The 142364-nt window shown below is 50.3% G+C and overlaps 3 protein-coding genes across 5 annotated transcripts in view; 2 read left to right on the top strand and 1 right to left on the bottom strand.

Moving 5' to 3' along the window:
* PTP4A3 (protein tyrosine phosphatase 4A3) overlaps positions 1 to 4926 on the top strand; it is a 20112-nt gene extending 15186 nt beyond the window's left edge. For all 3 annotated transcript variants that reach the window (XM_037803162.1, XM_037803163.1, XM_037803161.1), the window contains 3 exons: positions 568 to 698; positions 1410 to 1484; positions 4404 to 4926. In XM_037803162.1, the coding sequence (XP_037659090.1) occupies positions 568 to 698; positions 1410 to 1484; positions 4404 to 4521 (324 nt within the window). In that variant the 3' untranslated portion in view covers positions 4522 to 4926. The remainder of the gene's footprint in view (positions 1 to 567; positions 699 to 1409; positions 1485 to 4403) is intronic.
* Positions 4927 to 7508: 2582 nt separating this feature from the next.
* LOC119508915 (maestro heat-like repeat family member 5) lies at positions 7509 to 109330 on the bottom strand. Its single transcript, XM_037802622.1, is given in 32 exon segments — positions 7509 to 7866; positions 8394 to 8468; positions 8706 to 8808; positions 8986 to 9108; positions 9812 to 9967; positions 10269 to 10445; positions 14492 to 14635; positions 15524 to 15638; positions 16216 to 16353; positions 20589 to 20594; positions 21019 to 21209; positions 22682 to 22841; positions 32089 to 32243; positions 33271 to 33420; positions 65259 to 65412; positions 65687 to 65826; positions 83413 to 83517; positions 84832 to 84963; positions 86223 to 86319; positions 86479 to 86637; positions 88660 to 88739; positions 89421 to 89543; positions 90153 to 90299; positions 91204 to 91323; positions 91838 to 91954; positions 92238 to 92345; positions 102554 to 102606; positions 104141 to 104300; positions 107347 to 107400; positions 107402 to 107476; positions 108260 to 108405; positions 109192 to 109330. Coding segments are annotated over 32 exon segments (3903 nt in total). The 3' UTR covers positions 7509 to 7765.
* Positions 109331 to 123485: 14155 nt separating this feature from the next.
* On the top strand, positions 123486 to 127801 carry LOC119508916 (helicase SRCAP-like). The gene is made up of 2 exons (XM_037802623.1): positions 123486 to 123552; positions 127323 to 127801. Exons 1-2 carry the CDS (start codon positions 123486 to 123488, stop codon positions 127799 to 127801), a joined length of 546 nt encoding a protein of 181 aa, XP_037658551.1.
* Positions 127802 to 142364: the final 14563 nt, after the last annotated feature.

The following is a 142364-nucleotide window of genomic DNA, read 5'->3' on the forward strand; positions in this document are numbered from 1 at the left end:
CTGGGTTTCAAGAGCCGCCTTGACTCGCCTCGTCCAGGGCCCTGGGGGAGGGTCGGGGTGGGAGGCACAGCTGATTTTTAAAAAGAAGTCACACCCCCCCCCAGGAACAATGGGAAAGGCCCCAGGTGTAACTAACTCTGTGTAATCAGCCTCCCCCTCCACCCCTTTCGTCCTTCTTTTGGGGTAACGGGGCTGGGCGTGCTCTGCGCTGGGGACAGAGGGAGTGGCTCTTGCTCAGTCACATTTATGGGGCAGTAAGGAGGGGTTACCACAGGGGACGAGACCCCCCGAGCCTGCTGCCCCGGAGCCTCTCAGGCTGGGTGGGTGTCGGGGGAGTTTGTGCTCCCAGAATCACCACACAGGTGGGCGGGGCCATTGGGCTCTCGGGGAACCCTACTCAGAAAGGGACAGGGGTGTTCAGGGCAGGCTTCCTGGAGGAGGGCACAACTGCAGTGAGCAGGGAAGGATGGAGAGAGGAGCCTTCTCTGGGGTCCCCATCCCAGCCCCCGCGGGCTCTCAGAATCCTCCGCGCCTTCTCCCAGCGCCCCGTCCTGCTCGCCTCCCCAGGACTGGCCTTTTGATGACGGGGCGCCCCCGCCCGGCAAGGTGGTGGAGGACTGGCTGAGCCTGCTGAAGGCCAAGTTCTGCGATGACCCCGGCAGCTGCGTGGCCGTGCACTGCGTGGCCGGCCTGGGACGGTGAGCGGCCGCCGGGGCCCGCGCGGGTGTGGGGACCGCGGCTCAGGGCTGGGTCCACGGCCCACGGGACCCTCTTCCCAGAGGGCTCGGGGCCAGCAGTGCCAGGATTCCGACACAGCCCTCCCACAGCCCTCCTGCAGCCTCACAGCGAGGAAGTTCTTCCCAGAGTCTGCCCCGACTCCCTCCTGTGGTTGAAACCTTGTCCCTGCACCTTGTGCAGGAAAGGAGCTGCCCGGCCTCCTCCTCCCGGACACAAAGCCCCCACTGGGGCCACGGAGCCCCTGCTTGCAGGAGGGTGGAAGAGCCGGGCTCTGATGGAAACGACACTGGCAGTGGTGTCACCCCGTGGCTGAGTGGGGTTCAGCTGGCGTGTATCAAGCAAGCTCTTATCCCGTGCCAGAGCGAGTCAAGTGTTTAATCCTTCCACCAAGGCATTTTACAGACGAGGAAACTGAGGCACAGGGCGGTTGCCAGACCCACCCGAGCTTGCCCAGGAGGGACCCGCCGGGGCTGGGGTTTGGACCCAGGCGACCAGGCTCCGAGCCTGTGCCCTCCACAGGGGAAGGAAGGGAAGGTCTGCGGGTAGAGTTGGGGGCGCCCCTGGGACGTCGAGGCCCCCACACCCTGCATCCTTGGCAGGCGGCCGGTCAGGGTCGGGACGGGGAGGTGGAGGCCCTGAACCCCGCTCCCAGCCCTGCCATGTGCCCCCAGGGCCCCGGTCCTCGTGGCGCTGGCCCTGATCGAGAGCGGCATGAAGTACGAAGACGCCATCCAGTTCATCCGACAGTGAGTGGCTGGAGGGGGTGGCTGGTGGGTGGGTGCATTCAGGGGCCCCAGCGCCCTGCCAGCGAGCACTCCTGAGCCCCTCGGCCCTAGGGTGTCCTCCGAGGTGTCCACCACTTGGGCCCACGCAGCCTCCTACTGGGGCCAGCACCCCTCCAGGCTGCCCGGACCCCTGGGCCTGAGTGGGGACGCATCCCTCGTGTGACCTGCATGTGCCAAGTGGGCGTAACTGAGTGTAGCACACCTGCCTTGGCCACGGAGGGCACTGCTGCTGGGCCCCCTGCAGCCCTCAGGTCGGAGTCTTTGAACGCACTGGGTTTGGGCCTGCTCGTTACTGAGCCATAACCCAGCCCCACCTGACTGAGGCAGCCTCAGGCTGAGGGCACCACACGAGCAAAGACCCCCGAGGCGAGACCAGTCCAAGCTGCCCTGGGCGAGGCCCCAGCCCCCTCACCCCACAGCTCTGTCCTGCCTAGGCTGTCCCCTCCCTGGGTTGTGCCTTGTAGCTGCATCAGTCAGGAAAGGTGGGTTGGTTTGCAGTAGAAAGCAGGCTCAAACCCTGGCCTTTGAACAGTGGGGAGCCGGGGCTAGCAACCACGACAGCAGTAACAGTACCCTAACCGCTGCCACACTCCGTTTGCTGCTGCTGAGGTCGCCGCCAGCGCGTCCCTCCTGCCCGCCCCACTGTGGCCTCCGCAGACATACCTCTTTAAGGCCCACCTCCCCCTGCAATCCTGAGCGGAGCTGCGGCTCCCTTCACCACAGGGGAGGAAGGGGCCCAGGCGCCATCCAGCCCTGCCCTCGGGGACAAACAAGAGCCCGAAAGTCTCCACCGCCTCCTGTCCCCCCGCCCCAGCTCCCCTGGGAGGCTGGCCACCGAGGTCCTGCAGTGCTTCCTTGTGACAGCCCCTCCCTGCGACGTGGTCCCGGCGGGCCCCTGGGACCCCAGAGTACGGCTGTTCCTGTGCCCCTGTCCCCCCCATCCTTGGCTAGGCCTCTCCCCCCTCCTCTGGGCCACAGAAGTTTCCAGGCCTGTCCCGCCTCCTTGGCTGCCTCCGTGGGGAGGGTGTCCCAGCTGCCCGCGCTCCTGGGAAAGGGGCTCTGGCCTCTGTGGGGAGTCCGGGGGAGTCAGAGGACAGCAAGGGCAGCCCTTGCCGGGGCCTCGGTGCTGTGCTGTCCCCCGGCCCAGCCCACCGTGTCTGTGTGTGTGTGTGTGTGTGTGTGTGTGCACGTGTGCACATACAAGATGCTCACACTCTCTGTGCCAGTGTGTTTTCCCATTCCGCTCAGCAGACAGGCCGCCTCCCATGGCTCAGGCCATTTCTTTCTCCCCGAGGCAGGTTTGTTTACCAGCCACACGGGCCGGCCCCTGGGGCCAGGTGGGCACACGTGAGAGAGCCTGCGGGGCCTCAGGTCTCCTTAGGGGAGCCCTGCACAACCCACAAACACACACACTCACTCTCCAGGGTGCGTGTGACTCCGTGACTTGGGGCAGATCTAAGAAGGGGCTGCCCAGGGGGGCCGTGCCTCCACCCCCAGCCCCCCTAAGTCCACAGCTGTCCACCCCTGGGCTGTCCCCTCCTGGGTTTTGCTCATGCAGCTGCATCAGTCAGGAGGGGTGAGTTATGCTGCAGTAACAAGCAGCCCCAAACCCCACGACTCAAAGCAACCCAGGTTTGTTTCTTGCTCATATGACACACCTGACATAGTTAGTGGGGGCCGTACCTCAGGGACCCTCCCGAGGAGCAATCCTGCCTCCGGTGTGGCCAGTTGCTGGGCCTGAGGGAGAGTGATGGTGGGACCATGCATTGGTCCTCAAGCCACTCACGTTTCACCAGCCAAAGCAAGTCACACGGCCACACCTACGGTCACGGCGGGTGGGACACGGAGTCCTCCAGACGTGCCTGTGGGCAGCCCCGGGCCCGCCACTCACTTTGTCACCTGGCAGAGCCTGACCTGCGGTTCCCTCAGGCGCGGCTCGTGTCCCCTCTCCTGGGAGGCACGTTCTGCCCCCCCACCTGCCAGATGCAGGTGTCCATGGAGCTGTGATGGGGGAGCCGCGAGCCCCAGGCCCCGCCCCTGCTGTCTCCAAGCAGCCCTGACCCAGGGACAGGAACGGAGCAGATAGGAACAGAGAATCAGTGCTGGGCAGGCGGTGGGGGGGTGGGGGGCTGGTGCCGATTGGCGGCTGAGACCCGAATGCTACCATGAAGCCTGGCCTGGACCCTCAGGGATGAGCTGGCTGGGCAGAGGACCAGCAAGTGCTAAGGGGAACGAGCTTGGGTGGCTGGGGCACGGTGGGCAAGGGCCTGTGTGAGGTGAGGTGGGGGCAGCCCTCGGGAGGGGGGTACCCTGGGGGTAGGGCGAGTAGTGGCTGCTAAGGGGACAGAGGACTGGAGGGGGTGGGCCACGACATGTGGCAGGGAGCCGGCTGGGTGTTGGGCTGTTGGGCAGCCCCGGGGTCTCAGCCCCCTGCCCTCGGTGACCCCTCAGCCCCTGGCCAGTCATCCGAGGCTCTGTGCTCTGTGGTTCACCTGCGTGGGTCCCTTGGCCTCCTGGGGTCTGGACCACTGCGATAAGGAACCTGAGGCTCACGGGGTCACACAGGGTCACACAGCCGGGGAGGATGTCGAGAGTTGCGTCCACGGCCTGACAGTGCTCCTGGTGTGGGGCAGGGTGGCCAGAGTCTGGGGTCAGCATGTGGGAGTGTGGGGTGGGACTCACCACGGGGGTGGGACCTGGGCAGCCTGCCTGGAGGAGGGGACACCTGGGTGCATTGGAAGGAGCCAGGGGGAGCCCCAGCGGCCGAGGGAAGGGTGGTCTGGCAGTGGCAGCAGCAGTCCCATGGGCCGTGAGCCCCCCGGGGCAAGGCGGGGCGGCCGAGGTGGGCCCCGCGGACCCCTGCCCTGTCCGTCTCCCCAGGAAGCGGCGCGGAGCCATCAACAGCAAACAGCTCACCTACCTGGAGAAGTACCGGCCCAAGCAGAGACTGCGCTTCAAAGACCCGCACACGCACAAGGCCAGATGCTGCGTCATGTAGCTCGGGCCCCGGCCTGGGGGCTCGCGGCCGGCCGGATGTCTTGTCACCTCTGTTTGGGCCTGTGTCTGTCTGTCTGTCCCCATGTCTGCCATTTTCTGACCCTGCCTTTTCCTTTGTCTGTCTCTGTACCCCCAGTCTGTCTGCCTGTCTCCCACATCTCTGTCTGTCTGTCTCTCTGAGCCGAGGCCCGCCCTCTCTGTCCCTGGCCCTCCAGCCCCGGGGCCCCCTGCTAGCGCACCTGCACGCCACCCCCGGGCTGACCGCCGCTGGGTCTTGGGGCGGGTGTGCTTTTTAGCCCCGGGCCGGCCCCTCCTGGGCAGCCCCCCCACATGGCCTGTGCTCGGTTCTCGGGGCCCTGAGATGTTCCAGACACTCGAAGGCAATAAAACAGGCCCCGTGACTGTGTGTGCAGGAGTGGGGTGCAGGGCCGGGCTGGGGAGGAAGGGCGGCTCTGGGAGGGCGGGAGGGCCCAGGAGGTCGATGTCCTGGGATTCCTGGGGACCCCCCTCCTGGGGGCCGCACTGGGGCTCACTGAGTCTCCCGCGCAGCCCAGCACCGCCCCCTGGTGGCCACGTTTGGTTCCTGCACCTCCTGTTGTCCCCATGAACAGCCCTCAGTGGCCTGGGGGTACCCCGAAATAGCAGAGTGGGGGGCCAGGCCTTTGGACCAAGCCTGGCTCTGCCCATTGGCCATGTTACGGTTTTGGGGTTGGGGGAATCAGGGCAGGGGCGCAGGTTGGTCCTCTATGGAGCCTTGCCCATCTGTGGGGTGCATGTGGGTTTCACCTGCCCAGGTGATTTTCATTTCAGCCTCAGAGGCCCAGAGGAGGGAGCTGGGATGGTGGAGTTTCCAGCACGGGACGGGTGTGGCTGGGATGGAGGGAGTGGAGGCGGGCAGGGATGTACGGGGGAGCCTGGGGCTGCCTTGTGGTCTGGGGGTGAGAGCATGGCATGGGGCCCACCTGGGGGCATGGGCGGCTGTGCTCACTGCTCCTGGGCACAGGCTTCCCAGTGATGGGGCCGGGCCCTTCCCTGGGCCGAGGAGGAGTGGGGTGCTGAGAGGGTGGAGGGCACAGCTGGGAGGTGGTGGACCTGAGGCCGGCCTGGCTGGCTTACAAGGAGATGTCGGGGCGGGGGGGGCTGTCTCCCTGTCATCCCATCCTCTACCTCTCCGGGCACCTGGGAGGGGATCCCCGCCCCCAGAGGGTCCCCAGTTCTCCTTTTCCCAGACGAGGGGAGACAGGCCCAGAAGGGAGGCCCCGAGCCAGCTTGTAGGCTCTGCCTGGACCCTCGCCCCAGCCCCTCTCCTGGGCCGGCGTTGCCGCCCTTGTCATCAGCCGCCCTCCTCGTCAGTTGCTCATGTAGCACGGGTAGGGGACCTGGAGGGTGAATTAGGCCCCTTCCCCCTTCCAGAGGAGGGAACAGACTTGGAGGGTCGGCTCCAGGGTGCATGTCTGGCCCACCCAGCTCCCAGCTAAATGACTTTCCAGATGGGAAAACAAACGCTGGAAAGGCCTGGGGGGCTTTCAACATGGCCAGGCAGCACTGGGAGGGCAGCCAGGTCCCGGGGTGACCCCAGGAGAGCCCACCCTTTAGGGAAGGCCCCAAGCCTGCCCAAGACAGCCTGGCCCCATCGCCCCCACACCCACCCAGCTGCCCGGGGGGCAGTCCTGGCCCTGCGGTCCCGAAGGGGTCTGGGTTGGCTCCGGCCAGGGGCTTCATCAGACGGGGGTCAGTGACAGGTGCCTGCGAGGTCAGAGGACACGACGGAGAATCGTGAAAAGTCAGCTTTGCCCCCGAAGCCCCTCCTCAGGCCCCATGTTGGAGGCAGGTGGATAAGCTGGAGCTGGGGGCAGGGTGGGGGGCCCAGCTGTCCCAACGGGGTCAGTTTCCTCCGTTTGCCCTGAACGCACGCGTGAACGCGAGTCACTGAGGCAGGGTGGGGAAGGCTGCTGTATTTGAACCCAGGGCTAGGGCCTTCTGGCCCCAGCCCCTTGTCGCTGCGTCCCTGCCCGGAGGGCTCACAGGCTAGGGGGCCGAGGCAGGGTTTGTCTGTGCAGGGAGGGGTGCTCAGCCTCTGCCCGGGAGGCTCCCTCCAGCACGGGACCATGTGGGGAGCCCGACGGGGGCGAGGGTGAGGAGGAGGGCCAGTGGTGCACGGGACGGGAGGCAGGTGGCAGGTTTGGCTGGAGCATCGCACGGGAGGGGCAGCTGGCTGGGCAGACAGGGGTCCTGAGAGGACCTGGAGCTGGGGACAAGAGTGTTGCCTGGGGTGAGGGTCTCTGAGGGTACCCCCTGCACCTGGCAGGCAAGGGCAGGGCCTCTCACCCACGTCACTTGTGGGAAAGCCCAGGCTGAGAGGGGAGGGCCTGGCTGAAGGTCAGGCAGGTGTTCTGGTCACGGCCGGTGGGGGCTCACGCCCTGGGGACCAGGGGACGTGCCAGGAAGGGGCCTTCTCTGGGCTGTAAACCCGCCATGGGGTCATGGAAGTTAGACCTTACTTCCCCATTTTACAGATGGAAAAGCTGAGGCTCAGAGAGCTGAGACCACTCAGCTCATCCAGGGTGGGGCAGACTCCACTGGGGGTGGGGTCTGACTCAGGGCCTAGGCTTGTCTGCTGCCCCCACCCTCTGCCCTAACTGGGCTCAGGAAGACAGAGATAGGGTAGAGAAAGACATTGGGGTCCCCTGGGCCAAGGGAGGCCCCTGACGGACACCTTCCACAGCATCAGGCCCTCAGCCCCTGCTGAGCTCCAAGCTGGACACAAACTGAAGACTGTGTGGGCGACTTGGTGAATGGCTGTGTTCACCTGTGAGCTCCCTGAGGGCCGAGGCTGCCCTGGAGTGCCCTCCCGGGGCCCAGGGCACTGCTGGCCACGGCCTGGGCTCGGGCCATGTGGAGTTGACCTGATCTCTGGGAGCAGAGGCACTGCTGTTTGCAGGACCCCCACACAGACTTTACAGTTTACTCCCGGGGACCCAGCCTGCTCCTCTGACCCCTGGGCCTGGGCCTGTCCCTGAGTCCTGCTCACTGCCTCCAGGGACTTGGTTTGGTCACAGCGGAGTGGGGCCCATGAGAGGGAGGGGCAGGGAGCCAACAGGTGTGACGCTTCTTTGTTGAACCTAGACTTTCTAGAACTTTCTTTCAAATGGAAAAATGTGAGGCAACCAAGCTCTCTGTGGACAGGGTGGGGCTGACCAAGGGATGGCGTGGGGAGGAGGAGGGTGAGGGGATGACACTGGAAGTCACTGCTTGGGTCTGGTCACCACTTCCTGTAGGAAGGAGAACTGCCTGGTGGCGAATTCCCGGACGCCAGGCTCCGGGTCTTTTTTGAGGTCTTCGAAAGCTGCAGGAAAGGAGGGGTGAGTCAGAGGTGACCTGAGCTCTTGTGGAAGGAGCCCTGGGACCCCTGACTCCCCTGGGCAGGGCAAGATGGGGTGGGAGGTGGGCATTGTGGCACCCTGGCCCCGGCTGCTGACTTCCAGGCCTGGGGGGCTTCCCCTTTGCCCTTGGCAGCTGACAATGCCCCAGGCACAACACCTTGACCTCCAGGGAGTGGGTGTGGGTCCCCATTTCACAGGTGCCGTGGCTGAGGCTTGGGGAGGGGGGCAGTCAGCCTCAACCTCTAGACATGGGGTGGGGCCTGGGCTCTGCTCAGGAAGTGGGGGTCCTTGTCCCTGATTCGGATACTAGGGTGGTGGTGGGGAGGCTGTGGAAGCCCCTGCCCCGCCGGGACCTCCTTCAGGCTCATCGTCTGTGAAATGGGGGGTTGGCTGAGAGGCACCATAAGGGCCCCAGAGCGCTGGATTAGGGGGAAGGGTTGGGGTGGGCCAGAAGCTGGACTGGGGGGGGGGTGAGCGGGGGGCTGCTTACTACAGAAGAGCAGATTTGTGTCAACATCGTTCACCACCTGGGACACGGCCTGGGGGTGATAGCAGATGGTGTAACCTGCAGGACAGATGGGTGCTGCAGCCCAGTGGGTGGGGCTCCCCTTCCACTCTGGGGGGGCTCACACCCACCCTGTGCCCCTCCCGCAGCTCCCTTCACCCCCAGCTCCCCCTCTAGCCTGCAGAGCCTGGAGCCACAGCCGCGGTGCTGGGGCAGGTGCTTGGAAGGGGGAGCATCAGGGGTGTTCAGCAGGGCTGGCCTGGGTGGGGGTCTCCGAGCCTGCCCCCGTCCACCCACCTATGAAGAGTGCGGCCCAGGTCTTGATGTGGTGGCGGCGGCTGTGCAGGTAGCTGAGGGCCTGCGCCAGGTGGATGCTGAACTCCTCCTGGCTGTGGGTCATCTGGGCCAGCAGAGCCGAAGTGTCACCCTGGGGGTGGGGGGGGGTGGCCCTGGGGACCCTCGGCCTGGCCCCACCCAGTCCTCAGAGCTGCTGCAGTGGCTGTGCTGGGGTGAAGAATAAATGGGGAGCCCCAAGTCTGCCCTGCTCCCTGCTCCCTGCCTCACAGCTGCCCCTTACCAGGCAGGTCCAGAGGAAGTGGCGAGCGCTGAGGCCCCTCTCCCAGGCCAGCGTGCAGAAGAGGGTGTGCTGCAGCCGCCACCGCAGCAGCACGGCGCAGCGGTAGAAGGCGAACTTGGCCTGCTGCGGGGACAGTTGGGGGGGGCGTCACCACCACCTGCAGGCTCTGAACAGAGGCCTGGCACCCCTTCCCCGAGACCACAGGGAGGGTGGGCCAGGGACAGGGCGGCGAGTGCTGTCCCCACTGCCCATCCCCACTTTCCTGGGTGGCATTTGGGCCACTTGAGTATTCCCTGGCACCTTCTTGTCTCTCCTGCCTGCAGTGCTGGCCCTGTCCCCTTGCCCTGTGTCGCTCTCAGCAATCAGGCAGGTGCCCTCTCAGAGAGCCTTCCGGACACTCCGGGCTGCAGCACCTCGTCCCCCCGGGGACTGACTCCAGCTCTAAGGCTCCATGTCTTCTGGAACTGCTTGCTGATTGCCCGTCTCCCCCACAGGGAGCCCTAAAGGCTGAGAGTGTCCTACTCACTTCCCCGCGCCAGCACCAGGCATGGCACGCAGCAGGGCCTGGTCCATATTTCAACAAGTTCAACAAGTATCCCGGGCACCCAACCTGGGCACCCACCCTGGGCTGGGGACAGCACAGTCTTGCACGCACATGTGTGCGCGCGTGTGTGCACATGTGTGTGCATGGAGAGGCAGACCAGCCACAGCTGGGGAAACCAGTGCAGTCGGCCAAATCTGCTGCCCTATAGGTGACCCTTCTCTCTCGGACACTCCTACTGCCACCTGCCTGCCCTGACCCTCGGCCACCTGGGGTGGCACTGACCGTGACGACAGCTGGGCAGTGGTCCTTCTGGTGCAGGAGCAGGGCCATCATGCTCTGGAGCACCTGGGTCCGCAGGCCGCCTGGCTCCCTGCCCTCCACGGTGGCCACCAGGTCTCCGAACAGGGCCATGGCGGCCGCTCGGATCCCGTCCCGCTCCTGCAAGGCAGGGGGCTCAGGGCCACAGCCAGCCCGCCTGAGGGGCCCAATGCGTGCCCCATAGGGGAACCCCTACCCTGTCGGGGGTGGGTGGGGCTCGGCTCCCTTCACAGGAGCCTTCCACCAGGCTCGGGGTGCCCAGCCGGCTCCGAGGAACCGGGAAGGCCGGCGCGGTTGAAGCGCGCGCGGTGGGCAGTGTCCAGGCGGTCCCCTAGCGCGGCCGCCACCTGCCCGCGCCCTCGCCGGTGCTCCCCGCCCCGCCCGTCCTCGGAGGGAGCGCGGAGGAGGCCCTCAGGCTCACGTCGTCGAAGAAGGAGCGGGCGTTGATGGCGACGCCGAGGCTCTGCGCGCCCGCGCCGTGCGCTCCCAGGCGGCGCAGCACGTCGGACACGGCGCCCATGACGCGCACGACCACCGGCTCGCTGTCCTGGAAGAAGCCCTCGAGGAAGCGCGGCAGCTGCCCGCGGAGCAGGGTCCCCTGGGGGCGGGCGCGGGATGGGGTGGGTCCCGCACCGAGTCCGGCCGCCCCCCAGCCCCCAGCCCTGCGGTGGTCCCCGGGCACTCTGGGCTCCTGCCCGGCCGCCCCTTTCCCGACCCCCACCCTGCAATCCCTGCTCTGCCTTATCCTTCCACTGCTCCCCGCCCACCCCAGGGCTGGGGAAGACCCAGAGCTGCAGATTCCCCCGCGGCTTGGCCCACTTTGGAGAACCAGCTCCTAAGTTCTCCAAGATGCCTACTAGTGGGGGGATTCGGGGTGGGAGCAATGTGCAGAGCTGCATTCCCACCTGGCTCTGCCCACCAGGAGCCCTGGACAGGATGCTGCCTTGTCTGAGCGACATGGGGTTCTTGTGGGGTGAAGGGACAAACTGGTGGAAAGCTGGGCACAGGGGTCTCAGGACAGGGCGGCCCCAGGCCCCCTCTCCCCACATGGCCCCTCGCTAGGTCCTGGGGACCGTCCGTTCTACTGAACCCCCACCACACATCTGCCCAGTTCCCTGGGGTGGGGGGCTTAGGGGATCTGGGGACCCAGGGGACACACTGAAGATGCCGGGTTTTCACACAGCTGGGGTTCCACATGTGCCTGAAGGTGGCTTCGGACCCTTTTGGCTACAAGTGACTGTTAAGTTCAATTTTGCACTTTTTTCTGTTTTTAAAATTTGAATTCGTTTTTCTCCCACGCTTGTTTGCAGCGCGTTCCGGAATTGCGCATTCAGGAATTCTCAAGGTGTTGGCAAATGTTTCCTGCCATTAGTCCCTCGTTACTGCCTTTTGTGCAAACCAGAGTGACTTTTACAACTCTTAAACAAGATTTAAACAACTTCGTCAGCTTTCTAAGCTACGTTTGCTTTTAAAATATTAAATTCATTTCCAACAAACGAGTCATTCAACAGCAATGGGTGCTTGTTGAGCACCTACTGGGGGCAGCAGCGGGCGGGTGTGACAGTGGACGGGGCAGGCAGAACGGGGTTCTAACTGGAAAGTCAGACAATAGTCTAAATATGTACAATGTGCTGTGTTCCAGACGGTGACAGATGACACAGAAGAGAAGAAAGCAGGGAAGGGGATGAAATGGGCTGGGGTGGAAGGGGCAGTGTTTAAAATTTTTAATTGTAAATTGTTAGGGTCAGGAAAGGTCTCACCAAGGAGGTGACATCTGAGCAGATTCTAGAAAGGAAGTGCTGGAAGAGTGTTCCAGGAGAGGGAACAGAGAGTGCAGAGGCCTGTCTTGAGGGGTGGAGGCCAGTGTGGCTGGGGCAGAGTGATGGAGGTTTCACAGGTCCACAGACGAAGGGGAACTGCATCCCAGGATAGACCCTCCCTTTAATTGATTCTGATGGACTCTGTACTTAGTTTTGTTACTGAAATTACTTAAGGATTTGTGATATTGTGATGGAATGAATGTATTTTGCATATAGAAAGAACGTGTCTTTTTGGGGTCCAGAGGGTGGAGCGTGGTGGTTTGAAGCTATATATAACCCAGAAAAACATGTTCTTAAACTTAATCTATAGGACCTTTTGATGAGGCTACTTTAGTTAAGGCATGGCCCACCTCAATCAGATAGCTCTTAATTCTCTTACAGGAGTCCTTTTAAAGAGAATGATGTGCAGACAGAGAGAAAAAAAGTCATGGAAGCAAGAAGCTGAAATCAAGGAAACCTGGGGGAGAAGGGAGAGATCAGCAGATGTCACCATGTGCCTTGCCACGTGACAGAGGAGCCAAGGATTGCCAGCAGCTGGTCTTCAGGAAGAAAGCATCACCTTGATGATGCCTTGATTTAGACATTTTCATGGCCTCAAACTGTAAGCTAACAAATTCCCATTGTTAAGCTAACCCATTTCACGGTGTCTGCTTGGAGCAGCCTAGGAAACTAAAGCAAATGTGAAATAAAGACTTTTGAAATAATTGTTTAGATCCTCTCCCTTAAAGAGAGCAGTGGCATAGGGAGGGCCCCCTCTGTGTGCACCCTAATATGCTGGGGCAGAGATTGCAAGCTGGCCTCAAAGACAGTCACCCCTTGTTTCTTGGTAAAAAGACCCCTGCTTTGTAGCTGGGCACATGGATGCCCAGAGAAAGACAGATTTTTCCAGCATCCCTTGCAGCTATGGGAGACCGCTTGGCTAAATTCTGTCCAACAGGATTTGAGTAGAAGTGATGTGAACAAGGTATGGGCTTTTCCCTCAAAGGCAGGGCATGCCAGCTGGCTGGAGGTGGACACAGCAGAAGCTGTCCTGGACTAGGCAGGTGACGGCAGCACCCCAGGGTGGGGTGCGACAAGAGAGGGAGATCAGCTTCCCGCAACTCTGCAGAGCAGGATGGCCATGACAGTGCGAAAGAAATGCGCTTCTGATTTCTTTAAGCTATGGTTTTAACTTGGGTCTTGGCCTCCTGATACAGGCACTGCTGCTCAGTTGTGCAATTTGTGTTTAACCATAAAGATAAAGATGGCTGAGAAGCTGCACAACGGTGGGTGGAAGCAGCCCCGGGGGACCATTTGTTTTGATGAGCTTGTTTCTGACGCTTCAAGGTTCCCAGCAGAGGGTGTGTCTCTGGTCTCTGGGGCAGTGACTGCTGACCCTTCCGCAGCCCTGTGGCCCACTCCATCCTGCCTGGTCGAGCCTGCCCTGTCCCCACAGCAGCAGGCCTCCCTGGCTGGGAGAGCCCAGGGGGCAGCCTGTTTCCCTCAGCCCTGCCATGGCTCTGGCCCACACCCCATTTGGGGCCAGGCAAGAATCAGCTTCTCTTCTCCAGATCCACAGGTTTGGTGGGGCCCTGCCCTCCTTCTCTGTTCCCTGCAAAGCCACACCCAATGTGGCACCCCAAGAAGATGCATCGAAACTTCCTCCTGACTGCCTCTCTGAGGGAACAGCTGGAGAAAGAGCTGCCTAGATAACTGACCACTGGCTGCCCGACTGACCAAGAAAGCAAAGGTGTGAATAACTGGCTGGGTGAACAAGTAAATACATAAAGAATGGGCCAAAGAAATAATGAAAGAATGAGTGTATGGATGAAGGACTTAAGGAACAAATGGATGGTGGCTGGCTGGCTGGATGGGTGGTGGATGGATGGATGGATGGATGGGAGATGGATGGCTGGTGGCTGGCTGGCTGGATGGTTGGTGGATAGATGGATGGGTGGATGGATGGATGGATGGATGGATGGTGGATGGATGGATGGATAGATGGATGGATGGTGGTGGGTGATGGCTGGTAGATGGATGGATGGTGGATGGATGGATGGTGGATGGATGGATGGATGGACAGAGGGACAGATGGATGGATGGATGGTGGATGGTGGATGGGTGGATGGATGAGTGAATGGATGAATGGATTAATGAGCAAATGCTATCTGGTCTCCATCCACTGCTTACTAAGCTTCTAATGTGTCACATGCAGTGCAAAGGGCTTTGCAGACCATGACCCTGACACGGTCTCCTTGTCACCAGGTGGATACCTGGAAGTTAAACAGGAGTGAAGTGGGCTGATGGACAAAAGGATTCAGAATCTCTTTGGAATCTGGTCCTCCTGTGGCCTCTCAAGGATCAGACATTTTGTCTCACAAATCCTGAAAATCTTTATGTTCATAATACTATCCCCCAACCCCCCACAGCCACGGAGATGGGGCCTTCTCCCTGAGGTCTTGACTGGGGGAGGGAGATGAAGGCTGCAGGCTTCCTGACCAGGTGAGGAACGCTCTAGCTCAGCACTTTTACTGTCGGGAGCTCAGCCCCTGGCAGGTGCCAGGATTGAAAGGGCGCTCCTGCCACTGGGATCAGCAAACGGCTACAGGGCTGACCAGATATGGCCTCAGCACAGGACTCACCAATCCCGATCACAACCCTATGGGGCAGGCTTGACTATCACCCCATTCTACAGAGAGGGAAACTGAGGCCCAGAGAGCTGAGGTCACGTGTTCCCAGCCACAGTGAGGGGGGTGACAGAGCTGGCTTCCCATCCAGGTGGGCCCTGCCTGCCCCGGTGCACTCCCTGCCGTGTTGGGGGTCATGTGCCTCCCAGGCCCCTTACCTTCTCTGGGTGGAAGAGGATGTTTCCCAGGCCCTGCAGGCTCAGCATGCGGACGTCGGGGCTGGGGTCCCTGAGGCCTCGGGCCAGCACGGTCAGGGCAGCCTGTTTGGAAAGCACCTCCAGCAGGGCAGGGCTGTAGAGGAACTGGAGCGGCCCCCAGGAGGGCAGGCAGGTCAGGCCTAGCATCTGCTCTTGGGGGCCCTGCACCCGAGCCAGAGTCGGGACTCCACGTCCAGGGTCTGGGTGAGGGTTCAGAGGGCCGTAGACTAGCGCTTTCTGGGTGCTCTGGTTGACGAGTATTTGAAACCCATCTCTGAGCTGGTTCAAATCTTCACTGAATAGGCGGGGAAACCGAGGCCCCGAGAGGGGATGGACTATGCCTGAAGTCACACAGCAAAGTTGAGGCAACGTAGGTAAATGGCCTGGCTCGTGGGGTGCCTGGGGCAGAGCTCCCGTGGAGGGGAGCCCAGTCGTCCCAGCTGGCAGGGTGGGAAGCTGGCACGAAGCTTTGATGTGGCTTCCTCCTACCCACGTCACTCATGGAAGCGACACGTTCCCTCCTCCCTCGCCGTCTTCCCACCCCACCCAGAGCTGACAGTTTGCACAACTGCAGAACCCCTCACACCCCATGGCTTGTCTGATTCCAACTGTTGCCCTCTCAGCGTCACAGCCCCAGGGGCCAGGACCCCAGGGGCGGAGGGCGGAGGTCCTCGGAGGACCGGGGTAGACGGTGAGCCCACACCTGCCCGACTCGACACCCAGCGCCTCTCCCACTCCGCACGGTCGTGGCTGGCAGGGAGGGAGGAGAGATGGCCCCCAAGACTGCAGGCCGCGGGAGGGGCCTGACGAGGGTGGGATCCAGATAGGAGCCCCAAACTGCGGACACCCCCTCGGAGCTGGAAGCGGGAGGAGGGAGCACAGGGGGTCTGTCTGATGGGACCTGGAGGGGAGGCTGGAGGATGGGCTTCGGGGGCCGGGTCTCGGGCTGTCTCTGGGGGGTGGGGTGGTACCCCCCCACCCTCGCGCCCCTACCTCTGTGAGGATGAGGATGGCCACCTTCCTCTCCCGCTCATCCTGGCTCTGCAGGCGGGGCAGCAGCTGGCCTAGCACAGTCTTGACCTGCTTACAGTGGTTCTTCACCATGGCCCTGGGTGGGGCGGAGGGCATGGGTGGTGGGTACTGCCCTGCCAGGGCCGGGGCCAGGGTGCCCCGTCGGTGTGGGCAGGGTGGGCAGGGCGGCTCCCCAGGCATGTGCAGATGTGCGTGTGCAGCACACTTGTGTGCCGTGGTCCACAGGTGAGCATCTGCCCCCGGGGCATGTGTACGCACCTCTGCCCATACAGGGGTCCCTTCCTCCGTTTTCACCCCCTTCCCCCTGCTGGCTGCCCACTTCGTGCCAGGCCTGGGCTGGACGTGGGGTAGGCAAGAAGGAGCGGGCACAGACTTTGCCCTCTGGCTGGGGCAAGGCACTCCCCTCGACTGGCCTTGAGTGTGACAGTGCTTCCCATACCTGGGTGGCTGTGTGTACACGAGTGGATCTACATGTCATGCTCACAGGCTGGCCCTGGGGGTCCACAAGGCCCCTGGATCAGGTGGCCATGGGCCACAGACCCAGCCTCCTTCCTCCAGGGCCCCCCAAGGGGAGGGCCGGGCAGCCCTGGTGGGGCTGGTTCAGGTAGTGTGGCTTGGAGCAGGTCCCCTCCCCACCCTCGCCCCACCTGTACCTGGCCAGGAGGCTCACGCCCTGTGAGTAGGTGTGGATGGTGGCAAAGAGCTCCCAGGTGCCCTGCAGCTCCAGGTAGGCGAAGTCCCGCCAGTGCCCCTTGGTGGACAGGAGGCTCTTCAGCGCCTCCAGTGACGTGCTACAGCCGAGCAGAGGGGCTCAGGGCCTGCCCAGGGCCACCCCACAGCCACCCCTGGTCCCTTGTCCCTGTGCCCGGAGCACTGAGGCCGCCCTGGGTGGGTTCATTCCCGCCCCTGCTTACACACCAGCGCTGAGGCCTAAGAAGGGTGGCCGTGGTGCTGGGCGTGGGGAGGCAGCTGGGCACGATTGGACCTGGCCTGGCTCTTTAGGGTCACCTGCTTGGGCAAGGTCACTGTGGGAGCACCCTTCTTGGGACTGGGGAAGGAGAGGACCAGGATCGGAGGGAAGTTTGAAATTGGTTTTGCACATAGATGAGTGTGAGGTGCCTTTGAAACTTCTGAAGCAGAGACAGCAGTCCTTGCTGGATTTATAGGGCAGGGGCTCCGAGGATGCTTGGCTCGAGAGGGAGCTGCAGGGGAACCTGGGTACCAGTGGGCTCCTTAGGCACAGGGTAGAGAGGGTGGGGGGCTGGGTCTCGAGGGACAGGACGCTCAAGTGTGGGGTCAGGAATACAGAGGAGTGGCTGGAGAGGGAGGAGCAGAGCCGGGAGGGTGTGGCATCACTGGAGCCCAGAGGGGTCCCATGGCAATCCCCAAGACTCTGCTGCCTGCAGAGGACATGGAGAAACCAGGCTCCACCGGCTGCATGCATGTAGTGGCTAACGCGTGGGGGGACTGCATGGTGACAGCGTGGTTACAGGTTCAGGGTTGCCCCAGGCAGTGCCCACCGTTCTTGTCACAGACAGAATGCAGGCCCTTGAGCGGCACAGAAGCCCCAGCTGCTGCTTGGCTGACTGGTCCTGGCCACTCCTTGCCTGATTGCCAGTTCAAGTTCAGCGTGAGGGGTCTCCTGGGGGTGTGAGCATGCCCCGGAACTGAGGCTGTCTGCTCGAACCAGGCATAATCTCTGAACAGATTTGTAAAACCAAGTATCAAAGGATGGAAAGTCACCCTACGGAAACCCCAGTGACACCCAAGCAAATGCCAGCTGGCTTGTCATCCTGCCCCGAGCCAGGTCATTAAAAATGAGGCAGCATTTTCCTGGTCACTGGTCTCAGCCACACGGTGATGACAGTTTTCATGACAGGGTGACTTCAGGGTGCAGCCATATTTTGTCCGCTCAGTGAGGACTCATGGAAGCTTCTGGTCCCAGGCATCTTAGGAATTGCGATTGCTCATCTTTCACAATTGGCCTTGTCTCTTTGGCCTCACCAGGTCTTCCAAAAAGAAAGTGCCAGCATTTTGCTAACTCCTGGAGTAAATCACCCCACTGAGCAGATCCTGGGGTCTGTGATTCCTTAAACCACCCCAGCCCAGGACCCCTGGCAATGCCCGGGGACACCCACTGCCTTAAGTCCACACAGTCCTTTGAGACTAACTGCAGCCGGAGCCCCGGAGCCCATTCTTCACCAGGGCAGGGTGTCCTCCATGTGGCCCAAAGTCATGTCCCTCCTTTGGTGCACGTATCACCAATCCCAATGTACAGGTGAAGAAACAGAGACCACGAGGTGGGGAGACAAGCTCAGAGTCCTCACAGATGCTCACAGGTGAGGTTAGGATGAGAGCTTAGCTCCCAGCCCAGGCCCCAAACAGCGTACCATTATTACTCGTTTCTTGTCAACCATCCAAAATCAGGACCACAAAAGGAGAGTAAATTAAACAAAAGTCTTAATTAAAGGACTGAGAACTAATCAGGAGGTGAGAAATGAAGAGGAAGCACCAGGCACCATAGTGAGGGAGTGCTGAGCAGTAACTTTAGATGAGCTTCCAGGGAGTCAGGGCAAAAAGGGAAATGTGTTGGATTACACATACAAGTGGTCCAAGGGGGTGTCTTTGAAATAAAGAGAAGAGAGGTTGCCCCATGAGAATTAAAGAGAGTGAACTCACCATGGGGGAAAAGTGAGGAATGAGAAGTCCAGGGCCAGAGAAAGACACCGCTGAGAACTGCCCGGAGCGGGTAATGCATCCAAAGAAAAGGGCTGCAGTGGCCAGAGAGCAAGGGAAAGGGAGGGGCGGGAGGCAGGGGCGGGAGGCAAGGGCGGGAGGCAAGGGCGGGAGGCAAGGGCTGGCAGCGCCTGGGGCAGCCCTGCCAGGGGAGGAATACCCAGTTTGAGGCCCCACTCGCTGGCACCAGGAGCCTGCCCAGTTAAACAGGACTGTGGACCCACGGGGGTCAGCACCAGCCAGGCTACAGTGGGCGCCCAGAAGGGTGGGAGATGGCTTAGGGCCCCACACAGAAACATAAGCTCCCCTGCAACAGGTGTGTAATAGCCTCCTCGGCCCCTCTTGCACACGGCGAGTCCACCCCGGCGATGCCACCCTCTGAGGCACTGGGAGAGGCCGCCAACCTCCCAGCCACCCTGCTTGCCCCCATTGCGGTTCCGCGTGGCTGCGGCCACTGGTCGGCTCGTCTAGGCCCCTTGGCCAGCACAGCCATCGCCATCCTGGCCCCAGGAGGGCATGGGAGCCAGGCTTGGCCAATCAGAGCTGCACATCCTCTGAGGCCACAGTGATTGGCTCAGGGGTGAGCATGTGGTCTGAGCTGGACCAATCAGAGCTCCACGACTCCTATGACCATGGTGATAGGTTCAAGGTGGGCATGTGACCCAAGCTGGGCCAATCAGAGCTGCACCCTCCCCTGTGGCCACAATGATTGGTTCAGGGTGGGCATGCGCCCTGAGCTGGGCTAATCGGCGCCATTAACTGTGGGCAGGGGGAGGGTATCTTGTCGTGTGGTGCTGGGGTTCGTCGCTTGCCCAGGAGGATTTGCCTGGGGGGGCCGGGGAGGGGCGAGCGGAGCCGGGGGCTCAGGCCTGAGCATCTCCCGCCAGCCGGGCCTCAACCGAAACCCACAGTGGACGTGTCCTCCTTCTGCTCCGTGTCTGAAATCCCTCCATTTCACACATCCGTCCGCCCCGGGATCATGAGGCCTCCACAGCCGCGCCCACCCGGGACCTGGCTGCAGAGGAAGGGACAGATGGGGACGGCGGGACAGGAGCTGACCTGCGGAGGACACGCGGCCATGGCGACCCCTGACCCTGCCCTGCCCGACCCTCGACACCCAGCCTGGCCCTCCCAGACCATTTGGGTCCCTTGGCCCCGAGTCTGCTGTCCTTGCTTGTCCTCCTGCGCATCCAGCACGCGGTTCCCAGGGGCCTGTCGTGCACCAGTGTCCCGGGTGAGACAGACGTCCCTGCTCTCCTGGAGGAGCCCTGAGTAAGTCAGACGAACGCTGCTCTTTACGGGGGAGCCCCAAGGAACACGGACGAACGCCCCTGCTGTCCGGGGGAGGAGCACCGGGTAAGACGGAGTCCCTGCCCCCTGGGGTCCAGGCAGCAAACAGGTAAAAGAGCGCAGATAACAAACGTTAGGTGGTGCTGGCGCTGTGGGGGGAGTAAAGCAGGTGAGCGCGGTGGGCTGGCGTGGGTAGAGGGTGCTGTTTCAGAGAGGGTGGTTGGGGAGGCCGCAGTGAGGTGACAGGTGAGCAGAGACCTGCAGGAAGTGAGGCTAAATGGGGGAAGTGTTCCAGGAGAGGGATCCGTCAGTGCCAGGGCCCTGAGGCAGGGACCTGCTGGGTTCCAGGAGTAGCAGTGAGGCTGTAGAGGCTGGAGCACAGGTGGGTGCGTGTGTGGAGTGGAAGGAAATGAGGTGCTGGAGGGAACAGGGAGCCAGATGGAGGAGGGCTTTGTGGGCTGCCTGAGGGCTTTGGTTTTTACTCCAAGCTCAATCGGGACAGGGAGCGTTCTGAGACAGGCTTGCTGTGACCTGACTTAGGTCTGTCCGTGTGGAGGGCGGACCAGAGGGGTAGGGCGGGAGCAGGGGGCGGCATGGGACCACGTGGAGGTGGGAGAGAGAAGCAGATGGGTTGTGCCTTCATTGCGGCTTTCTCTTCATCCTCCTACGATCGGGGAAGAGAGCTTTTTATTAGCTTAATAGAGAAAGATTCATGCATTTTGCATTTGATCTAAATAAAAAAAGATCTTTATCCACATTCAAATTCAGAGGCAATGGGAGAAGAAATGACATTCTTTTCGGTGATGTGCCTTGGGGAGAGCTGCTAAAACCGACAAATTGCATGAAGCACATCATAATACAAACACATGAGAGGCTTTGGGCCCCAATGGTTTTTAAAGACGTTAAAGTTTTGGATTTCTCAAAATATGACCTGGGGCCCAGAGAAGGTGAAGGCTGCCAGCCTGCGTGCAGACTCGAGTGCAGCCGGGTGGGGTGGGACCTGCAACTGGTCTACGACTTCATCGGAAAACTACCTGGGGTCCGAGGGGGTCTTGACTCCAAGTCTGATTCCAAGGGTATACGAGGGCAAGTGTGGCTCTAGCTCAGCTCTAACTGGACATTCCGTATGGCTCAAGGGAAGTCTCTGATCTTGTCTGAGTCTCAGTTTCCCCATCTGTGAATGGGGAAGTCAACTTCACCTAATGGAATTGTTGCAGTAAGGCGTCATGTCCCTGTGCAGTCACTGAGCCTGCTTTGCTGACTAGAACCCGTGGTTACAGGAGAAGGGGACGTGCACCTGCCCTCGGATGCTCTAGGTGGGCTGCTGCCTTGGTTGGCAGCTGGTATTTGGGATCATGTCTTTGTCTCAGCAGCCCTGCAGGCCACTACGCATGTTTTGCCCAGGATGCCTGTCTGTCCCCGTGTCTTACCTCTGGGGGCTGGGCGTGGCTGCCTCCTGGGCCTTCTGGGCTTGCTGGGCAGGCTGTGGCTCCGTAGGCAGGTTCAGCTCCAGGATGTAGTGCATCTGGGTGAGCAGGGCCAGGAAGAGCTTTGGGTAGGCTTCCTGCATGGCCGCCTTGAACTCTCGGGCAAACTGCAGCTCTTGCAGCGTGTTCATGGCCTGTTGGGGAAGGGGATGGGAGGTGGGTCTTGGGCCCAAGGATGCTGATCCACTGTCCTACAAAACCCACATCCGACTGTGCTCAAAGCTCTCGGGACCTAATCTGAAGGTCCAGGCGGACCTCCCTCCGATCCTGGCCCCTGACTCCTTCTGCAGCCTCAGCCTGGGCCTCTGCTCACTCTGGACCTGCCGCGCTGGTCTCCTTGTTGCTTGCAAGGTCTCGGTGCTCTTCTTCTCCTCCCTGCAGTCTGCCTGGAACACCCCCCACCCCACCAGCTGACATCCAGGCCCCAGGGACCCTCCCTGACCCCACCCTGCCGGTGCAGACTCGGTGACTGTCCCCTCTCCTAGCCCTTCATGCTTAGTTAGTATTGTCTCAGAGCATGTCCGTGTCGCCTCTGACCCTCATGCTCTGTGGCCCTGAAGGCAGGACGTGGTGGACGCCTGAGAAATGTGTTTTGGAAGAAAGAATCAGTGGCCCTGAAGGCTCCTCGCTCCTGAAGGGGCATTTGGGCCAGGAATGGTTTTGGGCTGGAGAGCTGGCATGAGCCAGTGTTGACAGAGTGCAGGGGCAGGGGCTCGGCTGGGCCGTGAAGTGCCCCACCTGGGATGCAGGGAGTCCACCCTGCTGTGACTGGACCTGGGGTGGTGTCTGGTCCACTGCTGTGAGGTTCCCATGGGGAGGGCTCTCGGCTTGGGGTCAGCATCAGAGAAGGGGAAGGGTGAGAAGGGCCGACCTGCACCAGGCATGGGGAGGTAAGGGACCTTCCCTTTTCACCTGCCCCAGGCAGCTGCTGGTCTAGGGACATCCAGCTGCGTGCTCAGGGAGCTTGTGGGGCAGGGACCCAGCAGGGTTGGGGGCACAATTGTTGCCTTGGCCAGGGTCCAGCAAGAGAGGACAGGTGTGGCCATGTAGAAAGTGAGCTCCCTATTCCTGGGGGTGTGCAAGCAAGGCCTGGGCTTATCAGAAAACTGGAGGGGGCTTCCCACAGTAGGGTGGGGAATGCAGGGGGCAGCTCTGAAATTCCTCCAAGATCTTGTCTGTGATTCCCCAGGACCCAGCTAAGGGTCCAAACCCTTCCGTGGACCCAGGAGGCTGTCCTGCCCAACAAAGTCTCAGCTTCTGCTCAGAGAGCCCCTGCATCGTGCCAGTCCTGGGCATGAACTTTATGCTCCCCAAGACTGATGTTATTGTCCCACTTCACAGAGAGGGAATCGGGCCCTGGAGGGTCCCTGAGCCCTTGGCCAGTGGCCTGGGCCCTGAGCCCCCAAGCTGGGTGGCCCTGAGGGCTCCTCTCCTCCAGGCTGGGGTGGGCTGGGCTAGGTTTCCTCAGCCTGGATATGGGGCTCCCTTTTCAAGCCTGGTACACCGTGTGTCCCCAAGACCCCAATGTCTGATGGAATACACAGATGGGGCCGGGCCTGGTGGCTGGGGATGGTGCTGGGGAGACGGGGTGGGGGCAGAGACTCACGGCCAGCGAGCGCAGGTAGGTCTTCTCCTTGGGGTGGGGGCTGCTGTCTCCAGCCTCGGTGGGCAGGGGCCGCTCCTGCAGCCAAGCCAGCAGCACTGCGAGTACCAGGCGGCTCACGGGCTGCTCGGCTCCCAGGGCCCTCCACAGCCGGAAGGCGTGGCTGCAGGCAGAGAGGGGGGTCAGAGCATCCCGGTCAGAGCAGGTTAGTGGGGAAGGGGCCTGTCGGGAGAGGGGCTGGTCAGGGAATGCGTGTGAGGATGTCCAGAGGAGACCTGGCCGGCTGCCTCTGGTCGGCACTTAGGGTCTTGTGCCCACACCAGCCTCTTCCTGGGTCTCCCCACATCCAGGGTCTCCCCTCCAGGCCACTCCTCACTCACAGCTGGAGCTTTCTTAACCTGACCTGTCTCCCCACTGCTGCTCTCCTTCAGTGTCTCCTGAGTCCTCTCAGGAAAAAGCCCATGAGATGTGGCTGGCACTCAGAGCCATCCCCTTCTGATCCCCAGCCACCCTGCCTGCCCTTCCCTCCATGTCTGTCTCAGGGCCTCCTCATTCTTCATCACCCAGATAATTGCTCCTTAGCCTTTAGGGCTCATCTTAATGCCACCTCCCCCAGGAAGCCTTCCCTGGCTATCTGCCCCCAATTCTGGGTTGGCTGAGGTTCAGCTCCCCTGGACCTAACCTGGTCCAAGTTAAAGGTTGTCATTGGTATTTGCACAGAGCTTTGCAGGTTGTATAGCACCCTCATGCCCATTTTAGAGACAGGGAAACTGATGACTAGAGAGGGAGGACGTGTCCTGGTCAAAAGCCTGCCTTGTAACTGGGGAGCTAGGATTTGAGGTCAGTCCAGCCCAGTCTGTGACCTTTCTACCTTGTCCAAGGCCATGACTCTATGAGACCTGGCAGTAGGAGGGGGTGTTGGGGCTGCCCTAAGGTGTTGGGGGCCATTAGTGGTCTTCGGGTCTGAGTGCTGGGTGCAAGGGGCAGCAGGAGGGACCTAGGAGTAGTGAGGGTGGGGTTTGGGAGCAACATAGTGGGGTAGCTGGATGAACCCCCATCCCCAGGTTAAGAGAGAGCCAGAGGGGTGGGCTTGGGGCCCTGGGGAGTGCCACCCCAGTCCCATCTGGCCCTGGGCTGGGTGGGTACAATAGCTTGATGACTCTGGGATGTTCCACAGCTTGGTCACCCCACCCCACCCCCCACTGGAAAGAACAGGACCTTTGGAGTCAGAAGGGCCTGGGTTCAGATGCCCACTCTGCCCCAGGCTGGCTGTGTGACTGTGGGCATTCACTTAATCTCTCTGAGCTTCCGATTCCCAGCCACAGAGTGTCTGAAAAATCTGCCTCGGGAAGCTTGAGTGAGATGACTCTCCACCGGAATGTCAGAGGCGAGAGGAGGAAGGTTCTCGCCTACTTTGCTCACTGGGGGCATTTGCCACCCGCACAGTCACACGTCTGCCCTGAGCGTGATAGGGGACCAAGCCGGGTCAGAATTGTGGAATCCCAGACCTTGAGGCAGGGGCAGAGGCAATTAACAAAAGGTGTCAGCTGCCAAGTGTTGTGACGAGAATAAAGCAGGCAAGGGGGACAGGGAGAGCAGGGAGGATGCGTTTGGGGGTTCCTTCAGTTTTCAGTAGGGTAGCTAGAGAAGGCTTCACCAGAAGGGGACATTTGAGCAAGACCTGAAGGGGGAAGGGAGGCAGCCTCACAGATATCTGGGGGGAATCCTCTTGGGCAGAGGGCTTAAGAGAGGTTTATTCTTTGTGTGTTCAAGGATCAGCAAGAAAGGACAGCATTTTTGGGGTGGAGTGGGTAAAGGGGCAAGAAGGAGATGAGGACAGTAAAATCATGGGGCCACTTTGTGACCTTGTGGGTTACTGTGAAGGTTTTGTCTTTGAATTTGAGTGAGATGGGGCTGCTGGAGGGTTTTGAGCAGAGAAGCTACTTGATCTGACTTACATTTTCAAAGGACCACTGTGGTTTCTGGGTGGACAGTAACTTGGGTGGGGTGAAGGGCGGAAGTGGGTGGATCTTCTGGGTGAGAGATGGTACGCCCTGGACGAGGGTGATGGCAATGGAGGGGTGGTGAGAGGGGGCAGGTAGGGCTGGCAGGATTGCCTAGTGCATGGATTGGGTGTAGAGAATAGCCAAGGTGGCACCAAAGTTCTGTCCCGAGAAGCTAGAAGAACAGTATTGCCAAGTAATGACGTGGGGAAGATTACAGGAGGAGCAGATTTCAGGGGAGGGTCAGGAGACTTGTCTGATGTTATGTTTGTAGTGCCTGTCGACATCCAAGTGCATCTATCAGGTAGGCGGGGGAAGGGGAGGAGGCCCAGGATGGGAGGAGACTTTGGAGGCATCAGTGTTCAGGTGCTATTTAAAACCAGGGGATGGATGTGGCCACCGTGGAAGAGAGTGTGGCTGAAGACGAGGTCTGAGGATTGAGCCCCAGGTCCCTGTGTTCAGAGATAAGGTTGATGAGGAGGACCAGCAAAGGAGGCTGAGCAGGAGCGGCCATGGAGGTGGGAGGAGACCAAGGGCAGCATGTGGGCCGGGGAGCCTGGTGAAGGAGGTGTTCCCATCAGGAGGGGTGATGGGCCTGGTCACATTCTGCTGCCAGGTCACGTAAGGTGAGGACAGAGAACTGACCAGTAGACCTAATAACCTGAGGTTGCTGGCGGCTGGTAAAAGAGCAGTTTTTCTCTTGATGAAGAAAGCGGTGATGAAGAAAGTGTGACCTGAGTGTATTTAAGAAGCAACGGGAGAACTTCCATCTTCCAGTAATGATGGGCTAGACTATTCTGATCAGCCCCTCCACTGAAAAGAACTGAAAGGGCTGGAGAAAGTATAAACAAGGGCACTAAAAGCATCAAGGAGATGACAAAACTGTAAGAAATTACAAGGCCCAACAGGGACAGAAACCAAGAACCCAGAGAGGTGGGGATCAAGGAGATAGCTGATGCCCTGAGGGGAAAATCAGATCTTTGGTTTTACAGCTGGGAGAGGTGAAGGGGCAGGTGACTGTACAAGGTGGTCAGCCAAATAGGAGACTTTTCTCCATTCTCAGGGTGATGCTGAGCAGGTTGTGGACCCCCCCTGTGTATTTCAGCCAGGTTTGAATTGCAGAGGGCATCCAGGGAATCTCAAGCCTTAGATTTGTTTCATGGTGGTCTTGGGTTGGTAGTGACCCTCAGTGCTCGGCAGAGGCTAACAAAAATCCCCTCTGGAAGAAAACGTCTTCATTGTAGGCCCCCAAATATTCTTAAAATTTCTTTTTTAAGTACAATGTCCAGCATGTAGTCAAAGATAATCAGACACATGAAGAAGCAAGACTCCGTAAGTGCGATACTGCAAGAACAACAGGAAAAGGAAATAGGTCTGCAGACAATTCAGATATTTGAATTATCAGGCATGAAATATAAAACAACAGTTTTTTTAACTAAGAATAAAGAAATAAAAAACAAGCTTAAAGATATCTTCAGGGGATAGGAAACTGTAAGTGATAGAGCTAAATGCTGTTTAGAAAAGACATATTTAAAACAAAAGAATGTAAAAATATTAAGACAATGGAAGAGACATACTGTGCAATACTAACAAAAGAAAACTGGTGTTTCTAGATTTATATTAGAATAGACTTAGACAACATGGACTATAAATATCTATATTAATATCAGGCAAGTAAAAAAATCTCTGAGGACTATATGCAACATGCTACCCTTTGTATAAAAATTTTAAAACTGCAATACAATATTATTTAGGAATACATTTACAGGCAACAAAACTATATAAAAAGAAATCAAAGGAATGATAATCTTGGGTGGGGTGAGCCGGGGAATGGAAGTTAGTGGTGATGGGCAGATCCTGTCTTTATATGGAGATTATTGCCAAGATCCTAGTTTTATATGAATGATGGGTTCATGGGTGTGTACTAGATTACTAAAATTAATCATCTGTCTTAGTAAATAACTAAAGCAGGCCATGTAGCAACGATGACAATGTTGACAAGGTGTTATAAACCATGGATTACAGCGAATCCAATTTTGTGCAATCAAGGTCCAATCAAATAAAAATATTCTAAGGGAGAAAAAGAGAAAAGAAAACTTGGTAAACTGATTCTAAAAGCTATGTAGAAATGCAAAGAACCAAGAACAGCCAAGACACTTCTGAGGAAGAACAAGGTGGAAGGCCTTTCTGTATCAGATAATGAGAATTATTATAACATTATACGCATTAGAACCTCAAGTATTGGTCTAGGGATGGACAAACAGACCGCTGTAAGAGCATAGAAAGCCTGTAAACAGACCCCCAGTGTACTGGTTTGTATATATTATGTCCCCCAGAGAAAGCCATGTTCTCTGATGCAATCTTGTGGGGCAGATGTATTAGTATTGATTAGGTTGGAATCCTTTGATTGAATGTTTCCATGGAGATGTGACCCACCCAACTGTGAGTGACACCTTTGGTTAGGGTGTCGACCTCTGATTGAATGTTTCCATGGAGGTGTGGCCCTGCCCATTCAGTGTGGGCCTTGATTAGTTCACTGGAGTCTTGTAAAAGCTCACAAATAGAAGGACCAGAGAAGCTGCATCTGAGACAGACATTTTGGAGATGGCTGTTGAAAGCAGATTTTAGTTCCAGAGAAGCTAAGAAAGGACAAATGCCCTAGGAGCAACATTTTGGAGAATGCCATTTTGAAACAACCTGGGAGCAAGCAGATGCAAACCACATGCCTACCCAGCTAACAGAGGTTTCCTGGATGTCAATGGCCTTTCTCCAGTGAAGGTATCCTTTTGTTGATGCCTTACCTTGGACACTTTATGGCCTTAAGACTAACTTTGTAACCAAATAAACCCCCTTTGTAAAAGCCAATCCATTTCTGGTGTTTTGCAAAATGGCAGCATTAGCAAAACAGAACACCCATAAAACGGTCCCTTGATTTGTGATGAAAGTAGCACTGCAAAACTGCAAGAAAAGGGTGGACTTTTCACTAGACAATGCTGGGACAATTAAATGAAACTGGAGTCCTACCTCACATTGTGCATGAAATCACTTCTAGGTGGTTTAGAGACCTAATGTGAGATACAAACAATAGAACTTTTTAAGATAAAATAGAATGATTAAATTCAGAACCTCTGTTCACCACAAGACACATTAAGGTATGAAAAAGGAAAAGGCATGCTTCAGAGTGGGAGAAGATATTTTTGATATAATCAACAAAGGACTTGTACCCAGATTACATAAATAATTCTTAGAAATCTGTAAGAAAAAGAGGAACAGTGCAACAGAAAGGGTACTTGAACAGGCGTGTCACCAAAAAAGTTACCTACATGACCGAAAAGTAGATGAAGAGATGTTGAGCCTCATTATTTAGTCAGAAAGTGTAGGTTAATACAATATGATTAATACCATCTCCTGGATTGGCTAACATTAATAAGTTGATTGTTGAAGAAGACGTGGAGAAATTGGAACTCTCAGAACACTGGTGGTTGGAGTGTGAAAACATTTGGAATAATATAATAAAGTTGGATATATGCGTAGCTTTATGACTCATACATTTCCTTCCAAATGTTTATGCTGCTGAATAGAGGACTTGTGTACATGAAGGCACTTGCCTAAGCAGTATCACAGCGGCCCCATTCGTCATGGTCCAGAACAGGAAACAACCTAATGTCCCTTATAGTAGAAAGGATAACAGGAATTCTGAAGATGGGATTCTATATAGCAACGAAAAGGAAAGTCCACCTAAATCCAGTTGTAAGATGCAGACAGTGTAAAATGCACTCCGATTTCATGGATGCTAAAATTGGGAGTGTATATAAATTCCAATACAATAAGACTAAACCATGGGCTTCTGGGAAGCTGAAGCCAATGGTGGCTGCATAGGATCCCATCTCTCAGTGTTTCCTTGAAACACAACACAGAACAACAAGAAGGAAAAAAATAAACCTACACAAAAACTACGCCTTAAACATAAAGAATGCCTGAACTTCAAAATGACTATAATTAAAAAGAGAAAAAAATGCCATCCCTAGCATGCAGTCTCTTTCTCTCCCACCTCACCCTTGCTCTACTACAAGGCTTTGTGGCAGGTGAAGGCAGACCTAGTGTAACTATGGAAAGGAAAAAAAAAGAACTAGCAAGAGGACTCAACATTGGTATAAATCACCTTCAGGAAGATGAAGTCCACCCTAAGTCTGAAAATACCAAAAAAAAAAGAAAAGAAAAAAAGACCAGGTAGGTCAGGGCATGGGCCCAGGGAAGGGACTTAAAAGGATGGCCAATTTGAAGGGTAGTCTTCCAAATGCATAGCTTCTGGGAGAGAAAAATGGTAAAAAAGAAAGAAGTAATCTTTGAAAATTGGGTAGTGAAAGGGAAAGGAGCAAAAGGAAAAAATTTAGGGTTCTGCAAGAGAAAAGGAATCAAAAAAAAAAAAAAAATCAGAGGACACAACTCATTTCCCCATCAACAAAACAAACAAAAAATCAACTAAATTATCTGGTTTTTGCTATACTGACAGAAGAAGGTGCCATTAAACTTGAAATCCCCATAAACACTCCAGTAGCACACAAATGAATAGAAATATTAACAGCTCTATACAGCATACAGAGTTATTGCAAAAAATCAGAACACAAAAGTCAACACACTTCAGGTGAGGAAACTTTCTGAAAAACTGTGAAGCAGAAATAAACTGTTAAAACAGCACTCCAAATGCACATAAATATACTTAAACAGTAAAAGATATGAAAAACCATCTTGAATTGGAAATTCAAGAAAGGAAAAAAAACCCAATAGGAAAAGAGAAAGAGAGCTGCTTGAACTCAGGAAAGAATTGGAAGTAAAGACGAAATTATCTAAGAAATGAAAAAATTACAAGGTCCCTAAGAGAGATAAAACTCAAATGAAAATTTAGTAGTGGACATTGAAGAAAGGCAGGCAGACAACCAAGAGAGTGAATGTGAAATTAAGAAAGAAGTAAAAAGGACCAGAGAGAAAGTAATGGAAATGGAAGATAGACAAAGAAGGAATAACTTCTGTATTATTGGGGTCCTTGAAGAAGGAAAACAGTAATGGAACAGATACTAATATTTAAGACTATAGCCAGGAAAACTTTCAGAAATAACAACAACAACAAAAAGGCTTGAATCTACGTTTTGAAAGGGCCCACCAGGTATCTGGCAAAATTAATCTAGAATGCTCAATGCTGAGACATATTCTAGTATAACTATTAGATTTCTAAGATAAAGTACTCAAAGTCTCCAGGCAAAAAGGTCAAATATCTTACAAAGGCAAAAAATTTTGATTGTTACCAGACTTTTCAAAAGCAAAGCAAGGCAGCAACAGAGCAACATTTTAAAAATAGAAGAGTCAACCAGAGATTTTATATCTAGCCTAGCTTTCCTTCAAGAAAAACAGCTTTTGACATAAAAGAATTTAGGGAATTCTGAACCTGCAAGCCCTTTTTGAGGAATATATTGGAGGATAAGTGTCATGAAATTAAGAAATGACTAGAAAACTTGGTGAGCGAGTGTGTGTGTGTGTGTGTATGTGTGTGTGTCTATTATATGTGTAAGATATTATATGTTTCATATATTATTTATACATTATACATAAAACAAATGGTGGAGATGAAGTTAAAGGATACCGATAAAAATGAATTAACCAGATAGTAAAAAGTCAAATTGTAAAATTGGGGACTAAGATCATTTTAAGCAATTAAGAGTACAAAGGTAACAACTAGAAAAAAATACAAACTTTCCTAGATTAAAAAAATATTTAAAGCTAAATATCAAAGTGTACACATCTCATAGAAAAAGAAATTTAGGAAATATAACAAAATATACACTGAGGCTAAACACGAGTCATATCAATAAGTGTGAATGGTATTAACTCATCTGTTTAAAAACTATTTTCAATCTTAAGACCAACTATATGCTGTATGTTAGATGGACACCTGAAGTAGATGGGATTCAGAAAAGTTAAAATAAAGGGATGGACTAATGCATGTTGGGGAATAGAAGAAATAAAGCAGGGGTAGTGATTCCATTAACAGACAAAGTAGAATTCAAACCACAAAGCATTAAATGTGACAAATCAAGGTCCTTTTTAATGCTAAAAATCACAATTCACAAAGAATAGCACCTGTGAATATTTATGGGCCAAATAACATGGCAACAACCTTTATGAAGCAAAAACTACAGGGACGAAGGCTACGTGGAACACACGCTATTTTCAGTACAGGACAGATCAAGTGCCCAACAATTATGCAAGGATGTAGAGACCCAAACAACACAACCAATAAGGTAAATATTATGGATATATATCGAACTGTATGCTCTGATAATAGAAAATATGACTTCTTCTCAAGCGCCATGGGACATTCACAAAATTCGACTAAAAAAACCAGCAAATCATAAAGTGGAAATACTATAGACAACACTCTCTAATGACAGTGCAATAAAGCCAGAAATTAGTGACAGAAACACACAGACCCTTCCTCACGGAAATTAGCAATCCTTCGGTAAGCAGCTCTTGGGCCCTGGGAGCCTGTGGTTGCTCCCCTCTGGTGGCTTCTGTATTCTCAGAGAAACAGGAAGGAGGGTCAGCAGCCGACGAGGAAATCAGGGCTGAGGGAAGAATGCCCCCCACCAGGAGCTGCAGCTTCGCGGAAGGGGGAGTTGACGGGGCAGTCGGGTGGCACATGGCTGAACTGAGGAGGGGCGCCAGGTGGTATAGACTGAGGACCTGGGATTCGGATGTGGAACTGTAGAGAGGAGGGGCCCTGAGCAGCGTGAGGGTCCCAGCCACCCCCAGGCCAGGGGTCGGAGGGCTGTGGGGGAAAAGCCAGCCCCGCTTGAGAAGGCCGTGGTGGCCGCGGGTCCTTGGAGGAGCAGGAAGGAGGAGCGAATGTTTGGAGATGAGGCTGAGGACAGAGGGGGTTTTGTTGATGGGGGCTCCCAAGGACACAGTGGACAGGTCTCCAGAGTTGGGGAGGGGAGGTGGGTCGGAAAAGGGAGTAAAGCGTGATGTGGGAAGGGTGAGTCCAGGCTTCCTTGTAGACTGAGGGGACAGGGAGAAAGGACATGTCGAGACAAGGGTGTGGAGGCGGGGTTGTTGGTTGCAGGCCTGTCGGGAGCACCTGGGTCCTCAGCTCCCTCTCCATCAGGTGATGGGTGGGTAAGGCGGCGGGGGGGGGGATGTGGGCATTTGATGTGGGATACCTGCAGCCTGAAGGTGAGCGAGGTGCAATAAGTGAGTATGTGAGCTTTTCCCTCCCTGCACCCAGCCCTGTGGGGTCCCTGCAGGCTGGGAGAGGACAGGCACAGGGCAGTGAAGGACGGTGGAGCCCTGGCACCTGGGGAAGGATCGAGGGGTTGGGGAGTGGGCAGGGCAGGGAGGGCTGGGGCTGGGCACCTGTCCAGGGGTATGGAGACGTCCAGGAAGGCAGCCACCAGCTCAGGGGTGTGGTTCCGGGCCAGCAGGGTGATGGCTTGCAGGGCATTTTCCTTCGCTTGGGGGATGCGGACAGAGCAAAGCTGGAGGTGGATGGCTCGGCCCATGTTGGCAACCTGAGTGGGGAGGCAGAATGTGGGGGAGAGGGCTGGTCTGAGGGGGAGGCCCTGCCCAGCCCTGGTGAGCCTGAAGAGGAGTGTGTGTGTGGGGTCCTGCCCCAGTGAGCCTGAAGCCCCCTTTTAGATAGGCTCCCATTCTGAGGAGTCTCTGAGGGGAGGTCCAGCTTCCCCTGGAGAATGGGAAGCACATCCTTGCCCTGGGGGAGCCTGAAGGGGGAGGCCCAGCCCTGCCCTGGGGCTCTCTGAGCGGGGAGGCCCAGCCCTGACTAGGGGCATCTGAAGGGGGAGGCCCAACCCTGTCTGGGAGTCTGGGAGAGGGAAGGTACAGTTCTCGCCTGGGGAGAACTTCCCTGCCCTGGGCAGGTGGTCTGAAGGGAAGTCCCAGTCTAAGTGGTGAGAGGCCCCACCCTTCCCACTCCCACTACCTTTTCCATGGTATTCAAGGCGTTAGTACTCTGTCCAGACTTACCTGTCCTGCCCAGTTGTTGGAAGGTTCACACTCACCTACCTGAACACACTACTTTGGCACGTGCTGGTCCCTGTGCCTGGAGTGCCCCCACCCCCACTCCCATTAATGCACAGCTGCAGTGTCACCCACCTGAGTTTTCCCTGTCATGAACCATCCTCTTTCTGGGGGACCCCTCCCCACCCCACTGGGGCCATCCTCTGGCCTTGCATGTTCTCTGCTGTGCAGTCATTATCTGCTCGCGTGGCTGGGACAGCGTCTGCCTCGGGGCTCAGCTCACAGTCAGGGCTTTACTGCATACCTGTGAGTGGATGCGCCCGGGCAGAATCCAACATGCTCTTATCAGGACTCTGTAAGTTTTGTCCTGGATTGGACTTGAGGGCCAGGGCTGGGCCTTCTCCTCCCCAATCCCCATGCTCCTACCAGGGCATGCAGCAGCTGCCCGATCAGTGCATGTCTGCCTCATGACCTTGCAAACAGCCCCCAAACACCACTATCCCTGTCTGCTCCGTGCCCCACCCTGGCCCAGCCCTTAGCTGTCTGCCCCCACCCCCTCACAGTCTGCAGCTCGGCTCCGTGGCTCTCGATGACCATGAGTAGCATCTCGGCGGCCGCCTGCACACGGAAGGGGCTGCTGGAGCCCAGGCCGTCGATGGCCGTCCAGATAAGATCAGTCAGTTCCAGCATGGTGAGGTGCTTCAGGACCTCCTGTAGCAGCAGGAGGGGAGGGTGGCCGTCACCTTGGGATGCCGGCACTTGGAGGCCCACCTCCCCCACCCTTACTTTTACCCCTGCCTCCTTTGTACCAGGCTCCCCAAGCCTCTGAGCACTTGTGGACTCCTGAACCCCACTTCTCTGGGTCCCCCAACATGCACACAGCATTTTGAAGTTAATGACACTTCTATCATCTCTCTGGGCCAACAACAATCCACCAAGGCTGGAAGGGAGGGTGTGATGCCCATTTTAGGGCAGGGTCAGTGTGGAGGTTTGTTTCCTCATTCAGACCCTGGTGCTTCTCCCTGGTTCCAGGTGACCCAGCCAGCCTTCTTTCCCCTCCTCTGCCCTGTCTTCACCTCACAGGGCTTCTTCACCTGCCAGCTCAGCCCACTGCCAGGCCCCAGTCTTCCTCTTTACAGCATTTTAATCAGAGAACAATTGAACTTCAGAGCTGTAAAGGATCTTCAAGGTCACCCGGACCAACCCCCATGCCAGGAAAGGTGTGTGGTTTGTCCCGGGTCATGGAGTGGGATGGGGATGGGCGGGGCCAGATTGCTTCCAGAATCCAGGGCTTCTGTCCCCATGGTAAGGTTCCCCAGGAGTGTGATTCTGTTCTCTGCTCACATTCTTCCAGGAGTGGTGCTAAGATCCAGGGAGGCAGGTCTCACCCCTGTTGCCAGAACCCAAGCTGCTCGGGGGGAATGAGGGACACTGGGAAATCCAAGGTAGTAGATCTGACCCCCACTCCATAGGCTTGGCTCTCAGCCTTCTGGAGGGGAGGTTCTGGGCCAGGCTGGTGCTGCACAGGCAGGGCCTTCGGGGGAGACTTAGCACCATGCTGTCCAAAATGTAGCCTCTAGCCGCACATAGCTATTTAAATTAAGTGAAATTTAGAATTTGGTTCCTCAGTCATGCTAGCCACATTTCATGTCCTTAATAGCCACATCTGACTAGTGGCTACCTTGAATAGTACAGATGGAGAACATTTCCGACATGGCAGAAAGTTCTATTGGATAACACTGACTCAGAGCATCTATCGTAGGAAGAAGTTAGGCTGTTTGTGATGAAGGAACAGTTGAGAAACCTGATAAAAAGTTATGTTGCAAGAATTTTAAGATAGTGGTAATGTTTCTTTGCATGTTAGGATATTTGTTGGAAAGTTTGAAAGTCTGTTAGGATGTTTGTATATATATTAAAGTATAAAAATAAGTGTTAGACTCTAACAGCATATTGAAAGGATTCTACACCGTGACCAAGTGGGATTTATTCCAGGAATGCAAGGGTGTTTCAACATAAGAAAATCTATCAATCTGTCCCAGTTTGCTAATGTTGCCATCATGCAAAATACCAGAAATGGATTAGCTTTTATGAAGGGGATTTATTAAGTTACAAATTTACAGTTCTAAGGCCATAAAAGTATCCAAACTAAGGCATCAACAAGAGGATACCATCACTGAAGAAAGGCTGATGGCATCTGGAATGTGGCTGGTGTCTGCTGGTCCTTTGCTCCCAGGTTGTGTTTCAAAATAACTTTCTCCAAAATATCTCTGGGCTTCTGTCTCTTAGCTTCTCTCAGCTCTCTGCTTGGTTCTCCTGGGGCATTTCTCTGTAAGTGTCTGGAGGTCCTCTGTTAGCTTCTCTGGGGCAAACTCTGGGTTTCATCTCTTAGCATCTCCAAACATCCTTCTGTCTATATCTCTAAGCATCTGGGTCTGTGTCAGCTCTTAGCTTCTCCCAGGGGCAAACTCTGGATTACATGTCTTAGCTTCTCTCCAAAATCTGTCTCTCAGCTTCTCTGAGCCCCTTCTCTCCATTAGCTCTCTTAAAGGACTCCAGTGATCTAATCAAGAACCACCTAGAATGGGTGGGGCCCACACCTTTCTGGAAATGAGCTAATCAGAAAGTCTCACAGATGGATGGGTCACATCTCCACAGAAACAACCTAATCAAAAGGCCCCACCCTAACCAAAAGACTAACAAGTCTGCCCCCAGCAGATTTCATTAAAGAACATAGCTTTTGTGAGGGAACATAAGAGATTGAAACCGGCACACGGTGTAGTGCACCACATTACACAATGCAATTCACCACATTAATAGAGTGGAGGGAAAAAACCACATGATCATCTTAATTGATTCAGAAAAAGCATTTTACAAAATCCAATATTCTTTCACAATAAAAACGCTCAGAAAACTAAAGGTAGAAAGGAATTTCCTCAACATGATAAAGGGCATTTATGAAAAACCCACAGCTAACATCATACCAAATGGTGAAACCTGAAAGGTTTCCCCTGAAGATCAGGAATAAGACAAAATGCCTGCTTTCACCTCTGCTGTTCAACATTGAACTGGAGTTCTAGCCAGAACAATTAGGCAAGAAAAAGAAATAAAAGCCATTCACATTGGAAACGAAGTGAAACCATCTCTTTTCACAGGTGGCGTGATCCTATGTGTAGACTATTACGAGGAATCCACAGGAAAGGAACTGGAGCTGATAAATTCAGCAGAGTTGCTAGGGTGTAAGATCAATACACAAAAGTCATTGTGTTTCTGTATACCAGCAATGCAGAATGTGAAAAGGGAATTAAGCAAAAAACCCATTTTCAAGAGTTCCAAAAGAATAAAATATGTAGAAATGAATTAAATCAAGGAGATGAAAGATTTGTACACTGGAAACTTAAAACATTGCTGGAAGAAATTAAGGAAGACCTAAATAAATGGAAAGACATCCCATGTTAGTGGGTTGGAAAACTTAACATTGTTAAGATGTCAGTACTGCCTAAAACAATCTGCCAGTTCAGTGCAATCCCTATCATAATTCCAGTGAATTTTTTTTTCAAAAATGGAAAAGCAATCCTTAAATTCATGTGGAATTTCAAGAGGCCCAGAATATACAAAAGAATCTTGAAAAAGGACAAGGTTGGAGAACTCAACACCTCCCAATTGCAAGACTTACTCGAAGCTACAATAATCAAAACAGCGTACTTGTAGAAGGATAGACATATAGACCAATGGAATAGAATTTAGAGTCCAGAAGTAAACCCATACATCTCTAGCTGATTGATCTTTGACAAAGGTGCCAGGTTCATTCAATGAGGAAAAATTAGTCTCTTCAACAAATGGTGCTGGGACAACTGGAAATCCACATACAAAAGAATGAATTGGATCCCTGTCACACAGCATATACAAAAATTAACGTAAGTGACCTCAAGGATGGCAGAACAGAAAATGAAAGAATTAAAGAATGGGGAAAAAAATAAAAAAAACTGAAGTGGACCTCAGGGATATGATAGATAATATAAAACGTCCAAATATAATAGTCACTGGTGTTCTAGAAGGGGAAGAGAAGGGTGAAAGTCTAGGAAGATTATTCAGAGAAATTGTTGGAGAAAACTTCCCAAACTTTCTAAACAACATAAATACACAAATCATAAATGCCCAGCGGACTCCAAATAGAATAAATCCAAATAAACCCACTCCAAGACATATTCTGATCAGATTGTCAAATACTGAAGAGAAGGAGCAAGTTCTGAAAGCAGCAAGAGAAAAGCAGTTCACCACTTACAAAGGGAACAGCATAAAACTAAGTAGTGATTACTTAGCAGCCACCATGGAGGCAAGAAGGCAGTGGCATAACATATTTAAAATTCTGAGAGAGAAAAATTGCCAGTCAAGAATTCATTATCCAGCAAAGCTCTCTTTCAAATTTGAGGGAGAACTTAAATTTTTCACAGACAAACAAATGCTGAGAGAATTTGCTAACAAGAGACCTGCCCTACTGGAGATACTAAATGGAGCCCTACCAACAGAGAAACAAAGAAAGAAGAGAGAGATATGGAGAAAGTTTCAGTACTAAAGAGATTCAGTATGGGTACGTTAAGGGACATTAAGAGAGAGAGGGAAAAAGTATATCTGACAAACATAAACCAAAGGATAGGATGGCTGATTCAAGAAATGCCTTCACAGTAATAACGTTGAAGGTAAATGGATTAAACTCCCCAATTAAAAGACATAGATTGGCAGAATGGATCAAAAAATATGAACCATCAATATGTTGCATAGAAGAGACTCATCTTAGACACAGGGACACAAAGAAATTGAAATGAAAGGATGGAAAAATTTCATGCAAGCTACAGCCAAAAGAAAGCAGGAGTAGCAATGTTAATGTCAAATAAAATAGACTTTAAATGCAAGGATGTTAGGAGAGACAAAGAAGGCCACTACATACTAATAAAAGGGGCAATTCAACAAGAAGAAATAACAATCATAAATGTTTATGCATCCAGTCATGGTGCCACAAAATACATGAGACAAACACTGGCAAAACTAAAGGATGCAATGAATGTTTCCAGAATAATTGTGGGAGACTTCAACACATCACTCTCTCCTATGGATAGATCAACCAGACAGAAGACCAAAAAGGAAATTGAAAACGTAAACAATCTGATAAATGAATTGGATTTAACAGACATGTATAGAACATCACATCCAAATCACCAGGATACACATTCTCCTCTAGTGATCACAGAACTTTCTCCAGAATAGACCATATGCTGGGACATAAAACAAGCCTCAATAAATTTAAAAAGATTGAAATTATTCAAAGCACATTCTCTGACTACAATGGAATACAATTAGAAGTCAATAACCATCAGAGACTTAGAAAATTCACAAATACCTGGAGGTTAAACAACACACTCCTAAACAATCAGTGGGTTAAAGAAGAAATAGCAAGAGAAATCGCTAAATATATAGAGATGAATGAAAATGAGAACACAACATATCAAAACCTATGGGATGCAGCAAAAGCGGTACTGAGGGGGAAGTTTATAGCACTGAACGCATACATCGAAAAGGAAGAAAGAGCTCAAGTCAAAGAACTAATGGAGCAACTGAAGAAGCTAGAAAATGAACAGCAAACCAATCCTAAACCAAATAGAAGAAAAGAAATAACAAGGATTAAAGCAGAAATAAATGACATAGAGAACAAAAAAATAGGACAATAAATAACACCAGAAGTTGGTTCTTTGAGATCAACAAGATTGACAAGCCCCTAGCTAGACTGACAAAATAAAAAAGAGAGACCCATATAAACAAAATAATGAATGAGAAAGGTGAAATTACTGTGGATCCCGAAGAAATTAAAACAATTATAAGAGGATACTATGAACAACTGTGTGTCAACAAACTGGATAATGTAGAAGAAATGGACAATTTCCTGGAAACCTGTGAACAATCTAGACTGACCAGAGAAGAAATAGAAGACCTCAACCAACCAGTCAGAAGCAAAGAGATCCAATCATTCATCAAAAAACTTCCCACAAATAAATGCCCAGGGCCATATGGCTTCACAGGGGAATTCTACCCAACTTTCCAGAAAGAACTGGTACCAATCTTACTTAACCTCTTTCAGAACATTGAAGAAAATGGAATGCTACGTAACACATTTTATGAAGCTAACATCAATCTAATACCAAAACCAGACAAAAATGCTACAAAAATGGAAGACTTCAGGCCAATCTCCCTAATGAATATAGATGCAAAAATTCTCAACAAAATGCTTGCAAATCGAACCCAAAGACACATTAAAAAATCATACGCAAGGATGGTTCAACATAAGAAAATCAATCAATGTATTACAACACATTAACAAATCACAAGAGAAAAATCAAATGATCATCTCAAGAGATACTGAAAAAGTATTTGACAAAATCCAGCATCCCTTTTTGATAAAAATACTTCAAAAAGTAGGAATTGAAGGAAACTTCCTCAATATGATAAAGAGCATATATGAAAAACCCACAGTCAGCACAGTACTCAATGGTGAGAGACTGAAAGCCTTCCCTCTAAGATCAGGAATGAGACAAGGATGCTGCTGTCACCGCTGTTATTCAACATTGTGCTAGAAGTGCTAGCCAGGGCAATCCGGCAAGACAAAGAAATAAAAGGCATCCAGATTGGAAAGAAAGAAGTAAAACTGTCATTATTTGCAGATGATATGATCTTATATCTGGAAAACCCTGAGAAATTGACAGTATAGCTACTAGAGCTAATAAACAAATTTAGCAAAGTAGCGGGATACGAGATTAATGCACATAAGTCAGTAATGTTTCTATATGCTAGAAATGAACAAACTGAAGAGACACTCAAGAAAAAGATACCATTTTCAATAGCAACTAAAAAAATCAAGTACCTAGGAATAAACTTAACCAAAGATGTAAAAGACTTATACAAAGAAAACTACATAACTCTACTAAAAGAAATAGAAAGGGACCTTAAAGGATGGAAAAATATTCCATGTTCATGGATAGGAAGGCTAAATGTCATTAAGATGTCAATTCTACCCAAACTCATCTACAGATTCAATGCCATCCCAATCAAAATTCCAACAACCTACTTTGCAGACTTGGAAAAGCTAGTTACAAAATTTATTTGGAAAGGGAAGATGCTTCGAATTGCTAAAAACACTCTAAAAAAGAAAAACAAAGTAGGAGGACTTACATTCCCTGACTTTGAAGCTTATTATAAAGCCACAGTAATCAAAACAGCATGGTGCTAGCACAAAGATAGACATATAGATCAATGGAATCGAATTGAGAATTTGGAGATAGACCCCCAGATCTATGGCTGACTGATATTTGATAAGGCCCCCAAAGCCACTGAACTGGGACATAATAGTCTTCTCAACAAATGGGGCTGGGAGAGTTGGATATCCATATCCAAAAGAATGAAAGAGGACTCCTACCTCACACCCTACACAAAAATTAACTCAAAGTGGATCAAAGACCTCAATATAAAAGATAGTACCATAAAACTCCTAGAAGATAATGTAGGGAAACATCTTCAAGATCTTGTATTAGGCGGCTACTTCCTAGACTTTACACCCAAAGCACAAGTAACAAAAGAAAAAATAGGTAAATGGGAACTCCTCAAAATCAAATGCTTCTGTGCCTCAAAAGACTTTGTCAAAAAGGTGAAGAGGCAGCCAACTCAGTGGGAAAAAAAATTTGGAAACCATGTATCTGACAAAAGACTTGATATCTTGCATGTATAAAGAAATCCTAAAACTCAACGACAGTAGTACAGACAGCTCAATTATAAAATGGGCAAAAGATATGAAAAGACAGTTCTCTGAAGAGGAAATTCAAATGGCCAAGAAACACTTGAAAAAATGTTCAGCTTCACTAGCTATTAGAGAGATGAAAATTAAGATCACAATGAGATACCATCTCACACCAATTAGAATGGCTGCCATTAAACAACAGGCAACTACAAATACTGGAGAGGATGTGGAGAAATTGGAGCTCTTATTCATTGTTGCTGGGACTGTATAATGGTTCAGCCACTCTGGAAGTCAGTCTGGCAGTTCCTTATAAAACTAGATATAGAGTTACCCTTTGATCCAGCGATTGCACTTCTCGGTATATACCCGGAAGATCTGAAAGCAGTGACACGAACAGATGTCTGCATGCCAGTGATCACAGCAGCAGCATTCACAATTGCCAAGAGATGGAAACAACCCAAATATCCTTCAACAGATGAGTGGGTAAATAAAATGTGGTATATAGACACACGATGGAATACTACACGGCAGTAAGAAGGAACGATGTCATGAAACATATGACAACTTGGATGAACCTTGAAGACATAATGCTGAGCAAAATAAGCCAGGCACAAAAAGAGAAATAGTATATGCTACCACTAGTGTGAACATTGAAAAATGTAAAATAAATGGTTTATAATGTAGAATGTAGGGGAACTAGCGATAGAAAGCAATTAATGAACGGGGAACAATAACCCAATAAGAGCAGATAAGCTATCGTGGGTAAATTTAACATTCTGGAAATGCCCAGGAATGACTATAGTTTGTTAATTTCTGGTGGGTATGGTAGGAACAAGTTCACAGAAATGTTGCTATATTAGGTTATTTTCTTGGGGTAGAGTTAGGAGCATGTTGGAAGTAAAGTTGTTATTTTAGGTTAGATGTCTTTTTCTTACTCCCTTGTTATGGTTTGTTTGAAATGTTTTTTTATTGTATTTTTTTTTATATAGTTGTGTATTAGTTAGAGTTCTCTAGGGAAACAAAATCAGTGAGAGATATCTATGAATATAAGATTTATAAAAGTGTCTCACACAACTGTGGCTATGCACGAGTCCAAATTCCATAGGGCAGGCAGCAAATTAGCAACTCCAATGAAGATGTTCAGTGAATGCCTCAGGAAACGAACTGGCAACTTCGACAAACTCCTCAGGAAACGCTTTGCTGGTCAGCCAAAGAAGAAGTAAAAGTCCTCTATCTGTCTCACTTAAAAGGCTTCAACTGATTGATTGGATTAAATCCAGCCAACTGCATTCTCTCATTGTGGAAGGCATGCCCTTTGTTGATGTCATCAGTCACAGCTGCAGCCAATTGACTGATGATTTAGTAAACCAGACTATTGGTTTATTAACCAGTCACAAACATACTCGCAGCAATGGTCAGGCCAGTGCTTGCTTGACTAGACAGCTGGGCACCATCACCTGCCCAAGTTGAAGCATGAACCTAACCATCACAATAGTTAATAGTTAATTAAAAAAAAAAGTTAATTAAAAAAACAAAAAACAAAAAAATATGCCAAGGCCCCCCTGAGGAGCTAGGGGAGGATGCAGGGGTGTTGGGCTTCCTCACCTCGATGGTTGCTGATGTGCTCACAGACCTAGGGAACTGGTGGTTTGATGAGCTGAGTCGTCTACCACAGTACTTGCCCTTGGGAAGACTGTTGCTGCAAAGGAGAGGCTAGGCCTGCTTATAATTATGCCTAAGAGTCTCCCCCTGAATGCCTCTTTGTTGCTCAGATGTGGCCCTCTCTCTCTAGCTAAGCCAACTTGGCAGGTGAAATCACTGCCCTCCCCGCTACGTGGGATCTGACATCCAGAGGAGTGAATCTCCCCGGCAACATGGAATATGACTCTCAGAGAGGAATGTAGACCTGGCATCGTGGGACGGAGAACATCTTCTTGATCAAAAGGGGGATGTGAAATGAAATGAAATAAGCTTCAGTGGCAGAGAGATTCCAAAAGGAGCCGAGAGGTCACTCTGGTGGGCACTCTTATGCATGATATCGATAACCCTCTTTAGGTTCTAATGAATTGGAATAGCTAGCAGTAAATATCTGAAACTATCAAACTACAACCCAGAACCCTTGAATCTTGAAGCCGATTGTATAAAAATGTAGCTTATGAGGGGTGACAATGTGATTGGGAAAGCCATGTGGATCACACTCTCCTTTGTCCAGTGTGTGGATGGATGAGTAGAATGATGAGGGCAAAAAAAAAACAACAAACAAACCAAAAACCAAAAACCAAAAAAACAAAAAACAAAAAAACGCACCCAGTGTTCTTTTTTACTTTAATTGTTCTTTTTCATTTTACTTTTTATTCTTATTATTTTTGCATGTGTGGTAATGAAAATGTTCAAAAATTAATTTTGGTGACCAACTCATAACTATATGATGGTACTGTGAACAGCTGATTGTATGCTTTGTATGACTGCATGGTCTGTGAATATATCTCAATAAAAGTGAATTAAAAAAAATTAACATAAACTGGATCAAAGAAAGCATTGGTATAAATCTATTATCTTGGATTTGGCAACAGATTTTTAGATATGACACCAAAAGCACAAGCAACAAAAGACAAAATAAATTGGACTGCATCCAAATTAAAAACTTTTATGCAGCAAAGAAAGTGAAAGAAGGACTATAGGATGAAAGAAAATATTTGCAAATCATATATCTGATAAGAATCTCATATCCAGAAAGTGTAAATAACTCTTATAACTCAACAACAAAAAACCAAACAACCATTTTTTTTTAAATGGAAAAGTTTGAAAAGACGTTTTCTCCAGAAGATGATATGTAAGTGACCAACAAACACATGCAAAGATGCTCTGTGTCTTTAGTCATTAGGGAAATGCAAGTCAAAATCACAATGGTGTACCACTTCACACCCACAAGAATGGTGGTAATAATAATAATAATAATAATGTAAAATAACAAGTATTGACAAAGATTTGGAGAAATTGGGACCCTTGTACATTGTTTTTGGGAATGTGAAATGGCTCAACTGCAACAGAAAACAGTTTGGCAGTTCCTCAAAAAGTTAAAACTTAGAATCACCATATGACCCAGCAACTCCACTCCTTGGCATATATCCAAAAGAATTGAAAGCAGGGACTCAGACAGAGATGTGTACATCAGTATTCATGGCAGCAATATTTACAATAGCCAGAAGGGTGGAAACAATGGGGTGGCTTAACAACAGGAATTGATTGGCTCACAGTTTCAGAGACTAGAAGGCTTGCTCTCTCTCTGAATCAGTATCTCCTAGCTGTTTGGCAGACTGTGGGGTTCCTTGGCTTTTCCATCACATGGCAGTGCATCTTCTCCCTTCTCCTCTGGGTTCCAGTGACTTAGGGCTTCTGGCTGCCCTCTGCAGCTTCTCCTTCCAGGTCTAATTTCCTTTACTTACAGGGACTTCTGCCATATTGGATCAAGCTCTACCCCCCACCCCCACCCTCCCATTCAGTTTGGTTACTAATAATATCTTTAAAGTTCCTATTAACGTAGCACAGTACTCAGCGGTGAGAGACTGAAAGCTGCCCCCAAGATCGGGAATGAGGCAAGGATGCCTGCTGTCACTACTGTTATTCAACATTGTGCTGTAAATTTTAGCCAGAGCAATCTGGCAAGACAAAGAAATAAAAGGCATCAAAATTGGAAAGGAAGAAGTGAAACTATCATAATTTGCCGATGATATGATTGTATACTTGGAAAATCCTGAGAAACTGATGACAAAGCTACTTGAGCTAATAAACAAATTCATCCAAGTGGTGGGATGCAAGATTAATGCACAAAAGTTAGTAATGTTCGTATACACTAGAACTGACCTAACTGAAGAGACACTCAAGAAAAAAATTCCATTCACAATAGCAACAAAAGAATCAAGTACCTAGGAATAAACTTAACCAAGGATGTACACAGAAAATTAAAAATTTTACTAAAAGGAAAAAGAAGGACTTAAATAGGTGGAAAGATATTCCATGCTCATGGATAGGAAGGCTAAACATCGTTAAGATGTCAATTCTACCCAAACTGTTCTACAGATTCAATGCAATTCCAATCAAAATTCCAACAACCTACTTTGCAGACTTGGAAAAGCTAGTTATTAAATTTATTTGGAAGGGAAAGGGGCCTTGAATTGCCAAAAACATCTAAAAATGAAGAATGAAGTGGCAGGACTTACACTTCCTGACTTTAAAGCCTGCTATAAAGCCACAGTAGTCAAAACAGCATGGTAGTGGCACAATGATAGACATATTGATCAGTGGAATCGAATCAAGAGTTCAGAAATAGATCCTGAAATCTATAGTTAACTGATTTTTGATAAGGCCCCCAAATCCACAGAACTGGGATAGAATAGTCTCTTCAACAAATGGGGCTGGGAAAACTGGATATCCATATCCAAAAGAATGAAAGAGGACCCCTACCTCACACCATATACAAAAATTAACTCAAAGTGGATCATAGACCTCAGTATAAGAGATAGTACCATAAAACTCCTAGAAGATAATGTAGGGAAATATCTTCAAGACCTAGTATTAGGAGGTAGCTTCTTGGACCTTACACCTAAAGCACAAGCAATGAAAGAAAAAAATAGATAAATGGGAGCTCCTCAAAATCAGAAGCTTCTGCACCCAAAGTACGTTGTCAGAAAGGTAAAGAGGCAGCCAATTCAATGGGAAAAAATATTTGAAAACCATATATCTGATAAGAGATTGATATCAGGCGTGTATAAAGAAGTCCTATAACTGAATGACAATAGTACAAGCAGCCAAATTATAAAATGGGCAAAAGATATGAAAAGACATTTTTCTGAAGGGGAAATACAAATGGCTAAAAAACACATGAAAAATGATCATCTTCACTAACTATTAGTAAAATGCAAATCAAAACAACAATGAGATATCTCACACCAATAAGAATGGCTGCCATTAAACAGGAAACAGCAAATGCTGGAGAGAATGTGGGGAAATTGGGAATATATAATGGTACAGCTGTGGAAGACAGTCTGGCAGTTCCTTAGAAAACTAGATATAGAGTTACCCTTCAATCCAGCAATTTCACTTTTCGGTAGATACCCGGAAGATCTGAAAGCAATGACATGTACAGATATTTGCTCACCCATGTTCATAGCAGTATTGTTCACAGTTGCCAGGAGACAGAAACAATCCATGTGTCTATCAACAGATGAGTGGATAAACAAAATGTGATACATATGTATGTTGGAATACTATGCAGCAGTAAGAAGGAATGAGGTCCTGAAACATTTGACAACATGGATGAACCTTGAAGACATAATGCTGAGTGAAATAAGTCAGGCACGGAAGGAGTGATATTGTATGTTACCACCACTATGAACTCCTGACCAGTGTAAAATCAGTGTCTTACAATGTAGAATGTTGGGGACCTAGTGATACACAGAAGCTAGTGAAGAGGGAATGATAACCTAATATATACAGACATGTTAATGAGATTGATCTTAATGGTATGGGAATGGACATGGATGATGACTGTTCATTAATGGGATTATAAGTATCGGAACTGCATTGAAGGGGAACATGATTGAAAGTGGTTGTTTAAAGGCATGTATCCCACGGATTAGCACTACAAATAAAAGTAAGAGTTTGCATTATATGGTTCTAAGGTATAACACTGGTACAAATTGTTAGCAGACTACCCATTGCATATTATAGGCTATATTTGGTGGGAATGCCTTGCCAGTGCTACACTAATACTAGGGATGAATGATTGGGGGCTGATGAGAGCTTTGGGGTTTTTTGTGTTATGATAATTGTTTAAAATTGACAGTGATGATGATTGTACAGCTAGGTAAAGATAATGTGAGACACTGATTGTTTATCTTGGACAGAATGTATGCTATGTGAAATTGGGAGCCCCCTGCTTAATGGGTCAAGCCCTTGAGGCTTGTTCATGTGAAACTTGTGGCTGTGGGAGGGAGGCTAATTCTACTTATAATTATGCCTATGAAGCACCTCCAGAAGACCTCTTTTGTTGCTCAGATGTGGCCTTTCTCTCTCTAAGCCCAACCCAGCAAATAAATTCATTAACCTCCCCCCTACATGGCATTACTCCATACAGCAACTGTTAAAAAAAGCTGAAAAAGAGATCAGACTTAAGTTAGAGATACGAACGAAATGGACTTGGTTGGGACTAAGGTATATCAGACTAAAGGGAAAAGGATGATACTGTTTTAAAACTTCAACTTCTATGTGAGACCAAAGGAAGAGATGTTTATTTGGTGCAAAATCTGTGTTTTCTGTAGCATACTATATAATTTAACTTGTGTGGTCAGTTTATTCAAACACCATAATTACATGGAACCTTGAATAGTGGGTGAGATCTGGTTGGTTTGTACAGGTTAGTGTGAAGCCCTGATACATCGCAGAATAATTTGGGCAGAGTATAAAATATTTGCAAAGCCCTCTTGAGGGACTGGGGAAAAATGTGGAAATATTAAACTTTCCCACCTGGGGAATTCCTGATATTCTTGCAAGCATTGGAGACTTCCATTGTAGTAGGCCAAGCCCTCAGTCTTGGGGCTTGCCCTTCTGAAGCTTTTTACTGCAATGGAGAGGCTAAGCCTACTTATAATTGTGCCTAAGAGTCACCCCCAGAAAACCTTGTTTGTTGTTCAGATGTGGCCTCTCTCTCTAAGCTAACTCAGCAGGTAAACTCACTGCCCTCCCCACTATGTGGGACATGACTCCGAGGAAAGTGACTCTCCCTGGTGACGTGGGACATGACTCCGGGAATGAGTTTGGCCCTGGCATCAAGGGATTGAAAATGCCTTCTTGACCAAAAGTGGGAAAAGAAAGTTAAAAACATAAGGTTACAATGGCCAAAAGATTTCAAATGGAGTCAAGATGCTATTCTGGAGGTTACCCTTATGTAAACTCCAGCTAGACATCCCAAATGGCCACCGTGTGCCATGCCCTTATCAACAGTCATCCCTACCTGAGATTCTATAAAAGATTTACTCACTAAGTTTATCTCTCAGAAACTTAAATCGACCAGAGTGTTCCTATGCTGGACAAGTCCTAAAATCCAGAGGCAACAGCCTTGTCCTAGTTTGCTAATGCTGCAGAATGCAAAACACCAGAGATGGATAGGCTTTTATAAAATGGGGGTTTATTTCACTACAGTCTTAAGGCCACAAAGCATCCAAGGTAACACATCAGCAATCGGGTACCCTCACCGGAGGATGGCCAATGGCCTCCGGAAAACCTCTGTTAGCTAGGAAGGCAGCTGGCATCTGCTCCAAAGCTCCGGCCTCAAAACGGCTTTCTCCCAGGACGTTCCTTTCTAGCAAGCTTGCTTCTCTTCAAAACATCACTCCCAGCTGCGCTCTCTTTCCTCTTTGAGTCAGCTCATTTATATAGCTCCACCGATCAAGGCCCACCCCGAATGGGTGGGGCCACACCTCCATGGGAACATCTCATCAAAATTATCACCGAAAGCTGGGTGGGGCACACTCCAAGCAAATCCAACCAGCACCCAAGGGTCTGCCCCACACAAGACCACAAAGATAATGGCATTTGGGGAACACAATACATTCAAACTGGCACAAGCCTCTTTAAGAACAACAGTCAGATGCAGCCCCTTCCCCATAATGTTGACACTCCTTTTCAATATGAACAAGTTAGGGTGGTCACTGCGTAGACACCTCTGAAGATTGAGAAAGTTATTCAATGAGAGAAAGGGGTAGCAATAGACAAGACAGGTTTAACAAAGGATTACAAATACTGAATCTTTATATATGTGCGTGTGTTCTAGTTTGCTAATGGTGCCATTATGCAAAATACCAGAAATGGATTGGCTTTTATAAAGGGGGTTTATTTGGTTACAAAGTTACAGTCTTAAGTCCATAAAGGTCCAAGGTAAGGCATCAACAATAGGGTACCTTCACTGGAGAAAGGCCATTGGTGTCCAGAAAACCTCTGTTAGCTGGGAAGGCACGTGGCTGGCATCTGCTTGCTCCCAGGTTGTGTTTCAAAATGGCGCTCTCCAAAATGTCTTTGTGTCAGCTTCTCAGGGCAAACTCTGGGCTAATACCTCCAGAGCATCAGCAAAACTCTGCTTTCAACAGCCATCTTCAAAATGTCTCTGTAAGTTGCAGCAGCAGCTCCTTCTGTCTGAGCTTCTTATATAGATAGGACTGTAGTAACTAATCAAGGCCCACGCTGAATGGGCAGGGCTATGCCTCCATGGACATTATCTAATCAGAGTTATCACCTACAGTTGTGTGGGTCACGTCTCCATGGAAACAAGCTAATCCAAAGGTTCCAATTTAATCAACAGTAATACCTCTGCCCCCACAAGATTGCATCAAAGAACATGACTTTTTCTGGGGGACATAACATAACATATACAAACCAGTAAATTATATATATATATATATTTGGATGCTGGGGTGTAGGAATGGCTGGAGGGAGGTGACTGGAGCGGTGGAGCTCTAGCCCATGGCATTCTTTGGGGTTTGCTCTGTGACTCTCGTTGGACTGTGCTTTGAGGGTTGTCACCTTTCTGTGAATATGCTGTATTTCACGGTGGGGAGGTGGCTGGGGCTGTGAAGCTATAGCCTATGGCAGTCTTTGAAGTTTCCTCTCTGGCTGCTTGTTGGACCATGCTCTGGAGGTTATCGCTGTTCTGTGTGTATGTTGTATTTCACAGTGGATGATGTATTAAAAAATCTTAAAAAAAATAAGCTCCTATTAACAAATGGGTTCACACCCATAGGATCAGGGGTTGGAATTAAAAAAAATAAGCTCCTAGTAACAAATGGGTTCACACCCACAGGATCAAGGGTTGGAATTAAAAAAAATAAGCTCCTATTAACAAATGGGTTCACACCCACAGGATCAGGGGTTGGGATCTGAACATGCCTTTTGTGGGGGACACGATTCAGTCCCTAACAAATCCAAATGTCCATCAATGGATGAATGAATAAACAAATTGTGGTAAATACCTAATAAAGAGCAAAGTACTAATGTTACATTGTGGATGAACCTCAAGAAAATCATGCTAAATGAAAGAAGCCAGACACAGAAGGCCATGTATTGTATGTTTCCATTTATATGAAATATCCAGAATAGATAAAGCCTTAGAGACATGCCAGGGGATGAAGGAGGGAATAATGGGGAGAAACTGATTAATGGTTACAGGGTTTTACTTTGAAGGATGGAAATGTTTTGGAACTAGATAGAGGTGATGGTTGTACAACATTGTGATTGTACTAGCTACCACTGAATTGTTCACTTTAAAATGGCTTAATTTTATGTTATGTGAATTTTACCTCAATAAATTATTTAAAAATATAAAAATTGAAAAAGCATCTAATTAAAGATTAATCCCCAGATAAGCAATAGATTATTTTAGCCATCCCTAAAATTCATTGAACAGTGAGGACACAAGTTGGTTAACAATAGACATTAATTGCTAAAAAGGAGAATAAAACCAAAGCAAAATTCTTATTGTTCAAATCAGTCATTCATTTGAATTAATTTGTCAATTCAACTATTAAAAATTGGTCTAGTGGTAAGTATCATGAAGAGAAGTCTAAATGAGATGTCTTGAATTCAAGATAAGCATTCAAAAATAAGTGTTGAGGCGGGACAAGATGGCAGACTGGTGAGCTGTATGTTTTAGTTACTCCTCCAGGAAAGTAAGTAGAAAGCCAGGAACTGCGTGGACTGGACACCACAGAGCAATCTGACTTTGGGCATACTTCATACAACACTCATGAAAACGTGGAACTGCTGAGATCAGCGAAATCTGTAAGTTTTTGCGGCCAGGGGACCCGCGCCCCTCCCTGCCAGGCTCAGTCCCGTGGGAGGAGGGGCTGTCAGCTCCGGGAAGGAGAAGGGAGAAATGCAGTGGCAGCCCTTATCGGAAACTCATTCTACTGATCCAAACTCCAACCATAGATAGACTGAGACCAGACACCAGAGAATCTGAGAGCAGCCAGCCCAGCAGAGAGGAGACAGGCATAGAAAAAAAACAACACGAAAAACCCCAAAATAAAAGCGGAGGATTTTTGGAGTTCTGGTGAACAAAGAAAGGAGAAGGGCCCTGAGGCGCATATGCAAATCCTGAAGAAAACCTGATCTCTCTGCCCTGTGGACCTTTCCTTAATGGCCCTGGTTGCTTTGTGTCTTAGCATTTCAATAACCCATTAGATCTCTGAGGAGGGCCCGTTTTTTTTTTTGTTTTGTTTTTGTTTTGTTTTTTTTTTTTTTAATCCTTTTTTCTTTTTCTAAAACAATTACTCTAAGAAGCCCAATACAGAAAGCTTCAAAGACTTGCTATTTGGGCAGGTCAAGTCAAGAGCAGAACTAGGAGAGCTCTGAGACAAAACGCAATAATCCAGTGGCTGAGAAAATTCACTAAACACCACAACTTCCCAAGAAAAGGGGGGTGTCCGCTCACAGCCATCATCCTGGAGGACAGGAAACACTCCTGCCCATCGCCAGCCCCATAGCCCAGAACTGCCCCAGACAACCCAGTGTGACGGAAGTGCTTCAAATAACAGGCACACACCACAAAACTGGGCGTGGACATTAGCCTTCCCTGCAACCTCAGCTGATTGTCCCAGAGTTGGGAAGGTAGAGCAGTGTGAATTAACAAAGCCCCATTCAGCCATCATTTCAGCAGACTGGGAGCCTCCCTACACAGCCCAGCAGCCCAGAACTGCCCTGGGGGGATGGCACTCACCTGTGACATAGCACAGTCATCCCTCAACAGAGGACCCGGGGTGCACGGCCTGGAAGAGGGGCCCACTTGCAAGTCTCAGGAGCCATACGCCAATACCAAGGACTTGTGGGTCAGTGGCAGAGACAAACTGTGGCAGGACTGAACTGAAGGATTAGACTATTGCAGCAGCTTTAAAACTCTAGGATCACCAGGGAGATTTGATTGTTAGAGCCACCCCCCCCCTCCCTGACTGCCCAGAAACACGCCCCATATACAGGGCAGGCAACACCAACTACACACGCAAGCTTGGTACACCAATTGGACCCCACAAGACTCACTCCCCCACTCACCAAAAAGGCTAAGCAGGGGAGAACTGGCTTGTGGAGAACAGGTGGCTCGTGGACGCCACCTGCTCGTTAGTTAGAGAAAGTGTACTCCATGAAGCTGTAGATCTGATAAATTAGAGATAAGGACTTCAATTGGTCTACAAATCCTAAAAGAACCCTATCAAGTTCAGCAAATGCCACGAGGCCAAAACAACAGAAAATTATAAAGCATATGAAAAAACCAGATGATATGGATAACCCAAGCCCAAGCACCCAAATCAAAAGACCCAGAAGAGACACAGCACCTAGAGCAGCTACTCAAAGAACTAAAGATGAACAATGAGACCATAGTATGGGAGATAAAGGAAATCAAGAAGACCCTAGAAGAGCATAAAGAAGACATTGCAAGACTAAATAAAAAAATGGATGATCTTATGGAAATTAAAGAAACTGTTGACCAAATTAAAAAGATTCTGGACACTCATAGTACAAGACTAGAGGAAGTTGAACAACGAATCAGTGACCTGGAAGATGACAGAATGGAAAACGAAAGCATAAAAGAAAGAATGGGGAAAAAAATTGAAAAAATCGAAATGGACCTCAGGGATATGATAGATAATACGAAACGTCCAAATATAAGACTCATTGGTGTCCCAGAAGGGGAAGAAAAGGGTAAAGGTCTAGGAAGAGTATTCAAAGAAATTGTTGGGGAAAACTTCCCAAATCTTCTAAACAACATAAATACACAAATCATAAATGCTCAGCGAACTCCAAATAGAATAAATCCAAATAAACCCACTCCGAGACATATACTGATCACACTGTCAAACACAGAAGAGAAGGAGCAAGTTCTGAAAGCAGCAAGAGAAAAGCAATTCACCACATACAAAGGAAACAGCATAAGACTAAGTAGTGACTACTCAGCAGCCACCATGGAGGCAAGAAGGCAGTGGCACGATATATTTAAAATTCTGAGTGAGAAAAATTTCCAGCCAAGAATACTTTATCCAGCAAAGCTCTCCTTCAAATTTGAGGGAGAGCTTAAATTTTTCACAGACAAACAAATGCTGAGAGAATTTGCTAACAAGAGACCTGCCCTACTGGAGATACTCAAGGGAGCCCTACAGACAGAGAAACAAAGAAAGGACAGAGAGACTTGGAGAAAGGTTCAGTACTAAAGAGATTCGGTATGGGTACAATAAAGGATATTAATAGACAGAGGGGAAAAATATGACAAACATAAACCAAAGGATAAGATGGCTGATTCAAGAAATGCCTTCACGGTTATAACGTTGAATGTAAATGGATTAAACTCCCCAATTAAAAGATATAGATTCGCAGAATGGATCCAAAAAAATGAACCATCAATATGTTGCATACAAGAGACTCATCTTAGACACAGGGACACAAAGAAACTGAAAGTGAAAGGATGGAAAAAAATATTTCATGCCAGCTACAGCCAAAAGAAAGCAGGTGTAGCAATATTAATCTCAGATAAAATAGACTTCAAATGCAGGGATGTTTTGAGAGACAAAGAAGGCCACTACGTACTAATAAAAGGGGCAATTCAGCAAGAAGAAATAACAATCATAAATGTCTATGCACCCAATCAAGTTGCCACAAAATACATGAGAGAAACACTGGCAAAACTAAAGGAAGCAATTGATGTTTCCACAATAATTGTGGGAGACTTCAACACATCACTCTCTCCTATAGATAGATCAACCGGACAGAAGACCAATAAGGAAATTGAAAACCTAAACAATCTGATAAATGAATTAGATTTAACAGACATATACAGGACATTACATCCCAAATCACCAGGATACACATACTTTTCTAGTGCTCATGGAACTTTCTCCAGAATAGATCATATGCTGGGACATAAAACAAGCCTCAATAAATTTAAAAAGATTGAAATTATTCAAAGCACATTCTCTGACCACAATGGAATACAATTAGAAGTCAATAACCATCAGAGACTTAGAAAATTCACAAATACCTGGAGGTTAAACAACACACTCCTAAACAATCAGTGGGTTAAGGAAGAAATAGCAAGAGAAATTGCTAAATATATAGAGACGAATGAAAATGAGAACACAACATACCAAAACCTATGGGATGCAGCAAAAGCAGTGCTAAGGGGGAAATTTGTAGCGCTAAACGCATATATTAAAAAGGAAGAAAGAGCCAAAATCAAAGAACAAATGGATCAACTGAAGAAGCTAGAAAATGAACAGCAAACCAATCCTAAACCAAGTAGAAGAAAAGAAATAACAAGGATTAAAGCAGAAATAAATGACATAGAGAACAAAAAAAAACAATAGAGAGGATAAATATCACCAAAAGTTGGTTCTTTGAGAAGATCAACAAGATTGACAAGCCCCTAGCTAGACTGACAAAATCAAAAAGAGAGAAGACCCATATAAACAAAATAATGAATGAAAAAGGTGACATAACTGCAGATCCTGAAGAAATTAAAAAAATTATAAGAGGATACTATGAACAACTGTATGGCAACAAACTGGATAATGTAGAGGAAATGGACAATTTCCTGGAAACATATGAACAACCTAGACTGACCAGAGAAGAAATAGAAGACCTCAACCAACCCATCACAAGCAAAGAGATCCAATCAGTCATCAAAAATCTTCCCACAAATAAATGCCCAGGGCCAGATGGCTTCACAGGGGAATTCTACCAAACTTTCCAGAAAGAACTGACACCAATCTTACTCAAACTCTTTCAAAACATTGAAGAAAATGGAACACTACCTAACTCATTTTATGAAGCTAACATCAATCTAATACCCAAACCAGGTAAAGATGTTACAAAAAAGGAAAACTACCGGCCAATCTCCCTAATGAATATAGATGCAAAAATCCTCAACAAAATACTTGCAAATCGAATCCAAAGACACATTAAAAAAATCATACACCATGACCAAGTGGGGTTTATTCCAGGCATGCAAGGATGGTTCAACATAAGAAAATCAATCAATGTATTACAACACATTAACAAGTCAAAAGGGAAAAATCAATTGATCATCTCAATAGATGCTGAAAAAGCATTTGACAAAATCCAACATCCCTTTTTGATAAAAACACTTCAAAAGGTAGGAATTGAAGGAAACTTCCTCAACATGGTAAAGAGCATATATGAAAAACCCACAGCCAGCATAGTACTCAATGGTGAGAGACTGAAAGCCTTCCCTCTAAGATCAGGAACAAGACAAGGATGCCCACTATCACCACTGTTATTCAGCATTGTGCTGGAAGTGCTAGCCAGGGCAATCTGGCAAGACAAAGAAATAAAAGGCATCCAAATTGGAAAAGAAGAAGTAAAACTGTCATTGTTTGCAGATGATATGATCTTATATCTAGAAAACCCTGAGAAATCGACGATACAGCTACTAGAGCTAATAAATTTAGCAAAGTAGCGGGATACAAGGTTAATGCACATAAGTCAGTAATGTTTCTATATGCTAGAAATGAACAAACTGAAGAGACACTCAAGAAAAAGATACCATTTTCAATAGCAACTAAAAAAATCAAGTACCTAGGAATAAATTTAACCAAAGATGTAAAAGACCTATACAAAGAAAACTACATAACTCTACTAAAAGAAATAGAAGGGGACCTTAAAAGATGGAAAAATATTCCATGTTCATGGATAGGAAGGCTAAATGTCATTAAGATGTCAATTCTACCCAAACTCATCTACAGATTCAATGCAATCCCAATCAAAATTCCAACAACCTACTTTGCAGACTTGGAAAAGCTAGTTATCAAATTTATTTGGAAAGGGAAGATGCCTCGAATTGCTAAAGACACTCTAAAAAAGAAAAACGAAGTGGGAGGACTTACACTCCCTGACTTTGAAGCTTATTATAAAGCCACAGTTGCCAAAACAGCATGGTACTGGCACAAAGATAGACATATAGATCAATGGAATCGAATTGAGAATTCAGAGATAGACCCTCAGATCTATGGCCGACTGATCTTTGATAAGGCCCCCAAAGTCACTGAACTGAGTCATAATGGTCTTTTCAACAAATGGGGCTGGGAGAGTTGGATATCCATATCCAAAAGAATGAAAGAGGACCCCTACCTCACCCCCTACACAAAAATGAACTCAAAATGGACCAAAGATCTCAATATAAAAGAAAGTACCATAAAACTCCTAGAAGATAATGTAGGAAAACATCTTCAAGACCTTGTATTAGGCGGCCACTTCCTAGACTTTACACCCAAAGCACAAGCAACAAAAGAGAAAATAGATAAATGGGAACTCCTCAAGCTTAGAAGTTTCTGCACCTCAAAGGAATTTCTGAAAAAAGGTAAAGAGGCAGCCAACTCAATGGGAAAAAATTTTTGGAAACCATGTATCTGACAAAAGACTGATATCTTGCATATATAAAGAAATCCTACAACTCAATGACAGTAGTACAGTCGACCCAATTATAAAATGGGCAAAAGATATGAAAAGACAGTTCTCTGAAGAGGAAATACAAATGGCCAAGAAACACATGAAAAAATGTTCAGCTTCACTAGCTATTAGAGAGATGCAAATGAAGACCACAATGAGATACCATCTAACACCGGTTAGAATGGCTGCCATTAAACAAACAGGAAACTACAAATGCTGGAGGGGATGTGGAGAAATTGGAACTCTTATTCACTGTTGGTGGGACTGTATAATGGTTCAGCCACTCTGGAAGTCAGTCTGGCAGTTCCTTAGAAAACTAGATATAGAGTTACCGTTCGATCCAGCGATTGCACTTCTCGGTATATACCCGGAAGATCGGAAAGCAGTGACACGAACAGATATCTGCACGCCAATGTTCATAGCAGCATTATTCACAATTTCCAAAAGATGGAAACAACCCAAATGTCCTTCAACAGATGAGTGGATAAATAAAATGTGGTATATACACACGATGGAATACTACGCGGCAGTAAGAAGGAACGATCTCGTGAAACATATGACAACATGGATGAACCTTGAAGACATAATGCTAAGCGAAATAAGCCAGGCACAAAAAGAGAAATATTATATGCTACCACTAATGTGAACTTTGAAAAATGTAAAACAAATGGCTTATAATGTAGAATGTAGGGGAACTAGCAATAGAGAGCAATTAAGGAAGGGGGAACAATAATCCAAGAAGAACAGATAAGCTATTTAACGTTCTGGGGATGCCCAGGAATGACTATGGTCTGTTAATTTCTGACGGATATAGTAGGAGCAAGTTCACAGAAATGTTGCTATATTAGGTAACTTTCTTGGGGTAAAGTAGGAACATGTTGGAAGTTAAGCAGTTATCTTAGGTTAGTTGTCTTTTTCTTACTCCCTTGTTATGGTCTCTTTGAAATGTTCTTTTATTGTATGTTTGTTTTCTTTTTAACTTTTTTTTCATACAGTTGATTTAAAAAAGAAGGGAAAGTTAAAAAAAAAAAAAAAACAAGGAAAAAAAAAAAAGGTGTAGTGCCCCCTTGAGGAGCCTGTGGAGAATGCAGGGGTATTCGCCTACCCCACCTCCATGGTTGCTAACATGACCACAGACATAGGGGACTGGTGGTTTGATGGGTTGAGCCCTCTACCACAGGTTTTACCCTTGGGAAGACGGTTGCTGCAAAGGAGAGGCTAGGCCTCCCTATGGTTGTGCCTAAGAGCCTCCTCCCGAATGCCTCTTTGTTGCTCAGATGTGTCCCTGTCTCTCTAGCTAAGCCAACTTGAAAGGTGAAATCACTGCCCTCCCCCCTACGTGGGATCAGACACCCAGGGGAGTGAATCTCCCTGGCAACGTGGAATATGACTCCCGGGGAGGAATGTAGAGCTGGCATCGTGGGAAGGAGAACATCTTCTTGACCAAAAGGGGGATGTGAAAGGAAATGAAATAAGCTTCAGTGGCAGAGAGAATCCAAAAGGAGCCGAGAGGTCACTCTGGTGGGCACTCTTACGCACACTTTAGACAACCCTTTTTAGGTTCTAAAGTATTGGGGTAGCTGGTGGTGATACCTGAAACTATCAAACTACAACCCAGAACCCATGAATCTCGAAGACAGTTGTATAAAAATGTAGCTTATGAGGGGTGACAAGGGGATTGGGAAAGCCATAAGGACCACACTCCACTTTGTCTAGTTTATGGATGGATGAGTAGAAAAATAGGGGAAGGAAACAAACAGACAAAGGTACCCAGTGTTCTTTTTTACTTCAATTGCTCTTTTTCACTCTAATTATTATTCTTTTTATTCTTGTGTGTGTGCTAATGAAGGTGTCAGGGATTGATTTGGGTGATGAATGTACAACTATATAATGGTACGGTGAACAATCGAAAGTACGATTTGTTTTGTATGACTGCGTGGTATATGAATATATCTCAATAAAATGAAGATTTAAAAAAAAAAAAAAAAGACATAATGCTGAGCAAAATAAGCCAGGCACAAAAAGAGAGATATTGTATGTTACCACTAATGTGAATTCTGTGAAAAATGTACAGTGTTTTATACTGTAGAATGTAGGGGACCTAGAGATACCAATTAGTGGAGGGGGAATGATAATCTAATAAGAACAGATAAACTATGGAGGGTAATCTCAATGTTATGGGAATGCTCAGGAATGACTATGGTTTGTAAACTTTCTTGGATATAGTAAGATCATGTTGGAAGCAATAGAGTTATTTTAGGTTTTTTTTTTTCTCTTATTCCTTTGTTTTCTTAGGGGTTGTTAATTTTCTTGGGGTATGGTAGGAACATGTTGGAAGCAATGTAGTTATTTTAGATTATTTGTTTTTCTTACTCCTCTGTTTGGACATGGTTTATTAATTTTCTTGGGGTATGGTAGGAACATATTGGAAGCAAAGTAGTTATTTTAGGTTATTTGTTTTCCTTAATCCATTGCTTTGTTTGAAATGTTGTGGGGTTTTTTTGGTTGTTGTTTGCCTGTTTGTTTTTTAATTTTTTGATAAACAAAGTTAAAAAATTGAAAAAAATCAGTAGAAAAATGGGAGTAAAAACTAAATGACAAATAGGGTGGAATGGGGGGATGGTTTGGGTATTCTCTTTTCACTTTTATTTTTTATTCTTATTCTGATTCTTTCTGATGTACGGAAAATGTTCAGAAATAGATTGTGGTGATGAACGCATAACTATATGATCATACTGTGAACAGTTGATTGTATACCATGGATGACTGTATGGTTTGTGAATATATTTCAATAAAACTGAATTAAAAAAAATAAGTGTTAAATAGTAGTTAGAATATTTATTAGAATATTAGAATATAACTAAAATTTTGGTAAGATGTGAGAATGTTAGGTTATTACTATGTCAGTTAGAATGTTAAGAATTTTAGTGGAATATTTGTAGTTTGTAACAACTTTTTAAAAGAACATTAGGCTATTAGAAATTTGGTAGGAACATTTGTTAGGACATTAAATTGCAAAATTGTTTGCTAAAATATTAAAATTTCTGTTAAAGTTCTAGAATGTTAAAATATTTATGAAGAAACTTGACTGTTGGAATAATGGCTTCACTCTTCGAATTCCAGAATACTGTGATCTCAGGATTGGCAAGAATTTTGAGGTGTTTTACTTTACAATGTTATGAATCCATGTTGTTAGTTGAAAGTGGCAGTGATAATAGTGATGGTGTGGTGGTGGTGGTGATGGAGGTGGTGGTGGTGATGGTGATGGTGGTGACGGTGATGATGGTGTTGGGGTTGGAGGTGTTCGTGATGGTGGTAGTGAAGGTGATGAGGTGGAGGTGGTTGTGATGGTGGTGGTGGTGACAGTGATGATGGTGGTGGTCAGTGATGGTGGAGGTGGTTGTGATGGTGTTCGTGACGATGATGGTAGCAATGGTGGTGGTGGTGGTGGTGGTCATGGTGACAATGATGATGTTAGTAGTGGTGGTGATGAAGGTGTAGTGTATCCAGGGCCACATGGCAGTCAGTGACAGATTTGGGATGAGAGCGCAGGCTCAAAGTATCTCTTCTCCAGCTTGATCATTCCCAGGTCTGCTGTCTCGTGATTTAGCAGACCTTCCCCATCCTTTCCTCTTACGGCCTCCCATCCATGACTCTTTCTTGTCAAGGGAGAGCCAGAACTGGACACACACCCAGGCAGAGAACCCCTCCCCAAGTTCTGGACATGATGCTCCTAGTCTCTCGGCCCTCTCAAGGGTCCCCTTATCACTGGCCCACATTGAGCTGGCAGCCAGTGAAACCCTTGCCCACCTCCCCTGCCCCCAGCTCATATTCTTTGCATGAATTGCAGCCAAGCCAGGTTTTCCCCATTCTGGGCAGGGATTGTTGATTTTTTGGTCTTCAGAGCTTTAGATTTATCTGTACTAAACTTCTTACCTGGGTCAGCCTCTGGCAGCCTTGCTACTGCTACACAGAGAACAGGTTCTGGAGTCAGCCATGGCTGGGTTCAAATCCTGCTGGGATTCTTTCCAGCTGTGTGCCTCCACTTCTTTGTCATTTAGTTCACTTTGGCTCAGCTTAATGGGTGTTGATTGAAAGGGCATATATGAAAAACCCACAGCCAGTAAAGTATGCAATGATGAGAGACTGAAGGCCTTGCCTCTAACATCAGGAACAAGACAAGAATGCCTGCTGTTACCGCTACTATTCAACATTGTGCCAAAAGTTCTAGCCAGAGCAATTCAGCAAGACAAAGAGATAAAAGGCATTCAGATTGGAAAGGAAGAAGCAAAACTCTCATTATTTGCAGATGATATGATCTTATACTTGGAAAACCCTGAGAAATCAACCACACACCTACTTGAGCTGATAAACAAATTCAGCAAAGGGGCAGGATATAAGATTAATGCAGATAAATCGGTATATTATTAGGGTTCTCTAGGGAAACAGAATCAATGAGAGGAGTCTATGACTATAAAATTTTTAAAAGTGACTCACGCAACCGTGGGTATGCACGAGTCCGGATTCTGTAGAGCAGTCAGCAAACTGTCAACTCCAAGGAAGATGTCCGATGAACTCCTCAGGAAATGAACTGGCAGCTTTGATGAACTCCTCTGGAAGCGAACCAGGAACTTCAACGAACTCCTCAGGAAATGCTTCGCTGGGCAGCCGAAGAAGGAGTAAAGGTCCTCTGTCTGTCTCGCTTATAAGTCTTCAGCTGATTAATTGGATTAAATCCAGCCAATTGCATTCTCTCATTGTGGAAGACATGCCCTTTGGTGAGTCACAGCTTCAGTCAATTGACTGATGATTTAATAAACCAGCCTGTTGGTTTATTAACCAGCCACAAACGTCCTTGCAGCAATTGATAGGCCAGTGTTTGCTTGACCAAACAGCTGGGTACTATCACCTGGCCAAGTTGACACGTGAACCTAACCATCACCATCAGTAATGTTCCTTTACAGTAGAAATGACATAACTGAAGAGACACTCAAGAAAAAGATTCCATTCTCAATAGCAACTAAAAAAAATTAAGTACCTAGGAATAAATTTAACCACGGATGTAAAGGACCTCTACACAGAAAATTACATAACTCTACTAAAAGAAATAAAAGGGGACCTAAAGAGATGGAGAGCTATTCCGTGTTCATGGATAGGAAGGCTAAACGTTAAGATGTCAATCCTGCCTAAACTGATCTACAGATTGAATGCAATTCCCATAAAAATTCTAAGTCTACTTTGCAGACTTGGAAAAGCTAGTCATCAAATTTATTTGGAAGGGAAAGTTGCCTTGAATTGCTAAAAACATTCTAAAAAAGAAAAACGAAGTGGGAGGACTTACACTGCTAACTTTAAAGCCTACTGTAAAGTCACAGTAGTCAAAACAACATGGTATTGGCACAAAGGTAGACATATTGATCAATGTAATAAAATTGAGAATTTGGAAATAGACCCCCATATCTGTGGTCGACTGAGTTTTGATAAGGCCCCCAAATCCACTGAACTGGAACATAACAGCCTCTTCAACAAATGGGGCTGGGAGAACTGGGTATCTATATCCAAAAGAATGAAAGAGGACCCCTATCTCACACCCTATACAAAAATTAACTCCACATGGATCAAAGGTCTCAATATAAGAGACAGTACCATTAAAATTCCTAGAAGATAATGTAGGGGAACATCTTCAAGACCTAGTATTAGGAGGTCACTTCTTAGACCTTACACCCAAAGCACAAGCAACGAAAAAATAGATAAATGGGAACTCCTCAGAATTAAAAGCTTCTGTACCTGAAAGGAATTTGTCAAAAAGCTAAAGAGGCAGCCAACTCAATGGGAGAAAATATTTGGAAACCATGTATCTGATAAGAGACTGATATCTTGTATATATGAAGAAATGTTACAACTCAATGACAACAGTACACACAGCCCAATTATAAAATGGGCAAAAGATATGAAAAGACATTTCTCTGAAGAGGAGATACAAATAGCTAAAAAACACATAAAAAAATGTTCATCTTCACTAGCTATTAGGGAGATGCAAATCAAGACCACAATGAGGTATCATCATACAACAATTAGAATGGCTGCCATTAAACAAACAGGAAACTACAAATGCTGGAGATGATGTGGAAAGTTGGAACTCTTATTCATTGTTGGTGGGACTGTATAATGGTACAGCCACTCTGGAAGACAGTTTGGCAGTTCATCAGAAAACTAGGTATTGAGTTACTATGATCCAGCAATTTCACTTCTCAGTAGTTACCCAGAGGATCTGAAAGCAGTGACATAAACAGACATTTGCACACTGATGTTCATAATGTCCTTCAACAGACGAGTGGATAAACAAAATGGTATATTTACATGATGGAATACTATGCAGCAGTAAGAAGCAACAAAGTCCTGAAACATATGGCAGCATGGATGAACCTTGAAGACATAATGCTGTGTCAAATGAGCTAAACACTAAAGGAGAGATATGTTACCACTCACGTGAACTCTGTGAAAAATGTAAAATAAGTGTCTTACATTGTAGAATATAGGGGACCTAGAGATAGTTAGCAGCTAGTGAAGGGGGAATGATAATCTGATAAGAACAGACAAGATATTGAGGGTGATCTTAAGGATATGGGAATGCTCAGGTGTGACTAGGGTTTGTTAAATTTCTTTTGGTATGGTAGGAGCGTATTAAAAGGAATGAAATTATTTCAGGATATTTGTTTTTCCCATTGCTTTGCTTTTTTTTTTTGGTTTGGAAATGTTTTTTTATTTGATAAAGTTAATTATAAAAAAAAAAAGTCTGCCATCTCACCAGGCTGTGCTGGGCCCTGGGAAACAAGGATGAATGAGACCCCACCTCTAGCTCAACATCTAATGGGGTAGACTGACAAGAGGGAGGGAGGAGCCTTAGTTTGCCACATGTTCAACCCCGAGAGCAGTCCAGCTGAAGTCGCCGTATCACCAGCACCGAGAACAGGTGTCTTGGTAAATGTGTCTCCTTGGAACGCAGCCCTGCCTAGCCTACACCAGCCCCTTGTGCATCAGTCCTGCTCACACTATTCAAATCCAGGGCAAAGTCAAGCCACAAAACTTGCTGAAGAGGCAGAATGTGACAGAGACGCAGGATTTCATGGCAGTGATGACAAACGAGTTGGAGAAACTGCTGAGCCACGAAGAGTCTGGCTCATTTAGGCCAGATGGCAGCAGAAGAGGGGAGAACGGCGAGGAGGGTGACATGGCAGGCTACAGAGGAGGAGGGTTAGACTTGCAGAGAACTGAGAGAGGCCCTCTGGGAAACGAGGAAGGCTGGGACATTTCCGAAGAAAGGCCATGCTGTGAAGGCCAGACTCAGGGGAGGACCTTGGGCGATGTTTACACACAACTCTGGCGGGAAAATCACAGAAGACACCTTTTCCTGAGCACTGTGGCCATAACAGGCATTTTATAAGATCTAAGAGAAACTTATTTTCATAATCTTGGTTGCATTTTTTCAAGATAAAATTCTCATCAAACTCCCCTCCCCTGCAGTGTTCACTGTAAAATGTTGATGCCTAATTTAAGTGGATTCCCCTCAGGGGTCATTTTTGGGGTTCTAACTGTCCTTGGTAAGAGGCCACTTGTGTTATAACCCAGTGGGAAGATGGCAACGAGGAAGGCAAAGAAACTCAGAGAAAAGTGAGATCTGTTCAGCCCGCAGTGTGGGGCAGAAAGTCAGAGATGACTCCTCAGAGGGCACAGGCCTGAGTGGGGTTTTGAAGGATGAGTAGAAGTTGATCAGAAAAGGAAGAAGTAGGGAAGGATGCTCTTGATAAGAAGGGAAAAGTATTTGCAAAGGCACAGAGGTGTGAAGTGACATAAATGTGTGTGTGTGTGTGTGTGTTTGGTGGGTGTGGTGGGTGCGTGTGTGCAGGCTGTAAGTGGGAAAGTTTGAAAAGTCCTGAGAATATTTATAAATTTGAGGTGGGCTCCATCTGTGAGACCCTGGCATGTGGTAGGCACCTGTAGTGGGTTCATTTGGGTCACCCAAATACTTTGTCCTGGTCCCCGGTACCTGTGAATGTGACTTTATTTGGAAATTGGGTTTTCGCAGATGTCATCAAGTCGAGATGAGGGCCTGCCTGGTTAGGGTGGGCCCCAAATCCAGTGACTGGTGCCCTTATATGGAGACGGAAAGAGAGGCGACAGCACGTGGGGGCAGGCTGTGTGACGGCAGAGGTGGCAGCCACCACCGGAAGCTGGATGAGGCAGAAGGAGCCTCCCGCAGAGCTTCCTGGGGGCGCGTGGCCTGCACACACCTTGATTTCACACCTCTTGCCTCCAGAGCTGTGAGAGTAGATTCTCCTGCTTTCAGCCCCCTGGTTGGTGGGATTTTGTCCCAGCAGCCTTAGCGAAGCTGTCCAGCACCTGATACGTGCTGTCCCTTCTCCCCCCACACCTGCCTGGCTGTACCCCAACCCCTGGGAGAGTGAGCAGGTGTATCTACTTCCTGTCCCCACGCATCATGGGTGTGCCCCGGTGCAAATGTGCAACAGGAAGTGGGACCTGGGTCCCGGGGCACCTCAGTTCTTGTGCCCCCCCCCCCCCGCTGCTGCCCTGTGTGTCCAGCATTTAAAGATGCACACATCTGTCTGACAGCCAGCAGCTCCTTCCTCTGGCACAAAAAAGGAAACTGAGTGGGGGCACATCTGACAGTAGTGGGTCCCCTCCATCCCTGGGGGCAGCCATGAGCCTGCCCTGTGCCAGGAGGAACTCCAGGTGCCAGTACCTCAGGACCTGGGATGTGCTGGGATGCGGCCACTGAAGTCAGGCCCCTTATGTGGTCTCTGGGCTTGACTACCCTGACCACATCTGGACATATGCTCCCAGCCTCCCGAGAGCGCCTGGGCCTCCTGGCGCATCACTTGTCAGGTGCTCAGAGTGAGCCGGCACCCCACCCTGTCTGCCTGTTTTACAGAGGGCTGGCTGAGGCTCAGAGAGGAGAAGGGGGTTGCTCAAGGTCACACAGCCGTGAGAGAGAGAGCTGGGGCGAAGCTGGGTTAGCTGGCAACAGAGTCCACCACATCCCCACCTCCAGCCCAGGCCAGCACCCAGGGCTCCTCGGAACTCTCCGTTAACCACAGGAGATGCAGGGAGACCCTGGCCCAGGCACTCGCCCCTGGATCCAGCCAGGAGTCCTGTCAGAGGGGGCGGCAGCTGGGGTGGGAGCAGAGCATGGCCCCGGCACCCACCACCCACCCCCTCTGGAGCTGCCCACGACTTCCAGGGCTCTGACCTTGATGATTTGGCTGCTGCTGAGCTGGAAGATGGGGTCCTGGGGGGACCCTGTGGGAGGGGCCTTCTGGTCTCCACTGCTGCAGAGCGGGGCTCCATCCACACCTGGCTGGGGGGGCAGCTTGAGGGTCCTTGCTTCTACCTGTGAAACTTCCCTGGCTGGCCAGGGATAGGGATCGGGCAGGGGCGAGGGTGGGGCAAAGGTGGACTTGGCATCTCATTTGGGACAGGTGTGGGAATCAGGGAGGGACCACTGGTGCATCTGTTTGCGGAAGGTGTCCGGGTGGGTCAGAGAGTCAGGGTGAGCTCACTAGAGGGTTAGGGCTGATGAGAGGTCAGGGTTGGGTTTGGGGGCAGATTTGGGGGAGGCTGGCTTCTGGGCTGAGGCTGCAGTTGGATGAGTTGGGCCCACTGTGCGGCCCACGGAGCCCACCTTTCTGGCGCATCAGGAGCTGGTAGAGGTGGCCCATCCCTTCCAGGCTGGAGCGCTGGGTGGCCCTGTCGGGGTCCTGGCACAGAATACCCAGCATGCCCACCAGCTGCCCAATCCGTTTGAACTTCTCTTGCAGCTGTGTGAGAGAACAGAGCAACCGCTGCTGGCAGCGCCCACTCCTGCCACCTACTCACCCTGGACAGCCACTGTCACAAGAGATCTCCTTACATTGGGTGTCATGGCTGGGACTAGGGCGAGGTGCAAAATCTTTTAATGGGTGCCAAAAAACTTGGTAATCAAGAGAAGTAATATTTTAATGCAACAGTAATAAAATGAATGCAAAACATCCACAAAGAACAAAGAATCAGCATTTTAAATCAAGACAGTGCCCAGTCCTGCACTTGCATGACCCTGCCTCCCTTGCCTCACCCTAACCCTGGCCCTCATTCCAATAAAACTTTATTTACAAAAAACACAGGCTGCCAGCCCAGAGGCCCCAGTTTGCCTAACTGATTTTTTTAAATGCAATTTTAATGAGATATATTCACACACCATTCAGTCCATCCAAGGTATACAATCAGTGCCTCACAGTATCATCACACAGTTGTGCATTTATCACCACAATCAATTTTTTTTGTTGTTGAATTTTATTTTGAAATAAATTCAAACTTACAGGAACAGTTGCAAAAGCAATTACAAACCCCATACACAGAACTCTAGCATTCCCTGACCCCCCTCCCCCGATACCCCGATCCACCAACTTTAACATCCTGTCACACCACCATTTCTTTCTTTCCCTCCGTCCCTCACTCCCTATCATCCATCATCCATCATCTATTGCTCTGTCTTCTGAACATATGGGAGCAAGCTGCACACATCCTTGAACAAACAATATAATTCACATATACATTTTCCATGAACAAGAACATTCGTTTATGCAAACACGTTAAGTGCAGCTAAGAAGTTCCAAAAATTCAACATTGATACAAAGTCTATAGTCTATATTTCATTTTTCCCTTATGTCCCAACTGTGTCACTTTGAGCCTCCTCTCCTCCATCCTCAGATCCCATCCAGGATCATCCTTGGCATGTAATTGTCATTATCTATTTAGACTTTTTTTTTTCAATTGTGGAAACATATATACAGCATGAATCTTCCCATTCCAACCCCTCCCAAGCATTCCATTAGTGGGATTAATCACGTTCACAATGTTGCAATGCTATCGCCTTCCCACCATTCATTACTAGAAATTTCCCTTCACCCCAAACAGAAAACCTACACTCATTTCTTATTAACTCCCCAATGCCCCTTCCCCTACTTCTTGTAACCAATACTCTGCTTTTCATCTCTATGATCATATTCTCTGATACTTTCTTTGTGTTTACTGTGGGGCTTAAATTTAACATCTTAAACCTATAACACTCTTGTTTTCTTTGATACCAACTTAACTTCAATAGGACACATAAACTATGTTCCTATACTCCTCCATTCCCCCACCTTTATGTAGTTCTTGTCAAAAATTACATATTTTATATTGAGTCCAAAACCACTGATTTATCATTACACTTTATGTCTTTTAGATCCTGTAGGTTAGATCACCCTAACCCTGGCCCTCATTCCAGTAAAACTTTATTTGCAAAAAACACAAATAAAAAATACAGTAGTATTGATATTTATATTTACCATGTGATCTTTACTGGAAATCTTTATTTCTTCATGTGGTTTCAGTCAATTGTTTAGTGTACCTTCCTTTCAGCCTGCTCAGTTCCCTTTAGCATTTCTTACAGGACTGATCTACTGGTGATGAAGTCCCTCAGCTTTTGATTATCCAGGAATGTTTTCATCTCCCCCCTCATTTTTGACTTACAGGTGTTTGTGAATTTTCTAAGTCTCTGATGGTTATTGACTTCTATTTGTATTCCATTGTGGTCAGAGAATGTTCTTTGAATAAATTCATTTTTTTTTAAAATTTATTGAGGCTTGTTTTACATCCCAGCATATGGTCTATTCTGAGAAAGTTCCATGATCACTAGAGAAGAATGTGTATCCTGTTGATTTGGGATGTAATGTTCTATATATGTCTGTTAAATTTCTCTATATCTCTCTTTTCTTTGTTTCTCCATTGGTACGGCTCTCTTTAGTATCTGAAGTAGGGCAGGTCTTTTATTAGCAAAATCTCTCAGCATTTGTTTGTCTGTGAAAAATTTAAGCTCTCCCTCAAATTTGAAGGAAAGTTTTGCTGGATAAAGTATTCTTGGTTGGAAATTTTTCTCTCTAAGAGTTTTAAATATGTCATGCCACTGCCTTCTCGCCTCCATGGTGGCCACTGAATAGTCACTACTTAGTCTTATGTTGTTTCCTTTGTATGTGGTGAACTGCTTTTCTCTTGCTGCTTTCAGAACTTGCTCCTTCTCTTCAGTATTTGACAGTCTGATCAGAGTATGTCTTGGAGTGTGTTTATTTGGATTTATTCTATTTGGAGTTCTCTGGGCATTTATGCATTATGTATTTATATTGTGTAGAAGGTTTGGGAAGTTTTCCCCAACAATTTCTTTGAATACTCTTTCTAGACCTTTTACCCTTCTCTTCCCCTTCTGGGACACCAATGAGTCTTAAATTTGGATGTTTTATTTTATCTATCGTATCCCTGAGACCCGTTTTGATTTTTTCAATTTTTTCTCCATTTTTTTCTTTTGTTCTTTCATTTTCTGTTCTGTGGTTCTCGAGATCACTGAGTCATTGTTCAGCTTCCTCTGTTCTTGTACTATGAGTATCCAGAATCTTTTTAATTTGGCCAACAGTTTCTTTTATATCCGTAAGATCATCTATTTTTTTATTTACTCTTGCAATTTTTTCTTTATGTTCTTCTAGGGTCTTCTTCATGTCCTTTATATCCTGTGCCATGTTCTTTTTCATGTCTTTTATATCCTGTGCCATGCTTTCGTTGTTTGTCTTTAGTTCTTTGAGTAATTGCTCCAAGTACTGTGTCTCCTCTGATCTTGTGATTTGGGTGTTTGGGTTTGGGTTCTCCATATCATCTGGTTTTATCATATACTTTAAAATATTCTGTTATTTTTGGCTTCTTGGCATTTGCTTTACTTGATAGGATTCTTTTAGGATATGAGGGATTATTGAAGCACCGGTCTCTAATTTGTCAGAACTACAGCTTGGTGGCATACACTTTCTCTAACTAACCAGCAGATGGCGTCCGTGAGTCACCTATTCTCCTCAAGTCAGTTCTCCCCAAATTTGTCTTTGTGGTGTGTGGGGATATGATTCTTGTGGGGTTCAACTGGTGCACCAAGTTTGGATGTGTTGTTGGTGCTGTCCACCCTGAATGTGGGATGTGTGTCTGAGCGGTTAGGGAGGCAGGGCAGCTTTAATAATCAAACCTCCTGGGTGTTCCTGGAGATTTAAGGCTGTTCGAAGAGTCTAAACCTTCAGTTTGTTCTTGCCACAGATTGTCTCTGCTGCTGACCCACAAGTCTTTGGTATTGTCGTATGGTCCCTGGGATTTCCGAGTGGATCCCTCTTCCCAGCTGTGCCCTTCTTAGGGCCTCTGCTGAGGGATGGCTGTGCTACGTCACAAGTGTGCGCCATCCCTCAAGGGAAATTCTGGGCCACCAGGCTGTGCAGGGGCCTTCCCAGCCTGCTGTAAGGATGGCTGAATGGGGCGTGTTAATTTTCCTCTTTTCGCACAGCTCCACCTTCCCAGCTCCGGGACATTTAGCTGTGGGTGCACTAAAGGCTATTGTCTACACCCGATATTGTGGCATGTGCTTGTGTTGTTGGAAACATTTTCTGTCACACTGGGTCCCTTGGTGTGCGTCTTTGGGCTGTGGTGCCTGTGCCAGGCAGGAGCGTTTCCAGCCTGCCATGAAGATGGCTGCAAGGGGTGTGGTTTTTTTTTTTTCCCCTTTTGGCTAACGTCTATCTTCCTTGCTCCAAGACAATTAGCAGCTGGTATACAAAAGGCTATCTTCCATGTCAGATATTGAGGCGTTTACGCAGCCCATTCCTGCTGCACTTCACTGCGTGGTTCTTGCTGCCGTATCTGCAGCCACTTTTGTTTTTTTTTTAAAAAAAGAACTAGTCCACCTCCAAACGCTAACCCATGGTTTCCCCACACCACAGCGCAGCCGCCGGACATTCAGCCGGTTCACTCATTTGTTTCCAAATGCAGACTCTCTGTTTCAACAAGTGCGCAGTCCCTGTGGATTTAGCAGACCTTGTCCAGCTGATGCATCGCTGGAACTGGTGTTCTGGGTCACTTTCTGGCTTTTATCTAGTATTTTTCATGGAGGTGTTTTTATGCCCTGTCTCACCTAGCCGCCATCTTAGGTTCTCCCACAATCAATTTTTAGAACATTCTCATCACCTCAAAACATCCATCTCATCATTGACCCCTAGCATTGGTGTGGCACATTTATTACTGTTGATGAAAGAATATTAATGTATTACTGTTAACTATAGGCCATAGTTTGAAATAGTTTGCAATAGGTGCATTTTCCCCATATACCATTCTATTAACTCCTTGTAATAATGTCATACATTTGTTCTAGTTCATGAAAGAAATTTTTTTTATATTTGTACAGTTAATCGGTCATTGATCCACTGTTATGGTTCCATGTCTTAATCTCTAGCTTTCCTTTGAGTGACATCCATTTTCTAAACTTCCCCTTTTGACCACATTCACATACAACTCAGCACTGTTAATTATACTGACAGTAATGTGCGACAGTCACCTCTATCCATTTCCAAACATTTAAACTCAACCTAGTTAAAAAATCTGCACATATTAGGCAAATGCTCCCCATTCTGTAGCCTCATTCTATCTCTTGGTAAACTATTTTCTAGATTTTGTCTATGAGTTTACATATTATAATTAGTTCATATTAGTGAGATCATACAATATTTGTCCTTTTATGTCTGACTTAATTCACTCAACATAATGTCCTCAAGGTTCATCCATATCGTCGTGTGCTTCAGGACTTCATTCCTTTCTATGGTGGAATAATATTCCATTGTATGGATATGCCACATTTTGTTTATCCGTTCATCTGTTGATGGACACTTGGGTTGTTTCCATCTCTTTGCAATTGTGGATAATGCCGCTGTTAACATCGGTGTGCAAACGTCTGTTCGTGTCCCTGCTTTTAGTTCTTCTGGGTATATCCCCAGTAGCAGGATTGCCAGGTCAAAAGGCAACGTTATCTTAGCTTTCTGAGGAACTGCCAATTCATCTTCCACAATGGCTGTACCATTTTACATTCCCACCAGCAGTGACTAAGTGTTCCTATTTCTCCATATTCAACACTTACAGTTTCTTGTTTGTTTAATAGTGACCATTCTAGTAGGTGTGAGATGAAATCTCATTGTGGTTTTGATCTGCATTTCCCTAATAGCTAGTGAAATTGAGCATCGTTATGTGCTTTTTAGCTATCTATATCTGTTCTTTGGAAAAATGTCTATTTATGTCTTTGTCCATTTTTTAATTGGGTTGTTTGTCTTTTTATTGTTGAGTTGTAGGATTTCTTTATATATTCTGAATATCAAACCTTTATTAGATATGTGGTTTCCAATTATTTTCTCCCATTGGGTTGGCTGCCTTTTCACCCTGTTGTTAAAGTCCTTTGAAGCATAGAAATATTCAGTTTCGAGGAGGTCCCATTTATTTATTTATTTTTTGTTGCTTGTGCTTTTAGTGTAAGGTCTAAGAAACTGTTGCCTATCACTATATCTTGAAGATGTTTCCTTACATGTTCTTCTAGGAGGTTTATGGTACTGACTCTTATATTTAGGTCTTTGATCCATTTTGAGTTAATTTTTGTATAGGGTGTGAGATAGGGGTCCTCTTTCATTTTTTGGATATGAATATCCAGTTCTCCTAGCACCATTTATGGAAGATACCATTCCATCCCAGTTGAGTGGACTTGGGAGCCTTGTCAAAAATCAGTTGTCCATAGATCTGAGGTTCTGTTTCTGAACTCTCAATTATTCCATTGACCAATATGTCTTATTTTTATGTCAACACCATGCTGTTTTGGTCACTGTAGCTTTATAATATCCATTAAATTCAGTAAGTGTGAGTCCTCCCACTTAATTTTTCTTTTTCAAGATGTTTTTTGTTGTCTGAGGCCCCTTACCCTTCCAAATAATTTACATAATTACCTTTTCTATTTCTGCAAAGTAGGTTGTTGGAATTTTGATTGGTGTTGCATTGAATGTGTAGATCAACTTGGGTAGAATTGACATGTTAATGACATTTACCCTTCCAATCCATGAACACGGAGTGCCCTTTCATTTATTTATGTCTTCTTTGATTTCTTTCAGCAATGTTTTGTAGTGGGCTGGGTACAGATCCATTACATCCTTGGTTAAGTTTATTCTTAGATATTTGATTCTTTTAGTTGCTACTGTAAATGGAATCTTTTTCTTGATTACCTCCTCAGATAGCTCATTACTAGTCTGTAGAAACACTACTGATTTTTGCTTGTTGATCTTGTATCCTGCCACTTTTCTGAACTCGTTTGTTAATTTCAGTAGCTCTGTCATAGTTTTTTGGGGACTTTCTAAATATTGAATTCATGTCGTTTGCAAATAGTGACAGTTTTACTTCTTCCTTTCTGATTTTGATGCTTTTTATTTCTTTTTCTTGCCTTATTGCTCTAGCTAGAACAATGTTGAATAACAGTGGTGACAGTGGGTATCCTTGTCTTGTTCTGTTTCTTAGAGGGAAAGCTTTCAGTCTCTTACTGTTGAATACGATGTTAGCTGTGGTTTTTTCATATATGCTCTTTATCATGTTGAGGAAGTTTCCTTCTATTCCTACTTTTCAGAGTATTTTTATCAAGAAAGGATGCTGGATTTTGTCAAATGCCTTTCCTGCCTCAATTGAGATGATCATGTGGTTTTACCCTTTTGATTTGTTAATGTGGTGTATTACATTAATTGATTTTCTTGTGTTGAGCCACCCTTGCATATTTGGAATAAAACCCACTTCATCATGGTGTGTAATTCTTTTAATATGCTGTTAGATTTGGTTTGCAAGTATTTTGTTGAGGATTTTACACCTATATTCATTGGAGAGACTGGTGTGCAATTTTCTTTTTTTGTAGTATCTTTATCAGGGCTATGGTATCAAGGTGATGTTGGCTTCATAGAATGAGTTAGGCAGTATTTCCTCTTCAGTTTTTTGGAAGAGTTTGCACATGATTGGTATTAAAATTCTTGGAATGATTGGTAGAATTAAACTGTGAAGCCATTTGGTCCTGAGCTTTTCTTTGTTGGGAGTTTTTTGATAACTGATTCAATCTCTTTACTTGTGATTGATTATTTCAGGTCTTCTCTTTCTTCTTGAGTCAGTGTAGGTTGTTTGTGTGTTTCTAGGAAACCATCCATTTCATCTAAGTTGTCTAGTTTGTTGGCATACAGTTGTTCATTGTATCTTCTTACAATCTTTTTTATTTCTGTGGAGTCCATGGTAGTGTCAGATCCTCTCATTTCTGATTTTATTTATTTGTATGTTCTCTATTTTTGTCTTTGTCAGTCCAGCTAAGGGTTTGTCACTTTTATTGATCTTCTCAAAGAATCAACTTTTGGTTTTGTTGATTCTCTCTACTGTTTTTTTGTTCTCAATTTATTTCTTCTCTAATCTTTGTTATTTCTTTCCTGTGCTTGCTTTTGGGATTAGTTTGCTGTTCTTTCTCTAGTTTCTCCAGGTTTTCAGTTAGGTGTTTGATTTTAGCTCTTTTTTTCATTTTAATGTAGGTGTTTAGGGCTATAAATTTCCCTCTCAGCACTGCTTTCACTGCATCTCATAAGTTTTGATATGTTGTGTACTGATTTTCATTTGTCTCAAGATATTTACTGATTTCTCTTAGCTCTTCTTTGACCTTCTGATTGTTCAAGAGTGTGTTGTTTAACCTCAATATATTTGTGAATTTTCCAGTTCTCTGCCTGTTGTTGATTTTCAGCTTCATGCCATTATGATAAGCCCAGAAGGTGCTTTGTTTAATTTTGAAGACCTGTTTTGTGTCCCAGCATGTGGTCTATCCTGGAGAATGGTCCTTGAGCTTTTGAGATGAATGATATCCTGCTGTTCTGGGGTGCGATGTTCTATATATGTTTGTTAGGTCTAGGTCATTTATCATATATTTAGGTTCTCTGTTTCCTTATTGTTCCTCTGTTTAGATATTCTTTCTATTGAAGAGAGTGGTGTGTTGAAGTCTCCCAGTGTTATTGTAGAGCTCTCTATTACTCCATTCAGTTTTGCCAGTGTGCCTCATGTACTTTGGGGTATCTTGATTAGGTGCATAGATATTTATGATTGTTATTTCTTCTTGGTGAATTGCCTCTTTTATTAATTTATGATGTCCTTCTTTGTCTCATAACACTTTTACACTTAAAGTCTATTTTGTCTGATATATGTATAGCTCCCTCAAGTTTTTTTGGTTACTGTTTGCATGGAATATTTTTTCCCATCCTTTCATTTTCAAATTATTTTTGTTCTTGGGTCTAAAGTGAATCTCTTATAGATAGCATATAGATGGATCCTGCTTTTTTTTTTTTATCCATTTTGTCTTTTGATTGGAGCATTTAATCTATTAATATTCAATATTATTACCGTAAAAGCAGTACTTCAACTGTTTTATCTTTGACTTTTGTCAGATCTATTATTGCGGTCACAGTTGATTCGTCTGGGGGGGGGGTGGCGGCCGGTAGCTAAATCCTAGGCTCTCGGGATTGCTCGGAGGGTACTGGCGGCAGGGGCTCTTTCCCGGAGGCGAGGGCGAGGCGGGGGACTGGGCCCGGTCCCCGGCGGAGGCGTGCAAGGTGTGGAGGGCGGCGAGAAGGAACAGGCGGGACACGTTTCTTTTAGGGTGAAGAAGCCAAGAGAGTTTATTAGGGGAGAGTACAAGCTTCTATCGGGCGGTTTAGAGGGCAGGGTAGCTGTAAGGGTTAAAGGCTTGGATTGGTTCTGAGAGGGCGCGGAGGTTGATTGAAAAGGGGCGGGAGTTGCTCCGGTAACGAAGAGGGTGGAGGGTGCGGGTAAGGCATGGGGGGGGGGTTTTCTCCGGCAAGCCCTCCCCAACGGTTGTACTTTGGGGTGAGGAAATGGGGCCTGCATTCGGCTCCACTTTCTCAGGCCCGGGGGGCCGTGGAGGGCGCTACCACCCGTGCCCCACTACCTTTCCTAGGGGCTGATCAGTTCCCCTGGCCCAGGCCCGCCAAGTCGGAACTCGATAACAGTGTCCCGCATATTATTTTTTCTTTTTTTATCCTTTTAGTTACTTTTACCGATATTCTTCATTTCTATACTCTCCTCCAAGCCTTTCTCTCCCATCTTTTATTTTTCAGCTGGTAGAACTCCCTTTAGTAGATCTTGTAGGTCGGTTCTCTTGTTAACAAACTCTTCCAGCTTCTGTTTATCTGTGAATATTTTAAACTCTCCATTTTTTTCCCACAAATTAAAAAACTTCTTTATTTTGAAAAAGACCATGAATGTAATTTAAAGGCAAATAATAACCTGTGTGCAACACACAGGAGAGGATAATATTCTTCATATATAATGAATTCTTTCAAATCAACATGAAATCAAACACCAAAGTTGAAAAATGGACAAAAGATGTGAATAAACAAGTCATATAACATGGCACTATTTTTAGTAATCCAAGAAATGCGGACTAAAATAACATTTCACTATTTTGACTATTGGCAAAAACCACACACAAAAAATTGAAGTTGGGGGTGTACAGTAAAACACTTTTCTAGTAGAAACATAAATTTCTGTATGTATTCCTCAAGCCAGTTTAGCAGAGGATACTAAAACCTGCATAAAAAATGTTTATATCTTCCAACCTAACAAGTATAGGAATTTAGAATATGGTAAAGGCATTTCACGTCATCAGGGAAGAAAATGGACTAGTTAATGAGCAGCATTGGGACAACTGGTTAGACAGTTGAGGAAAAATAAAGTTAGATACTTATATCAAATTATGAACAAAAATAAATTCAAGCTTTACAAAGCTAAATATAAAAACGAGAACTATAATGTTGGAGTAGGAAAGTCTTTTCAAAGTAAGACCCATGATCCTAAATTCATAAAGAGAAAAATTGATTCATGAGATCAACAAAGGAAACTATAAACAGGTATTGATAGACAAATCTGAAAAACAATATGAGACTCAAAAAAACTATTTATGACTATATACCAGTTTAATATTTGGAATATATGGATATTTATATTATATGGATAGTACCTATGAATAGGTACTAAAAATCAGTAAGAAAATAATAAAACCCTCAAGTATACAAACAGAAGATGAATTGTAAGTGGCCAATAATATGAAAAGATGTTCAACTTCATAATAATTAAATAAAAGCAAATTAAGACAAAATACCACTTTTTGGCTACCAAAATGGCAAAAACTAAAAAGATTTATGCAGTCCAGTACTGGAAAAGGTATGGAGAAAAGTGAATACTTTTTTTATACATTGTTGGGATGGTGGGAAGAAAAATCGGTGGCACATTTTTTGAGAGCAATTTGGTAGAATAATAATAGTAATAACAACAGCAACTAATACTTATATAGGGCTAACATGACTCAGGCACAAGTGCTTTAGATATATTAATTCATTTAATCTTATTACAATCCTATGAGGTAGGTACTGTTACTTCTGCAATTTATAAATGAAGAAATGGATGCACACAGATGATGAGTAACTTGCCCAAAATCACTCTGTACTTTGAGCTGAGATTTTGGGTAATGCCTTACTTAAAGATGCTGAACCCAGGGATTTGGGCTCTAGAGTTTGTGGTATTAGCTATACTATGCTGAAGTAGTGGCCACAGAGGTATGCTGCTGCTCAGATTTCCTTTCAAGAGATCTTGCAGTTCAGCTCTAAAGAATGTAGGGAGTTGCTAGATTATAGCTGTTAGTCTTTTCCTCATTTTTGAAGGACAGCTTTGTTAGAAAAGGAATTCTTGGCTGGCAGTTTTTCTCTTTCAGTATCTTAAATATATTTACCACTGCCTTCTCACCTCCATGGTTTCTGATGAGAAATGAGCACTTTGTCTTATTTGGCTTCCCTTGTATTTGGTGAATTGCTTTTTTCTTGCTGCTTTCAGAATTCTCTCTTTCTCTTTGGCATTTGACAGTTGGGTAGTATGTGTTTTGGAGTGTGTCCATTTGATTTATTCTGTTTGGAGTACATTGGGCTTCTTGGATTTGCATATTTATGTCTTTTATAAGGGTTGGGGAATTTTCAGCCATTATTTCCTCAAATATTCTTCCTCGCCCTTTTCCCTTCTGTGATCTTCTGGGACACTCATGATGCATATGTTTGTGCACTTCATGTTGTCAAAATTTTTCCTGAGAACCTGCACAAGTTTTTCCAATTTTTCTCCATGTACACTTCTGTTTGTTCAAATTCAGGTGGTCTGTCTTCTAGCTAACTGATCCTTTCTTCTGCCTCTTCACATCTACTGTTATGTGTCTCTAGCGTATTTTTAATTTCATCTATAATGTGCTTCATTTCCATAAGATGTCATTTTCTATGTATTCTTTCAAATTCTTCTTTATGCTCATGCATTCTTAATTTTCTCTATTTCTTTAGCCATCTAAAGAGTTTGTTCAGAAGATTTATTTGAACATCTTTGATTAGTTCCAAATTCTGTCTCCTCTGAATTTTCAGTGTGTTCCTTTGGGACGTATCTTCCTGCATTTTAGTATGCCTTGTGATTTTTTGCTGAAATCTAGTCATCTGATTTTAATCACTTGATGGATTATTCTTAAGGTTGGTTTCTCTCCCTTGTCTAGGATTTTGTTGATGATTGGGTTTGTGTTAAGGCTCTTTTTTGACAGTTGGACTGTCAGTATATCCCAGCCCAAACAGAGCTGAGTACCCATGCAGGGGGTGTAGACCAGATCCAGTGGGACCTTAGGATATACTTGGAAAGACTCCCCAAAGCCCTTTTTTCCTGCACTTTCTTGCCTGCCCAGCAGATAGTGCTTTTTGGCTACCTATTCCCCTCAACCCCAGGAAGGCATGCTTTTATTGTTTTTTTCCAAGATCACCTCTGAAGCAGCTGAAACAGTGGTGCCCATTGGTGTCTGACTTGGGAGGGGATGAAATGGCAGGATCCCATGTTCTCACTTTGCCTGATTATCAGTGTTGGGCTGTGTCCCTGTGCCAGTTTAAATGTATTGTGTCCCCCAAACGCCATTATCTTTGATGTAATCTTGTATGGGCAGACGTTATCAGTTTTGATTAGATTTCTTTGAGTGTTTCTTTGGAGATGCGCCCCACCCAGCTGTGGGTGATGACTCTGATTGGCCCATTTAGGGTGGGCCTTGATCACTGGAGCCATATAAATGAGCTGATGGGCAGAGGGAACTCAGTGCAGCTGTGAGTGATGTTTTGAAGAGGAGCTACAGCCAAGAGGGACACTTTGAAGAAAGTACAACCTGCAGATGAGAGACAGTTTGAAGTCAGCTGTTGAAAGCAGACTTTGCTCCGGAGAAGCTGTGAGAAGAAAAACGCCCCAAGAGCAACTAAGAGTGACATTTTTGAGGAACTGCAGCCTAGAGAGGAACGTTCTGGGAGAAAGCCATTTTGAAGCCAGAACTTTGGAGCAGACGCCAGCCTCGTGCCTTCCCAGCTAACAGAGGTTTTCCGGACGCCATTGGCCGTCCTCCAGTGAACGTACCCGATTGCTGATGTGTTACCTTGGACACTTTATGGCCTTAAGACTGTAACTGTGTAACCAAATAAACCCCCTTTTATAAAAGCCAATCCGTTTCTGGTGTTTTGCATTCAGGCAGCATTAGGAAACTAGAACAGTCCCCCTCTGCATTTGGGGTGGAGGACTCCCGCAGCTGCCCCAGTCCGCAGCTGCCACCCCCCGCAGGCAGGGCTCGAGCTGCTGCTTCCCTTGAGGGTGGGGATGGTCACAGGAGCTGTGGATGGCATTCCTCATGGTCTCTTGACGTTTTCTCAGTCTTTTTGTCTTCCCTGGGTGTTGTACTGGCCTCCTGTGGTCCCCTGATCACCAGACTGTTGATTTGGACAGTTTCTGCCTGGCCACTCGCTGCTTTTGGGAAAAAAGTAGGTTCTGCTGCTCCCTCCCTAATCCTCAATTTCCAAGTCCCTCCTTGGGGCCCTTTTGTTAGCAGCACTCCTCAGCAGCTTGTGTTCTCCCTGGGTCTCCATGTCTGGATAGGGGTGTGGATATAACTTCCTGCTGGGAGTGTTTTTATAGTCTGTGTCCCCAGTGGGAGGTGGGAAGGCTCCCAGCCGCTGCCTCTGGGCACTTCCCGAGCTGTGTGAGACCGAGTGAGGGATAGGAGAGAGGACCAGCCAGTCCAGGATGGAAATTTCCTACCTGGTATTTTTCTCTTTCTTTGATTCAGCATTTGTGGGATCCTTCTCCAGTTTCTACTTTCCTCCAGAGTTTTGAACAAGTGAGATTTGTCCTTTTTTTCACTGAATTTCTGGGGAGCCTTTTTCAGGGGATGTCTTACGTTGCCATGTTGATGATGTCCCATTTCGGCTTTTTAAAGCATCACATTAAAAGAGTATTTATCTTGAGGAGAAACTAAGATGGTGGCTAGGTGAGACAGGGCGAAAAAACACTTCCGTGAAAAACACTGGATGGAAACCAGAGGGTGACCCAGAATACTGGTTGCAGCGATGCAGCAGCTGGACAAGGTCTGCTAGATCTGAGGGGGCCGTATACTTGATGAAACCGGGAGTCTGCATTCTGAAACAAGTGAGTGAGCTGGCTGGAAGACCCGCAGCCGTGCGGCGGTCTGGGGAAGCTGGGGTTTGGTGTTTGGAGACCGACAAAAAATAAAAGGGGAAAACCCCAGGAGTGGCTGCAGCAGCGATAGTGGGAACCACGCAGTAAAACACAGCAAGGGGGGGCTGGGCCGGCCTCTCGTTGTCTGGCCCGGAAGATAGCCCACTGCAGATACCCTTGGGGCTGGGGGAACGGAGGGGAGAGCCGGAAGCAGAAAGAAACCCTGCGGCTAGCAGCTGGCTCCTTGGAGGGCTGGATAAACTCCTGCCCGGGGCTGTGCCCACAGCCCAGAGCCCTGCCAGTTGTCCCGGAGCTGGGAAGGAGGAACTGTGTGAAGAGAGGGGTGTGGAGATGCCCCGTTCGGCCATCTTTGCATCAGGCTGAAAGCGCCCCTCCATGGCCTGGCGGCCCAGGGCTTCCCTTGAGGGACAGCGTGCACTGGTGACGTAGCAAGGCATTCCCTCGGCAGAGGTCCTGGAGGATCGCAGCTGGGATGGGGGACCCGCTCGGAGAACCCAGGGACGCTACACCAAGTCTGGTGGTTTGTGGGACAGTGAGAGAGAGGGTCTGGAGCTGAAATGAAATGAAGGCTTAGACTCTTGCAGCAGCCTTGAATCTCCGGGAACCTGGGGGATTTGAATATTAAAGCTGTCCTTCCTCCCTGGCCACCCATATACACACCCCACATTCAGGGCGGATGGCCCCAGCAACACACCCAAACTGAGTTCTCCAGTTGAACCCCACAAGAATCATTTCCCCACACACTGCAGGGACAAGGTGGAGAACTGACTTGAGGGGTATAGGTGACTTGCAGACACCATCTGCTCGTTAGTTAGAGAAAGTGTACATCACCAAACTGTGTCTCTGAAAAATTAGATTGATATCCCTTTTTTTTTTTTTTACAACTTGAAAGAACCCTATCAAGCAAAGCAAATGCCAGGAGGCCAAAAAACAACAGAAAATCTTAATGCATATGATAAAACCAGACGATATGGAGAATCCAACTCCAAACACACAAATCAAGATATCAGAAGAAACATGGTATCTCACACAATTAATCAAAGAACTACAATTGAGGAACGAAAACATGGCAAAGGATTTAAAGGATATCAAGAAGACCATGGCTCAGGATATAAGCGACATAAAGAAGACCCTAGAACAGCATAAAGAAGACATTGCAAGAGTAAATAAAAAAATAGAAGATCTTATGGAAATAAAAGAAACTGTTGGCCAAATTAAAAAGACTCTGGATATTCACAATACAAGACTAGAAGAAGCTGAACAACATCTCAGTGTCCTAGAAGTCCACAGAACAGAAAATGAAAAAACAAAAGAAAGAATGGAGAAAAAAATCGAAAAAATCGAAATGGATCTCAGGGATACGATAGATAAAATAAAACGTCCAAACTTAAGACTCATTGGTGTCCCAGAAGGGGAAGAGAAAAGTAAAGGTCTAGAGAGAGTATTCAAAGAAATTGTTGGGGAAAACTTCCCCAACCTTATACACAATATAAATACACAAAGCATAAATGCTCAGCGAACTCCAAATAGAATAAATCCAAATAAACCCACTCCAAGACATATTCTCATCAGACTCTCAAATACTGAAGAGAAGGAGCAAGTTTTGAAAGCAGCAAGAGAAAATTAATTCACCACATACAAAGGAAACAACATAAGACTAAGTAGTGAGTACTCAGCGGCCACCATGGAGGCAAGAAGGCAGTGGCATGACATATTTAAAATTCTGAGAGAGAAAAATCTCCAACCAAGAATACTTTATCCAGCAAAACTCTCCTTCAAATTTGAGGGAGAGCTTAAATTTTTCACAGACAAACAAATGCTGAGAGACTTTGCCAATAAAAAACCTGCCCTACTTCAGATACTAGAGGGAGCCCTACCAACAGAAAAACAAAGAAAGGAGAAAGAGATATAGAGGATTTTAACTGACATATATAGTACCTTACATCCCAAATCACCAGGACACTCATTTTTCTCCAGTGATCACAGATCTTTCTCCAGAAGGAAACATAAGCTGGGACATAAAACAAGCCTCAAGAAATTAAAAAAAAAAAATTGAATTTACTCAAAGCACCTTCTCCAACCACAATGGAATACAAATAGAAGTCAAAAATTTTTGAACTGTAACTCCACTATTTACTTCCTACATGATATAAAATACACGAACTCTAATGACAAATCAGTGGTTTTGAACTCAACGTAAAATATGTAATTTTAGACAACTATATAAAGGTGTGGGAATGAAGGAGTATAGGAACATAGTTTATGTGTCCTATTGAAGTGAAGGTGGTATCAAAGAAAAACAAGATTGATATGGATTTAAGAGGTTAATTTTAAGCCCCACAATAAACACAAAGAAATTATCAGAGAATATAACCATAGAGATGAAAAGTAGAGAATGGGTTAGAGAAATGGGGGAAAGGGCAATGGGGAGTTAAGAAATGAGTGTAGGGTTGCTGTTTGAGGTGAAGGGAAATTTCTAGTAATGGATGGTGGGAAAGAGCATTACAACATTCTAAATTTGATTAATCCCACTAATGGAAGGCTAGGGAGGGGGTGGAATGGGAAGATTTAGGCTGTATATATGTTTCCACAATTGAAAAAAAAAAAAGACAGTCTAAATAGATGACAGTTGAATGCAAGGATGAACTTGGATGGGATTGGAGGATAGAGGACAGGTGGCTCAAAGAGACACAGTTGAGACATAAGGAAAAGGAAATACAGAATGTAAGCTTACCATTGTTCAATCTCTTATACTTCTTAGCTGCACTTAATGGGATTGCATAACAGAATGTTCTTGTTCATGGGAAGTGTATATGTGAATTATATTGTTTGTTCAAGGGTGTGTGCAGCTAGCTCTCAAATGTTCAGAAGACAGAGCAATAGATGATGGATGATGGATAGGCAGGGAGGGAGGGAGGGAAAGAAATAGTGATGTGACAGCAGGTTGAAGTTGGTGAATGAGCTATCGGGGGAGGGGGGTAAGGGTATGATGGAATTCTGTGTATGGGGTTAGTATTGTTTTTGCAACTGTTCCTATAACTTTGAATTTATTTCAAAATAAGAAAAAATAATATTTATCTTGATTATGGAGTTTTTGGCTCCCCTGGGCATTTTGCACCCATGGCGAGTGCCCCACCTCACTGTAGTCCCAGCCTGGTATTGTGGAAATTGACTTTGAGCCCCTCTGGAGGGGTTGTCTCATTCTAGGAGTGGTGGAGGACTGAGGGCAGTGAGCTGCCCTTTGGCGGAACAGTCAGTCCCTGCTTCCTTCCACACTCCTGCCTCTCCATGCTTGCTGGGCATCGAGGTGAGGGCCAATTTCCATCTCTCCATTAGCCCCCTCAGGAGTTATTGCTGGTGGTGGCTGACAAGGCAGAACCACTCACTTCTGCACTTGCACTGATGTCACTCTTCAACCCCTGCCTTTATCGAAAGATCTAAGTTAAGATGCAAACCATGCAGTGAGGGCTGCGTGAGAAGTGCGGCCCTGGGTGCTTGCTCCCTGAAGTGCCCCTCCCCCTGGTTTGGGTGCAGGGCCACCCAGTTTACAGAGCCCTTTCTTGGCCAGTACCCCATCTAACCACCTAAGGGAGACTCATTTCCTTCCATTTTACAGGTGAGAAGGCTGAGGGCAGAGAGGTGTCTGTCCATGGCTTCCAGGTGTGTTGACAGGGCTTTGGGCAGGGGTCCTCTCACCGCTGAACCTCTTTCCTCGTGTATAAAAGGCCACTGGGGGGGGCCTCAGGGATCCTCCCCTGAGTCCTGTAGGCAGGGCCCCAGTGGGCCTTGAACCTCAGGAACCTGGCAGGCTTTGGGAGGAGGGCAGCTTGGCTGTGCTCCCCAGGACGCAAGGCCCTTCCAGCGGAGGGGTGTGGAGCTGCGAGCCAGGTACTCACGTCCACGTAGATGTTGTGGTTCAGGAATTTAAGGAGGGTCAGGCAGCTGTGCACAGCCCGCTGCCGCTCGTGCGCTTTCTCTGATGCCAGCCAGATGTACATGTGCTGTGGGGAGGGCAGGGTCAGGGAGGGGGCTGCTGCAGCCCAGGGTCCCAGGGCCAGACTAGAGAGGGACCACCAGGCTCACCCTCCTAGGGCCTAGAACCCACCTCTCGGGCCAGGGCCCACCTCCTTGGCAAGGCTTTGCCCCTTGAGCAAAGCCCCACCTTTCCTGGGGCCCAGGTTCTGCTACTATCGGACCCCGTGCCCCCCATGCCCTCGTGGACCAGATTCCACCCACCCTCAGTCCAGCTCTGTCCCATTGACCCAGTTTCTGCTCTCTTTCAACCTGGGCCCAGTCCACTGTCCGGCCAGGCTCTGCCCGCGAAGCAAGGCCCTGCCCTTCCCTGACCCCAGGCCCCGCCCACCCTGAGCCCCACCTGCTCACCCAGGCCCCACCCCTTGGCTCCTGGCACCGCCTCCCGCCTTCCCCAGTCCAGCCTTTTCCCCTCTGGCCTGGGGGGCCCCGGGCAGGGCACAGCCTCCTCCCAGTCCCTCTGCCCAGGCAGCCCTGCCCCAGAGGAGGAGCCCTTCCTCCTGCCAGGGCTGCCCACAGCCCCTCTGCACAAAACCCTTTGCGGCTTGTGGCTCCTCACTGGCTTTGAGCCCAGGACCCCTCTCTAGAGCAGTGCTTTCATGGGCAAGGGCTCCCTGCCACCTTGAAATTGTTACACTGGCTAGTTTTAACCAGAGTTTGTCTCTCCATTAAGGCAACATATAGAGTCAGCTGTTCTCAAGGATACGAAGATAAAGGGTCTCTTCAGATTCCTGGGGACACATCTGTGGTTGCCTTTGGTGACATGGCCACAGTCACCCTCTCCCTGCATTGACCCACTGGGCCCATCCATGGCCCTGCCTTGGCCCCTGCTGTGCTCCCCCTCTCCCTGCTCCTGGGTGAAATCCTGCTGGCCTGACCTCTGACCCTCTAAGCCCCGCCTTGTCTCCTGGCCCTGCCCTGGGCCCCAGGCTGTCATTGCCTGTTGACTGGTTTCCCTTCTGCTGTGGTGAGACCCCCCACGGGCAGGTGACAGAGTCAGGGGTGGCCTTCGTGAGACCTCCCACAGCTGGGGACCCTGGGGAGGGCGGTTTCCCACCAGCTCCCCATAGTGAGGCATTCAGAGCCACTTGCCCAGGCTGCACCTGCCGCCCCTGCCCCTCCCGCTCTAGTGGCCCCACGCCACTGTGACCCCTACATGGGGACAGCCCTCCGGCTGCCTCTGCCCGCATGGCCCCCGCCCCCAGTCCAGGCCCATCTCCTTGGGGAAGCCCTCCCTGAGTCCCCTGGGCTCCCGGCTCAGGGCGGGGACCCTCTGCCCTCACCGACAGCAGGATGTGCAGCTCCTCGGTGGTGGGGCTCTGCGTGACGAAGCTCTGCAGCAGCTGGTCCAGGGCCTCTGCCGTCCTGTCGTACAGGGTCTGCACAGAGGTGCCGGCCGTCAGGCGCCTGCCAGCCTGTGGCGGGGACCGAGGGGCTGAGGCCGGGTGGCAGGCCCGAGAGCTGTGGGACTGTGGTTGCCTCTGAATGCTGGTGGCGCCCACTGCCCGCGCTCCCCGTGCCCAGGCCTGCGTGCAGCCACTCACCAGTGGGCTCAGCACCCCTGGCCAAGTCCCCAAGCCCCCTGGGGCAGATGAGGAGGCGTGGCAGGGAGACGGCCTGTCCTGCCCCAGGGCACTGGTTTCTCAGTGGCAGAGGCAAGCTCATCCCAGCAGGGCCACTTCACAGCCGGGCAGCTGGGCCCCCACTCAGAAGCGTGCTGGTTGCAAGCCGCCCCCATCCCTGAGGAGGACCCCATGCTTAGAAGGGCCCTTGCTGTTTTTGATGCTCTGCTGTCACCGTTCCTGAAATTCTAAATCAGTTTTGAACCCCATGTTTTCATTTTGCACTGGGCCCTGCAATTGTCACAGCTGGTCCTGATTCCTGGGTCTCCTGTACCTCAGACTCCCAGCTTCCACTGCTTTGCTTGGCAGGAGGAAGGGACCTTGAAATAACCCGGTCCCCCTCCTGTTTGTGGCCCGCCGGGGCAGAGCCTGGCCATTTGCTGGCTGGAACTCAGCTCACCTGTCTGAGCCTTCTTTCCTCACCTGTCAACTGGCTGTGACATTGGCCTTACCTGCCAGGTGGGTATTGGGTGGAATGACCAGGAGGCCCCAGGCCCAACTCCTGGTGGGGTAGAGGCTCCCCAGGTGAGCTGGCCCCAGCCTCATCACCTGCCTTTGGGGTGCCCTGGACTCTTGGGGAGGATGGGGGCAGATGCCTCCCTTCTTGAGGGCTGCAGTGGTTGTGTTGCCCTGGGCCCCTCATCTCTCCAAACCAAAGTTCTTAGGGCAGGAAGAGCAGCTCCATGGGGTAGGGGTGGGTTTCAAACCCTGTCTCTCCCTTCAGATGCCTTCATTTCCCTGGGCCTCCTGCCCTCAGGGTGGGTGGCTGCTGGGAATGCTCTGTGGGGGTACACATCAGGTGCCCAGCTAGCAGCAGCTTCCCTGCCCCTTGCTGTTGACCCCCAGGAGCCTGGGCTGGGACTGTACGCAGGGGCACCTTGCCGAGGTGACTGGGTCCAGGTGTTGCAGGGACTCAGTGGCTGAGCTGGGCTGAGTCCTGGGCCCTGGCCAGCCTCTCCTGGGCCCCACAAGGTTGGGGAACTCATTCCTTCCACTAGGCTTCTCTAGGGTTGCCAGGGAAGTTGGGGATCTCAGAAGAATGTGAACCTGACATTGCCACGTGGCGCGTCATTCAAGGACCTGCCGACCAGGGGCCAGTCATCCCCTAGATGTAGTGCAACCTCCTCGGCCCTGTTACCTCCTTGCATGCTACGGGTGAGAAAAGGGAGGCCCGGAGAGTTAGCTGACGTGCCCAGGGTCGTCCAGCCGCTCTGAGATGTGGTCAGGGGCCCATCCGTCAGCCACCCCCCTCCCAAGGCCCGAGCAGCAGGCAGTGCTGGATCCTCTGCCCACAAGCCCGGTGCTGACCAGGCGGGTGCTGGGGCCTGCACCTGTATGTCAGGCGGCTCCAGAAAGAGGCAGGTGTGCTTCTCCAGGACCTCCAGCAAGGGCAGGGCAAAAACGCTGCGGAAGCAGACGGAGAGGACCCGCGATTTCTTCTCCAAGTCCAGGGGCGGCCTCAGCTTACTGTTGGGAAGACAGGTGTGGTGAGAGAAGGGCCGGCGGTGCTAAGTGGACGTCCGCACCTTCTGGCTCCCTCACCTTGGCCTTATCCCCTTTCTGCTTCCGCCCAGGACGCCTGCCCCCCTCCCCCACTTCACCTCCCTGGGGCTGCATGTCGGGCCGTGTGGATGGGGGAGTCTGCAAGTGACTCGCCCATGGCTGAGCACGGGGTGTGAAGCCCTGCACCCTGTGCTGGCGGGCAGAGTCTCGCCGTGGCCCTGGGAATGCCCCTGGTTGTTGGCAACTCTGCTTGAGCAAATGAGGCCAAATTCTCGCGCCTCCAGGTCTGGGTGAATGAGAACAGCCGCTGTTTACTGGAGGCCTCTGTGCCAGGCGCTGCCAGGCGTTCACCGCATACTCTCCAAGGGTCATCTCCGCAGTGGCTCTTCTGCCTTAGAAATCCTCTTGGCTCTGCTTCCCCTTTCGGTCCCTGCCTCACTTCTCTCCTTCCCTTCATGGTAAAACTTGAAGGGGCCCTTGGCCCTTCACAGCTCCTGGCCCACTCCTCGCCCTCCCAAGTGCGTTCCAACTGGGGTGCCCTCGTCCTCTCCCCGCCCTTTCCCTCCAGTCACCACTGGCCTCCTGGCTGCAGAGCCAGTGGTTGGTTCTCATACCTTGTCTTGGCCGCTGTCGCTGGCATTTGATAAACTTGAGGTGCCCTTGGGCCCACCCCCAGCTCCCCTCCTACCTTTGCAGCTGCTCTGCGGCCTCCCCTCTCACGCCCTCTCTCACCAGGTGTCCTGGCATCCTTCTCAATGGAAGCCCCAGCATGGGCCCCCCGTGCTCAAATCCCACCGAAGGTCCCACGCTGCTCAGCGCAGGAGCCCAAGTCCGCGCAGCATCCCGCCCCGGGCCTCCCGGGCCTCCCCTGCCCTGCGCCTTGCCTCCCCGGCTCAGCCACCCTGTCTCCACGCTGCTCCTCCAGGCCCCCGGGCCTTCACACTCGCCCGTCTTCAGCCTCAGGGGCTCTTCTTTCTGTACCCACGTGGCCACTCCCTCACCCTTCCAGGTCTGGCCCCTCTTAGGGCGGCCTCCCCAGCCTCATGTTGTGTCCCGGGGCCTGGAGTGCGCCAGGACCCGTGTGCTGTCACTCGAGTCACTCCTCAGCCCCGTGGGGATGTCATGTGTCCCCCTTTCACTTCCCGCACCCCATTTTTCTGTCTTGCCGTCCTCTCTGTGCTTTGCTCTCTGCTCTCCTCTCCTCCCTGAGCGTCAGCTCTCCGAGGACAGAGACATTCTCTGCTGGCTCACAAAGCCGAGCCTGGCACTCAGCAGGTGCTCCCTAATCGTCCGTGCAGTGGATAAATTAGGAACCTGAGGTGCAGGAGGTTAAGAACCCAGAGGGGTTTGAGCCGGTTCTGCCTGCTTCCCCACCTGCTCTGCTGCCTGTCGGGGTACAACCCCCGGGCCCCCATGTCCACACTGCCCAGCATTCGGCGCTCTCCCCTCTGCAGTGGCAGCTGTGCTCTCCCCAGCCTCTGCAGCTGGAGGGAATATCCGCTTGAGGCGGGAATATCCGCTTGAGGCGGGTCAGCATGTCAGCCGACCTCCCACCCCTTCCTGCAGGGTCTGCCTCCGAGTCTGCAGACCCTCCTGAGCCTTCATCAGGCCCAGGACCTGCCCCCTGTGCCCGGCTCCTCCTGGGGGTGGACAGGCAGACCCCATCCCCTGCCTTTTCCCCGGATCGCTGAGCCCTCTGGATTCTGGCCTCCCTCCCTTCCCCTGGTTGTTGGGTCTGGGCCCAGACTCAGTTTCCCTTCGTGCTTTCTCCCCTGAGTGCTGGAGCCTGCTCTCTCGACCCTGCCTGTGGCTGGCTGCTCCGACCTTGAGTATCTGTGTGGTTAGCCCCCCTGGGGAGGGCCCTGGCTGGACCACAGGCTCAGGCCCCAGGCCCTGCCCAGCACAGTCCTGACATCTGTCTGTCCCCCCTTGCTGTCCTGTTGGCCCCAGGCCTGAGCCGAGGGGTCCTGGGGCTGGGGAACCTACCAGAGGCTGGAGATGATGTGGATGGTCTGCTGGCGAACTGACGTGCACAGTGAGTCCGGGGGCTCCTTCTCCATCAAAACCTGCAACCCCCCCACCCCCCCCGCAAAGGCTGAGTCCCACATGCCTGCTTTGGTCCCAGTTCTGGCACAAGGTCTCATCCTCACCCCAAGACCTCGGGGCTGGCCCCTTACCCTCGCAGGCACCCAGCACCTGCTGTCACCGGGCACCACTTTGGAATCAGACAAATTGGGTGTGAAACCCCATGTCACATGTGCTAGCTGCGTGACCTCAGGCCAGTGTCCTGACCACTCTGAGCCTCGGTCACTCATTGAACAATAGCCCTGCTGCACAGGAAGCCAGGTGGGCAGAACTGCTGCCACAGCGCTGGCACTCAGAAGGAGCTTGGTGAATGGGAGCCGCCACCATCATCGTCATCATCATCATTTTATTATCCAGTCTCTCATGTGCCGCCTCCACGACCCTGGCAGCACCATGAGGCCACGATCTCTAGCAAACTAGTCTAGGCTCCGAACGAGGCTGGGATGTGCGGAGTGGGTGGAGCAGGGTCACCTGTGAGGTGGGTGTACCTGGGGGTCTCTGTAGGAACTGAGCGAGGCAGGCGATGTAGGGTTGCTGGGAGGGGCTGGGCCATGTCCCGACAGTCCTACCCCACAACTCCTACCCGAGCCAGGAACGCGGGTGACCTCTGGGCGCCCCTGCCCGCATGAAGCCCCTCCCAAGCCTCAGGGCCCCCCACTCACGGTCAGGCAGTCCAGGAGCTCGGAGGTCTGGGAGAACTTGTAGCTGTGGGCGCCCTCGTCGCGTGTGACGGCTTCCACCAGCAGGAGGACGGCGGTGAGGAAACTCTGCTTTAGGGTGTCATCCTGGCAGCCAAGGTCAGGTTGGGGGATGAGGGAAACTGAGTCAGGGAGCAGGCATGAGCCCAGGAGCCGCAGGGGAGAGCGAGGGTGAGGCATGATCGAAGGGGCATCAAGGTGCCTGCCCACTGGGGGCTGCATGACTGGGGCTTTATTTTGACTTGTCGGGGTTTGTCTAAAAACCTGAAGAAGGACCTGTGACACCCTCCGTGTGCCCAGCGAGCGGTGCCTGTGCCCGAGGGCCCTGGCCGCCCCTAGCCTGAGCACCCGTGTGGCAGTTCCCGGGTCTGAGACCCCTGGTGTGGAGCATGGGCCAGGGTCTATCTTCAGGGCTATCCCCAGGCGTGATGGGAAGTCGCCCTGGCCTTCCCAGTACCCACTCCCCCACCCAGAGGCCAGATCCCAGGGTTTGCTTTAGGGGGAGGGGTGGGTGGGTCCCTGTGAAAGCCCAGATGCCTTTTGAGGGGGTGGGTGGGGGGCATGCGTATGGAAGCCAGGCTGCTGCCTGGGCTTGGAGGCAGGTGGGTTCTAGCCGGGCAGACCTTGAGACTGGCGGGGCCCTGGGCGTGGGTGAGGTGGGTGCCCGGGGAGGAGGGCGAGGCGCCCGGGGCCTACCCAGGAGCTGTAGTGGAAGTAGAAGATCATCCGCGACAGGATGTTGTCCACCCAGGGCAGGATGTGCTGCTTGGCCTTGGCTGCCACCTGCCCGTAGGCCAGGAGCAGGGTGCTGCTCGCCCACTTCCAGCGCAGGTCCTCGCAACTCTGACCACAGGGCGGGGGGCAGGGGGTGCTGGGGGAGGGTGTCCCAGGGGCAGGGGCCTCCCCTGACCTCATTAGGAGATAGGGAAAGGGGCCTGCGGGGCCACGTCGGGGAGAACAGGTGGACGCCTGGCTCTGCCAAAACGGCTGGAGTCCAAGCCGCCACCATCCCTTCCCCTGGTATCCCCTTCCCCAGGAGCCCAGTGCCCACCCGCACCCACCCCCTTGCTTCCCGCCAGATGGGGCAGCATCTGCCCCACACCTCCACCTAGGGAGCCTCTGCTCCTGGGAGACCCCCATCCCTCTGGAGACTCCAAGAGTGGGGGCTGGGTGGGTGGGGTCCCGGGGTCCTGCCTCCTCCCAGATGTCCCCCAAGGACGACTTGTGGCTCACTGCTCAGTAACCCGGATCCTCGGTGGTCAGCCATGATCTCGGAACCCACCCGGGGGCCGCGGGGGGTGCCCTCCCCTCGTCTGTCCCAACCAAGCCTCCGTGTGGTTCTGGCAGCGAGAGCTGTTTGGGGGCGTGGTGGGGAAGGTGTGGGCACGCCGCCGTCCATTGGCTGGGACCCGAGGTGGACCTCTGGCCCTTGTCTCCTATTTCAGTCAGTCATGCAGCCAAGCAGCCGGCTCCCAGCTAGGAGGCAGCCTCTCGGCCCCAGCGAGAGCTGCTTCTGGGCACCTCGAGATGCACCATGCCCATCGGTGGGTGGGGGGACCGCTGAGGAGGGAGCTGAGGCACAGGGGCTGTGGGATCCCCACATGCTCACACAGCAGTGGGGTTCAGGAGGGACTGATGCTCCTGACCTTGCCCCCAGGAATCCCTGGTGTGGAGGCTCAGCCTTCATGGAGGGTGAGGTCCCCCATCGCAGCCTCTCAGAGCCCCCCGAGAATCCCTAGGCCAGTACCTTTGGAGAGAAGCTGTGGAGGCTCCACTTGATGGGCCCGCTCCGGCCAAACTGGTCCAGGACAGCCCAAACGTCGTCCAGGTGGCGGGCTGCAGCCAGCCCCACGGTGATGGCAATGCCCTGTCAGGGAGGGGGCAGTGTGCCTGGCCTGGGGTCCCAGCACAGACCCGGCGGATGGGAAACTGAGGCCCAGAGAGGGGAGGGGACTCTCTCGAGGTCACAGGGCATCTCCTGCTAGCACTGTGCTTCTTTAGCGCACTCAACTCTAAGCCCAAACCCATGGGGCTGTCTCTCCTGGGGTCCCGTGGGTGGGCTGGGGAGGAGGGAAGAGGAGTCCCTGGCCCATGTCCCTCACTCAGCTGTAAGTCTGCCTGCCCCCGGGTGGAAATGAGGGCTCAGGGAGTATGTGGGATGAAGGAAGAGGATCCAGGCTGTGGGTGGGGTCAGCCCAAGGCATGGCCTGGATCGGGCCTCATGTGACCGGGGTGTGACCAGGGTCAGGGTGTGGCCAGGGACAGAAAGCTCAGCTGTGATCAGGATTAGGGATCAACTCAGACCAGGGATCAGGTTGGGAAGTTGAGGGCCAGGTCTCCTTGGGGACAGGGAGGGGGCTGGGTGGGGACTGGGCACTCACCTCCCTCTGCTTGGGCCACTGGTGGGACGTCTCCAGCAGGGCTTTCAGATGCGTCCTGACCATGGTGCTGTCCTCTGCGGCTTGGAGGATCATCCCATAGTAGGTGAACAGGAAGGCCTGGGGGAGTGTTGAGCATGTGTCCTGGGCCTGACCTGCCTCCCCCGCCCTCAAACCCCAGATGGCCTTCCCGCCCCTCTGTGCATCCCGGCCCAGCCTCCGCCCTCCCTGGGCTCTCTTCTGAGCCAGGCCTCCCCGCCCTGCTCTGGGGCCCTTCACGTCCTGCTGCCCAGCCCCCACCTCTGTTTCATTTGGGCCCACCCACTTCCTTCCAGGGCCTTGGGTCTTGCTGGATGAAGCCCCCAGGCCCGCGTGGTGGGCAGGAGGCAGGAGTGTGGCCCACCTTCTCTGGGGGCTGCTCATGGTGCATCTGGTCAGGCTTGGTGAGTGCCCACAGCAGCTCCTTGGACCACACATCTGCATTCAGGAACTGGACCGACTTGACAGCCATCTGTTGGCAGACGGGGTTGGGGGTGGGGACAGGCATGGAGCCTCGACCGGCCCTGGCCCACCCCTCTCTGATCTGTGAATTGAGTCCTGACTCCATCATCTTCCTGCCCCTGTTTCTCTTCTCACCATCTTTTCCTTGATGGATGGGAAGCACACTCCTTAAGATTCCCTTCCTGGAGGTGTTCAAGGTAAGGTTGGAAAACCATGAGCTTGGGAGGCTGTGGAGTCAGCTCCTCAACATGTGCCCAGACCTCCCAGGGGTCTTGGACATAATAGATGCTCAGTGAGAGCCACTGAGGGCGGCCCCTCGAGACCCCCCCGCTCCCCAGAGTGTGGACACCCGGAGGGCAGGGCTTTGTCTCTTTCATACTTGACTGTATCCCCTGCCCCTGAGCAGTGCTTGGTGCAGTAGATGCTCCACTAATCTTTCTTTGAATAAATGAATCAATGAATGAGAAAATGAATGAATGAAATGGCCCTTCAAAATGTAAGGTCCTAAAAGTTCTGATTGAAACATTGCATGATTTTATGACTATGATTTATTTATTTCCAATTTTCCATGATTCAGTAATTCCAGGATTGCTGATGCCAATATTCTTTTGGGGTGTGCATTCCCCTCCCTTAAATATGAACACAAATTCAAAAATCTTAAAAGATTGAGAAATGTGAAGATAAACCTTTAAAGAAGTTAGTTTGGCAAAAACACCATAAATTAACTTGAAAGTCATAGCAGTTTTGTTTTGATATTTTTGCTGTCACCTGTTACCAAAGGATAATATCAATCAATAAATAGATTTTTATAGATTAATTCAAAAAAGACAAATGATCCATTTTTAAATGGTTAGAGGACATGGGCATGATAAAGATACATAAATAAAGCAGCTAAGGATTCAAAACTCAGCCTTGCTAATAATGGAAATTAGGGTAAGGTATTATTATTATGACAAAGATTGGCAAAGGTCGAATACAAAGTGTCAGTAAAGAAATGTGGGGCAATATGTCCTTTGGTGGGGCATGGGGGTTGGGCCTGCAAAATTTTTGGAAGGCTTTTGGCAAGATCAGTTAAAATTTAAACCGTGCATACATTTTTCCGAGCAATTGCATTTCCAGGAGTTTATCCTAGAGACGAATTGAAACGTGCCCCTCTTTGAGCCCAGGGAGTCCGCGGCGGCCATGTTGGACGTAGGACGAGTAGTGCGCCCCCCGCAGGCGGAGCCGTTTGCGTGCTCTCTGCCTTGGCTCTCCTGGTCCTGAAATGGCAGTTACTTCTCGCTTTCAGCAGAAACCGGAGGGTCCTGTGTGACCCCAGCCGGCCCCCTGAGGGGCCCATCTGGGGTGTGGCAGGGCTTGGGTGTGGCACTCAGCCCTCCTGGGCTCTCTTGCCACAGGACGGGCTCTCCGGGCACCAGGGCCTCCTGCACCTTTATTCTCTTTTGTTCACTGCTGTTTGTAGCAAAGCCTACTTCCTTCTCTGGAATTCAGATTCAGAAACTCAGAAAATGAAACATTTTTTCATAATTTTGCAGCCTTGTATTTGGTGACAAAAGCTGACCCAAACTAATGCGACTCATGGGATTTATTCATCTGACTGCATGTAACAGAGGTGGTAATATATTTGATTGTGTATCTGCCCCAGGCCCTGCTAAGGGTGTTTATGAAATATATAGTTTGGATATCATATTATTTTTCAAAGATTTGAAATATTCTGAAATTTGAAACACATCTGTCTCCAAGTTTTTATTTTAATTTTTAAAATATTTTAAAAATTGAGGAATACTTAACCTACAGGGAAATGCACAATCCATTAGTTCAATTAATTTTGACAAGTGTAGAAACCCATGTAATTCAAACGCCATCAAGACATAGAACATCTTCCATCACTCCCTGGAAAGCTCTTTCTTGTTCCTTCCTAGTTAATCTCCACCCCTACAAAACTGCTTTGATTTCTTTCACCACAGATTAGTTTGCCTTTTCAAGAATTTCAAATCAATGGAATGATACAGTATGTTCTAGTTTGTGTCTGGTATTTTAAAACTCAGCATAATTTTGAGATTCATCTGGGTCATTGCATGTATCAACAGTTCATTCCTTTTTTCCTGCCCTAATTTTTATCATTTCATCTGCTTGGTTCAGGTTTAATTTGCTCTTCTTTCTTTACTTTTGTAAGGTTGATGCTTAGGTCATTGATTTCAGATCTTTTCTAATACGTGCATTCAATGCTATACATTTTGCTCTAAGCACTGCTTCAGCTGCATCCCACAATTTTTGATAAGTTGTCATTTCGTTTTCATTTGTTTCAAATTATTTTAGAATATCTTTTGAGACCTTTTCGAGTCATGAGCGATATAGAAAGTATGTTGTTTAATTTCCAAATATTTGGGGATTTTCCTGCTATCTTTGTTACTGATTTCTAGTTTAATTCTTTTGTGGTTTGCAAAAACACCTTGTTTAATTTCTATTTTTTTAAATTCGATAGGGAGTATTTTATGGCTAGGATGTGATCTCTCTTGGTGAATGTCCTATGCAACCTGCTGTTGCTGGATGGAGTATTTTATACTCGACAGTTAGATCAAGTGGACTCTAATACTGTTCAGGTCATCTGTATCCTTACTGATTTTCTGGCTGCTGGATCTATCATTTACCGAAAGAGGGATATTGAAGGCTTCAAGCATAATAGTGGACTCATCTCTTTCTCCTTTTAATTATGTCAGTTTGTGCCTCCTGTTTTGACACTTTCTTGTTTGTTATATACGTGTTTAGGATTATGTCTACCTTGAGAATTGGTTACTTTATTATTATGTAATGTCCCTCTTTGTCCCTGATATTCTGCCTAGTTCTGGAAGTTTGCTTTGTCTGAGACTATGTAGGTACTCCAGCTTTCAGTTGATGAGTGGTAGCATGCTATATCTTTATCCATCTCTTTACTTTCAACCTGTCTGAGTCTTTATATTTAAAGTGGGTTTCTTCTAGACAACATAAAGTGGAGTCTTGCTTTTCTGTCCATTTTGATAATCTCTGTCTTTTAGTTGATGTGATTAGACCATTCACATTTAAAGTGATGATTGATATAGGTAGATTATCTGCCATCTCTGTAATTGTGTTATATTCATTGCATTTGTTCTTTGTTTCTTTCCTCTCTTCCTATTTTTCTACGTTTCCTGGTTTTAACTGAGCATTTTATATGATTCTATTTTATCTCCTCTCGTGTATAATTTATATTTCTATAATTTATGCCATAGACTTTACAGTGTACATTTTGAATAACAGTGTACATTTTGAATAACCCTAACCCTAACCCTAATGCTCCAGACTTGATGGTGGTTCACCTGTCCCTCTGCTGTAACCACCCAGTGCATTGTCACTGTCATTACTTTAAACAGACATCTGTTGTTTAGATCAGTTGTGAAAGAAAATTAAAAGCTTTTACTTTCAATTATTCATTCTCTGATGCCCTCTATTCTAGTTTGCTAATGCTGCCAGAATGCAAAACACAAGAAATGGATCAGCTTTTATAAAGTGGGTTTATATGGTTACAAAGTTAGACTCTTAAGGCCATAAAGTGTCCAAGGTAACTCATCAACAATTGGATACCTTCACTGGAGGATGGCCAATGGTGTCCGGAAAACCTCTGTTAGCTGGGAAGGCACATGGCTGGCGTCTGCTCCAAGTTCTGGTTTCAAAATGGCTTTCTCCCAGGACGTTCCTCTCTAGGCTGCAGTTCCTTAAAAATATCACTCTTAATTGCTCTTGGGGCATTTTTCCTCTCTTAACTTCTTTGGAGCAAAAGTCTTCTTTCAATGGCCATCTTCAAACTGTCTCTCATCTGCAGTTCTTCTCTCAGCTCCTGTGCATTCTTCAAAGGGTCCCTCTTGGCTGTAGCAAGCTCGCTCCTTTTGTCTGAGCTTATATAGTGCTCCAGTAAACTAATCAAGGCCCATGCTGAATGGGCAGGGCCACACCTCCATGGAAACTATCCAGTGAAAGGTCTTGCTCATAGTTGAGTGTTCACATCTCCATGGAAACATCCGAAGTCTCCAACCCAATCAACACCAATACGTTTCCTGCCCATAGAAGACTGCACCAAAGATGATGGCGTTTTGGGGGACATAATACATCTGAACCAGCACACCCTCCCTTTATGAAGAGCCAAGCTTCTGACCTACATCATTTTTCTTCTGCCTGGAGAACTCTTTTAACATTTCTGGCAGGGCAGGTCTGACGGTAATTTTTGTCTGAGAAAGTCTTTTTCCTTAACTTTTGAAGGATAATTGCTCTGGATGTAGAGTTCTAGGTTGGTGAGTTTTTTTCTTTCAGTACTTGGATTTCACTTCACTCTCTTCTTGCTTGCATGGTTTCTGATGAGAGGTCCACTATAATTCTTTTCTTTGTTCCTCTACAGGTAATGTGTTTTGTTTTGTTTTTTCCTCTTGCTTCCTTCAGGATTTTCTCTTTATCTTGGTTTTCTGCAGTTTGAATATGCCTATGTGTATTCTTTTGGTATTTTTCCTGCTTTGTTTTCCCTGCACTTCGAGGATCTGTGGTTTAGTGTCTTTCATTGTTTCGGAATGTTCTCAGCCATTGCTACTTCAGTTATTTCTTCTGCCCCATTCTTGTTTTCTCTTGTTAGTCCCATTATGCGTGTGTTATACTTTTGTAATCATTCCACAGTTCTTAGATGTTCTGTTCTGTTTTTTTCCATTATTTTTTTGTTTGGGAAGTTTCTGTTGACCCACTTTCAAGCTTACTGATTCTTTCTTCAGCTGTGTCCAGTCTGCTGATGAGCCCATCCAAGGATTCCTGCCACGGTGTTTTTGATTTCCAGCATTTCTCTTTGATTCTTCCTGAGAGTTTCCATCTCTCTGCTTACCTTGCCTATCTGTTCTTGCACATGACCTATTTTTTTTTTCCATTGGTGCCCTCAACATATGAATGATAGTTACTTCAAATTCTGTCTGATAATTCCAACACCGGTGTTATATCTGAGTCTGGTCCTGATGACTGCTTTGGCTCTTCAGAGTCTATTTTTCTTGTCTTTTGGCCTGCCTTGTAACTTCCTGCTGAAAGCCTGGCATGTATCAGATATTAGGATATGGGTAAATGAGTGAATAGGCCTCTAATGTGAGGATTTATATAAATTTGGCTAGGACTTGGGCTTTTTAATGTTTGCTATAGCCATATGTACCGGAAGCTTCAAATTTTAACACCCTTGCTTTTGCCTCCTCTTTTAGCTTTGGGGCTTTCTGTGTTTCTCTAAGGAGGGAGTCTGTGTCTTTTAGCTGCAATTCAATTTTTACATGGAGTCTTATCTGGTGGGTAGGTTTTGGGTGAGGGGAAGCATCTTAAATCTTCTGATTAAGTTTTGGTTCCCTGCTCACTATGTTTTTTTTCCTTCCTCAGGTGGGACAGAAAGGCTGGAGAGAGCTGGAGTGGGGAGAGCTCCCTTCTTGTGGCTGGGATAAGGTTGCTAAATTTCACTCTCATAAAGTTGTTTCCTTTGGAGAAGAAGGTCTTTGTTTTGGAGAAGGCTCTGGCATTTTCCACAGTTATTACCCTTCCCCTACCCCTGCCAGGGCCCAGTCTTCATCATGAGAACCTGCTGGGATTCCCAGAGGAACAGACCATGAAAGTGTGAGTCCTCCCAAGACTTCAGACCCCCTGGTGTTTTTCACACTCAGAGTCCAGCAGGTCATCAAAATTCACACTCACGTGTTCCTACCAGCTTATGGCTCTGGTGGCTCTGCTCCAGGGAAGTTTATCTTCATCGCTGCATCTCTCTGAATGTGCCTGGGTCCAAGAAAAGTTGTTGATTTTCAATTTGTCCAGCTTGTTCTCGTTGTAAGGATGGGCCTGATGACTTCCAAAGCTCCTTACATGTCAGAACCAAAACCCTTTTATCAGTTCACTCATTTGTATTGCCTAATAGTATCCATTTGTTGGATATTCTATGATTTGTTTATCTTTTATTCCACCGATGGACATTTGGGCTGTATAGGGGTTTCCTGTTACTGCCATAATGAATTGCCACGAATTTAGAGGATTAAAACAATACAAAGTTGTTGTATTTCTGGAGGTCAGAGGTCCAAAGTGGGTGTCATGGGGCTGAAAGCAGGTGCCGGCAGGGCTGTGTTCCTTCTGGAAGCTCCAGGGGAGACCCCATTTCCTTGTCTTTTTTTGGCTTCTAGAGGCTCCCTCATTCCGTGGCTCGTGGCTCTATTATTCCTTCTTCAAAGCTAGGCATGGTGGGTCGAGTCCTTCCCACATCAAATCACTCTGACTCTCTCTTTCAATTCCTCCTTCCACTTTTAAGGAGCCCTGTGATGACTTTAGGCCCATCCAGGTAATCCAGGGTAATCTCCGTACCTTAAAGCCACCTGAGTGGCAGCCTTCAGTACATCTGAAACTTCCTCCGCCCATGCCGTGTCACCTGACAGAACCACAGGGCGCTCCAGGGAGTGGGACGCAGGCATCTCTGGGGGACCATTACTCTGCTACCATGGTTGTGTCCAGCTTGAGCCTGTGAATAAGGCTGCTGCAGGCATTCTGCTCTAAGGATTTTTATGTTTGTATGTTTTCATGTCTCTTGGGTAAATACCTAAAATTGGAAATGCTGAGTCATGTTCAGCTTTATCAGAAGACACTGGTTTCCCCAGTTTCCATCTGGCCGTCCCACCAGCAGTGTTTTGAGAATTCCAGTGGCTCCACGCCCTTGCTGACACTGGGTGTCGTCATTCTTTTTAATCAGAGCTCTTCCAGTGGGTGTGCAATGGGGGCACCTTGTGGATTTTATCTTTCCCCAAGGACGAAAGAGGTTAGTCATTTTTTCATTTGCTTATTGGCACTACTTGCATTCCTTTGTGAGATGCCTTTTTAAGTCTTTTGATCACTTCAGTTAGACTGCTTGTCTTTTGATTACCTAGTTGTCAAAGTTCTTTATTTTGGATACAATCCCTTTGCAGACACATGTGTTGTATTTTCTCCATGCCTATGGTTTGCCTTTTCATTTTCTTAATAGCATCATTTGATTAGCAGAAGTTTTTAATTTTGATGAAATCCTATTTATCAATTTTTTTCCTTTTTAAGATCCATGTGTTCTGGATCCCCAGACATATATATGTACCAAAGGTTGGTAAGATTTTCTTCTGTGTTTTCTTCTAGACACTTTTTAGTTTTAGCTATTATGTCTATGTCTCAATTCCATCTCAATTTTAGTGAATGGTTTAAAGTAGGCATTAAAGTTCTTTTTTTTTTTTTCTTTCTTATCTATATGTTTTCATTCTGGAATCATTTGTTTAAAAGAATCCTTTCCCCATTGGATTGCTTTGGCACCTTTGTAAAAAGAAATCAATTGATCACGTAAGTGTGGTTTTATATTAGAGTTCCTGTTCTGTTCCATAGAGCTATTTGTTTAACCCTATGTCATACCTCACTGTCTTGTTTACTCTAGTTTAAAAATGTCTTGAAATCAGGTAGTGTAATTCTTCCAACTTTGTTCTTTTTAAGATTGTTTTCGATATTCTAGGTCCTTTGAAATTTATATGTATGTTTTTAATTTATAAATTATATTTAGTTTTACAATAAAAGCTTGCTGGATTTTGATTGGGATTGCCTTGAATCTTTAGATCAGTTTTAGGAGAATCAACATCTTATAACATTGAGTATTCTTATCCATGAACATTACATATCTCTTCATTTATTTTGATTTTCTTTAATTTCTTACTGTAGTGTTTTGTAGAGATCTTATACATATTTTGTTAAATTTATCTTTGAGCCTTTTATATTTCTAATGCTGTTATTTAAAAAAAATCCCTTTTCCCTTTGCTTGTTGCTAGTATATAGAATTTCAATTATTTTGTGTTTTGATCTGTTATCCTGAGATCTTGCTAAATTCAAGTGTTAGTAATGTTTTTTTTTTTAAAGATTCTGTATGATTTTCTATGTTTGCAGTCATGTTGTCTGCAAAGAAAGATAGTTTTACTTTTTCCTTTGCAATCTGTTTATTTTTTATTTCTTTTTCTTACCTTATTGCACTGGCTAGGAACTGTAGTGCGGCGTTGGCTAGTAGCAGTTAGAGTGCTCATTGTTGACTTGTTCCTTGTCCTAGCAGGAAAATGTTCAGTCTTTCATCAGGTTTCTTAGTTGTAGGTTTTCCATAGATGTCCTTTATCAGGTTGAGGCAGTTTCCTTCTGCTTCGAGTTTGTTGAGCTTTTATCATGAATAGGTATTGGATTTTGTCAAATGCTTTTTCTGTGAAATGATCACAGTCTTTCTGCTTTTTTCTGTTAATGTGTTGAATTACATTTATTACTTTTCAAATGTTAATCCGACCTTGTATCTCTGGGATAAACCTGCTCAGTCATGGTGTATCATCCTTTTTGTATATTGCTTGATTCAATTTGCTAATATTGTTAAAGATTTTTGAGACTGTGCACATGAAGGGTATTGGGGTATTGTTCTATAGTTTCTTTTTGTGTAATGTCTTTGGTTTTGGTATCAGGGTTATGCTGGCCTCATAAAATGATTTGGGAAATATTCCTTCCTTCTCTATTTTCTGAAAGACTTTGTGTGATACTGGTATTATTTCTTCCTTAACTATTTGATAGAATTCACCAATGAAATATCTGATCCTGGAGTTTTCTTTTTGGAAAGTTTTTGAATTATGCTTCTAATTTCTTTAGTAGCTCTATAATGGACTACCCAGATTTTCTGTTTCTTTTTGTGCCAGTTTGGTAATTTATGTTTTCAGGGAATTTGTCCATACAATTTAAATTGTCTAATTTATTTGATCATCTTTCATTATTATCTTTTAATGTCAGAAGGATTTATAGTGATGTTCTTTCTTCATTTCTGATATTGGTATTTTGCATTTTTTTTCTGATCAGATCGCTCAGGGTTTATCAATTTTATTGCTGTTTTTCAATGAACCTATTTCTTATTTTATTCATTCTAGTTTTTATTATTTCCTTACTTCTCACTTTGGGTTTAATTTGCTCTTCATTTGCACTTCATTTGGAAGTGTAGGTCATTGACTGTACCTCTTTCTCCTTTTCTAATATAGGCATTTAAAATATAAATATCTTCTGAGCACTGCTTGTAGGTACATCCACAGATTTTCATTTGTTGTGTTTTTATTATCATTCTCTTCAAAACATTTCCTAATTTCCCTGTGATTTCTTCTTTGACCTGTGGGATGTTTAGAAGTGTGTTGTTTAATTTCCAAATATTTGGAGATTTTCCAGAAATATTTTTAATATTGGTTTTTAATTTATATTTTGGCCAGAGCAGGTACTCTATTTGATTTCAGTCCTTTTAAATTTATCGAAACTTGATATACGGTTCAGCATATGGTCTAGAGCAATGTCGATTAGACCACTTTGGTCGACTGTGTTATTCGAGTCTCCTATACTCGTACTGATTTTCTGTCTCATTGTTCCATTAATTACCTGCTGCTGCTGCTTCTATTTCTTCTAGATACCCTTTAATTACTACTATTACTAGGACCGACCAGAGCAATAACTAACATTTAATGAGGATGCCCTGTGCCAAGCGCTTTCTATGTATTTTTTCCTGTAATCCTCACAACCACCGTTGAGCCAGGTACTTCCATCCCCACTTGACAGTAAAGGGGGTCACCTCTGGTCACACGGCTGTGATTGGTCGCACCTGGACTTGAGCCCAGCTCTGCGGGTCCCGTGCCCTCCTCCAGGCCCTGCAAGCCCCTGCACCGCTCCCTGCCTGCAGCATCCCCTGTCCACTCCAACCTGCTTCCTCCTCTCCCTGGTCTCTGCGCTGGCCTCTGCATCCTCTCTGTCTCCTCAGTCCTGGGCCGAGCCCCCAGGATTGGGTGGGAAGGGTCTCATCTGTGATGGACGCCTGCTCTGCGCCAGGGGTCCAACCCCGCTCCACCCATGGCCAGCCCCGGACCTGGGTCACAGCACCTCCTCTCCCCCTCCCCGGGCCTCTCCCCGCTTCTCTCCCTTCCTCCCTCCTGATCTTGTGCCCTCTCTCATTCCCTGCAGCCCCCTCTCCTTCCCTTGTTCCCTCCCTCCTTCCCTTCCTCCCTCGCTCCCTCCCTCCCTCGTTTCCTCATTCCCTCCCTCCATCCGCTGGCCCGTCCTCACAGGGCTGCAGCACGCCCCACCCCTGCAACCTGCAGTCCTCCGCCCACCCCTCTTGCCTCCCAAAGGCCCTGGTGGCGGCTCCCTCCGTACCTGGGCCAACTGCTCCTCCCAGCAGGCCTTCTCTCCCTGGTTGAAGAGCTCCTCTGTGGGCAGAGAGGGGGTCACAGGCCAGGCAGAGGCCCAGAGCCAGCAGCCGGCAACCTGCCTCCCCCCTACCATGGCTCCATGGGAAGTGAGCCCCGAGGAACGTGGAATACGAGCTGAGCTTTCAGACAGTTGCCACTTGGGCTGGGGTTCAGGGAGCTTGTTTTCTGGCCCAGCTGCCCGTGCTGTGTGACCTCAGCCAGGCCGGGCTCTCTCTCTGAGCCTCAGTGTTGGATGAAGGGGCTGATGATTGGTGACCTGAGACTCCTCCAAGTGTGGCCCTTCAGGATGTGCTGGGGTCCCCTCGGGTGGGAAAGTGACACTTGGGGGGAGGGCTGTGGGACTCAAAAGCTTTTTAGGAGTTCTGGAAATCCCATTTCAGAGAGGGGCTGCTTCTAGGATGACCCTGGGGTCACCCCAGGCACAGAGGGGTCTCCACCCAGCCGGCCAATCCAGGGTGGGGGTGCAGGGCCAAGGCAGGCTGGGCCCTGCCTCATCCTGCTCCTTCCAGTCCACACCCCCAAGCAGGGCCCTTGGGGCCTCCCCAGGTTGGCTGGAGCCAACCCACACATCACCTGCCACAACCATTTCCTCCCACTGCCCCAAACCCCTTGCCATGGCTGCACCCAACTCTTCCCCAAGGCTGAGCTGCCCTTTCAAACTCCAACTCATCCCTAGAGAACCTGGCTTAGACTTGGTTGCCTCTTCCAGGAAGCTCTCCTAGCTGCCCAGCTGCCCTTGTCAACATTCCAGGACCTCCCCAGCTGGGCAGCAGTGAGCTCGGCAAATGCTTGTGAATGAATGAATGAATGAGTAAATGCATGAAAGTTGGTGCCTGCCCCATCACTAGCCTTAAGAGACAATTTCTTAAGACTGCATCTCCCGACACCTGGCAGCGAGCCTGGGAAGTGCTCAACCAGTATTTGCTGCAGTGTCGTGTTAAACTGAGCCCTGCTCTGGCTTGACCTTTTCTCTGCCTTTGATCCTGGGTGCCCAGGGCAGTGGCTCCAGGGCAGGACCGTGACCTGGGCGACCTGGGCCTGTTCTTCTGCCCTCTGAGCTTGGCCTTCTCACCTGCCCATGGAGAGTCCACCCACCCACCTGTGGGGTCAAGGAGAGGGCCACCACGGAAGGCCAGCACCCTGCCAGCACACGGAGGTGCCGAGTTGGTGTGGCAGCCCCCAGCGTCTCGCTCCTATCCTGGGTCACCTCCTGGAAGCCCCTGGGTCAGGCCTGGTTCTGCCTGGGCCCAGTCCTTGAAAGGCTGATAGCAGCAGCCGGCGACGGTCAGTGCAGTGTGGGAGCGTGGGGCTGGGTGGGACCCTTTCCCAGGGAGGTCCAGTGAGCGGCCTAGGCCAGCCCAGGGGTGGGGGCCCATGGGGGTGCTGGGGCAGCAGCTTGTTTCCCCAGACAGTGGCTCTGCGGCCCTGCGGAGCGGCTGAGCGTGGCCATCTCCCAATCTCACTGCTTGGCCAGCCCCTCCTCAGGCCCTGACTGCGGGGTCGGCCCCAGCACGGGGTTGGGGGGACATACCCTTGGAGGACAGGGCGCTCATCACGTAGAGGAGGCTGCGGTGCGGGAAGACACCTGTCAGGACCTCAGTCTCCAGGTGCTGGGCCACCGCCCGCCACGAGTGCTTACAGATGGCCACCAGCACGTTGCTGGCCGCGTCCTGGTACACGTCCTCCAGCTCCTGGGGTGGGGGACAGAGACGGGGGTGGGGGGCAGGAGGCAAAGAGGAGGAGCTTCAGCTCTTCTGCGGCCTTGACACACTGGGGTGTCCCTTGGGGCAGGGCTGCCGTTACCCACCCATCATCCTGATGGAAAACTGAGGCCAGGGGAGGTCGAGGGAGGCTGGGGGAGGCCTGGGGAGGCCCACACGGATCCTCTCAGGGTTTAGGAAGTGCCTTCTGCTCCTTCCTGCTTCCCAGCCTTTGCCCGCTGTGCCCCCGCCTGGGGCACCTTCCCGGCTCACCCTGCCGATCCAGTCTAGTCCGTCCCTAAAGCTCAGCCCGGGCGGAGGCTCCGGAGACGCACGGACACCTCTGGCCGTGTCTCCCTCCCCTGGCGCGGCAGCCCTTGGTTCTCTAGCACGGTGTTTTGGAGCCGTGTTCTCTGGCCCGACGGTCCGCGGGTCAGGGGCTCCAGGTGGGGCCCAGCCGGCTGGTTCCCTGCCCTCCCCAGCGCTGGCCAGGCCCGGGGCAGGTGCCGCCCCCGCCGGCTGTTGAGCAGGGAGGGAACTGCTGTGGGGCTGGTCCCTGTGGCCGGGCCCCTCTCCTCGGGGCTTCTGTGACTCTAGCTCTGGATTGTTTATCATTTACTGAAAATGCGGGCGTGAGGGCTTTTGGCTAAGGTGACCAATTGATCCGATTTAGAGCTTAAAAAAAAAAAAAACCCTCAACTGAAACCACATGTAGGATATGTCTAGGGACGAGCACAGCTGCGTGCTGCAGGCGGAAAGCAGCCGGGCGAGGGTGTGAAGGCCGAGCCTCAGCCCCAGCTGCGGGCACTGCTCTTCCCGGTCCTGGAGGGCTTGGCGGGAGGGCCACGAAAAGGGGAGAAGTGGTCTGAGAAGCGGTCAGGGCCCTAGATCCCCGCCTCACCCCCCACTCTGCACACCTGGAGGGCCTGCCCCGCCCCCACCCCTCGGGCAGCCGGGCAGAGGGTGTGTGGGGGAGGCACTGAGGGTGGCACCTGTAAGCACAGGAGCAGCCAGACCCTGGGCCCACCACCAGAAACCCAGGAGAGCCCACAGAAGGCATCTTGGAGGAAAGAGATGCCAGGCCCAGATGAAAACTTTTTAAGGAAACTCTATCTTTAATATCCTCAGAGAGAGGACTCCGCATCCAGGAATGCTCACAGGATGCTGGAAAATGGAGACATTCTGAGAACAAAATAAAGATCTCTGAAAAGTTAAAAAGACAATGGCACAAATGGAAAACGTAACAGAGGGGTTGGAAGATAAAGTTGATGAATCTCTCAAAAAGCAAGACAAAAAGGGATACAGAGATGGAAAAGGAGATAATATTAGGGACTATCAAGAAACCCCACGGTGAGGTGGTAGGAATTTCTGAAGCTTACAACAGAGAAAGAGGGGAGTAAGCCATAGATGAATTGATGTAAGCAACTTTTCCAGAACCCAAGGACACAAGTGTCAGATTGAAAGGTTACCCTGAACCTCGAGAACATTCAGGCACAGAGGAGCAAGCTTCCCAGCAAGAAAAGACATCACAAACGAGGGACCAGGCTGCAGAAGGCTTTGCAGTCTCAATGGCCACAGAAGGGCAAGAAGGCAGGGGCATGGAGAGCTCCAGCTCGCAGTCGGGGTGAAGGAGTTTAAAGATATTTCCGGAAATGCCGGGTCTCCAAAACTTGCTTCCCATGTACCTTTCTCAAGGAGCTGCTAGGGGATGTGTGTCTCCAACTGGAAAGAATAAATGAGGGAAGAGGAAGACTTGGGGTGTAGGGAGTGTGGCCTTGGACAAGGGAGGCTGCGGAGAGTCTCAGGGTGATGGTGCCGGAGGTCCCAGGATGACGCAGCCCTGAACTGGGTTCTTGACGCCTGGTGAGCTGGCCCAGATTCTTGGGCTTCGCTGGTCTTGCCCTTGGTGAGAAAGTGCATGTTCTCCCCTCCGTGCCCTCAACCAGCTCCAAGTGTCTGCTCTGCCCTGCCCTGGAGGAGCTGGAGGTGGGCTGCGGTGTGCTTAGAAACAGGCTGAGCACAGGCCCGTGGTCCTGCTCTCAGCAGTCCCAGAAGGGGATCTGGTCAACCCGCGGGGAGACGGAAGCCAGACCGTGACCCAGAGGCTCTGTTCAGCTCTGCTTGTCTCTCAGCCCACATCTCCTGGGTCCCCAGTGTCCCCCTAGCTCTTTTTATTATTATGTTAACTATACACCCATGGTCATGCACTTTCTTCTATATGCCTGATATCTGTTACTATGGCAAGTTGAAAGGAATTTTAAAAAGAAGGTAGATAAGGATCTTGTGCTTCATTTTTCTCTGTCAGTCACACCTATCATGGACTTCCTTGGGAGGAGCACGGGAGCCTGTCACAACTGCTGTTTACCGTCTGGGCCAGTCCCTAACCTCTCTAAGCCTCAGTTTCCTATCTGTGACATGGGGGTTATAAGCACGTGTGTGGAGGGTGACATTATGTCTGTTCACTGGCCCGTTGTGGGTCCTGCTCACTGGGACTAATCGTGGTGTTTGCTGAGCAGCCGCCGGGGGTGGCTGGCCTGGGGCAGCTCCGTGGCAGCTGGGGAGGCTGGTGGTTCAGGTCCAAACCTGTAAGACTCTGGCAGGCAGGACCCAGCAGGCAGGGGGCTGGGGCCAGAGTTACAGCCTGCGGAATGGGCTCTACCTGCAGAAGGCCTTCTGGAGGCTGGGGTGCAGGAAGGAGTGATGGAATGGTGGGGGAAGGCGGTGGAGATGGGGGAGCCCGGAGGGTACCTCAGGGAAGGGTCCTTGGCAGGTGCAGGCAGTAGTCTAAGGCTTGGGCCTTATAGGAACTCTGTGGCCTTAGGCAACGACCCCTCTGACCTATGCCCTCCTCAAGTGTTAAATGGAAGTGCATGCGATTGTCTCTCTACAGGGGGCTGGTTTTAAGAAAATGAGGAAATGGACAGAAATCTCCAGGTGGAGCACAGGGCTCAGCACCCAGCATTGTTTGGATCCCTGGGGAAGCATTCCCAGGGGCCCCTGGGGAGCTGGCCACTTGCATGGGGGAGGGGAGGCCCACCGTAGTCTTGATCATGTTCTCCAGGGCCAGCTGCATGAAGGCTTTCTCCCAGACCCTCTTCCAGGAAGTCACTGGCTCCAATGGCACTCTCCAAGACCTGGAGCAACCGGAACTTGTGCCGGGTGGAGATCTGAGGGTGGCAGAGTGGACAGAGGCTCAGGGGCACTAGTGGGAGCATGAGTGGGGGTGTGTGTGAGGAGTCCTGAGGGGCAGAATTCAGCCATTCACTCAACCATGAAGTGAACTCCTCCCACCTGCAGGCCCTGAACCAGCTGTTGTGGAGACGCAGAGGAGTCAAAGTTTGCTTCTATTACCAGGGAACTACTATGGGATTTCAAATCATTCTATCTTCAAAGTTTAGTTCATTCATTACATTCATTCATACCCAGATTGTCTTCCATATATCTGTCCATCCAGTCACCCACCCAGCCACCCACCTATCCGTTCACCTATTAAACAATCACCCACCCACCTGTGCATCCACTTATCCATCCATCCATCCATCCATCCATCCATCCATCCATCCACCCATCCACTCATCCACCCACCGATCTACCCACCTCTCTCATGGGTCCACCTATTCATCTGTCCATCTATCCACCCACCCATCTAGTCACCACCGTCCATCCATCCATCTCTGCCACTTAATGGCTCTGTGACTTTGGGCAAATCACTTCCCTTCTCTAAGCCTCAGTTTCCTCATCTGTGGGGAATCATAATATCTATTTCATGAGACTGTTCTGTGGACGATCAACCCATGTTGGTACACTTCCCTCCAACTCCCCTCATCTCATTTGACATATGAGGAAGTCAAGACGTACCCCAAATCATGCAGCTGCTATATGGAGGGGCCAGGATCTGAGTCTGCTCTGGGGTCCCCAAACCTAACTCTAGTGGCCTGGGCAGCCCCTACCTCTGGGTTGTCTACAAAGTAGTCATGGATGGTTTCCAGCACCAGGTTAGGGGACCTGCTAGCCATGTTCTTGATCTTCTTGATGACGTACTTCAGGCGGAGGGGCTCTGGCCCATTCAGGTCCCGGAGCATCTTGAAGCAGATGGCTAAAGTTGGCAGAAAGGGTGTGAGGCCGGGCAGGCCTTGGGGCAGCTGCGTGTGGCAGCAGGGCTGGGTGGGCAGAGGCAAGGTAGGGTTGGGGATGGGAAGGCATTCTCTGAAGATGACCAGCGAACTAGACACACTGGGAAATCCTGGCCCTCCTGGCTGTTCAGCGTTCCTTCTGGGAAGGATTCATCTCTCCCCATTGCACCCAGTCATCCAACACTCAACTGATGCTCACTCTTTGTGGCTGAGGGCTGTTTGTGGGGGCTGAAAGGGGAGTCAGGACCCAGCTCTGCTCTGAAGGAGCCCTAGGGCAGGGGAGGCCACACTCAGTATTAGCAGATGTGGTTCTGTGGGGTAGATGTGTAAAAGGCCCTGGGCACACAGATAGGAGAGGGGCAAGAGACCCTAAGATGGAGAGTGGCCTAAGGAGAAACTGGCCTTAGAAGAGGTGGCAATTTAACTCAGCCTGGTGGGATAAGGGCAAGTCCTTGAAGGGAAAACATTTAAGGGAGGTGCCCAGGCTTAAGCTGAGGTTCTAGGGTATGAAAGAGTATGGGAGGAGAATGGAGTTTGAGAGGTGAAATGAGCATTTTGGGGGCTTTGGATGTTGCCCCAGGAGGCATCAAGAGGCCAAGGAGGAGGTGCAGGGGTTCTGCTGAAAGCCTCACTGTGACCTCACCCATTGTTCTCCATCTAGCTCTCATCCCCAGGTCTGCCTTGGTGGAATTTGACCCTATCTGGGGGCCACCACCCCTGGCCTGCCCGAGTCCCAAGCTGGTGATCACCCGCATTGTAGGCTTCCTCCATGAACATCTTGTGCTCCTTGGGCACCAGTGCAGCCTGGCTGCTCTGGGACTTGCGGAGAAGGATGGTGGTGGGGAGCACCTGCCTGTCCTTGTGGGAAGAGTCTTGAGCAACTTTCATGGATTCAGAGACATAGGAGAAGATTCTGAAATGGGAAAAGGGACCTGGGTGAGCACATCTGGGCACACTTGGGTGGGTTCATATGTGTGCACTTCTGGGCACACTTGGGCACACTCATGGGTGTGCACTTCTGGGCACACTCGGGTGCATACTTTGGTGCATCCATGGGTGTGTCTGGACACACTTGTGTGCACTGAGTATGTGGGCACACTTGCATGCATTCATGAATGTGTGTTTGGGCACACTCGCTTGCATTCACGGATGCAATTGCAGTAGACACCAAGCACAGTCTTGGTCCATCTCAGGTTTATCAGTTTCCCTACCTGTGCCCAGGCTGAACCATTCCATTCTGCCTCCATTTGTTTGGTGAATGCTTATTAAATGCCTACTGTGGGCCAGGCCCTTTGCAGGCCGTAGGGACTCTACAGTGAACAAAACACACAAAACTCCCTTCCCTTGTGGCTCTCACATCTGGTGGGTGGGGGAGACAACAGGGAGGAAAGCCATGTCTTCTGTCAGACAGGGACAGTGAGATAGACAAATACAAAGCAGGGAAGGGGAGGCTGGACAAACCATGGAGGTGGGGTCTGATTTTACAAAGCTTGGTCAGGAAGCCCTCACCGAAGAGGTGGCATTTGGGTAAAGATGTCCAGTAGGTGCCCAGTGTGTGTGCTTAATGAATGAATGAATGATGAATGAATGATGGTCTGGGAATAGTGCAGCTCCCCCCATCTGGACACAGCTTCCCTTTGCCTCACCCCTGCCTTTGCCCCCTCCCCCATGATGATGAAGATGGGGCCTGGGCTTCCACTCCCCGTATGAGATGTTGGAGTAGGGAGTTCTAGGATTCAGTTCGTCCTCTAGGGCAGCTAGTAAATAACCAGAAAAAGTCTCAAAAAACTGGGGGGGGGGGCCTCCAGAAGTCAGAAGCACAATGTACCCCATCCAGGGACGAGCGGAAGGAAGAGATGATACACTGTGGTGAAGAGCTTTGAGTAGATCTCTCCACACCACAGAAGCTGTTGCCCATTCCCCACTGGTGAATCAGGCTGCTTTGGGAGCCACCACATGGCTGGAAATAGAAAAATAAAAACCCTCTCTCCCAGGAATGGGGGAGGGAAGCGGGACTCATCCAGGCACTGATTGTGGCTTCTGATTAGCAAATTTGGACTGTTAGGTACCAGCTTGGATCACAGCTAAATTTACAACCCACCCAGGATAGAAAGCACCCAGCAGGTTCTGTTTCAATCCTGCTCCCACAGGGGAGGATGCAGGGCAGATTGAGGGACCCAGAGGCTTCTCAGGTGGTGGTGATCATTTTGATGAGGGACAGCTCTTCCCCAAGAAAAGAGGGGGACAGAACCAGGGACTGATTCTGGCTCATGATTAGCAACTTTGGGGTGTGGGACTTCAGCTCTGAAAACAGCTATGGATTTAATCAGCCTATGAGAGAAAGCAGCTGGCAGCCTCCATTTCAAATCTGCCCATGGCAGGGGAAGAAGCAGGGCTGACTGAGAGACATAGTAACTTCTTGGGACAAGTTTGCTGAGTAGAGGCTCTTCCCCAGGGAAAGGAGGAGGTAGGGCTAGGTACCGACTCTGGATTTTGATCAGTGAATTCAGAGTGGTAGATTTCAGCTCTTAGAAAACAGCTACAGTTTTAACCAGCCTAACCTCTTCCTCTGGAAAAGGGGGCAGGGGCAAGGCCCAGTGCAGTTTGTGGCTGTTGATTATAGACTTCAGATTGCAGGGTCTGGGATCTGAGCAACAGTTTCAACCTGCAAAAAGTGGCTTGCAGCCTTTGTCTCAACCACACACCTGGCAGTGGCAGAGTCAGCTGAGAATTAAAGGCACAGTACCACCTTACAACTGGGGAATTGTTGGCTGGAGAGTGTCATCAGCTTTGCAGGACAGGAAAGTACAGGTCCAGGAGACTTCATAGAGAAAACTGGTGTCCTTTGAGGTCTCTTCCCCAGGCACTTTGGAAATGAACTACACCCCATTCGTGGGTCCTGAGCCTGTTCTGACTGGAGAAAACTGACTTGGGTAGGTTCCTTCTGGGGAACCCTCTTCCAAGAATTAGTCCTTCAGGTAAAAACAGATAGTGAAAGAAGTGTTAAAAACATATAGAGGCAAATAAAAAATGAGCAGAACATAACATTCTTAGAGGAGGCAGAGGGAGAAGGAAGCTTTTTTGGGGGATGAAACAATTGCTCAAATAGTGCAATCTCAAAAATCATACCGTATATTCAGAGCAAGAATCAGATGAATAAGAGCTGAAAAATTCTGATCAGTTAGACACAAACTATTTTAAAGTGTAGAATACTTTGAACCAAGTGTCAAAGAAGAGCTATAGCACAAAACCAACCAATAAATCAACAAGAAAACTCTAGGTAAGAGGGAGAAACTGACCCCCAGAATAAACTTACCAAGAAAATCAGATGCTTAGACACCAGCAAAAATACACAAACCATACTAAGAAACAGGAAGATATGGCCCAGTCAAAGGGACAGCCTAAAACTTCAGATGAGATACAGGAGTTGAGACAACTAATTAAACAACTAATTGAAACAAATTTCCTAAATCAATTCAAATAAATGAAAGAAAATGTAGCAAAAGAGATAAAGGATATAAAGAAGACACTGGGTGAGCATAAAGAAGAATCTGAAAACATGCAAAGGAAAACAGAACTTATGGGAATGAAAGGCACAATGGAAGAAAACATAAAAAATACAATGAAGACATACAACAGTGGATTTGAAGAGGCAGAAGAAAGGATAAGCAAAATTGAGGGTCAAACATCCAAAATTTTACAGACAGAAGAACAGATAGGGAAAGTAATGGAAAAGTTTGAGCAGGGTCTCAGGGGATTGAATGACAGCATGAAGTGCACAAATATATGTGTCATGGGTGTCTCAGAAGGAGAAGAGAGGGGAAAGGGAGCAGAAAGAATATTTGAAGAAATAATGGTCAAAAATTCCCCAACTCTTTTGAAAGACATCAATATACAGGTCCAAGTGCAATATACTCCAAACAGAATAAATCTGAATAGACTGACTCCAAGACACTAATCAGAATGTCAAATGCCAAGGACAAAGAGAATTTTGAACACAGCTAGAGAATAGTGATTCATCACATACAAGGGATCTCTATAAGACTAAGTGCTGATTTCTCATTAAAAACCATGGAGGCAAGAAGGCAGTCATATGAAATATTTAAGATACTGAAAGAGAAAAAAACGGCCCACCAAGAATTCTGTATCTGGCAAAACAATCCTTCAAAAATTGAGGGAGGGAAAGTTTAAAATATTCAAAGATAAACAGAAACTGAGAGAGTTCTTTAACAAGAGACCTGTCCTATAAGAAACTTAAGAGAGTGCGATGGATGAAAGGAAGAGATAGGAGAGAGAGGTTTGGAGGAATGTAGAAATGAAGAATATCAGTAAGGGTAATTAAAAGGGTAAAAAAAGAGACAGAAATAAGATATGACATATAAAAGCCTGAGGATAAAATGGTTGAAAAAGTACTGCCTTTACAGTAATGACATTGACTGTTAATAAAGTAAACTACCCAATCAAAAGACATAGACTGGCAGAACAGATAAAAAAAAAATCTATCTATATGCTGTCTACAAGACTCACTTTAGATCCATGCTTACAAATAAGTTGAAAATGAAAGGTTGGAAAGAGATATTCCACACTAACAGTAACCAGAAAATGTGTGTGTGTGTGCGCATGTGTGTAGCTAGATAAATATTTGACAAAACAGACTTTAAATGCAAAACTGTTAAAAGAGACAAAGAAGGAAACTAAATTAATAAAAGGGGCAATCCACCAAGAAGAAATAACAATCATAATTATTTATGCATCTAACCAGGGTGCCCCAAAATACATGAAGGAAACACTGAAGGAAGAAATAGATGTCTTTACAATAATAGTTGGAGACTTCAATACACCACTCTCATCAATAGATAGAACATTTAGATAGAGGATCAATAATGAAGCAGAGAACTTCAATAATATGATAAATGAACCAGATTTAACAGACATTTACAGAACATTGCACCCCACAACAGCAGGATTTAGAATCTTCACAAGTGCTCTTGGATCATTCTCCAGGATAGACCACATGTTGGGTCAAGACAGGTCTTGATAAATTAAAAAATGCTATTACACAAAAGTACTTTCTGTGATCATAATGGAATGAAGCTGGAAATCAATAACAGACAGAGGACTGGAAAATTCATAGATTTATGGAGGTTAAACAACAGATTTTTAAACAATCAGTTGGTCAAAGAAGAAGAAATTTCCAGAGAAATCAGTAAATATCTTGAAACAAGTGAAAAACCAGAGCACAATATATACAAACTTATGGGATGCTGCAAAGGCAATGCTGAGAGGGAAGTTTGTTGCCCTATTGCCCTAATTGCCTAAAGTTGAAGATCTAACTGCACACCTGGAGGAACTAGAAAAAGAACAACAAGCTAACCCCAAAGCAAACAGAAGGAAAGAAATTACAAAGATTAGAGCATAAATAAATGAAATTGAGAATAAAAAAATAGAATCAATAAAACCAGAAGTTGGTTCTTTGAAAAAATCAATACAATTGACAAACTCTTAGCTAGACTGACAAAGAAAAAAAGAGAGAAGATGCAAATAAAATCAGAAATGGGGGGGGGCATTACTACTGACCCCACAGAAACAAAAATGATCACAAGAGGATACTATGAGAAACTGTATGTCAACAAACTAGACAACTTAGATGAAATGGACAACTTCCTAGAAACACATGAACAACCTACACTGACTCTAGAAGAAAAAGGAGTCCTCAAATAACCAATCACAACTAAAGAGATTGAAACAGTCAACAAAAACTTCCCAACAAATAAAAGTCCAGGGCCAGATGGCTTCACAGGTGAATTCTATTGAGCATTCCAAAAAGGATTAATACCAATCCTGCTCAAACTCCTCCAGAAAATTGAAGAGGAGGGAATACTCCCTAACTCATTCTATGAGGCCAACATCCCCCTAATACCAAAGCCAGACAAAGATATTACAAGGAAAGAAAATTACAGACCAGTTTCTCTAATGAATACAGATGCAAAAATCCTCAACAAAATACTAATAAATCAGTATATACTAGAAAGAAGCAATCTGAGGAGGAAATCAATAAAAAAAATCCATTTACAATAGCAACTAAAAGAACCAAATCTCTAGGAATAAATTTATCCAAGGTTGTAAAGGACCTATACACAAAAAACTACAAAATATTACTAAAAGAAATCAAAGAAAACCTAAATAAATGAAAGGACATTCTGTTCTCTTGGATTGGAAGACTAAATGTTGTTAAGATCTCAATTCTACCATATTCATCTACCTATTCAATGCAATGCCGATCAAAATTTCAGCAGCCTACTTTGCAGAAATGGAAAAGCTTATTATCAAACTTATTTGGAAGGGTAAGGGGCCTCAAATAACTAAACACCTGTTGAAAATGAAGAATGAAGTGGGAGATATCACACTTACTAACTTTAAAGCATATTCCAAAGCTACAGTAGTCAAAACAGCATGGTACTGGCATAAAGACAGACATATTGATAAATGGAATTAAATTGTGAGTTCAGAAATAGACCTGACAAGGTGACTAAATCCACTCAACTGGGGCAGAACAGTTTTGTCAACAAATGGTGCTGGGAGAACTGGATATCCATATCCAAAAGAATGAAAGAGGACCCTTATCCCACACCTTACACAAAAGTTAACTCAAAATGGACCAAAGACCTAAATATTAGAGCAAGGACCATAAAATTCCTAGAAGAAAATGTGGGGAAGCATCTTTATGACCCTACAGTAGGAGGTGGTTTCTTAGACCTTATTCCAAAGCACAAGCAGTGAAAGAGGAAATAAAGAAATGGGACCCCCTCAAGACTGAATACTCTTATGCTTCAAAGAACTTCGTCAAGAAAGTGTAAATGTGCCCTCCTCAATGGGAGAAAATATTTGGAAACCATATATCTGATAAGGGTTTGCTCTCCAGAATATATAAAGAAATCCTACAATTCAACAATAAAAAGACAAAACAACCCAGTAAAAAATGGGCAAGACTTGAGTAGACACTTTTCCGAAGAGGAAGTAAATGGCTAAAAAGCACATCAAAAGATGTTCAACATCACTAGCTGTTAGGGAAATACTAATCAAAACCACAGTGAGATATCATCTCACACCTACTAGAATGGTCATTATCAGAAAAACAGAAAATTAAAAGTGCTGGAGAGGATGTGGAGAAATAGGAACACTTATTCACTGCTGGTGGGCATACAATACTTGTTGCTTTGGAAGGCAGTTGGGCGGTTCCTCAGGAAGCTAGGGATAGAACCGCACTATGATCCCACAGTCCTGCTACCGGGTATATGCTCAGAGCTGGAAGCAGGGATGTGAACAGACATTTGCAAACCGATGTTCATAGCATTATTCACGATTGCCAAAAGATGAGGCAATCCAAGTGTCCATCAACCGATGAATGGATAAACAGAATGTGGTATATCCATACGATGCAATGTTATTCAGCAGTAAGAAGGAATGAATTCCAGAAGCACATGACAACATGGATGAAACTTGAGGACATTATGTTGAGTGAAATAAGCCAGACTCAAAAAGACAAGTATTGTGTGGTCCCAACTAATAGGAACTAGTTATAAAGAGCAAATTCTGGGAGTCAAAATCTAGAGTATGGGTTATCAAGAGATAAAAAGAGGGGAGAGATTGGGCAGATGATGCTTAAGGTGTACAGAATGGTTATTACGGTTGATTGTAAGTGTTCAGAAATGAATAGCACAAAACTGTGATGGGAGCACAATAGTGTAAGTGTAATTAACAATGCTGAGTGTGGTATGGTTGAAAGGGGAAGGGTAGGGTTGTGTATGTCACTAGGACAGTTAGAGGATAAAACATGGGACTGTATAACATAGCAAAACCTGTTGTGGATGATGACTGTGGTTCAATGTATAAGTATAAGAAAGTTCTCATATGAACCTACAACAAAAGTATGTGTATTAAAATGTGTTAACAGGATGGCATATGGGAAACACATAATTAATGCAAGCTAAGGACCATTGTTAACTGTAACATTGTAATATTCTTTCATCAGTTGTAACAAAGGCACTGTACCAAAGCTAAGTGTCAGTAAGAAGGGAATATAAGGGGAATGGGTGTTTTTTTTCTTTTTTCAGAGCAATGAGAGTATTCTCAAATTGATTGTGGTGGTGAATGCACAGCTCTGATTATACCGAGAGCCACTGATTGTATACTTTGGATGGATTGTATGGTGTTGGAATAAAACTATTGAAAAAAAGAAAAGACGGGACCTGCTCAGTGCCAGAGGCCACCCGAGTCACCCCCAGCCCAGCCACGGGTGCAGTGGCACCCCGAGGGTCCAGGAACTTGCCCCAGGCCACTCAGTGAGTGAGGGATGGCGCCAGTTCAAGCTTGTGCCCCTGCGTGGAGCCTGACATCTCCTGGGGGCTCCCCAGGCCCAGCTCTCATGACCTCACCGAGGCCCCCCACAGCATGCCCACTTGAGCGCAGCACACGGTGTTAGCCCTCCCGGAAGGCCCCTCCTGCTACTGCAGCTCAGGAAGCCAGCCCCTCCCAGCTGCTCCCCAAGGATGTGGTCTCCCATATATGCCTGGCTGATGCCAACTGGGTGGGCGTCTGGCACTGGTCAGGTCCTGGCCTGAGAGCCAGCCTCAGGGGGCACCGGGAGGGCCTGGGGCCTGGGCCTCCGGCAGCCTCTGGCTCAGTGAGTTCCCTTCCTTGCCACAAACCGTGTGTGGCCCCCATGGTGTCAATAGTTAAACGTATTTTTAAAAGTAGGAAAACAATATGCACACAGTATTATCTGCGTTTTCTCACTTAGAAGCTCTATGAGATACAGCAGAGAAGACAGGCTGATGACAGCTGAGCAGAAACAAGTGCGCAGAGACCAAAATAACCAAACAGCCTCGTGGCACGGGGATCAAACCCGGGATCACAGGCCAGAGCTTGGGGAGTGGACGGCTCAGTGCCTGGGGGTGTCCCTGGCCTGGGCAGAGGCCCAGAGGAGGGGGCGCAGGTCAGCGCTAACCTGCCTTGGGGGCACGGGGGACCCTGGGCCCAGAAGGCCTGGAGGAACCTCCCCTTATTCGTGTTCCTGCGGACCTCTGCAAGCACACTGGCTGTTGGTTTATTCCCATTCTGCAACCGTCCATCCGTCTGTCCATCCATCACGCACGCACACAGCAGGCAGTCATCCACCCCGTGGGTCCTCCCAGGCAGCACGCAGCCATGCAGCCACCGTGGAATCTAAGTGTGTCCTCCTCCAGGCCTTTCCTGACTTGCAAGGGCTGTGCTGTGGAGGCCATCCCCGAACCCCACCCCAAACCCCCCACCAGGCTGCACCAGCCCCAGACACCCCGTGGAAGAGCCCCTGGCCACCTCTAAGCAAGGGAGTGGCAAGGGCCCCCGCAGGGCAGGGGGAGCCTGGGGGCCTGCTGCCCGGGGCTGAGGGCTGACCTGGAGTTCTGGGGCCTGGCTGTTGACGGCTGGTCGCCCGAGATGTGGCTGCGCAGCCTTTCGGGGTGCTTCCCGTCCATGGTGGGGGTGCTGTGGGGGTACCCACAGGCCCCAACCTCCAGTTCTGCGCTCGCTCCTGACAGGGGCAGCCCTGTCTCTGTGCTCCCTGACCTCACCCTGAGGTCACAATGCCTCCTGGGAACATGAAGGCCTTCCCAGGGCTGTGCAGGGCCCTGGACTGGTGTTCGGGGAGGCAGTGTTTGTGTGTTCCCGACGTGGCCGTAGGCTTGCCCAGCCCTTCCCTGGGCCTCTGATCTCCTGTGGGCCTGTGGCCCCGGCTCGGGGAGTGGAGATGGAGGTCTGGAGCTGGGGTGGGCTGACCTTCTGGGCCCGGTCCGCACACCTAGGAGGTGCTGGGCTCTGCTCTGGGGGCTGCTGCCTGAGGCTGTTGGCTCCTCTCCGGCCTCAGGAATGGGAGTGAGGACAGCTCGGGGGCTGGATGGCACCCACTCACCTGCCGACTCGACCTTTCTGTGCCTCAGTCTCTCCATCTGTGAAATGGGAGCACAGCCACCCGGCCTCCCAGGCTGCCGTGAGGGTTAATGGGGGGATGCAGGTGAGTTCCAGGCACAGTGCAGGGTGGACCTGGGGCTCCCGGCTTGGATGCTTGTTGCGCCCCTGCGGTTGAGGGGTATGAATGAGGAGGTTGCAGGAGCCATGTGTTGGTGGTCCTGGGACCTGCTCGGCATCAGCCAGCCCCAGCCCTGTGAGCATCTCCCCTGGCCAGCCAGCCCCTGGGCTCGAGATGTCCATGCAGCCCTTCTGTGTGCATTCCAGAAACAACCATGTGCCTGGAACTGGGTTCAGGTGATGAGTTTCCATCTCTGCTGTGGTCCAGGGGAGGCTCAGAGACATTCGATGGCTGCTCCTCACTTCCGGGGCCTTGGTGGCTTTGGGGCTGGCCCCTGGGGATTCATGTCCCCCTTGTAAAAAGGGGCTGACAATGCGCACCTCCCGAGGCTGTGCTGAGGCTTAAATCACTTTTGTGCAAGAAAAGCTTGGTGCAGGATGGGTGTGCAGTGCCACTTGGCTTCCGGGCTTTCTTGGGCGGGCTCACCTGGTTTAAAGGTGATGAAACCTGGTGGCATGCCTGTGAGGTAGGTGTGGCTTCCCCTTGGCTGGCCAGGGAGGAAACTGAGGCCCAGAGGGGTGAGGTGAGAATAAGGAGGACGGTAGGTTTCCCAAGCCTGCGTGTGTTACCTGGTGTCTGAAGCTTCGTGCCCGCAGGTAGGCACGGTTAGTGTCTCCCATCCATGCACAGAGGGTGATGCCATTTGCTCAGGTTACTCCGCTGGGGCAAGACGGCCCATGACTTGGATGTCCTCCATCCTCCACTGGATCCATGATCCACTCTCAAAGGAGGGTCACCAGGAAGTCGGATCTGGAGCCACCAGCATGGGCATTTGGCCAGGGGAGGGGCGTTGCCTGGCAGCCACCAATGACTCCCCTTCTCTGGGAGCATCTCCACGCCTCGGGGTGAGCCTCTGGCAGGTGTTTCGTTAGGCCGCTCTGGCCAGTGGGTTGCTGGAGTCGCGCAGGCTGTGTGAATCGATTCTTAAATTCTCAGGCGTTCTGAAAGCTGGTTGTTAAATAGAGACAAGTAACTTTACCAATGAGATTATATTACAAACGAAGGCATGGTTTCCTAGTCATCTGCCTGCATTCTGTTGTCGTCCATGCTGTCATGTGTATCTGCGGGTGACTGAGCTTGTACCTCGACTTACCAGGCCTGGGCCAGGGGACCTGATATCACCCCCTGGGGAGGGTAGTGGGTACGGGCGTTTAGTGCCCTCTGCAGCCCCCCCGAGCCTGGGGAGCGAGGTCAAGGCAGCTCCCTTTTCCTCACCCAAAATGCCACTGGCAGGGGAGGCTTGCCGGAGGGAACCGCCTTTCTCCCAACCGCCCTTTCCCCACTTCCTTATCTTGCCCGCACACTCCCCTGTGCCAAGGCAACTCCTGCCACCGCCAGCGCGCATGCACCGTGGCCAGAACAACTCCCGCCTGCTGCAACGGCTCCTGCGTCCTCTCAGAACCAATCCTAGCCCCTCTCCCTTCAGTATTGCCATTTAAGGCTACTTCACCTCCTTTCCAGCCTGCCCTTCTTACCAGCCTATATAACCTGTGATCACCCCTGAATAAACTCTCTCTTTGGCGCATACTCCTACTGGATGAAGAGTGTTTTGTCCTTATCGCCGCCCTCCACACCTTGTACGCCTCCCGCCGAGGACCTGGCCAAGTCCTCCGCCTCGCCCTCGCCTCCGGGAAAGAGCCCCCGCCGCCGGTACCCTTTAAGCAGCCCCAAGAGCTGAGGGCTCCGCTACCGGCCGCCACTCCTCCCAGAAGCAGTAACCGCGACCGCATGTATCTGTGGCTATCGTGTCAGTGTCATGCACCATGGTGAGCTACCGCACATTTCTTCCCGACTCGGCCTTCAGTGACGGTGGCGGCTGGAACTTGGCCACGATAGGTGTATTTGCACCATGGAAATGGCAAACACTAGAGATCAGGGCTTTTAGTTCATTCTGGAGAGCTGGTTGTTAACTGTTGCCCAGCACACCACTGCCTTTCCCTGGCCTCGGCGGGTCAGTCAGGTTCTCACGCCTGCAAATTAGGAATCTGGGCCAAGAGTGAGGCATTGGGGGTGGGGGTGGGACGGAGGGGTGTGGAGAGTGGCCGTGTCCAGAGGGGCACCTGTCCCGGGGGCTCTGCAGGTTCGGGCCCCAGACCTTCCCAAGGCCATCTTTGGGTCTCCGTGGTTCTTGGCAGGAGAGACTAACCCACACCTGGGCCATGCCGAGAAAGGAGAACTTTCCAGCAAGTCACGGCCAGGCCGAGTGCAGTGAGCGGCCTGGGTGGTCGTGAGTTTCATCTGTGCGGTGTTCCGGGGAGGCTGGATGTAGGAAGGAGTCAAGCATCACCCTGGGCCGTGGGAGTCAGTGAGTCTCCTCTGTGGACTGACTCATAACTGGGGGAGTCTGGAGGGACACCCACTGAGGCCCCCCTCTCCCCATGCCTCACTGCATCTGAAAAGTGCTCAAGGCCAGGGTTGCAGGGTCCCTGGTGGGTCATGCCTGTCTTCCCCACAAGCCCCTTAGGAACCAGGGAGCCCCATCAGCAGCCGGGAGCCCGGACCTCCGCAGGGGGCAGGCTTCCAGATCTGGGTGGTCCCGTCCTTCTCACAGCAGCCTGAAAGCGAGCTGTGCTCACCACACTGCACAGAGAGGGCCAGGAGCCCACCCCAGGCCACACAGCATTTGGTGGAGCCACAGCCTACGTCCTGTGCCACGCCCTGCTACTCCAAACCCACGTCCAGGATGAGGCGAGACCCAAGGACCATCTTGCACCCCATCCCCACAGTACAGCCCCCAGGCTGCCAGGGGCTCTCCGTCTCTGCCTCCCCGCCCCCCCCCCCCGCGCCGAGACCCTTCCTCTGCCCGCGGAGCCGCCGCAGGGGCCTGGGACCCGTCCCCGCGCCCCCCCGAGCCGCCGGCAGGTGGCGCTGCGGGCCCAGGCAGGACTCGCGCGGTCGCAGCGCTGAGCGCAGCGAGGAGAGGGCGCATGCGCGGGGCCAGGGACCCGTGTGCGACCCAGCCCCCAGCGTGGTCCTGGGGTAACCGCCTTTCCGCAGTCCCGCACCCTCCCCCCAGTCGGGGGAGCCGCGGAAGAGCGTCGTGGGGAGGGGACCCAGCAGTCCACCGCCTTAGGAGCCGGGAGTGAACCTGGGGGGCTCCTGTCTGCGCGCCTTTGCATGGATCCGCTCCCCTCACCCCCTGCCCTGCGCCCAGAGCCCTTTTCTCTTGCCCCTCCCAGCTCCTGGTTCCAACTCTCCAGCCAGGCCAGCCCCCTGAGGTGCTCTTTGGGCAGCGCTTTCCTCCTGGAGTGCCCTCTTCTTCTCCCCAGCTTTCTTAAAGAATGCCTTGCACGCTCCTGTTCAATCTTGAAGACCCCCAGCCCGTCACCTCTTGTGTGAAGCCTTTTGGGATTTCTCAGGGAAAGGGACTTGCTGCCTCCTCTGGGCTCTGGGTGCTGGGCCTGCTCTGGGAATCAGGACGGTGGGGGCTGTGGGTTTGATGGGGGAGATGGGGTCAGGCAGGCCCTGTATCCGTCTCCTGTAGCTGGCAACTGCCACCAGTTCCTCTGGCTGCTGCCTCCACTCTTCTCACTTCTGTGAGCCACCAACAGCTGATGCTGGAAAAGCCACCCCACGGAGGCCTCACTCCTCCAGGGAGGACCCTTCCCCAAGGGGCCTTGACCTTATGTTGATGCTGGAAAACCATCAAACAAACCGAGCCCCGTGTGGCAGAGCTGGGATGCAAACCAGGCTCCTGAGCCCGCGGCCGGGCCGGCTGCCATCCTGCCCAGGAAAGATCCAGGGCTCCAGCTCGATCCTGGCTCCAGCCCAGCCTGATGTTCCTGATCCGTGAGCCACACATGGGGACGGGAATTGATTCTCCTGTTGGGCTGTTGCGGGAGAACCCAGGTGACAGGCCCCACCTGCCCTGGGGGTCAGTGCCTCCAAACCCCTTCCCTGCCAGCCCACCCAGACTGTGCCCCTCCTCTTCCCAGACAGCCCAGGCACGCGTGATGTCTCAAAACCATGGAAATTTAGCTCTTGCTCACCTAACAGCCAAGGCTGGGGGCAGGGGGGTCTCCTCCCCGTGGGGGTCCGGGGGTGCAGGCTCACTCCTAGCTCTAGGGCAGCAGGTTTCTCTGGCCCCTGGAGCCTGCTTGCAGGCTGTCCCCCAGAAGTCTCATGTCAAGGGACAAACACGGGCCCCTCAGCCCCCCGCTGCGACAGCTCTGAGGTCGTCCTACAGATCCCCAGGGCTCCTTGCTCCCCACTGGAATGAGCCCCAGTTGCCACAGCAGTTCCAGCTCCGTGAGGCCCCCCTGTGTCGTCAAGTCCCACACTCCCCTACCAGTGTGCCTGGGTCCTCGTTGGGGGAACATAAACGTACGCATGCTCTTTGAGGCCAGGGGCCTGGTCTGACCCACGTCCAGGGACCACAGTCGTTGCTGGGGACAGAGGCTACTGACACAGCCTCCCCGGACCCGGGAACGCCCATGGGACGCCCGTGGTTGGGGTAGGATGGCCCGGCTGGGACCAGATCATGGCCTGTTCTTCCTCATGGACATATCCAGGGGACCATGGACCCCAGACCAACCCAAGAAAAGGAGGAAGAAGGGGCATGGGGGGCGAGACACCTGAGCAGGTTGGTGGGGACAGGGTGGGGTCTCTGAGCACCAGATTGGAGTCATGATGGCTCCCAGCGGGTGCTGGGTGAGAAGGCCAGGGGTAGCTCTGGCTGCTGGATGCACTGAGAAGGGTCCGGAAGGGGGGAGGCTGGCCTGAGAGGAGCCACTGCAGGGGCCAGTGAGCTGCAGGGGTGCTAGGGGATGGTTCTCACCAAGCCCCAGGGTCCCCTCCCCTCCCAACCTGCTTCTGGGTGGGGTCCCTTTAAATGCAAGGTTCTCTTCTCCCCTAGAAGCCCCCACCCCAGGCTCCAGGGCAGCCAGGTAAACAGAAGCCTGACCCCCGCCCACTGACATGGCCTCCCCCTCTTCCAGGGAGCCCAGCCGGGCCAGCCTGCCCCCTCCTCCTGCAGCCACCCCAGGTGAGGTGCCCGGTGGGGTGGGGGTGGAGAAGAAGGGGTGGGGCAGGTGACAAGGGGCATGTAGGGCAGGAAGCAGCTTTCTGCTTTCTCTTTCTACAGCTGAGGGATCGGCCAGAGTGGGAGCTCCCCCAGTGTCACACCTCAAGACAGAGCAGGACAGGGCCAGGCCGGGGCATCCCCATCATCCCCTGGTGCCCTCTTCCCCACCTGTCCCCCTAGGACCCGGCTCCCCTGTGGCCCACTCTGGTGGGGGCTGGTTCTCCCCACCCCCCACCCCTGGGACCCTGGACCTTCACCCTGACACCCCAGCTCTGAACCCAGGTCTGATGGTTCCCCCACCCATGGTCACCCCCTCTCTTCTTAGAGATCTGGGATCCTGGTCTGGCTCCCTGACTCCTGTCACCTCCCACGCCCAGGACCCTCGGTAGCCCAGGCTCCTTTCCTCCAAGGCTCTCGTCCTCCCCCCACCTTGCCCCACCCCATCATGCTCTTGGCCTCCTCAGCCCCCTAAACTGCAGCCCCTCCCTGGCCGGATCTCACGCCCTCTAGAGGCGGACGCCGGCACCAGTTGAGCAGGAACCTACCCTCACCTGCTGCCGGCCCTTCCCACACACCTTTCCCTCCCTCCCTCCCTTCCTGCTCTCCAGCTGTGTCGAGGCCATCACTGCACCCTCCCCTCCCCGGCCCCTCTCTCACTGTATTGCACTGGCTGGCAAACCCCCAATTCCACGCCTCCTCTGCGCCTGCGCCACCTGGGTGACTGGGGACTCGCGCGGCCACGTGGATGCGCTCACTTTAAATTTCTGACCACGAGCCTCTGGGGGCCTCGGCGACGCGAGGGTCCTGCTGCATTTCCTCAGTCCGGCCACCCTCTCTCACTCTCTAGCAACAGCCCTGCACCTTCTCCCTCTCCAAGCCCCAGTCCTGCCTCTCCCTGCTCAGCTCAGCTGCTGACCTTGCTCCCTTGTACACGGAGGAGCTGGCAGCCATCGGAAGACAGTGCGGCGTGGGGACCTGCCACCCGCCCCTGCGCCCACCGTCCCTGCAGCTCTGGCCTCCTCCTCTCTGCCCCAGTGACCTGTCCCTGCTCCCAGCCAAGCCTGCCTCTGCTTCCCCTGTTCCTTCCCTCCTACTCACGGCCATCGCGCCAGCGATTCTCCACCCTCTCTCCCGTATCATGACATTTTCCCTCTCTAATAGATCACTTCCACCAACATAAAAACTGCTGGTATTTATCCTATCTCCTGACCCCACTTCCCTTTTCGCTATCGCCTTGTTTCTCTGCTCTCCATTTATAGTGAAACTGTTTAAAAAGGTTATTTACACTCGGTGCCAACAAATCTTTTCCCCCCATTTGCTCTTGAGCCCACTCCAATCAGGCATCCATCCTCAGCGCCTCACTCAAACAGCTCTCGTCAAGGTCACCAGTGACCTCCATGCTGCCAAATCCGGGGTCAGTCCCTAAGCCTCGCCCGACGGGACCCCCGGCAGCACAGGACTAGCCCCCCCATTCCTCCTGATTCCGCCCCCACGCGCCGGCTGTTCCCGCACCCCCGGCTGGCTCCCTGGTCGGCTCCCTGACCTGCCGAGGATGGAGGAGCTCAGGCTCAATTCTCAGCTGCCTTCTCTCTCTACCCTCACTCCTTTGGTGACTTCATCCAGTTTTGTGGCTTTAAATCCCACTGCCCAGTGCTTCTTTGCAGCCCAGACCTCTGGACTCATGGCCTCTGTCCTCCCTGCTCTCACTTGGATGGCTGAAGGGCATCTTAAACTTGACCTGAACAAAATGAAAGCTCCTGACCCTCCTCCCCAGTGACCTGCTCCTCTCTCGGCCGTCCCCATCTTAGTAAAAGGCACCCTGTCTTTCGGGCTGCTCGGGCCCAGACCCCCAGCGTCGTCCCTCTTTCTCTCCCGCCTGCACCCCCTCCATCCTGCTGGTCGGTCCTGTCTTCAAGACGTATTCAGAGTCTGAGCACTTCCCCGAGCCACTGCCCCCTCCCAGCTGGGTCACCGTCCTGGCCCTCTTCTGCCACCCTCCACAAGACAACCAGGCCACTTGGTTCGATGTGAGTCAGTGGCCCACTCATCTCCCGAGGCTGCATCCATGACTCCCCTCTTCTCCAAAGCTTTCCCTTGCCCTCAACCCAGAGCAAGCCCCGTAGCCCCTCCCCCGACCGCCCACCCACCAGCGTCTGCCTCCCCAGCTGCTCGCCCCGAGGCCTGCAGGCAGGAGGGTCCCGTGGCCAGGCCGCCCGGGGTGGGATCGCCCCTCCCTGCCCGGCCAGAGGCTCCAGCGCAGCCTCGGGAGGTGCTGTCCTTGGTGCTGATCCAGGAAAGTCCTCTCCGGTTGATAGAGCAGGTGTGTCACTGCCATTTCATTTGTGAAGGTGGCGAAACAGGCTTGGTTGTTCCCATTTGATAGAAGGGAAAACCGAGGCTCAGGGACCGTAAGAGACTAGTCCAAGCTCTCACAGGTAGAAGGTAGGACGTCTGACCTAGGGCTGCTCTCCTTTGCCCTGGAGTGCCCCGGAACCTGAGTCCATTTTGTTCACTGCTGCAGCCAGTCCCAAGAACAGGGCTTGTTTGTAGGAGCTCAGTGAGGATTTGTGTGAAGTGCGAGAAGCATAATCCAGAGGCCTTCACAGAGGTCTGGCCCGGTGCAGAGTGCCTGCCCGGCCAGAATTTCATTTGGGTTCTGCGTGCGGCTTCTCTGGACAGTAGGATGGACTTATTGTCACTCCGTCCTAGGGGTGCTGGGGGTAAGATCTGAGGGACCTCATGTTCAGAGTCTCTGCAGGTTCACCCCCTGCCTCACCCAGGGCTCCCTGTCCTGCCCTTGCCCAGGCAGCTGCCCTGCCTCTGTCCTCCATCCATCTTGGGCTCATAGACCCCCCTCTGGTTCTGTTCTTGGGGAGGGCCTGTGGCTGCCTTGCTCACCTCAACATCCCAGGAGCTGAGCACACTGAATAAATGAATGAGGACTTGTTCCTGAGTTAAGGGGCCCAGGTGGAACCCATGATCCAGGCAGCATTTGGCTCATGGACAGCACCGGGGCTGCCTGGTGGGGGCCATGGGTGGGCCTCAAGGGGCTGAGACACCCAAACCAGGGGCCAGGTGCTGTGGGTGTACAACACACAATTCTCTGGAGAGCAGGCTTTGGGTTTCACCAGCCTCCCTCACCCCCCCACCCCAGGGCATCCATGTGTGACCCACAAAAGGCCAGGAGATTTGGAGACCTTTTCGTTTCTCCTGGGACCTGTCCCCAGCCAGGATAAACTTCCAATTGAGAGTCTGGCCACATCAACTCCTGCCCAAACACTGCTATCCACTATGCACCCCAACATCCTGAGCTTGGCCTATGGGGCTCTGCATGGTCAGCCGGGATAGACTATCTGGTCTGCTTCCTTCTGGAACCTTCTGCCCAAGTAATACTGATTGGCTTATACGATTCCACACACCAGAGGGTGTCCCTGCCTTCCAAGCCTTTGGGCCTTCCGGAGCGCAGCTCCTGCCACCCCTTCCACTCACCTGACTCCCTCTGCCTCCGGACCCTTCTTTTCTGTTCTTATGTGTGCCTGTCAAGGCTGAGTCAGGGAGCACCCTTCCAGAAGTTTCTCCTAGCTCTCTGTGCTCCCGACTCCCTGCCTGCCCAGCTGGGTTGGCGGTTCACCTGTTACACCTTACTTGTCACGCCCGTGCTACCTGAGTTCCCTTGGACCCCCATCCCCCCACCCTCGCCGCCCCCGGCTCACTGTCCCCGCCGCCCGCAGGCCCCGCCGCCCCCCAGGAGCCCCCTTTCCCGGACATCTACGGAGGGGACGCACAGCTCTGGGAGGCGCACTTCCGCGGCATCGGGCGCGCCTACCTCGCGCTGGGCAAGGAGGACGACTTTGCCATCCGCGTGCTCACCGAGGACTTCACGCTGCCCTTCCCGTTCGCCTGGCCGCCTGGGCCCGACCCCGCCCACGGGCCGCTCTTCTACGACCCGCGCGACCGCACGGGCTTCGACTTCCTGCTGCGGGGCCCGGGCGCGCCACCCCCCGCGCTGCTGCGGCCCCTGCACGCCACGGCGCAGGCGGCTGTGCGCAAGCGGCGCCTGGAGCAGCTGGCGCTGCGCTATGCCAACGCGGGCGCCGGGCAGCGCCCCGGCCTGGTCCTGCTCGCGCCGGGCCCCGCTCCTGCCGCCTTCACGGGGCCCCCGGGGCCCGAGGCCACGGCACCCGGAGGCGGACCCCCTAGGCTGGGCTAGCTTGGGCTCCCGCGTGGCCCTGCCCTGGGGAGAGGACCGGGAGACGATCCCCCAGCTTCCCGGAGAGAGTTAATAAAGAGTTCCTTTCCCGTCTCCTGCCCCTGGAGGTTCTTTGCTGGACACACCTGGACAGACATCTGGACTCCACAGCTGGACTCCTGGGGGTGGGGAAAGGGGCTGGGCTCTGTTCCCAGCTCTGACACTGGGCCGGGCCTGGCCAGGTCAGCCTTGGTATCAGAACAGCCACACGGATCTCAGATGTGTAGTGGATGGAAGAATGAACTAGAAGGGACCCGAGGCAGGCTGCCAAGGAGGGGAGGGGACGGGAGGTCTCTTCCAGACCCCAGGCTCTCAGCGCCACCTTTGCGATCCCAACCAGAACCCTGGGAGGTGGGCAGCAGTGTCCCCATCCCATAGGCCAGCCCCCTGAGGCCCTGGGGAGCAGCTGGGACTTGATTCCCCGTTTGGCTCCAAGGCCAGTTTTCCAATTTTCCATGACAGAGGGGCACGGGGATCCGAGGGAGGCAGAGGGGTTGGCTGAGCCCAGACGGATGGGCAACAAGAAGCTGTGCGGAGTGGGAGGGCGGGGGAGGGGAAGAACAGACAGGGTGAGGCATGGGGCACAGCCCCCCCGGAGCTGACGCTCGCCTGCTGCCCTCCCCTCTCCCCCCGTCCTGGACGAGGTGATCTTGGCTCTGGGGAGAAAGGAGGGGCCTCCTGCTTCGCCCTTGTGGGGCTGAGAAAGTTCGAAGAACCAGGAGAGTCTACCAGTGACCCTGCCTCCATCCTGGCTGTGTCTTGCTCTGCAGGTGGCAGGTTCTGGGCAGGGGTCTGTCGCTGCTGGGGAGTAGGGGGTGTTGACGAGCGACCACATAACCCCAGCAGCTCCCCCCGGCAGCCCCTGCCCAGGCATCTAGGCTGCAGTAAAGCTGTAGTGTTTGGGGAAAGGTGCTTGTCCAAAGGGCCAGGCTTCCTCTTGCTGGGGGTTTGGATTCCAGGGGTGCTGGGCCCCAGTCCCGGGGGAAGTGGGAGATCATGCTCTTACTCGAGTGCAGATGGAATCAGCTGCTTTTTTTCTTTCTTCTAATCCAGAAGTTATTTATAGCTTCCCAGTGATGGGATTTAGAAAGGTTTTTCCAAGCCCTGGCTTGATTTTGCTGGAGAACTAGAAGGTGCGACAAGGAATGTTCTCTTCTGGGGGTGGGGGGTGGAGGAGGGCTTGGGAGTCTCCAGCTTCCCCCAACTAACCCCCGAGCACTGCTTCAGGTCCTTCCTATCTGCTGCTCTCTTGTTGCTTGGATTTCATAGAGATGTGCAAACAGTTACATTGTGTAATAGCCACACATTTGAACTGTGGGGGGTCGGCAGCAACAACGTGTATCATGTGCCTCGTATTATCTATTGTGCATTAGTTGTTTGGGATGCCCTGGAAGCAGTTCCTAAGCAAAGATTCGTGGGCAAGTGGTTTCTTTGGAGTTGATCTTTGGAAACAAGGGGAGGGGAGTGAGGAAGTAAGATGGGAAGGGAAGGCAGCCTAGAAGGGGTGTGGAATGAAGTGTGTTACCCTGCAGACAACCTGGAGGGCAGTCTCAGGGGACCCTGGGAGACAGAACGGGGTGTCCCTCAGGGGCATCCTGGCCCAGGGTGGAGGAAAACAGCCCTTTAATCACCTTCCTGTTAACTCTTTGGCAATGCAACTTGCCCTGAGGGGTGTTGGAGGGTCCCCCTAATGCCAAGAAAACAGAAATCAAAGGTAACCATTTAGAAATTTTTATAACAATTTGACAGTGACATTTTAAGACTGTAGAGTGTAATGAAAATAATTTGGGGGTTATATTTTGCTAAGTATTCGTCTAGAGAACAAAGACCCCAAAGGAGTAATCAAATGGAAAAACAAATACGACAGAAACTGTGAAAGTGTTAGGAAGAAAATAAATAGGGGGTGGGGCAGACCTTATTGCAAAGGGGGGAGAGGGTGCTGGGAGGACCTCTTGGAGGAGGTGGTGTTTCAGCTAAAACTGAGGGATGAGCAGGAGCCAGCTGGGTGGACACTGGGGGTGGGCACCCCAGGTGTGTGCAAAGGCTGGGCCGTGGCACAGAGCTTCTCTGGAAGGGACCTGAACTGGAGGCACTGAGGCCGGGGCAAAGCCAGCGAGAGGCAGGCGCAGGACCGGCGAACAGCCCCTGGCACGGAGAATGCCCGAGGGCTTTCAAAGCCCTTTCCTGCTCTCAGCATCGTTTCATCCTCCCTGTGGTTCCATGAGTTCACTGGACAGATGGGGAAACCGAGACCTGCAGAGGGGAAGTATTATTAGAAGGCTCCACTCCAACAGGCTTAAATCACAAAATGGAGTGGATGGTTCTTGTTACCAGAAGGTCCGGAAGCTTCAGGGAAGGCTTGATCCAGGGGCTCAATGTTGTCATGGAGACTCTGCCCTCCATGGGCTTGTTCTTCCTCAGATCGCCTTCCCTGATGGCATGCTCATGGCTGACCCATCTCTGGCCTTTACAGTCACCTGCTGCCCCTGAAGGAGAAGAGAGGCCATTGCTCCTGGAGCCCTCTTAGAAGACTGAGCAGCTGTCTCTCCCACTAGCCCTGGAGGCCTCCCGGAATGACCCATCCCTGAACCAACTGGCATGGCCCAGAGAGCACTGTGCCTTGATTGGCTTAGGCTGTGATCTCAGAACCAATCCCCGTGGCCAGCGGGTGGGGTTACCTTGCTGGGTTCCAGCACTGAGGTCCAGAACCAGAGGTGGCCCATGGTGGGGGAGAGTGGAAGGGATGACGGGATGATGCCGGGTTTGGTCCCAGGATTGACTTACTGCTAAATTCTCACCTTCCCTCCAGTTAGACCCAGTGCTCCCAGGGAGAGGCTTGATCAGAAATGGCCCCAGGGAGGGGCCTCTGCTTCTGGGTAAAGCAGGCCCATGATCTAATTTGTTTTCTGAGCACCTCCTTGATGCTGGGTCCAGGGCTGGGGCTGGACATTAGGAAGGGAAGATACCTTCTGCCTCAGGAACCCACAGGTTGTTGGGGCAGGAAGATGTCAAGACAATATCCTGCTCAGTGTCCCTTAGACTGAGAGTCTGGGACTCAGTTTCTCCATCATCCAGGGAGAGCCATATAACCCTCATATTGCCCTTTTTGCTGTGGCTGCTGGGATGCTCAGAGTGACTTTGTGTTCAGCTGCTCTAATGTTGCCCAGGTGTGATCTTCGGGGGCAAGTTGCCCCTCCTCTCAGTTGTGTTGTCTCCTCTAGCTTTCAGCTTTCATGTCTCAGGATGCCTGGGCTGTGATGATAAGAAAGATGTTGCAAATTATTTTTGAAAAGTGGATAGGAGCACTTTTTTGAAAGGTCATAGATCCTGTAATATATAAAATGTGCACGCAAGTTTTCAGAAAATGAATTGATAAATAGATAGAGATATGAATTGACAGATAGATGGATAGGTAGAATGATATGGCAGATGTGGCAAAATGTTAATATTGGTGGATCTGGGTATCTGGGGAGATGGAGGTAAGTTGGCGATATCTTTATGGGGTTTGTGTTATTTTTGTTACTGTCCTGTAAGCTTGAAATTATTTCAAAATAAAAAGTTGAAAAAAAAGTCATTGATCCTGGATCTGGGTGTCAACACTTTGTCCCCACCTTCCTTCCACTGACTTGCTGGAAAATTCTGACATCTGTTTAGAACAAAGCCCAGTGGTCTGAACTGAAGTATTGTGGCTGTTTTGTTGGGAGCTGACAGCTGTGACATTGGGTCCTGGTGCCCTGGGGTGGGCAGTGGCTACAGTTCAGGCTTTGGGTGGGACACGATAGCTGTGCCTCCTTGCGGGCTGCTGGGGGTGGGGGGTTAGGGGAGAGATTGTCGGTGCACGGTAAGAGCGGACAGAGTCAGGGCCTGTTACCCTATGATAGAGTCCGCTCTGCCCCCGCCCCAGTGCAGCCTGGCCCAGCTGCCATTAGTTTCTCCCCAACGCCAGCCCACTTTTGGGCTCAGATCAACGGCCCTGGACTCAGGAGCACATCGGGTTGCCTCCTTGTTCCTCCTTTACCGGCTGCGTGACCTTCCACAAGCTTCTGGCCCCCTGAGGTTCGCTTTCCTCATCTGTGCATGAGAGTCAACGGGGGCTTGGTGCACAGACAAGCATTCGCTGGTGACACCTTCCACGCTCTGTTTGGTGAAAAGTGCCTATTATTGTCCCCTTGTTCTAGCTCAGTGCTGGATACCCTGCCTCTGTCCTGTGGGCAGAGTACCCTCCCAGGCCCCCCGGCCCCCTGCAGCCGAGGCCGTCCGCTCCCAAATCCAGGTGCAGGTGGAGCCTGGGAGGGTGAGCAGGAGCCTGGGCACTGGCTGGTGACCCTGAGGCTGGTCCCGGCTGCTGGTTCTCCCAGGAGTGGAGGCAGCACCACGCCCTGCACCGCTCAATGTGGGCAGGCTCCCCATTTGACCCCTGCACTGCTGGGAAGAGGGGTCTGGGCACCACCCCACCCCACCCCACACCCCGCACCTGTTTCCTCGGGAGTGGGCTCTGAGGAGCAGCCGTGGATGTTTAATTAATTGCAATTACAATCTTCAAAGGAAGCAGAGAGTTGAAAGTTGTTCCTAATTACTGTGTTATGATGTTGGCTGGCTCCCCAAATTGATTGTGTTAGAGTTTCTGATGGAGGATGAATTGAGTTGCTGTGGGGACCCACTTCATGTCCCTTCCCTTTAGATAAAGTCTATGTGCAACCGCTGCCAAGGCATGGAGCTGGGATGACAGTGAGGACCTCAATTCCAAGGCATGGGAGGATTCTAGGGTGGCCAGCTAGCTGTTTCCCGTTCCCACCTTCTGGGTGCTTCCCAGGGTGGGCTGCTCCTCCTGGACCCTGGGGTTGGACTGGGTCGGGGCCTAGGGCTGGCCAGGGACTCATGGGCACAATGACCTATGTCGTCTCTTGCCAGTGGGAGACCTGGAACCCTCTCCTCCTCTGCATGGTGACCGGTCATGCTGTGACTGTGGGTCCCCACCAGCCTGAGTCCTGGACGTGCCTCAGACGAGTGGGGGACGTGCCCCATGAATGAGAAATAACCTGTTGTTGCTCTAGCTGTGGAACCTTTGGGAGCTGTTTCCTCTCGCAGCATAACCTCTGCTGACTGATACAGCCTCCTGCAGCTGGGGCTGGCTGCATAACGTGCAGGCCAAGTGCAAACTGAAAATGCGGGGCCTTGCTCAAAAATTAGCAGGGAATGCATGATGGTGACAGCAGTGCATTAAACCAAGCACAGGGCCTCCTAGCAGGTCCTTCTGAGTGGGTCTGTCTGTTTGGTGTCTTCCCGAGCAGGTGTCCCGAGTGGGCCCTTCTGAGTGGGTCCTTCTGTTTGTGGTCCCCCCTCGCGAGCCCTGTGTAGCTGAGCAGGCCACCCTCTTGGGAAGCCACCCTGCTGTGGCCTTAGACATCTCAGTTCCGCAGGTGTCCGTCACGGGTCCCTCTGTGCCACGGTGTCCTCTGCACAGTGGGAGGTGGCGAGGAGGGGACAGGCTGGGGGAGAGAGTGGGCATGAAGCAGGGATGTCGCGGCTCCCCGGCTGTGTCGCTGATGGATGGATGAGTGAGGCTCCTTCCAGGGCTCCCTGTCTCCTGCCCTCTGCCAGCAGGAGGACACGTCTCCTTCCATCACTGGACATACCCTGAGCTCCTACATTTCCGTCTGCACCAGGGACCTTCCTGGGGGCAGGCCACAAGCACAAGGAGACATCTGCTCTCTGGGGGCGGTAGATGCTCCGAGGAGGGTCAGGCCAGGCAGGGAGGGCCTGGTGGGGGTAGGGGGTGGCGGATGGGGAGTCAGTCCCCTGAGATGACAGATCTGTGCAGAGAACCTGGGGCAAGGGGGCTGGAGCAAGCAGATGGCACGGGAAGGGGCCCCAGTGGAGGGCAGCATCTGGGGGGTGGGGGAGACTTCTGAGGGAAGTGCTCCTCACCTGGGGCCTGAACCTGCCTGGTGACCTTGAGCTGGGGTGGGTTTGGAGCAGTGAAGGACATTCTCTCATTTATGCTTCAGAATATGCATTCAGAAGGGGGTGACATCCCCGGGGGAAAACTAGTTTGTGGGGTGTTTCGGGGTGTGTGTGTGTGAAAAATCTTACTTTTTAATGTATCAAGTACAGATGTATGCAGATCATAAACAGATAGTCGTTCAATTTTGGTATGGAAAATTCATGGGTGGGGGGCAGATTAGGAAAAAAAACAGTCCAACAATGCTTGTTAGAGAGAAGGGAGATGATGAAAGAAAGGCTGAGAACATGGATCTAGAAGGCTCGTTTCTAGATTGTGGGGGGAAGGGGCTGTTGTAATCACCCAGCGAGAGCTTCTGGGCTTCAGTGGGGACCAGGAGGTGCGGGCTAGAGGGGGGCTGGCAGAGAAGGTGGGAGAAGCAGTAGGATTTGGGGCTGGCTTTTCAAGATGGAGCCAACGGGCTCTCCTGAGGTTGAATGTGAACTGAGAGAGAGGGGTCAAGGTCACCACAAGGTTGGCTGGAGCAGTGGGAATGGCTTTGGGGTCCTTGCGGGGTCTCAGGGTTGGAGGCCTGCCAGACAGACATGCTGGGGTCACAGGTGCCGGGTGGACAGAGGGAATTGCTGGGGGTGGGGTGGGGACTTAGACACTTGGATACCTGGAGAGGTGCTGGGAGGCTCTTGAGAAAGGGGCCCAGGTTCCTTGACCCACAGGCTCTTCTCTGCAGTGCAGGACTGTCCCCTGGGAGGAGCTGCCCAGGCCCATTTCAGGCCCGAGGGGGTGGGCTGTTGCTGGGTGTTCTAGTTTGCTAGAGCTGCAGAATGCAAAACACCAGAAATGGATTGGCTTTTATAAAAGGGGGTTTATTTGGTTACACAGTTACAGTCTTAAGGCCATAGAGTGTCCAAGGCAATTGGGTACCTTCACTGGAGGATGGGCAGTGGTGTCCGGAAAACCTCTGTTAGCTGGGAAGGCGTGTGGCTGGCGTCTGCTCCAAAGTTCTGGTTTCAAAATGGCTTTCTCCCAGGACATTCCTCTCTAGGCTGCAGTTCCTCAAAAACGTCACTTTGGTTGCACTTGGGGAGTTTGTTCTTTCTTAGCTTCTCCGGAGCAAGAGTCTGCTTTTAACGGCCGTCTTCAAACTGTCTCTCATCTGCAGCTACTCTCTCAGCTTCTGTGCATTCTTCGAAGTGTCCCTCTTGGCTGTAGCTCCTCTTCACTCTCAGCTGCACTGACTTCCTTCTGTTTGTCAGCTCATTTATATGGCTCCAGTGATTTAATTTAGACCCACCCCGAATGGGTGGGGTAACACTTCCATGGAAATTATCCAATCAGAGTCATCACCCACAGTTGGGTGGCCACATCTCCACGGAAACACTCAAAGAATTACAATCTAATCAACACTGATCCATCTGCCCACATGAGATTATATCAAAGATAATGGTGTTTTGGGGGACATAATACATTCAAACTGACACACGGGTGATGCTGCTCCCCTGGTCCTTTAATTACAGACTGCTAATGAGCCCTGAAATTAAATTAAGAGGAGCTGGCAGCCCCGGCACCCAATCCTCCTGCCCAGCTGTGAGACGGAGAGTGTCGGGAATCTGGAGACACTGGGTGCTGGGGCGTGGTGGCTGGGGTGGCATGTGTCTGGGACCCCCCTTGCAGACACGGATTTCCCCGAGGTGGGGGAGGCCCCCAGTTCTCAGGGTGTCTGACATCCAGGCCTCCAGGAGAGAGGGGCTGCATGGTGGGAGAGATGAAGTGATTGCCCCAGGTCGGGGGTCAGGGGTATGCAGCCCAGGGGAAGTCCCATGAGCCCCCCACTTCCCAGGTGGAGAAACTGAGGCATGTATTGATGGCAGAGCAGAGAGTGATGCCCCCTACCCAAGCATGGTTCTGGCTCTAGGTCTGTGCTCTGGGACCCCTCAGCTCAGTGCCCTCATCTGTGAACTGGGGGGACAGTGGTACCTCCCTCAGGCACTGTTTGGAGGGTCCCTGCTCAGCCCGGGGTCCAACTGCACCACGTACAAGGCTTAGGGCCCCAGGACAGACCCAGCCTTTGGGGGCTTGGGCCTGGGCACCTGGAGTGCCTGCCGCAGTGCTGGGTGGGGGCCATCCGCGACCCACCACCCCACCCAGGGCCTCGAAGGCACAGAGGTCCCCAGGATCCCCCTCCCTCCCTCCCACCTGCGTTCCCCTGCCTGTTCCTACGCGAGTGCTGCCCGCCCCCAGCACTTCCTCCCCTGCTGGAGTTTTACATCCATCATGGCTAATTGCCAGCAGGAGCCGTTTAAGTCAAGAGCCATTATTCCTGGGAATGAAGAGAAATAAAAGATGGTTCCTTCCAGGAAACCCGGCACTGCCGGGGAGGAGCAGAGCCAGAACCTAACGAGGGCCCCTGGCTCCCGCCCCCTTCCAGCACCCCAAAGCATGTGGGGCACACTTCCGTCACCTCACGTTCTCTCTCGTTCTTCTGAAGTTGCTGTGAGTTTCCTTGAAAACAATAAGCACCTATTTTTTCTTTTTTCCTTTTTTTGGCAACAACAGCTGGGAATAAGTTGACACTTTCTAAAAACCGCCACTTATCGGGAGGGAAGGGGGTTGGGGAGGGAGCCCCGCCACGGCCAGTTCCCCCCCCCCTCCGCCCCCGTATCTGGGCGGGGTGGCCCAGGCCGTATCTGGGCGGGGTGGCCCAGGACAGATCTGTCCCCTCACTGGGAGGGGTGGGCCGCCTGGGCCTCAGGTTTTTTGGGAGGTCGGTGGTGGGAGGTTGGGGGGAGCGTGGTAGGGGCTTGGGTTTTATGCTGTGGGTGTTTTCCCAGGGGCCCTGAGGTGGCTCACCCATGGCACCCAGAGGGCAGCCGCATGTTGTGCACTTTTCACATGGTTTCCTGCATTTTCACTTTTATTGGAGTATTAACCAGAATATTTGGTTATTTTCCTACAATCAGAGAACCACGTATTATATCTGTTAATACTGGCTGAGGCTGAACATGCGATAAAAAACGGGCACGAGAGCAATGCATGTGCAGAGCTCTGTGCATGTGCACGTGTGCATGCAATCACACGTGTACCTGTGTGTGTGCATGTACAGGTGTGTGTATATCTGTGTGTGCGTGCACATACACCCATGTGTGCATTGGTGCACGCTCGTCTGTACATATGTGCACAAGTGCATGTGCGCATGCTTGCATCTGTTCACCTGCATCTGTGTGTCCACATGCTTGCATGTGTGTGTGTGTGTGTGTGTGCATGTGTGCACATGTGTGTCTGGGTGTGTGCCTGTGTGCAGGTGTGTGTGGGCACCTGTGCCCTGTTTTGTTTGGTACATAAATAATACAAAACCCATTGGGGTTCCTGAAGCCCCAGACCCCCTTCATTCTTCCTCTGTTACAGTGACCCTCTGAGGTCTGTAATTTTTATGCCCATTTTACTGATGATGAAACTGAGGCTGAGGGAGCTTCCAAGTTCCCTCTGGAAGATGCGACGTTGCTGCCTGGGGAGCTGGGATGGGATAGGAGTCAGAACACGCTGTTCCAAGGCCCCTCCCTGTCTCCCCTCGGCCCCCCTCTGCCTTACCGTCCCCTCCTGGTGGAATTGGCCAGCAGGTCCCTGGCCTCCACATTTCCTGGCCACACCTCCCACCTCAGCCTGCAGCTGCCAACGCAGTGGTCCGTGGTCCTTCTGCCTCCGCCGAAGCTTCTGGTCACTGCTCTGAGGGCAGCCTGGGCCTGCACCTCCCTGCCCCCCACTGCCTGAACACAGCATGCAGCTCCCTGTGCTTCCTGAACTGCCCTCCGTGGCTGCACCATCTCCTGCCATCCGAGCAGCTGGGCATCGGGGAGTCTTCCTGCTCCTGGCTCACCGTCATCCCCACACGCCCCTGCCCCAAGTCTCAGTACCACCCTGCCCTCCTTCCTCTCCAGCTCTCTCTGGCTCAGACAGGTCTCTGATAGCCCCTCCTCATGAAGAACACCTCCTCCAGGAAGCCTCCCATGCTCTTCTCATAGCCCCAGGACCCTCAGGCTTGCCCTGCCAGGTGTGGTCACTTTGTGTGGCGGCCGCCTTGCACAGCTCTGCTCCCGGCAGCGTGGGGTCTCCTGGGCCAGGAGCAGAGTGCTCTGTGGCAACCAGACGTGGGCAGGGTGAGCTGTGGGCTGGAGCCCCAGGCCCCCTTCCCTTGGAGTGGCAGAGAGGCGTCACGCTGTGTGCCAGTGTGGGTCGGCTGGCACTGGCCTTTTCTGGCGTTGTGTTGAGAAGGATCCTGAGGTGAGTTCTCAGCTGGGCGAGCCTGAGCCCTGATTTGTTGGTGGCGTCTGGTGTGGGTGTGGGTGAGGGTGGTGTCTGCGGAGTGGGCCCAGCCTCTAGCCTGGCCTTGACCTTCAGGCCCTGGGTCCCTCTGTCTCTGTGGGTCTGTGCCTGGGAGACCCCAAACTTGCCAGTGAGGGAAGGGGGCCACGCGGGGTGGGAGTGGGCAGAGAAGTGGGGGCAGGCAGGGGGCAAAGAAACGCAGGTGGGGGACGAGGAGAACGGCTCAGGGGACCGCGTCCAGGGCCTCCTGGGGCTGCCTGTGGCCTGGGTCTTCCCCTCCTCTGGCCCAGGAGCTGGTGCGGGGAGCAGGGCGGCAGGAACGCGTGGGAACCAGCACTGCCAGGTCTCCTGGCAACGCCACCCACCCGGCAGTTCTTGAGCTGGAGTGCCAGCAGATCCGCACGGGCAGCAGGCCTCCATTCCCAGATGCTCTGGCGGCCAGTCCCACCCGGGCATCCGCCCGGGGGCCGACTCAGGGGGCCCGGGAGCACCCCGGGCGGGACAGCAGTAGTACCACGTTACGGTCTGCAGACCCCTTCCCCACACGTGCCCTCGCAGCGCCGGGAGGAGGTGGTCCCCTGCCCCATGCACAGAGCTGAGCCCACGGCGATGCCACACCTCCAAGAACGCCGGGCAGCAGGACGGTGACAAGCCCAGCTTCCCCGCCTCCTTGGCACGTCCACCGGTTGGTGCAGCTGCCCAGCTCTTCCTTCTCACGGCGCCGAGGATGAAGTGAGGGGAGGGGTGTGAAGCTGCCGGCTAGGACCCCCAGGGATCTCAGGGACTGGGTGGGAAAATCGGTTTTGCCGCCCGGCTGGGAATTTCCAGGTCCCCCGAGAACTGGGCATGCTGGGCCACCCCCACAACACTGTGGAGTTTCAGCGAAGGACCAGATGGTGTTTTGAGCATTTTAATAAGAGCTATTTGCAGTGTTGCTGCCATAAAAAAAAGAAAAAAAATCCTGCTTAATGAGCAAATGCACGTCGGTAGCGTGTTAAAGGCGCTTGGATGTTTTAAATATTATGTACGTCGTGTTCATGTTAAGAAACCTGATTTTTAATTACACCTTCCCCTGCTGCCTGGCTGGGCTGAGGGTAGGGGAAGGGAGAAAAATCAGGCAAAACAAGCGTGGTTTGCTGTCAGAAGTGACAGCCAGCTTCTCTGGGATCTCCCTTTTGCAGACATTGTGCCGGTCACACATACAGGCACCGGAGTGTTGCAGGAATGTGGCGATGGCTCCACCCTTCCTAACCCTCATTTTGCAGTCACAGGCTGTGCCCTGACCTCATCACTTGCTGAGCCCCTATCTAGCTCTGATCCTGGTCATACACTGCACCCTGATTCCAGTCAGACACTGAACCCTGACCCTGGTCATAGAGTGATTACTGCTCATCATTTTGTCGTTGCAAGCTGAGCCCTGACCCGGGTCATATGCTGAGCCCCTATCCTGGTCACATACTGAGCCTGACCATGGTCATACACTGAGCCCTGGTCCCAGTCACACATTGAACCCTGACCTTGGTCATAGAGGATCCCTGGTCCTCATTTTTTCATCACAAGCTGAGCCCTGACTTGGACACATGCAGAACCCTATTCTTGGACACACATTAAGCCCTGACTTCAGTCACAGGCTGAGCCCTGATCCTAGGCACTAACTGAGCCTTGGTCCTGGTTACAAACTTAGCCCTGATCCCAGCCACGGACTGAGCCTTGACCGTGGTCACTTGGGCCTGCACTGTTGACTTTGGCTCCCTTTGCTGGTGCCTCCAATGGGAGGCAAACACGGTGGGTCAGAGCATGCAGGGACAACCTCGTGGGCCCTGGAGTAGTGACATGGGCCTCAAGGAACGAGGTGCTGGGATGGGCCCCTCTGGGAGCTCGGCTGAGGGCTGAGAGGTGACCCCTGGCTCCCCTGTCCTTTCTGTATTCAGTCAACAACATTGCTGCCAGTTGCTGGGAGGGTCCAGAGCCGCCCCCGCCCCGCCCAGGCCCTGTTGCCTGAGCCGAGCCTCGGGGAGGGGCTGTGGCGCTCCCTGCGTGGCGAGCCCGGCTGCGCGATGACTCTCACCCCAGGCAGCCCCCAAGGCGGGCATCACTTTCTGTCTCGACCTCACAGTGGCGCGAGGGGGGCTTGGGGATGTGGTGACTTGCCAGGGTCACGCGACTGGCACGTGGCAGGGTGGGACTGAGGCCCGGGCCCGCCCGCCGACAGGGACGGAGGAGAGCCTGGGCCTCGGGGTCCGTGGGGAACTGCGAGGTGCTGAGTGGTGGGGACCCCAGCTGGGGAGCGGCCTGCTCTCCTCGGGGGGCCGGCGGAGCCCTTCACAGAGGGGACAGGGACCTCGCCCAGCAGCCCAGCCCCCGCCAGCCCGAGGCCCCAGGTTCCCAGAGGTGGGGAAGGCGCGGGCTGTCCCTTCGCCTCTCTGGGCGGTCGTCTGCAGTCTCCTCCGGGGCGCGTGCTGCGGAGCCTGCTCTGCCACATCGGCAGCGCGTCGTTTGCTTCTGTGTCTTGTGTACCTGCATGACGGAGAAACGAAAGGACGTCACTCTGCTAGGAAAATAGACTCCCAGGGCAGGGCCCCAATTGGTGGCGTTGGGTCCTGGGCTCGCACACGGACGCGGTGGACGCTGCCATCCTGGCAGCTGCGGGGCCCTCACTGGGTGTCCCGGGGGCCAGGTGGGCAGCCCGATGACCGCGGCTCTGGCACGAAGAGGCCCGTGGCTCTGCCGGCGTGAGGGGACGGTCGCCTCAATTGTCACAATCTGTCTCCCATTCTGTGGATATTGAAAATACCACATTAATGAAAACATTATGCTAATTATATATTTAAAGTGTCATATTTATGAGTTTTGCCCAAAGATAAACTGCAGTAATAAGAGCTATTACCTCTTTAATAAGTGCTCTATTTACATTTAAATGCCGATTCAAGAGCGGGGATTTCAGAGAGTTTCTCTGGGGGACTCCGTGTGGACTTAGCGAGGCACGGGTCCAAGCTTGTCACTTCTCAGAAAGGAGACGGGGGCCAGAGAAGGGTTGCATGGCCCCTCAGAGGTGGGCAAGAAGGCAGGTGTCCTGTGCCTGGGCTGCTCCCCACCCTTGCCCACCTCCAGGGGCACTGGGCGGTCAGTGGGTATTTCTAATTTCATAGTCCAGAGAGGCCAGTGCGGACAGAGCTGTGTGGCCCTCCTCTGCTCAAGAACCTTCAGTGGCTCCCATGGCCCTACCCCAGGGTGCCCTGTGTCTCCCATCTTCCAACCGAGTGGCCTGGCCCTGGTGACCCGTCTGTGTGTGTCAAGCAGATGACGGTGAGTAGGGGGCCTCGGTTAGCCCTGCCCCAGCACACTGACGGCTGGGTCCCAGGATCCTGGAATCTGAGGGCCCTGAGGTTTGCGGAGGCCACCTTGATGGAGATCTCTGACCCCCACCACACGTCCTCACACACAGCCCCCTGTCATGGACCGGTTTGGGGTTGTTCAGAAGCCCCTGCCGCCTCCTTCCTCCCGGACTTGCCCTTATGTTCCCCCTGCAGGGCCCTTCCTCCTCTCCAACCCCTGTCGATTCCTCAGGCCGCTCTTACCCGCCTGCCTGGAGGGCCCGTCATAGCCCCGTGGCGCCTTCCTTAGCCGTGTTGGTGTCTGTCCCCCACCACGCTGTCCGCTGCCTGCTCCCGGACACACGCTGGTTCCTTCTCTGGGTCTCCGTGGTGATCCCACCGACCCACCCTGGTCGCCCGGGCGGGATTCTCCAGAGCCCCCTCTCTCTGATGGGCCCCCAGTGCACACTTTTTAGTGGAGGGATGAAGACACGAAGACGCGAGCAGCACGCAAAAGCCAGCAGGCCGGTGGGCGTGGCACCTGCTGTGGCCACCACCCGGGCGGCTTTCCCGTGACAGTGTCAGCGTCAGCACTCCGCTCCCCAGGAGGCCACTGGAGCAGGGGTGGCAGGCAGGGGTGGGGTCCCCTCCCCAGGAGGCCGAGTGGGCTGGGGACGCGTCCGCCTCAGGATGGGGCTGCCCGGGGACGAAGAAGCCAATGGAGCCGGTCACTGGGTGGGGGGACGCTGAGAGCCATTGGTGCCCACCTGGCCCTGCTGCCGGCTGGGTGACCTCGGGACGTCACAGCCCAATCTGTGCCGCCCTGCCCGAGGCCGGCCTTGCTATGCCCATTTCACAGGTTCCACCTCGGGGCCCCTCAGGCAGCAACCACCCCAAGCCCCCAAGTTGAGCTCAGCACCTCCCCCCACCC

Source organism: Choloepus didactylus, chromosome 14, assembly GCF_015220235.1.
Source record: "Choloepus didactylus isolate mChoDid1 chromosome 14, mChoDid1.pri, whole genome shotgun sequence".
NCBI lineage: Eukaryota > Metazoa > Chordata > Mammalia > Pilosa > Megalonychidae > Choloepus > Choloepus didactylus.

What these genes read in the sequence shown, in the direction of transcription:
- LOC119508916 (XM_037802623.1), top strand. Translation starts at nt 123,486, where the DNA reads ATGGCCTCCCCCTCTTCCAGGGAGCCCAGCCGGGCCAGCCTGCCCCCT. An exon ending in TCCTCCTGCAGCCACCCCAG is followed by an intron (nt 123,553 to 127,322) that starts GTGAGGTGCCCG and finishes CGCCGCCCGCAG; the next exon opens with GCCCCGCCGCCCCCCAGGAG.